This window comes from Tiliqua scincoides, chromosome 3, assembly GCF_035046505.1.
Source record: "Tiliqua scincoides isolate rTilSci1 chromosome 3, rTilSci1.hap2, whole genome shotgun sequence".
Lineage (NCBI taxonomy): Eukaryota > Metazoa > Chordata > Lepidosauria > Squamata > Scincidae > Tiliqua > Tiliqua scincoides.
Genome location: NC_089823.1, coordinates 62,983,304 through 63,127,482, shown reverse-complemented (window position 1 = coordinate 63,127,482; position 144,179 = coordinate 62,983,304). Strand labels below are relative to the sequence as shown.

Genomic DNA, 144,179 nt, shown 5'->3' with positions numbered 1-144,179 from the left:
TCAGCAGAGACGGCCTCTTCAAGATTCTCCCCAAGATTGGATGTCCACCCAGGCTCCTCAGCATCATCAGATCTTTCCACAAGGACATGAAGGGCACTGTTGTCTTCGATGGCTCCACATCAGACCCTTTTGACATCCGAAGCGGAGTGAAGCAGGGCTGTGTTCTTGCACCAACCTTGTTTGGGATCTTCTTCGCTGTCCTGCTGAAGCAGGCCTTTGGAACTGCAACAGAAGGCATCTATCTCCGGACCAGATCAGACGGAAAGCTCTTCAACCTCTCCAGACTGAGAGCAAAATCCAAAGTCCAGCTGAAATGTCTGCGTGACTTCCTCTTTGCCGACGATGCAGCTGTCACTACCCACTCTGCCAAAGATCTCCAGCAGCTCATGGATCGTTTTAGCAAGGCCTGCCAAGATTTTGGACTGACAATCAGCCTGAAGAAAACACAGGTCATGGTTCAGGATGTGGACTCACCTCCCTGCATTACAATCTCTGAGCATGAACTGGAGGTTGTCCATGACTTTGTGTACCTTGGCTCAACGATCTCCGACACTCTTTCTCTCGATACCGAGCTAAACAAGCGCATCGGTAAAGCAGCTACCACATTTTCCAGACTCACAAAGAGAGTCTGGTCCAACAAGAAGCTGACGGAACATACCAAGATCCAGGTCTACAGAGCTTGCGTCCTGAGTACACTTCTGTACTGCAGCGAGTCATGGACTCTTCGCTCACAACAGGAGAGGAAACTGAGCGCTTTCCACATGCGCTGCCTCCGACGCATCCTCGGCATCACCTGGCAGGACAAAGTTCCAAACAACACAGTCCTGGAACGTGCTGGAATCCCTAGCATGTATTCACTGCTGAAACAGAGACACCTGCGTTGGCTTGGTCATGTTGTGAGAATGGATGATGGCCGGATCCCAAAGGATCTCCTCTATGGAGAACTCGTGCAAGGAAAGCGCCCTACAGGTAGACCACAGCTGCGATACAAGGACATCTGCAAGAGGGATCTGAAGGCCTTAGGGATGGTCCTCAACAAGTGGGAAACCGTGGCCTCTGAGCGGCCCGCTTGGAGGCAGGCTGTGCAGCATGGCCTTTCCCAGTTTGAAGAGACACTTTGCCAACAGTCTGAGGCTAAGAGGCAAAGAAGGAAGGCCCATAGCCAGGGAGACAGACCAGGGACAGACTGCACTTGCTCCCGGTGTGGAAGGGATTGTCACTCCCGGACTGGCCTTTTCAGCCACACTAGACGCTGTGCCAGAACCACCTTTCAGAGCGCCATACCATAGTCTTTCGAGACTGAAGGTTGCCAATACAATACATATTATCCTGTTAAAAGTACAGGTCTGTAACATTTCCCCAAATGTAGTCGCAGATCATGGTAGCATCAAGTCTAATATATTAAAAATAAAATATTGAAATGAATGGGGACCCACCTGACATTGGCTCGCGACCCACCTAGTGGGTCCAGACCCACAATTTGAGAAACACTGGTATAATGCAATTAAATCTTCACTCTAGTGATTCTGCATATTAAATCTTCACCAGTTAGATATTGGTGAAATCTAATACCTCAAATACCACAATGGTTTAAGTCAGGGGTGGCCAATCCACAGCACACCACATGCCACTTTTTATGTAGAGAATCTTGAACATGTCATTCCACCTTAATTTTAACCATTACCATGATAGCTAAATAGAACCTCTGAGTTCAATGGCAATATATCTCAGGGTGCCATAAGCCAGAGTGTACAGAACAAGAAACAAGGGAGTGCAGTTTGGAGCTTTCCAAAGACACCTGGCTGACTGCTGATGAGACCAGAAAGGTGGCCTGCATGGAACTTTAGTACAGTCCAGCAGGTCTTGTTCAAAGGTCCATATAATGTGTGCTCATTGCCCTTCTGCCCAGCCCAGCCTGGCCCCCCTCTGTCGGCCACTTTCTCGTCCTCCAAGATGATCTTAGCTGGCATCTCTTCGTCGATGGTTTTCCTGAAGATGGTCTCTCCGCCTGGGCAGGCTACTTTGGCTTTGCTGATCTAATTAGTCATCTCTGCACTGTCCTTCACCAATACCGGCCCTCTCAGGTAAGCGAGTGGCCCACCAATTAGTGGAATGCAGCTCACTAGCATCAGCCCTATTGACTATCTCTTGGGGGGGGGGGGAATGCTGTGTAGTAAGTAGCAAAGAAATTAAGCAAACCATAAACTTCTGCTTTCTTTGTTATTTAAATATTTTTCAAAAATATATGGCAACTTTGTGTGTGCCACTTAGTGGTCTGTGTGCCACTAGTGGCATGTGTACTGCAGGTTGGCCAACCCTGGTTTAAGTGGTGGGTCAGTGGGTCAATGCTGTGTTCTTGCTATGTACATAAATGAGCACCATTCATGTGCACTTTGTGAGCTTTCAAGTATGCTGAGCCAATTGCTTATGAACTGCCAAATGCAGCTCTTTCATGCAACCATTCGTGTGGTGAAAAACCACTGTGGATACAATTATAGAAAAAAATATTCACATTGCTGTACAAGACAAAAGTTCTTATGGCCCATTAAGGCTGTAGTCCTTTGCACACTTACTTAGGAGTAGCTTCACTGAGCAAGCAAATAGTGGGATTTACTGTTGAGAAAACTTGAATAGGAATAGCACACATAGTAATTTATTAAGGGATCAGCTTTGATAAGGAGAAGCCTGCTTCATTATCAGACAAATGCTTTCCTTTCTCCTGCCCTAGCCTGCAACTACACCAGAATAGGGTATGCTGAATTATATGGTGTGGGGTGTGTGTGTGTGTGTGTGTGTGTGTATGTTTGGGGAGCCTTGGGAGAGGCAAGGGAAAATAGTTTCCCTTAACCCTCCGTAAGTCCCTTGACTGTCTATGGGACTCCTTGGACCTGCATGAACTATGTAACTGGTGCAAGTCCAAGGAGAGAAAGGGGGTATGTCAGGAGGTATGAAAGGGGATAGCATACAGGCATAGGTTGTGCACACCCTTCCATCCGGATACGCCTCCTCTCTTTGCTGGTATCCACCCTGTTCCACTCACCCTCCTGCCCCATTCTGTCCATGCTACTGGTTTACCTGCACTTCCACAGGTCCCACAATTAGTTCTATTCTCTGTGTCTTCATTAATATGCTGCTGGAGCTGTGATTGTTTTGTGGTTTTCTCATATGTTTTGAATAAATAAACACAACCACACAGAGAAGTAGATATGGATGGATTTAGGTGCAGAAGAAGAAAAATTAATAAGGTGAGACATAAAAGATAACAGAGGCAAAGAATACATCCTGTTTGCTGAGGTGTGAGGCATGGAGTAGGTGTCTCTCAGTGATTTCCCGGTAATAAAATCTTTGTCCAGCTCTCTCTCTCTCTCTCTCTCTCTCATAAAAGGTGATTTATTTAGTTAGCTGCCTCGCAAATGCAAACTGGGAATCCAGTGCTGAGTTTTGTGCTTTTTGGCTCCTCCGACGTTACCAGGAGTAAAGATTTTGCAACAGCAACTTAGCTAATGGGTCTCTTGGTGATGCATGAGCCTGAACGGAGTCCATCTAACTCTCCCTCACTCCTGTTTTGGTTCTGCCAAATGAAAAGGGAATGAAAAGTAATAAAGATCTATTTTGAGCATTAAAATAAGCAGACATGACTCAGAATGCTTGCAGTGAATAGAGTGGTGAAGTAAAAAGGTGCCATTTTTACACAGTCATTTTTCTGACCATAATGGCCTTTTAAACTCTGACTAAAATAGCATACTTGCTCATGCACTGTTCTTGGAAAACTGAATAAAGAGGAGGGAAAAAGAACTTTGCAGGATATGTGCATCTTGTTTTCAAAGTAGACACAAGTTACGAAAAAGACCTTTTTGAGACCATTTTGAAAAGAAATCCAATTTGAGTCATTTTGACATTTGGTCAGAATTAATCTTTCATTTACATCTGTTTTGGGCCATCCACGGTAGTAAGTATGCAATAGACTAGTTTGGAATTGTTTGCTACATTCCATGCCTGACATTGAAAAAGTCTGTATTCCTTTTTGAGACTATACAAAGGTCATGATGTGAAACTGAAAACATGCAAAGTGATTGGTCTAAACTCAGTGTAAACTGGAAACTGCAGTGACAAAAGCCATGTGTGCCTGCAGACTTTGAGGAAATGGCATCATCCCTGACTGCACTATCTGAAAGTTCCATAACTGCAGTGCTGTTTGAGGCAGGCAGGAACTGCTCATTGCTTTTATTATTAAAAGAGAGGCAGTGTAGTATAGTGATTAGAGTGTTGGATTTGGATCAAGCAGTCCTAGGTTTGGATTCTTATGCAGGCCATGAAGCTCACTGGGAAATCTTGGACCACTCCCTCTCTCTCTCAGGCTACCATATCTCACAGGGTAGTTGCAAGCATAACTGGGGATACCACTACCTCTGTTTACTACCCTGAGGGTGGAAGGGTGAGAAATACAGAGGGCAGGGGGAAATTTCTCAACCTGACTAAATGTCTCCCCATCCCCAAAGGGCTCACACACTAAAAAAAAAAAAAAAAGCAAACAGAAAAACAGAGGAGACACCAGTAACAGCTACTGAAAAAGACACCAAGCTGGGGTGAAGAGGGGACAGTTGCCCTCCCCCTGATGAATAGAAGAGGACACCACTTTGAAAGGCACCTCTTTGCCCAGTTAGCAGGCTATGGCTGCAATCCTAACCACACTTTCCTGAGAGTAAGGACTTACTTCTGAATAGACCTGGTCAGGATTGTGCCCTTTGTTATTGGCTTAGAGAGCATTGCTGGATCATATAAAATATGTCCAGGATAGAGTGACTCTTGCAATACCATCTGCGTCATCAGGTGTTTCAATGTCTCTTGAGAGATTAAAGAATACCTTGATATCACATCTTCAGGCACTCTTTGGAATATGAAAAAATATTTTCAGAGAGCATTAAACATGGCTCCTGTGAGAGTTGTAAGATTACTCACAAATATTTTCAGATTAGTCTCTGAGCAGAAGAATTCAAAACATGGCTCAGAGAATATTCTTCAACTAGAAATCCATTTATGTCAACAGGCAGTGAGTTGTTTGTGTTTTTGGTTGCTATTGCACACATGAAGCTGCCTTCTACAGAAATAGGCCATTGGCCCAATGAGCTTAGTACTGTCAACACTGCCTGGTAGTGGCTCTCTAGGAGTCACTTTTCTAGAAGTCTTTTCTCAATTTGATGGGCAACCCAGTCCTATCCTGTGCTGGAACAGGCAGCCTGTCTGACCTGCACTGTATCCAATGCAGGGTTGGGGCTGGCTCAACCTGGGACAAGGGGAGTCAATTCTCCTTACCCTGAGTAATGCAGGAGTGGTCCAAATGAGGCTACTTGGTACTGCACCACCTGTTTAGGTGGTGCAGATCTGAGCAGCCCAGCACTAGGCCGGGCTGCCATTGAGTGGGGTTAGGATCTGGCCTAAGTGCTGGATCCTGACTTCACCCCCCTCCCGGGTTCAGTCCACCCATGGGCCCGCCTGCCACCGCGGAACACACCTGGATCGCCCTCCCCAGACCCTTGTACCAGCCAAGACAGGCCAGTGCAAACATTTTTTTCCAGCCCTCAACACCACGCCCTCTGGCCAAAAGGTTTGGAGACCCTTGCCTTAGGCAATCATGTACTATAAAATAAGCCCTATTTTCATGTTTTGAAGTGATACAGTCCAGCAACACATAAGGAAAAACTTGCACTGGTGAACCTCTGGAACTTTTCAGTACCATCAGCGATGGTAACATTTTAATGGAGTAGAAGTTGGGGATATTGTTTTGCAATGGCTTCTGGAGAGCAAATTCCAGAAGATGTTGCCGGCAGACTCCTTGGCTGTCTTTGAGGTCCAGGAAGACTCAGTTCTTTCCCCATGCTCTTTAACATCTTCATGAAACATCTAGGAAAGATCATCAGAGGATATGGGGTTGGGTGTCATCCATATGCAGATGACATGTAGCTCTGTATCTCAGTTCCTTCTGATTGTATGTAGGGAAGCAGTGGATGTTCTGAATCACTGCAGTCAATAATTGCTGTATCAGAGCAAACAAGTTGACATTAAATGTGGATAATACAGAGGTGCTATTGGTGAGGAACTCTGGAGTCCAGGTGAGACAGATACCTTCATTGCTTTGGTCCTGGCCTTGGCTGAAAACCATTTTGTTCCAGTTCTTTTCTTGTTGATTTACCACTGTTAATTGTTGTTGCTGGTTTTTGCTGCTCTCCTGATTATATTTAGATTATGCCACTGTTGTAACATTGGGTTAATTATTTTTAATTTTAACTTTTTTTTCTTTTTGTTAGCTGCCTTGAGCATGACCCTGATGAGGGGAAAGTGTGAAATATACATTGTTTAATAAGTAAATAAAGAAAGATATGAATGTAAGTACATTCAGTAACTGAATCTAAATGAGTGGCCACATCTTAGTGCTCACATGGCCAAGTACTTTGCCCATGGCTAGAAAGGAACATGGATCTTCTGTGGCTATTTTCACAGTTCTGTTATTTTTATAAATACAAAGAGAACCACATGGATTTTCCAGTCCGGCAGAATATGGGGAGGTATTTCCAGAGCAAAATGTGATGGGACCTGTAAAAGGGAATCATGTTAGGAAGTGTAGAATGTACTGGACTTCAAAAAGTATTGAATCAATCTCCTACAAATCACTGCCAATTATTTAAAGTTTATTTCAATAAAAAATTCAGAGTCCACACACCCTAAGAGCACCGGGTTCATAAACAGTTATGAAACCAATATGAAAATAAAAAAGAGAAATGGTATAGCTTCATCAAAAGTACAGTCCTAGATTCTGAGAGGATAGTGGTACTCCTGCAGTGTCTTGGGTAATTACAGTAGAACATTATATGCTGTTCTTATAGCATTTTTTTTATAAGAGCAGATGTGAATTAGAGTGGTTTCTTAGGCTATCTATGCTTGTAATGCATACACAGCATGAATTAGTAATGGTTTTATGCAATGCAGCTGTGTTAAACTGAATATGATATTTTCTCTTTCTGTAAAAATAGGAACTTTCCCCCCTTAAAATTAGTGTTGTGCCTTTTTTTTGTTCAAAATGAAAATCAATCCAAGAAAATAGAGCCGCACCAGGTTGAATGGTTGGTTTCCATACTACTTCCATGTAAACGTTGTGCTTACAACTGGAGAAGCATATTTTTGAACAACAGTAGAGGGTTCTTCATCAAAATATAGTTGAGTGTTCTGATAAACAGCAGTAGGCTGAGCATTCACAGGAATCTTTCTTCTTAGCAAATAGTCATCAAACAGGTCAGGGTAGGAGGGGAGAGTGAGGGGAATCAACCCTTTGGGTCCCCAACAAATGATTGCTGCAGATGCTTTAAGAGCAGGTAGCACCAGCTATTGGTTTTGTGGCTATAAATAAAACCCCAGTGCAGCAAGGGTGTATAGTCCTCAGTGGCATAGCTAGCTGGGGGAGGAGGAGGTGGGCTCCCCCTGTTGCCACCTCGGGGGGGGGTAACACTACTAGTAACCAAAATCACGAAAATCGTAGTAGTTAGGAATAGTACCATCATGTTATATATCATTTGATGCGTAATTTACAGCAGAATGCAGTGAAACAAACGAATGAAATACCTCCACTTTATCTAAAGTTATGACCAAAAACTAGGAAAATAAAATTGTCTTGTGTATGAAAAAGTAGATTTCCTTAACTCAGAATGGACCAATGAGACTAATTGTTTGAAGAGCCGATGTGATGTTGTTGTTATGTGATGTTATGGTGGTGACACCACTAGTGACCAAAATTGTGGTTTTTAGTAACAATACCTTCATGTTATATATAATTTGATGTGTAATTTATTGCAAAATACAATGAAACAAACTGCATTGAAAAATCTGTGTTCTATCAGAAGTTATAGCCAAATACCCAGAAAATACAACTGACTTATGTAACAAAATGGATTTCCTTAACTCAGAACTTCCAATGAGTCTGAGTGTTCTGAGAGCTAATGAGTGGTTACTGTGACACAGCAAGGAAGCAGTAAAATGTTATTAAGAGTCAGCTCCCTTTTCCATGTATCACAGGTAATTCTCAAACTCCTATTCAGGTGTGTGAATGTCATCAAGTTGGCAACTGTATTTTTGTTGGGTACTGATTGGTTGGGTGACCTGTACTGTTCTATAGTAAAATAAATAAAGTTAATTGGGATAACAGCATGAATTACCAGACTAGGTGACACCAACCCTAGTGATGCCACTGGTGGGAAGATTGGGTATTGTTGATCACTGGCTTAGATGACTTTTAAAGTGGATTCTAAATATTCATGGTGGACTGTAGTCTACCAGTGGTTATTAACCATGATGGCTGTATTGAACCTCCAGATGCAGGGGCAGTATGTTACTGAGTACTATGTGTAGGGGAGCAGTAGCAGGGGAGGACACTGAAGTTTATCCATTGCCAATATTTCCATTGGGAAAATAGTCACTTCATTTATTTTCTGGGCATTATTATTATTCATTTCATGTCCTAACTATTACTATCTCTCAACCTCACCTACTTCACAGAGTTGTTGTGAAGACAAAAGAAGGGAAGGAACCATGCAAACTATCTTGAGCGCCTTGGAGGAAGGGTTGTATAAAAATGTGAAAAATATTAACTAACTAATTAATTAAATTGGTTAATAATGTTGTATGGGGTGTCAAATTTATGGGCCTCAAATGTCAAATGACCTAGCTACGCCAGCTATGTCCTGTTGCCTTCCAGTCCTTGTGCAACCAACTATTGCATGCAATCTGAAAGGATTTTGCAGCCAGAAGTGTGTTTTTGGGCACTCCTTACCCTTGCTGGGATGTGGCAATTATCTATGTAAAATTAGGCGACAAATATGTTAACATGGAGGTTCATATACACTCTTTTTCTCCAGTCCCCCACCAAGTAAACTCCACCAGGCTTAGTAACAGTTAATGGCGATCTCTGAACCCAGTTTAACCAGAGACGACACTAGGCTTCTGTATTAAAAAGAATTAAAACTTGGAGTTTGAAATGGATTAACAAATCCTGGTTAGACTTAACCATGGTTAAAGGCAGAGTTCCTTGTGCCAAAAAACATTGTAAAGTTTCTCAACCAGTGGTTCAGCAGCCACCAGTGGTACTTGAGGTGGTAGTCTGGTGGTACTTGTGAGTCCCCTGAACACCTGTCCCCTAGCAGTGAGACCAGGAATGCAACACAACAGACAGCAGTAGGAGGCTCCAAAGCACGCTTTTCCACTTTCAAAAAAGACCTGAGCCTCTTACTAGTGTTTGTTGTGTCACATCTGACCTCCCAAAACCCAGAAGTAACTGGAAATGATATCTTCACTTCTGGTGGTACTTCAAATAGGTGGACTGTGTGAAGTGGTATGGTGGAAGACAAATGTTGAGAAACACTGTTGTAAAACATTTTCATTGTGATGCATGTTTTCTAGGATTGGGGGTGGGGCAGGGGAGAGAGGAAGAGACAGACACTAACCACCACCACAACAGGCAAATAGGGGCTAGAGCAGTGGTACTCAAACTTTTCAGGCCACTGTCTCCCTTGACCACCGTGGCTGTTGGCCATGACTCCCCATCATGTTCCTGAGGGCTGGAAGTGACATCATTAAACAGGAAGTGGCCAGAAATATTAACTATATTAAATATATTATAATATTATATTTATTATAATAAATATTATATATATAAACTATATTAATATTAATTATATTAATCATATCATTAATTAAATGCAGATCTTAAGTATATATTATTAATAGACAGCAATATACATGCTTTATAAATGATCAACTGCTGATCACTGTTGGAGACAGGATGCTGGAGTAGGTAGATTTTGTCTGGTCCACGAGGACTCATTTTTTAAAACTTTTTAAGCATCCCAATAGAATTGTATTATCAAATGAACTTTGTGAACAATCAGTCTGACCAGCATTACACGCACACACCCCTGTGGACCCCAATCCAACTAGTCATTTCTCTCATTCTCCTTGGATAGAACCCTTTATTAATTTAATGAATTTAAATTTTTCCAGCAGCTGGTGGGGAAAACAAAAATAGACCATGAAAATATATCAGAGCTGATAAGGGTTTGGTTAGGAAGCTGATTTGTCTCCTATACTAGGAGATGCACAACTCAAGCCTATGCATGTCTACTCAGAAGTAAGTCCCATTAGAGTTAATGGGGCTTACTCCCAGGAAAGTGTGGATAGGATTGGGCTGGCAATCACTTCATTAATGGTTGATAAGTATTCCCTTCAAATAGCAAGATTCATCACTTTAAAAATACAGCCTTTCCTCTTCAGTCAAACAACAAGATTAATACATCACTTTAAAAACAGTACCCTTTTTCTGCTCCTGGCCAAGTAAAGTGTGTGCTTGTCTCTCGCCCCCCCCCCCCTTTGCCAACTGCATGGAAACAACTTTAAGACCCCTGGTGACTGGTAAAATAGGAAGCGTTTTATTTGGGGAGGGGGAGGAAAGTGGGAAGGTTTAAAGATCGAAAGGGGGAGTGGAAGAGGGAGGGGGTTGAAAAGAGAGATTTCACTTTGATGAGAAGCGAGCCCTCCAAAGTTTGAAGTTAACATTCCCAAAGCTGTTCTATTTATTATGCTATTTATTCTCTGTAAACTTTTAATATGCCAATAAAGGTACTGAAGTGTGAGAAGCGATCCTAGGCTGGGAACTAGGAACCAACCAGACAAGGATCATCGAGGGTTAAGGACTGCAAGCTGAGCATGCTCGGTACTTGCCAAATGGGGGTTGTAGTTGAAGAGTGAACACAGAAGGCGGCAGTGGAGGGAGGGAGTGGAGGGAGAAGAGGGCGGGGCGGCAGCAGCCACTCTCGCAGCTGAGCATCTCCCATTTCTTCTGCTTTTAAAAAAAGCACAGAGGACGGGCAGAAGACGGGCTCGTATTCTGCCCAGGGGTGTGACTGTATCGCTGCGAGAGGACATCCCGCGCTTCCCCTTTCAGTTCCTGGTGCCTCCCTAAAGAGCCGTGTCTCACAGTTTAAATAACACTGGGCTAGAGGAAAGAAAACTAATTGAAACAAGAAAAGCAAGTTATTACCTGTTGGTATGTGAAGCACATTCTTTAAAAAGTATTATAGAATGTTGTCACACAGTACTGTTTGATTTGCCAGAGCTGATGACCAGAAGGAGGGAGGGACAGCAGTAAAGGAAACCTTTTTTTACAAGGAACAAACATATTTTAGGGCAGTGTGTCTCAACCAGTGGTACAGTTACCACCGGTGGTACTTGAGGTGATGTCCGGTGGTATGTGTGGGACCCTTGGACACCTATCACCTGGCAGTGAGAGCAGCAATGCAACATAACAAATGGCAGTAGGCGGTTCTGCTTGGTAGGCAGAACTCCAAAACATGCTTTTCTACACTTGAAAAAGCCCACACTGAGCCTCTTATTGGTGTTTGTTGCGGTGCATCTAGCCTCCTAACTGAAAATAACTGGTGATGATGTCATCACCAGTTATTTCCAGTGGTACTTCCAATAGGTAGACCATTTGAAGTGGTATGGTGGAGGACAAACGTTGAGAAACACTGTTCTATAGGAGAATCTAGGGGAATCATAGGATGCTGTCTTGGTTATAAGACTGATCAATAGTAGTCAGGCTTGGTTGCAAATTAATTTAGCATGCAAATGCTCCAGCCTTGATGAAGTCTTAAGGAACAGAAAACAGAGAATTCCTCAAAACTGGCTAATAGGTCATCTCTACCATATCATACCCTGCAGGTTAAGTTAACTGATGGAAAATTGATCCCATAATTCAAAGTTAGTACTTAACTCATAGGAGCTTTTGACATGAATTGGACAGTTTCTTCTCTTTAAAAATGCACTTCTTTACCACTTTGAGTTTTACTGTTTTTTTTCCAAACTAAGAAGAAAGAAAAAAGAAAGATGTTGATATAAATTTTAATTCAACCTTAAGGAAACCTGTTATGTGCTAATGATACTTTTCTAGGTCACCAATTCCATTCTGAAGTCTCCTCTTGAAGTCTTCTTGTTGAAAAATGATAGCTTTGAGGTCATCAGAGGAATGTGCTGGGAATTGAAATGTTTTCCAGTTGCTTCTGAATTTTGCCATTTTTGCTGTCAAATTTGTGTCCATTTGTTCTGTTTCAAAGAGACTGGACTGCTTGTCCGGTGGCAAAAGGGGATTGTTGGCAGTTGATGGCATGCATTATATTGGAGGATGAGCAGGTGAATGATATCCTGATAATGATAGTATTAGGTCTTGTAATAGTGTTAATTTAGTGGAAGTGGAAACAAAGCATCTGGGTTTGCAAGGGCCTGGTTTCTGGGTTTGTGTCTTGTTAGCTGATCTTCTCTTGCTGGTAAATAGCTATCTAAATTAGAGGAATTTCTGCAAGCTGGAGCTGGCCTACCACCCATGGTTAGCTGCTGTTATATTCATTTTACAGATTGGAGATTGGGACAGAGATTACGTCTTTGGGCATTTGTCATGTTGGTAAATGAGAAGGGATGAAAATCTAGGGTCACAATCCTATGTTCACTTCCCTGAAAGAAAGCTCCATTCAACGCAGTAGGTTATTCTGACTAAATGTGTATAGCAGTGTAGTGCAAGGCCCCAGTCCTATACTGACAGTGCACTGAAAGATTTCATGATCCACCAGCTTAAAGCCTGGGCCGCTAACACTGCTGCCGTTCTGTCATTATGTTGACCAGAGAACCTCTGCCAGAGCAGCTAGGTTGGCAGCGGGGGTGGGAGGGGGAGGATCATGGCAGCAGTTGCACGTGCTGGATCCTATTCCTTTCTCAGCCCAGGTTTGCCTCCTGAATCTTCTCAGGCATGTAGGTCTGAGAAGGACCCATTGGAGACCAGGCATCCATACAAGGAGATAAATATAAATATTCTTTACTTACCTTCCTGGGCTCTCTGGTCGCTGTTGGTCCATAGCATGTGGTATGCAGCACACAAACTCTCGGCAGCTGAGAGCTGGCACAGAGCTATTTAGCTGGCACAGAACTGAGAAGACCTGTGTTGGACTCTGAGGCCCGAGAGGGGGGATAGGATTCTGTGGCAGCTGAGACTGCCATCCTCGCCCCCGGCCACCCAGTTTCACCCCCTCTTCGCCCTCCCCTTGCACCAGAATGTCTCACTGCTGTGGGTTCAGCTGCTTGTCCCACTGGTGTAGAGGCCCAGCAGTGACTGGGACTTGCCTCTCCGCATGTTCCTCTCCCTTCCTGATTGTTGCAGTGTGCCTTATGGTGCATTTGCAATGGCCGTTGCCAGGGCAGCATACAGGCCACCAAAGCTGTCCCAGCATAGAATCAGGCTGCCCGTGTTTGAAGGCTTGGGCTATTTTGCTCCATTACGACAGAATCCCACACTGGCAAAATGTAGCACTGTTATATTGGATGCATTTTTGTTTCCTTCCAGTGGCAGTTCTAGCCACTGTGGCACCAGCAAACACAGGGGTGCCGCCCTCTACCTAGAGGTGCCACCCCAAGGCCCACTGCCTCTTCCCTGGAGGTGTTCTGAAGGCTGGAGCTGTTCCCAGGTTTGTGGAGGCCACTCACACCCTCCACAGGTCTCAGAATGGCCTCCAGAGGTCCTAGAAGGGCACTTCCAGTTTTTCCCCAAAAACTGGAAGTACAAGTCTAGGACCTCTGGAGGTCTTTCAGAGACCCCCAAAAACCTCAGAGGCCATGTCTCTGGAGGCGACTGGAGCTGTGCTTCTCCACAGGCTCTTCTGAGGCCGTGGAGGCCATGCACAGCCAGCTAAAATCCATTTATGGATTTAAAGTGGCTAAAACCTTATTAAAATTTAGCAATGCTAACCTAAAAACCAGTTTAAAGGATGGAACTAGTATTCTAACTTTCAACATAAGAACAGCCCCACTGGATCAGGCCATAGGCCCATCTAGTCCAGCTTCCTGTATCTCACAGCGGCCCACCAAATGCCCCAGGGAGCACACCAGATAACAAGAGACCTCATCCTGGTGCCCTCCCTTGCACCTGACATTCTGACATAGCCCATTTCTAAAATCAGGAGGTTGTACGTGCACATCATGGCTTGTAACCCATAATGGATTTTTCCTCCAGAAACTTGTCCAATCCCCTTTTAAAGGCGTCCAGGCCAGATGCCATCACCACATCCTGTGGCAAGGAGTTCCACAGACCAACCACATGCTGAGTAAAGAAATATTTTCCTTTGTCTGTTCTAACTCTCCCAACACTCAATTTTAGCGGATGTCCCCTAGTTCTGATGTGAGAGTGTAAAGAGCATCTCTCTATCCACTCTGTCCATCCCCTGCATAAATTTGTATGTCTCAATCATGTCCCCCCTCAGGCGCCTCTTTTCTAGGTTGAAGAGGCCCGATTGCCGTAGCCTTTCCTCATAAGGAAGGTGCCCCAGCCCTAAGAATCATCTTAGTCGCTCTCTTTTGCACCTTTTCCATTTCCACTATGTCTTTTTTGAGATGCAGCGACCAGAACTGGACACAATACTCCAGGTGTGGCCTTACCATCGATTTGTACAACGGCATTATAATATGAGCCGTTTTGTTCTCAATACCCTTCCTAATGATCCCAAGCATAGAATTGGCCTTCTTTACTGCTGCCGCACATTGAGTCGACACTTTCATCGACCTGTCAACCACCACCCCAAGATCTCTCTCCTGATCTGTCACAGACAGCTCAGAACCCATCAGTCTATATGTGAAGTTTTGATTTTTTGCCCCAATATGCATAACCTTACACTTACTGACATTGAAGCGCATCTGCCATTTTGCTGCCCATTCTGCCAGTCTGGAGAGATCCTTCTGGAGCTCCTCACAATCACTTCTGGTCTTCACTACTCAGAAAAGTTTGGTGTCATCTGCAAACTTAGCCACTTCACTACTCAACCCTGTCTCCAGGTCATTTATGAAGAGGTTGAAAAGCACCGGTCCCAGGACAGATCCTTGGGACACATCGCTTTTCACTTCTCTCCATTGTGAAAATTGCCCATTGACACCCACTTTCTGCTTCCTGGTCTTCAACCAGTTCTCAATCCATGAGAGGACCTGTCCTCTAATTCCCTGACTGTGGCGTTTTTTTAGTAGCCTTTGGTGAGGGACTGTGTCGAACACCTTCTGAAAGTCCAGATATATAATGTCCACGGGTTCTCCCGCATCCACATGCCTGTTGACCTTTTCAAAGAATTCTATAAGGTTCGTGAGGCAAGACTTACCCTTACAGAAGCCATGCTGATTCTCCCTCAGCAAGGCCTGTTCATCTATGTGTTTTGAGATCCTATCTTTGATGAAGCACTCCACCATCTTACCCGGTATAGATGTTAGGCTGACCGGCCTATAGTTTCCCGGGACCCCCCTCTTTCCCTTTTTAAAGATAGGTGTGACATTTGCTACCCTCCAATCTTCTGGCACCGTGGCCGTTTTGAGGGACAAGTTGCATATCTTAGTCAAGAGATCTGCAACTTCATTCTTCAATTCCTTAATAACTCTTGGGTGGATGCCATCAGGGTCCGGTGACTTATTGATATTTAATTTATCAATGAGGTCTGAAACATCTTCTCTTTTAACCTCTATCTGACTTAATTCCTCGGTCAGGAGGGGCCGTTCGGGCAGCGGTATCTGCCCGAGGTCTTCTGCCGTGAAGACAGATGCAAAGAACTCATTGAATTTCTCTGCCATCTCTAAGTCTCCTTTTATCTCCCCCTTCCCTCCCTCACCATCCAGAGGGCCAACCGCTTCTCTGGCGGGTTTCCTGCTTCTAACATATTTGAAGAAGCTTTTATTATTCCCCTTAATGTTGCTGGCCGTGCATTCCTCATAGTCTTGCTTGGCCTCCCGTATCACTTTCTTACATTTCTTTTGCCACAGTTTATGTTCCTTTTTATTCACCTCATTAGGGCAAGACTTCCATTTACGGAAGGAAGCTTCCTTGCCCTTTACAGCCTCTCTAACTTGGCTGGTTAGCCATGCGGGCACCCTCCTGGATTTAGTGGAACCCTTCTTTCTTTGTGGTATACACCTCTGCTGGGCCTCTATTACTGTTGTTTTAAGCAGCCTCCATGCACTCTGGAGAGATTGGACTCTTTTTACCTTCCCTTTCAACCTCCTTCTAACCAGCCTCCTCATTTGAGGGAAGTCCGCCCGTCGGAAGTCAAGGGTTTTTGTGAGAGATTTGCCCGGTATTCTTCCCCCGACGTGCACATCGAAACGGATTGCAGTATGATCACTGTTCCCCAACGGCTCCGTAACACTGACATCTCTAACCAGGTCCTGTGTACTGCACAATATTAAATCCAGAGTCACCTGTCCTCTGGTGGGCTCCATGACTAGCTGCACCAAGGCACAGTCATTTAACACGTCAAGGAATCCGGTCTCCTTATCGTGACCAGAACACAAATTGACCCAGTCAATATGAGGATAATTGAAGTTTCCCATGATTACAATCCTGTCCCTCTTTGTCACCTCCCTGATCTGTTTCCTCATTTCAAGGTCCCCTTCTGATTTCTGGTCTGGAGGACGATAGAACGCCCCCAGTATTATATTGCTCCACAGGCCTGGTAATTTAACCCACAGAGATTCTACGGTGGAGTTGGACCCGCCTTCAATCTCTGCTTTGCTGGACTCTATCCCTTCCTTAACATAAACGGCCACCCCACCTCCAACACGCCCCTGCCTGTCCCTCCTGTAGAGTTTATAGCCCGGGATTGCAGTATCCCACTGATTCTCTGCATTCCACCAGGTTTCCATTATGCCCACTATGTCAGTGTTTTCCTTTGTCACCAGACATTCCAGTTCTCCCATCTTTGCTCGGAGACTTCGGGCATTCACATAAAAGCATTTGTACATGGAATGCCCCAGGGTGGGCTGCTTATTCGCTCCTTTGTCTCCACATCCTCTCACTGTGCCAAACCGGCTATCACATCCCATCACGCTACCATTCCCAATTTCTTCTCCTACTCTGCCTTTGTCTTGTTGTTCTCTAGCTTCCCCATCCTCATCCCATAGGGATGAGGAGTCCCGAACTGGATGCCCCTCGGCTTCTGTCGGCCTTCTCCTAGGGATCAGTTTAAAAGCCGCTCTGCCACCTTTTTAATATTATGCACCAGCAGTCTGGTTCCATTCTGGTTCAAGTGAAGCTTGTCCCTCTTGTACAGGCCCTGCTTGTCCCAAAATGTTCCCCTCAAAGATGAACTGGCCTGTCACACCAGCCACAAATGCCCCCCTGCCTCAAACCCAGAGGATGATAAAATCCATAAGATGTAACTCCATACTGATCAAAACTGCTAAGTTGTGACAATTAATATATAAAACCAATCAACAGCAAAATAAGAAAGGTATTTCTTTGGGGGGGGGGGCAAAAAATCTGTGCCAATCCAAAGACTGTGCCAGTCTTCCCAACCTCTAAAACCAGATGGCCATTCTAAATCAGTGTGCCAATCAAACAAATCCAGAGTGGGAGAATGGGTGCTGCGTAACAACTGCTCCAACAACTGCTGCTCCCCCATCAAATCCCCACCTTTTATTATATCCTGTTTTCCTGCCTTTCACTACCTGGCATTGAGATTTAGGGAATAATAATAATAAATAATAATAATAATAATACAGGTATTTCTATACCGCCTTTCTTGGTCCTCAGATTTCTCCTTAGACTTTATTCAAGGCGGTTTACATACAATGTTTTAAATCCCCGTAGGGTTTTTTACAATTTGAAAGAAGGTTTCTATCTTTCAAGAAACCACAACAATCACGTTTAGTTGCGAGTAAGCAAACATGCCTTGGCTGGAGGTCTGACCAGGCAAAGGGGAATGTGAAGCCATCCGAATGGTCCTGATCTGATGGAACTGGAGCTCAACAAATGCTCTGGAAGGCAGCCTCCCCCCCCCCCCACTAAAAAGGATCAAGGAGACTTCAGCTGATAAGGTGAACCTGCAAAGACTTGCAAGTTTTTTTGAGACTTGCAAAGCCAGGTGGATCCAGACAGTGATCTGGTTAAAACAGAAGTTCTTAAATTGAACTGGGCACTGGGTAGGGCTGAAAACCTTACTGATTTTGGAGGGAGGATTTTGTTATTGCAGGCAGGCTGCAGAGGAAATTCATTTGGTGGAACAGGGTTGGCTTCTGATTAATTAATTATTTGTTTCACTTTAATTATTTATAATTATTTATTTTAATTTGCCTGATGATGTCACTTCCACCATGACATCACTTCTGGTGGACAGATTGTCATTCTAAAAAGTGGGTCCCAGTGCTAAAAGTTTGAGAACTGCTGCAGTAAGGTGTTAGTAAGTTGACACCCTTGGGGGGTGACACCACTAGTGACCAAAATAACTAAAATCACAGTTTGGAAGAATAATACCATCATGTTATATATCAATCAATGTGTAATTTCATGCAGAATGTGTTCTGTCTTTGTTCTATGAAAAGGTACAGCCAAATAACCAGTGGGGGTGGAGTGATGGTACATCACCACGCCCACCACCTGGGGTGTTGCCCTGCCCACTGCACGGGGTGGTGGTGATGACGCGCTGGCATCCTGCACCGGGTGACGCGAGCCCTAGTGACGCCACTGTGTGGAAGTTATTTACACACACGCACCCTTAACAACCTTCCGCTTAATGATGGACCACATATAGGACTGTGGTCAAAGCACAACAAAGAGTCTCTTAATGAGGCAGTCAGGTCTCCCATAGTCTGCAGCAGAGTGTCTGTTTACGAAACAAAGAAGCTGTTAATGCAAAGAAGAGGCAATCTATCTCCAGTAGCCTGTGCAGCCAACTTGTGTCTGGTAGGGAGTGTCTGTTTACACAACAAAGACACTAGATTGGGCTGAATGTTTGCTTAATTACATCAGTGAACATGTCCCTGTTGTTAAGTGAAGCACACCTGTATTGGGTTCCTGGCATGTCAAATTTCAAGTATCACAGGGTATTCAAGTAGCATGAATGGAAAAGATTTCTGCCTGAGACCTTGAAGAGCTGCTCAGTCAAAGCAGACAGTATCGGGTTACTGGACCAATGAATTAGCTCAGAGCATCAGAGAATGTATCTCTGTCATTAAGTGATGCACACCTGTATTTTTTAAAAAACTGTGAGTGATTAGAAAGAGTGAGTATTGTATTCTTCAAAAGCACTGGAACTAGGAATCAACCAGTGCAACCGATTGGCAATAATAATAACAACAACATCCATGTTGGCATCCTTCAGTCTCGGAAGACTATGGTATTGCGCTCTGAATGGTGGTTCTGGAACAGTGTTCTCTCCAGTGTGCAAAGCCTGGGTAGAGTAGATATGGAGGATAGACTGTTACTCCTGCAGCAGATCCCCCCCTCTCCACATCGCTGAAACGGTCCAATGGAAAGGCAGAGGCCAATATGGTTGGTTCCAGCGGCGTCGCAGGAGTTGCCAGAACGTGACTGTGTTCAGCCATGAACTGCCTCAGGGGCTCCAGCTCCGGATTTTGCCTCGAGGTTGACTCCTGAAGGCTCTTCCATAACTGGATGTAGCCACAAGGCAGTGGAGGTTTGGGATCAGAGTTTTCCTTCTCTCAGATGAGCTGCCTTCCCAGGCTAATGAGTTCCATCTACCCGGTGGCTGTTTAGCTGCCTCTTACGACAAGTACAGCCAAACTGAGGGCCTTATCCCCAGCCCCCAGGGATAGCAGCAACAACAGCAACAACAACTGGAATTTATATCCTGCCTTTCTGGTTATTGGATTGCTCCTTTGACTTTATTCAAGGCAGTTCACACAAGCAGGGTTTCTCTAAACTCCCTAGGGGTTTTTTACAATAACAAATCGTTCCATATTTCAAGAACAATCAACATTGCAGGTGGATCTATTTCTCAGTCTGATGAACAGTCTGACTGCAGTTGCCTCACATGCTGACAAACAGCTTCTTTCCCTCTCACAGAAGATGCATCTTTGTCTCTCAACCAGAAGAGCTCAGCTCAGCTTGTCAGATTTCTCGAGGTCTCACTGCTCATGGAAGCTTCCCATGATCTTGAAGTGGCGACCTTCAGATGTTATCTTCGGGCTTAACAGCAGCTCTAGCCTCTAGACCAGGGGTGTCCAAAGTTTTTGACAGGAGGGCCACATCAACTCTCTGACATTGTGTCGGGGGCCGGGGGAAAAAAATGATTAATTTACATTTAAAATTTGAATAAATTTACATAAGTTCACATAAATGAATATATTAAAGATGATCTTATATGAATGAATGAAGGTCTTGCAATAGCTCAAGGCCTATAAAAGGCCTTGCACAAAGCAAGGCTGGCCTTTCCTTTGCTCCCGCTGCTGCATCACAGATGTGAAACAGCAAGTAGCGGAGGGAGCCCTCATCCCACAGCTCAGGTGAAAGGTCGAACAGTCATCCTCACACTGAGAGCAGTTCTGTTGGGTCAGTATGGGCTCCAGCAAGTCTCTGGAGGGCCAGGGGCTCATTGGAGACTGGGGGCTCCCCACGGGCCTGATTGGGAGACCCCGAGGGCCGCAAGTGGCCCCCGGGCTGGGGTTTGGGCACCCCTGCTCTAGACCAGCCATTTTCAACCACTGTGCTGTGGCACACTGGTGTGCCGCAAGTGGTCCACAGGTGTGCCACAGGAATTTGAGGGAAGGTCATTTAGGGCCAATAGGGGATGTGGGGCCAATAGGGGATGTGAACTCCCACTGTCAGTATAGTGTGCTTGTCAATTGTCAAAAACTTGATGGTGTGCCTTGACAATTTTAATTATTGTTAATGTGCCATGAGGTGAAAAAGGTTGAAAATCCCTGCTCTAGACCAAACCTCCTGCCCAGTAGATGCAGGCTGAAAAGGAAATGCTTCTAGATTACAATTTTTAAAAATTGTTGTATGAAAATATGAAGCTGTTTTATATCCTGTTGAACACTGGGCCATCTAGACCTGTGCTTTCTGTTTCAATTTCCAATGTCTCTCCAAGGTCTCATGCAAAGATATTTCCCTATCTGCTACCTGGGATTCTTTCAGTTGGAGAATGGCTGTTGCCACAATGATCTGCATCCAGCCTTCCCAGAAGCATTTAGAGGGAATTGGATTAGGTATATCTTTGTTCTAGGAATTATGTGCTTAGAATTCTTTTAGCCCTCATTCATGCTTTAAAGATGTAGCTGATTTTAACAGAACAGCCCTGGAGTTTTCTGTTTTGTCTGTTGGGTGCAGTGTAAGGGTAGAGGGATTGTTTCCTCATTTTGTATCCACACATAGTATATTTAAGGCCCATTTTTTAAAAACACTGTAGCGCTCATCAACTTTCCAGATAGAGTCCTGAAATGCGACAAACAATATTTGTTACTGGTAAATGGGGAGAATCAGAAGAACACATTTGTGGACCAAGGCAATGTGAATAACGTCCAGATTCTTTAAGATATATTTGCATCAGTGGCGTCGCTTGGGTTTGTATCACACTGTGCGGTAGGCCAGCGTGTCACTCAGTGCAGCACACACACCCCTAGTGACACTGCTAGTTTGCATAGAAACAATGGACACCACTGCAGCCTTCAGGAAGGAATATCGTTTTGGAGGTAAAATTAGTGGTGTGGTTGGGTATTTGTGGCAGAATTCTCCTGATAATTCTCCAATCAGAAATCAGATTGTGTTCCTTGAGGACTGCATCTTCTTTTTCTGAAAAATGTAGTACATAATTTCACAGAAAGGAAAAAAAATTTTTGTTCATAATTTGTACCATTATATTCTTAAAAAAAAAGAAAAAAAAGCCAACCTTATAGAATAAAATTCCCTACAAATTGTTTTATGAAGCATTTTAAAGGGGCTTGGCAGAAGTTATGGACGATTCTACTTGCTCCTGAGTTAACAGATAAGTGGTTGAATTCAATATGGTGCCGTTTATAAACTGTTGAGCAATGCTTTGGGGATTTATGATAGCAGGAAAGCATCAGACTGAATTACAACCTCCTGTTTACTCAAAATCTATTTATTAAATAAAGTGTTAAAGATGTGGTTTAAAACACAGAACAATTAATGTAATGTTTCTAAAATAACAAGAGAAGAGGGAAGGGAGGGAGTTGATGTAAATGCCTCTGTTTCTGTTTCATGCCAAGCATTAAAATGGGGGTTACTGCATCTTTAAACTGATTTTCAAGTGCCTTTGTTTTTCAGTGCACTACAGGAAAGGTTCATACAGTACACTGAGAAAGATGTTTTTGCCCTGCCCCTTTCTGTCCCAAGACTACCAATTAAATTATCCCATAAATCCTCCATTATAGGTAGTAAAACCTAATTTTAGATTTCCTGCCCTCTGCAGTGTCTTGCCTGATTGCTACCAGTTGGCTAGAAGTGCAACCTGTTAAGTGGACAATTGTAGAGAATTGCCTGTTTCCTTCATTGCCACATGTGGAGACTTTTTAATACTGAGGAGTTACTCATAGGTTGTACTGGTAAAATTTACCTGTGAGCTTCTAAAATGTTTAGTAGGTCCTCAGCTTAAGCAGCTAGTTCTTGTTTCAATGGAAACATATTTGCTGGAGACAGTTATTAAAATGTGGGTGGAATGTATCTCAGTAGTCGGAGTTGTGGCACTGTATTTAAGAACATCAGAATAAGAACCTTCCTGCTGAATTTAAGGTCCAGTAAATCTGGCATTCTGTTTTCTACTGTGGCCAAGCAGATGCTTCTGGAAACCCCACAAACAGGGAATGAAGAAAATAGTCCTCCCCAGCTGTTTCCTCTTCAACAACTGGTATTCGAAGGTATACTGCCTCTGAACGGGGAGGTTCCATGTAGCTATCATGATTAGCAGCCATTGATGGACTTATCCTCCATGAATTTTTTCTAATCCTTTTCTAAAAGCATTTAAGTTAGTGGCTATCACCACATCCTGTGCAATGAATTCCATAAAAATATTATGTGCTTTGTGAGTAAATTGTTTCCCCTGATTGTGCTGAATCTTCTGCCAGTCTTTCAGTGGGTGGCCCTGAGTTCTAAGTACTATAAGAGAGGGAAATTTTTTTTTTCTTCCTTTACTTTCTCTACACGAGCCATAATTTTAGATTTCTCTGCCATGTTGTTCCCTTAGCCTCCTTTAAAAAAAAAAGGCACACAAAAGAGCCCTAAACAACTTAACATTTCTTTTTAGGGACAGTGATGCTGCACTCCCCTGATACTTTTAATTGCCCCTTTCAGCACCTTTTCAAACCTGATAGTATCTTTTTTTGAGATGATGCTGTCAGAACTGCATACAGCTTTCTAAGTATAGCCCAATGTAAATAAGCATTTTAATCTTATTTGTCTGCCAGCAAGGCTCCTAAAGCAGCTTGCATTATACCTATACAAGTTTGGGTGGTTCCCCCCTCCCCTGTTCCTTCCTCTCTTCTTCCTCTTACTGCTCACAGAGCAGGTGGTGGTTCTTCTGACTTCTATGAGAGGAGAAGGGGCTCAGACCCAACTGGAAGACCAGCAGCAAATGGGGATGATAATGGTGGCATTGCCTCAGTGGCTGCTTTTTCATCTTTATACGTATAGAGAGAGAGGTTTGAAGAAACACTTGCAACTACCTGATTGCTTTGAATAGTGGGCTGTGAATTCAGGTTGTGCCTTGTTATCCACTGGGGTTCTATTCCGGAACCCTCAGTGGATAAAAAAACCCAGTGGATACCAAATAGTGGAAAAATACCTTTTAAAGAACCCGCTTCCAGGTTTCTTGCTCCTCTACTGTTGCCCCAGAATGTATTGGTATAGATACTATATTGCATTCAGCCACTAGATAGGGTGAATAATGGGAGTAAAATTATAATTATTTAACAACGAGAAGGTAGGAAATTGGATTTTTGGTGCTTTTTCCCCTTGTTACATTTAAAGGTGGTCCTCCATATCATTGATGAGTCAAATCAGTGGATACCAAATCAGTGGATAATCGGCATGACCTGCAGAGGTGTTTGTTACTTACTCAAAAGTGAGCGCATTGTGTTCAGTAAGGCTGTAATCCTATCTTACTCAGCAGAAACAAATACCTTTAGGTATGAATGGTTGCAGATGAAGTAAACATTTTATTTTCTAAATTATATGGGCACCATCCAAGCTGTGGTCTGTGCATGCTGAACGTGTAGGAACATGCCTTGTGCTGAATCAGACAATTAGTTTTCCTAGGGTAGATTTACCTACTTTGATTGGCAGCAGCTTCCCAGGAGAGGTCCTTCCCATGTCTCTTTATATGACTCTTTAAATAATGCAGTGCAAAATCCCAAAACTACCCTTTGAACTAGAGAAAATGTAAAGAGTAAAACTAGAGAAAATGTAAAGAGTAAAATTAGAGAAAATGTAAAGAGTAATAATGTCAGGGCAGCATTTGAATGGAAAATGTTACAGAAAAAAATGTTCACTTTAGGTGAATGCTTAGAACATGATCCATTTGGATTATAGGCTTCCAGTTTGTTTTTGTGTATGCATATTCAGAACTGTTCATCAGGATGTGGAAAAAAGTAGCTTTTTTATATAGAGACTGTAGTTACTTATTCTCTCTCTCTCTCTCGAATCACTTGGGGTAAATAGTTGTCTATTCACAAAATATTTTTTTAATCACTTTATACTTGTGTGAAATATTCGTTGCTACCACCTCTGGTCGTAGTGATTGTTACAGTCTGTTGAAGTGACCCAAGAACTGCTGACAGCTTGGATCAATATTTTGAGAGCTGTGAATTCTTAAATATGGAATCTTGGCTGCCAATTCTCATGTTGGCTTTGTTCTAGGCAGCTGCTTCAAGGGATACAAACAGAAAAAGTGTATTACTGTGAGCTTTGGTGGATACATTCTTAAAAAGACAGTGAAATGAAATGGCCTTCAATAAACACAGTCAACATTATTATCATTTCCCATGTGACTTTTGAAGGGTATGCGTGTGATACTCTTGATAAAAACAATGATACAGTTCTTGTTGTATCCAACTTGTCTAATGACTATAATAGAAGTACCTGTTTTAGCAGAATAAATTGTACTTACTTCAAGTGTAAATGTAAATCTTTGGTGTAAATAGGTATGAGCAAAGGTCAAACACAGTTGGTCTCAAAGGAGGACATGCTAAGACAGGGTGCAGCTGCTGACCCACTTCTTAATCATGATTAAGAGCTCATTGGTGGCCTATGGGATCATACATTTCCTCTGCTCTTTCTGGTACAAATTCCCTGTCAGCTTCAGACCCTGGTTTTAAATCCTGGTGAAGACCTTGGTTCATGTTAACTTTTGAGAAGCTAATGTCAGTGTTACTCTTAGCCATGATTAAGGCTAAAGAGGAGAGGGGATAATTCACACCAGGGATAGGAAGGATTACATGATCCAGTCTGCTCCTGATCTCTTAACTATGTTTAAGAAATTGGGAATGTTAAACTTGCACCAACCTGGTTTTAAGTGGTAAATTTTAAGAATTTTGGGTAAGATGTTTCTGATCTTTTGGGTAAGAGCCCAAGCAGATGAAGATGGTGGGAAGGTATCTGGTTATGAATGAATCATTTTAATGATGTATCTGTAGAAATGAGAGGATTCATGGGTCACCTAGAGAGGGAGGGAGGTATTTAACTGCTGTGACTTTTCAATAGGGGAAAGGGGAAAAGGAAGTTAAGATTGAATTTGGTCCATGTCAAAGACTTTCTTGGCTAAAAGAAGGGGAAAGAACAAAAAATAGAGCACTTACCTCTGTAGATGAGTACAGTGCGACCTCGTTATCCAGGGTGTTTCGTTCTGAAAACCGAAACCCACGGATACTGGAAATGCCAATTAAATGCCTGCAAATAAGGGGGGAAAGTGAGAAAATTGCTTTCTTACGTTGTGTGGTCACACTGTGAGATTTCCAAGCTTCTGGGGGCTAAAAATAGCACTAATGACCCACTTCTAGTTCCTGGCTCCAATCATGGTCACCCTAGAATGTATAACTCTATACAGCATTCAGCCACAAGATGGGGCTGAATGCTCAAGAGCTGGCATAGATCCAAGGAGACCCACTGGGGTCAGCAGTGTTCTACACATTGTAAGGCAACTGAGGTTCCCTTACCCCAGGGAGTCCTCTGGTGGCTACTCTGGCTCTGCTAGATACGGCGGTTGCCATTTTGATGCCATTGTATCACGAGGTGCCAGAGCAGCATAGGATTGGGCTGCCAATCACAACTAAGCATCACTGAAATCAGTGGAGCTTGTAGTGACCAACTTAAATGACATTTACAGTGCAATCCTGTACATCAGTGGTTCTCAAACTTTGAGGGAGCTTTACTCCCTCAGTAAGTTCTTGCAGGGGAGGGGCTAGGGCAGCGACGTGATCCCCAGGATCACGTCACTAAGGGGGGGCGAGGAAGGGTGGTTGTGACTTACTTGTGCTTATGATTGTGAAGACAGGGCTGCAGGAGGTGTGGGGAGCCCTGCACAGCCCTCCGCAGTGCTCTGCAAGGCTTGGAACTTTCCCTGAAAGCAGGTGCAGAGCACCTCCTGCAAAGTGGAAGTGCTTTGCACCCACTTTCAGGGAAAGTTCCAAGCCCTGGGGAGTGCTGCACAGGGCTCCCTGCACCTCCTGCAGCCTGCTACAGCCCTGCCTTCGCAAGCATAAGTAAGTCACAAGCACCCCTCCTAGCCCCCCCATACGGACGCGATCCTGGGGATTGCTTCCCTTCCTCTCCCCTTCCCCCACTCCTTAAAGGGATGGGGGAACCTTTACATGAACTGGTGGGTCACGACCCACCTGTTTGCGAACCACTGCTATTCATGCTTATTCAGAAGTAAGTCCCATTATATTCAGTGGGGTTTACTCTTGGATAAGTGTGTATAGGATTGAGTCTTAGGATTCCTAACTTTCTAGGATACAGCCCATTACTGCAGAATAAAAGTGTCATGTTGTTTATCACATAACATCTGGATCCTTAAATCAAACTGAAAACTGAGATTCTAATAACAAAAACCCCTGGGGGCTGGGGGATAAGAATAGGCCCTCAGTTTGGCTGTACTTGTCGTAAGAGGTAGACTAAACAGCCACCGGGTAGATGGGACTCGTTAGCCTGGGAAGGCAGCTTATCTGAGAGAGGGAAAACTCTGATCTCAAACCTCCACTGCCTTGTGGCTACATCCAGTTATGGAAGAGCATTCAGGAGTCATCCTCGAGGCAGAATTCGGAGCCAGAGTCCCTGAGGCAGTTCATGGCTGAACACAGTCACGTTCTGGCAACTCCTGCGACGCCGCTGGAACCAACCATATTGGCCTCTGCCTTTCCATTGGACCATTTCAGCAACATGGAGAGGGATTTGCTGCATGGGTAACAGTGTATCCTCCATATCTACTCTACCCAGGCTTTGCGCACTGGAGAGGACACTCTGTTCCAGAACCACCATTCAGAGCGCAATACCATAGTCTTCTGAGACTGAAGGATGCCAACAGTTTTAATAACAAAATTTTAAGTACATCAAGTCAGAAGCGAGTTCCACTGAGTTCAGTAAAGATTATTCTCTAACAGCCCAATTCTATCTTTTCCCCATCTGCTGGTGCAGCTGCACCAAAAACAGGCAGGCTGTATCAAGTGGGGCCTGGATTGGAAGACTTCAGCAGAGAAAGGGGATTCTTGTAAATCCCCTTGCGTAAGCTTGTCACTCTACAATGGGTCTCGTCAGACCTGCTCTACTGATTTCGCTAGAAGGGGGTGGGGAGACTGCAGGAAAAGGGAATAAGATCCAGTGCGCACCATTGCCACAGCCTCCCTGCCCCCCCCCCCCGGTTCAGCCTCTCTGCTCTCATTCTGCCCTCCCTCCCCCCTCTCCTGCTGGCTTACCTGTTCTGTGGGGGAAAAGCTGAATAAGCAGGCAGAAATAACTTTTCTGGTGCACTGTCAGAAAACTATACAGCACTTTTCCAATGTGCATTCTGCTGCTGGTTGGTCCCATAGGATTGGGCTGTATTAAGCATGCTTAAGGTTGCAGCCTAATACATTTAGAAGCTCAGATTAAAATAAATAAACCTCCATGAATAAAATGTCTGAGGGCACAATCCTAACCAGGTTTACTCAAAAGTAAGCCCTATTTTGTTCAATGGGGCTTACTCTCAGGAAAGTGTGGTTAGGATTGCAGCCTAAATCTAATGCCATCTTGAGACCTGGCACTCTAACTACAGTGTATCAGCACTGTAGAATCAGCACAAGGAAGCCAGGAGGAATTTGGAAAAAACACTGGAAGAGGTTGAATAATTTTTGGATGAAACATTTGTCAGTTTTGGCTGAACACATATGGGGGTGTGTGTCTGCTGTGATAGAAATAACTTTTAATACAAATTAGGATATCAGTCTGAAATTGTAGTGGAATACAGTTGTGAATGTTGGGTGACCATTGCATGGCCTAAGCTAAGAGCAAATTTTAATTTGAAATAAGGCAAGTCCAAGTCTGTAACACTGTAATGTATATTAATCCAAATGGTAACACTTCTTACTTAAACTTACTTAATGGTTACTAACTATACTGGCAAAAGATCATTTTCTAGACTGAAAAGGATAAAGAATTATCAACGGTGATCCAAGTTTGGTTGTCTAAGCATTATCTGCATAGAATATGATAAACAACAACTTACAGATTTTAATGATATGATTGATAAGTCTGCATCCAAAAAAGCTTGAAAGAAACTGTTCTGACTTTGTATGTAATATAATGTTAAAACATACCTATGATTCCCCGATGAATGTAATATGTGAATATCTTCATTAATTCCATATTTTTGTAAACTTACTGAATGTAAACAATAAACAATCTTTTTATTAATGCTAAAATTTCAATAGTCTTCTACTTTCATTGAGTAGATAAAGAAGAGAAAAAAGGTTTTGTTTCTTATGCTCAAATGCAAGTTTGGGCCTCCCAAAGTCTCCTAACCCATGGCCTCCTGTTGCTTTAATTCAGGACTGGGAGGATAGGATCCAGTGCGAACTGTTGCTGCCAAATCCACTCCTTCCCACATCCTCCCAATCACATTGGGACAGAGAACGCTATAACGAATCAGCACTAAATGAAGCAGCATTATGGGAGATATTAGTGTATTGTTATGAGCATAATTATGCTTAAAACTTTAGGTTGCAATCCTATGCCCATTTACCTAAGAATAAATTCCATTACACTCAGTGGAATTTACATATAAATAGACAAGAGTAGGCTTGCACTTAGTTTTGCACATCAAAAAGGGGATATTCCATAGTGCAGTTATGAAATTAGTGCGGTTTTCAGATGGTGGCAAGCAGAAGTGGGGAGAGACCTAAACGGTACATTCAGTCAGTCATTTGGGTGTGGCTATTTGTACCATACTGTTTGTTTCTGCAATACATCTTAACATTTTCATTAATAAGCCTACTTTTAAAAAAGCGATGGAAAAGTCAATTTTTGTAATAAAAATGAACAGTTATTGAGAATAGCTTTGCTTTTAAAATATCTGATGTTTGTACAGCTGTTGTTTTTTTATCCTGTTTTAAAGTTCATACATTTTAAATAGAGGTGCCAACATGAAAAAAAAAAACCCTAAAACAAATAGAAATAAGGAGTTTATGCCAAAGAATAACATGGATTAAAAACATGAAGTATTATAAGTAGAAAGAATTCCAAGAGGGCAGCACATCTAATGCAGTTCAGTTCAAATATTATGCAAATTGTTCACAAAGATAGGGGTGTGTGTGTGTGTGTGTATGAGAGAGAGAGAGAGAGAGATGCTATTTCAGTGGTTTTTGGTACAGTCATAAGCACACTAAGGAGTAAGAACCCAATTCTGTTCTTCCCCCCACCGCTGGTGCAGCCACACCAAAAAGGAGCACATTGTATCCAGTGATGGGGTGCACCAGGATGCTTTGGAGGGGAAATCCCCTTACCCCTCTGTATGCCTCCTGCCTGCAATGGGTTTTGAACCTGTGCCAACTCTGTACCTGTTGCAAGTTCAAGGGGAAGAAAGTGGTGAGGAGGCTTCCAAAACAGAGAGTAGGATCTGGTGTGTGCCATCACTGCTGGATCCACCCCCCTCCTGCAGCATCCCAGACGCCTGTTGCTCCTCTTTTCTACCCTGTTTCGCCTCCTTCCTGCCCCCTCTGCAGCTTTACCTGATCCAGCAGCTGTGGACAGGCTTGACTAAGGATGGGGAATACAGTAACCATTTGGATGCCACATATTTTTGGCAGCAATTTTGTGACAGTGGATTTGTCTTCCACTGTCCAAAGAGCTATGGCCGGCAGCCCAATCCTGCATAGGATTGGGCTGTAAGTCTTATTGGTGTTTAGTTGGTAAACATGCTCAGGACTGCACTGTTGAAGAATATTGACTCTTAATTTTTAATTAATGAGAAACAATTAGAGTTAGACATACTACAGTATTCCATACCCCCAGTTTGACATGCTTGTTCAAGATGGTAATTTTTTTATGCCCAAACAAAAAAGTACTTTCCAATCAGATATAGAGGATTGAATGTATCCCAAAGTAAATCATGGAAACATCAACTTTGGTGGATTGCCCTAAGCATGACATCAGCTGCAAATAAAATATTCAAGCCTTTGTGAAGTGTTTCATTTGTCGGTATAGGAAAAAAACAACAGAAAAAATGGAGTAATTGGCATACAAAATGAACCCGACACTACTGGAGTACTCACTGCAATTAATATGACATTTTAAGTGTGGCCGTGACACATGAAAGCAGTTGATGGACCTTATCAATAAACCATTTTTGCCCAATGTTGCAAATACGCAACAGGGATCAAATGTGTGCACCTGTGGGCCAACCAGTAATGGGTTAAAGGTGAGAAATGCAAACAATATGAAATTGCAAAGCATTGAAGTAAACTTTATCAGTGTTCCCACTCTTTGGACAAGGATAATTCTAGGGGGGTATTTAGAATTGGTTTCTTAGGGCTGGGTGAGTTGCCATCGAAAGAGAATGATCACTGTTGTTTCTAAGAATCTTGACTGCAATCATAGTCTGAAACGTTTCATTAAATAATAGGTAAAGAATAGCATTGCTCTATGTAGTCTTTTGTCCAGATGCAGCAAAGCCTACAAACTTTTGTGCTGGAGAGAGGAGGATAGACTGTAATCATCAGTGTGACAGCACATGCAAAATATTCCATTTGGATTCCTTCTTAGTGCAACAGTGGGGATGCATACTACTTGGGGCAAGCGATAGCCTTTTTTTGGTATCAAATTTTTTTGGTATCGAATGATTTGTTCATTGTGGATGCTGACTAGTGTCAAGCTGTTCAGTGCCATGAGAATAAAAAATGGTCTAGAAGGCAAGTATTTTGAGGAAAGACTAGGGCTGCAATCCTATCCACACTTTCTTGAGAGTAAGCTCCATGACTCTAATAGGACTTACTTCTGAGTAGACAGGCATAGGATTGGGCTATAAGGAAAATTGATGTTTAGTTTAAAGATATGCACTGGCCCTAAGGCTGTGATTCTATAACATGTATCAGAAGTTCATGGAAACAAATAAGTCAGAAATTTCATAATGGGCCACTTCTAAAACAATTGCACAACTGAACTGAAATAGAAATGCAGCATACATCAGGTAAAACTTAGATTTGATCTAGCAGCTATATACGTATATATTTTCCCCTGGGCTTTGTGGTTTCCCACTAGGAATGCACAACATTCTTTACCCTTCCCTTGGCATCACATTCATGAGTATATGTATCCTGTAACAGGATAAGCATCAGGGACTAATCATTATCAAACACTTTAGCACAGTATTAAGAGCGACAGTTAAAACCCAGAAATACAGAAAATGGTCATTGCTTTTAAATGTGTCAGATGTGACTCAAAGATCTCCTTTGCTTTCTCCTTCCTTTAATTTCATTTTAACCACATTTGTAAGTGGCCAGGTTTGAAGAGATGCATTTGGGGAATTCCGAGTTTCTTAATACAAAATCTGGGAGTTCCAGGAATAGCTTCAATGCATTCCGTGTGGCTGCAAGATCCAAGTTACATAGCTTTGAATATGAATGTGGCCTTTCAGGAGAAAAAAAAATAAAGAGTTCAATAATAACCTTTTACAGGTTGCTGCCGAAAGTTTCTACTGTAGAAGAACTGACTTTAGTATCATTTCCTCTCATAAGACGTGAGGGTCAGAATTTAAATAAGGCAACAGATTTATCTAACTTGCAGTATGGAAATGTGGCTTCTCCGCACATCCACATTCTAAACAGGGATTTAAAGAGCATCTGCTGCACAGATGTAGTCGCTCAGTGAACCTCTAGAAATAAGTCAGGGTTGGAAAAAGTTCTTGCATAACTGTATTCATTCACACACACAAGTGGGAAGGCGGGAAAGTATTGATGAATAATTCTCAATCACTACCAGGCAGGCACTGAACATTTCTGAAGGAAAAACCCAGACAGCACTTTTCCTGGATATTGTAATATGCTTAATTCTTCCTCTTTCAGATATTTCAATATCTGTGCTACTATTTAAGTTCTGAGAAGTTGAGTGTAATTAAAAAATTTTTGATCCAGTGCCTAACACAGATATTGACTAAAGATGTCTATGCTCAGACTTTTTGTAAAATTATGCACAGAATGATAAATTCCTGCAGTTTTGCATAAAGAAGAGCACTAACAGTGCAATCTTGTGTATGTCTACAAGTAAGTTCCATTGACTTTAATAGAATTACTCCCATTTAAGTATGTATAGCAGGGGTGCTCACACTTTTTTGGCTCGAGAGCTACTTTGAAACCCAGCAAGGCCCGGACTCCCCCCTTCCGCTACGGAGTCCCAGGAAGCGCCTCAGTCCAGTGCAGCCCAGCTCCCCCTCCCGCCGCCGCCCACTTTAGCTCGTGCTCTTCCGGCATGCAGCGCCACGAAACTGATGAAACTGACTAGAGTCTAGTCAGTTTCGTCAGTTTTGTTGCTGCATGCCTGAAGAGCAGCTAAAGTGTCAGTTTCAGTGTCAGTTTAGTGTCAGCTAAATATGTCAGTTTCGTCTAGTCACTAGACGAAACTGACATATTAACAGTTTGGACAGACAGGGCTCCGCGATCTACTCATTTTGCCTCGCGATCTACCGGTAGATCGCGATCCACCTATTGAGCACCCCTGATGTATAGGATTTCAGCCTAAAAAGAGTGTATTACTCCACTCACAGGCAAACTGGGTGGCATTAACCTTGTATGTAAGGGTGTATGTCAAGTTATACTGTGGAAATTTATCTCCACAAATAGAGTCTGTGAAATTTCTTCAAAATATATATTTTTTCACACACAGAACTCACTGTATTCTACTCTGCTGGGAATATCAAGAGACAGATTGCTGGAATCTCTAGCAGGGGTGATTTATTTTTTTGTTGGGGGAAGGAATTCTTTGTCCATCCTCAGAGCCCTTGAACCTTAGCATGAGAGTTACTGAAACTCCCTGTTAACACCCCCTCCACCTTCTTGTAAATACCCAGGATCTTTCCCTGGCTCTCCCTCAATAGCTACAGTATTTTGGTACACATGTCCTTTCGTTCCACACCAGATGAGATGAGATCTGCCTGGAAGGAGGATGTAGGTAACCGGTTTTCCAGTGGTGTGCTGCAGTACATTGGTGTGCCACAAATGGTCCACAGGTGCACCACAGGTGTTTGGGAGAGCGTAATTTATTAGTAGGGCTATTGGGCATATGAGTACGAACAATGGCAGCATGGTGTGTCTTGTCAAAAAACTGATGGTGTGCCCTGAAAATTTTAGCACCTTGTCAGTGTGTCATGAGATGAAAAAGGTTGAAAATAAAGTAGCTTATGTAGGTGAGTGCTGTGTTGTCTCCCCGGAGGAAAAAGATGTGGAGGGAGAGAGGAGAAGAGAGATTCTGTGAACAGCTTAGCAGCAAAGTCGTGGACGGTTGTGATAACAATTTGAGAAGAGCTTACTTCCTCCCAATATTGATGGAAATTTAAAAGATCTGTCTTTTCCTTACCCCAGCTGGCACAGTCTTAAAACAAAGACTTCTCTTTTACAAGGACACATGAATAAGTATCATCTCTCCATGGAATGGAGTGGGCTGCTATGTTTTCTCATGATGAGCCCTTCAGAATTGCTGTCCTTTCCCCAACAGAAAATGGCTTGCAGTGACATCTCCCATCTCTAATACCCTCTCCATAGATTTTCTTGTAGTTGGCTTGTCCTCAGAGTTCTCTGGTTCCCGTAACAACCACTGTTACCTATCAGGCAGTCTCTGTCCTACAGAGCTGGGCCTGTTCATTAGAGTCTGAAACCCACTGTTGAGGTCATAGAACTATTGATGTGCTGGGCGAGTCTGAGTTCTTCAAAATATATTGCCCTTGGCAATATGCCTGGTAGGCATATTCTGCCGAAACACATATTTCTAGTACCCATCTATTTCTCATTTTTGTTGTGTGTATCAAGAGGTGCAGTAAGTGTAGGCAGAGCACCAGATAAATACTTTCTTTTTATACCTGTTGCCCATTGTGTTTAAAACACACAGTACTGTATGTCATTTGAAGAACCCACGTTTAGGTTTGCATAACATGTCAACCTAGTCCTTTTACAACTACAAATTATGTGTTTTATAAAGGTAACATCTGCTAAATTAAGGAAACCAATAATAATCTGGCCTAGTGATTTTCTAACTTACTCTCAGGTGAATATATAACACATATGAACTCCTGGAGATTTTTCACAGCAAAGTCTGAGTCAGAGTTGCTCACTGGTTTCAGTGGAGCTTTAGCAAACAGTGAAGAAATGCTCTTATATAAACTTCATTCATTTTGATTGATCTTGTTGTAGCCTTTACATCCTTCTTCAGATGGATGAAGAAAGAGCACTGGGATGTGAGGGAGGTGTTGAACCCCTTCCCCTATACTGCCTTTCAGATCTAAATCACTCTTCCTCTTAGGGTGCAATCCTAATGTCAGTGCTTTCCAGCACTGACATAAGGTCAATGCAGCTTTGAGGTAAGGGAATAAACAGTCCCTTACTTTGAGGAGGCCTCCATGAGTGACACCCAACTGCAGGATGCAGCACACATCCCATTGGCACCACTATGCCAGTGCTGGAAAGTACTGACATAAGGGGCTAGGATTGTGCCCCAAGGCTGCTATTAGACCTCCTGGGGAAAAAAGGCAGGTATAATACAAGAATCTTTTTGCAGTGGGTCTTCTAGTAGATTTAAGCAGAGGGACTTTCAATCTGGAAAATGGCATGAGCAGAAAGGGTTAAATACCCTCACCCCCATAACTGCTGCTTCTGTCTGGTTTGGGCAAAAGAGACTACCTATGTTAACATCATAGCAGCTACCAGGATCTTACCACTAGAACAGTGGTTCTCAAACATTTTAGCACCGAGACCCACTTTTTAGAACGACAATCTGTCCAGGACCTACCAGAAGTGATATCATGGCCAGAAGTGACATCATCAAGCTGGCTGTGAAGTCATTGTGATGCTAGAGCCGGCTGCTTTCCTGAGAATGCAGCAATGTTGCGTTATTTCTCAATCCTTTTCCAATAGCAAAGTGAATCAGTCAGAAAAAAGCCTATGTACAACCTTGACACAAGCAAAATCACCACACAGCCCTCTCCCTTTCCAACACCCCATCTTCCCATATTTTCAATGGCAGCTGTGCTAGATGTTCACGACCCACCTGAACTTGACTCACAACCCACCTTGTGGGTCCTGACCCACAGTTTGAGAAACACTGCACTAGAACAGTCATACAAATATGAACAATTCAAGCTCAATAGAGGCCATATCTTCTAGACTGCCGAGTGCTTAGTATCATAAGATAGGATTTCAAAAAGCCATGTGGCTTTTGTGAGGGAAAGACAGTTTTCCAGGGACACACGCAGTTACTTACATTTTACCATTATGGCATTTCTAGAACTCATCTGTAAGGACCTGAGTTAAAAATTCTGAAAATATTTGGAAAAATCAAGTATTTGACCTAGTAATAATACGTTATTCATCTTAGGCAATGTTTATACATTCCATGATGACAAAAGTGGGCAACTATCCACTATCTTCTTATGTTTTTCTTTGCCATATCAACTCCCCCCATGACTGTAAAAGTTTTCCATAAGAGCAAGAAAGTGAAATAAACATCAAAAGTGTGTCTAGTTCCAGTTTCAGACTATTTTCTGGCACCATCAGTCATATTTAGCATTCTGTAGTTCATATCACTCTAATATTTATTTATCATATGGCACTCTCATCACATTTCAATAAAAAAACTTATAGATTAAAATACAATATATAAAATGCAAAATCTAGAATATTAATAAAAATCTTACAAATTTGTGTCTGAGTTACAAATGTAATTTTTAACTTCATTTGTCACAGCCAGAAAATCAGCAAAATCTCCATTATAAGCTCCATTTTGGCAATCTGTCACTATAGAATAGTTTGCTTTTCAACCCCAAAGTCACATTTTTTTGACAGCTGCTTTGGTATATTTAAATTATACTTTGAAATCAGTCACCAGTCATCAGGTCAGGGTGAGACCATGCCCTGATGTTTACAGTATAATCGCAGCCATTTTGCGTTAGTTCCACTTTTTGATGATTTTCGGTATCTGTCAGTTCTCCAGTCCCTAACCTGTTGAAAAAGCAGGGGAGACCTGTGTCATCCTCATACTGCCAGCTCACCTTTCCTTAATTAACCCAGATATATTTTTTACATAAATCTAGTATCTTTTGAGGTTATAAATTAAGAAATATTGTTTCCATAATTCTTTTAAAAATGCTCTGATGACTTTACTTGTACTGCAATGCAACTTTGAAGGGTTTTTGTTTGTTTGTTTGCATTTTGTCTCTTACGATGTTGGCACTCAGCATTGACTGTTTCCTTTTATATCTGCTATGAAGGAAAACAAATACTGAGCTTGATATGAAGTACTGAAGGGCCTAACTAGGAATCAGTGGGATGTAAAGCTGCCACAAACTTGTGTCTTCCCCTGTGTGCCTCTCTGGTGAAAGAAACACATGATGTGACCCCTTTTTTGTTTTTTTGACCTTGCCTTGCCAGAGGTCAGTTTACTCTGGATGCATAATAATGTCATATAAGGTACCAGTGAGATACATGGAGAAGATGTAGAATGACAGGACCCCTGGCTTACGGCCCAATTCTATCTTCATTTACACTGCTGGAACATGTATTCCAGCAGCATAACGTGATTTCTGGGTGTCACAAATCAATCAATCCATGTGAATATTCTGAAGTCTGTGTGGAGCAAGTGGGTTATATGTTTCTTCTGTTTACACACACACACACACACACACACTTCCTTGTACAGTACTTATATGATTTTATTTTCTTGTGTCTACAGTTACCTTGGGGTCTGACCATCTGGTGCATACACTGGCTGTTAAAGGACATGATTCAAACTGTCCCCGATCCAGCAGCTCATATCAAGGTAAATTTCATGTTTACTGATAGGCAATGTTTTTGTTATACACTAAAACCACTAGAAGCAACAAGGGGCATGTTGGGCCATGAACATGGGTATAGGATTTTGGTGTGTGCTACTGCCATGATCTACCCCCCAACCCCTGCCTAGTCCCATCTCTGTCCCAAATCTGCCTAAAATCTTCCCCAAATCACCCATGAACCACCCGCACATCCACCTTACCTGCACTGGTATGGCGTCCAAGAGCTGCTGGTGCATGCAAGGGTCCTCCAGGCATTTGTGCCAGTGACCCAGCAGCATGTAACAGTGGTGCAGTTTACAATGCCATAAGAGGTTTTACAGCTGCAGTTTGGGAGATTTGTCATTATAAGCCCTCCATAAGATTGCGCTGTAAGAGAGAGATAATATAACTGACACATTGTTTTGTCTTTCTGAATTCAGTTTTACCATATAGAAAACATTAAGATTTTTAAAAGATCTCTCAGATATGTGGATAGTATATTGGTCACTAAACCACACAGAAATATGTTTTTATTTATGTCTGACATTTGGAATAAAAGTCCCTGTAGAATGAACACAATTCTTCCATTGCAGGATTAATTCCTTTTCATTCCTGGGTATATACTTCTGGAGCCACTCACAAAATTTGACTGAGATGTTAATGATACTTAAAAATATTCAAGATCAGTGAGCAAACAAGCCATTCCTCACTCTATAAATAGAATCAGGTCAAACCTGGCTTGCCTAAGGCCAAATGCAGTTGGTCCTCGTTATCTGCAGGAGCTCCATTTTTTATCTCCAGATCCACAGATAATCCACAGATAATGAAATCTTACAAGACCTCTGGATGCAACTGGAAGTGCTTTCCAGTCACATCCAAAGGTCTTCTGAGGTGTGGGGAGATAGTGCACGCATGGCCTTCCCATGCTTCAGAAGGCCTGCTGGAGCCTTCAGAAAGATACTTCAGATTTAGTGAAAAATCAGATGTGCCTTTCAGAAGTTTCTAGCAGGCCTTCTGAGGTGCAGAGAGGCTGCATGTGTCCTCCCCACACTTCAGAAGACCTCCCAGATGCAACCTCTGGTCACATCTGGGAGGTCCTCTGAAGTCCTCTGTCGCAGGCTTGAGATCCACAGTGAATCAAATCTGCAGATCACAAACCATCAGATACTGAGGACCAACCTGTAATGTTCATGACAGGGGTGAGATTTGAACTTAGAACTTAAATGTTCCCAACCTGAACCTCTTGGCAACTGTACTACAAGAATCCCATAAAAGCTCTTAAGAAATATTATTGAATCAATTTTCTGGAATAATATTTGTTACACTGCAAACGGGAAGAACATTCCCTTTGCCATTATTTCTTGAAATACTATGCATTAAATCAATATTTGTTTTGTATTGTTCTTATTCTTAAAAACTTAACCAGAACAATTAAATAGTTTAGAAAATGGAATTTTCATACACTATTTAGGGTGAGAAAGAAGACCACGAACATTTTCAGAAAGGTCAGAACTTTTGTTCTTTTGCAAGGGTAATACTAATTACCATTTACATTGGCTTTCATTTGACTTTTTTTGGTTTCACTGTTCATTAAAAACCAAGGGACGTAACTATAGTAACACACTGTACAAACAGTACCTCAGTGCAATGAAGTTCATTTGTGAAAAGATGGCACAAATGGAGAGTTGTACCAAGACTTGTTTTCAGTGATTTGATATGCAAAAGACCTTTTTATTACTTTCTTGGATAGAAGCAATAATCAACAAATAGGTCTTTTCCCTCTGAACTTTGTCAGAGTTTTCTAGGAGAGAGGATCATTTTTTTTGCTCATGGCCCCTTTCTGAGCTTCATTTGATCATACACCTGGCAGTTAACTTTGGATGACCTCCTCCAAAATGTACTGTGAAACTCTACTATTCCATTTTTCCCTTATTGCCCATAGATGTATGGTGTGGTCCCCTGGGGGACCATATGGCCCATGTTTAAATCACAGACCTACTTGGTTGACATTTCTGTTAATTAATTAACCAATACAGTTATCCTATGCACACTTTTCCCTGAAATCAATAAGGCTTACAGCCCATTCCTATTCAGGATTGGGCTGGCATGCAGCGGGGTTTATAATAGCGGGACACAGTTTTGTTGTGGGTTTTCACAGTGTGCTGCTGGCAGCCATTTTAGAAGCATTGCGCCAAATGGCAGCAGTGTGGGAGGCCCACTGTCATACCCAGGAAGCCAAGCCTGATGGCAGAGGGGGCAGGGGAGTGGCAGAACAGAGAGGAGAGGGGACAGGGCAGGGAGGAGGGTGGATTGAGGCCAGGAAAGGGGTGGTATCAGTGGCAGCAGTGCCACAGATATCCTGTCCCTCTTCACAACCTCAATCCCCCTTCCTGGGTCCACTCAGACTTGCACCAGCTACATCTCTGGCACAAATCTATGTAGACCCAGTGGGGCAGGGAAGTTTTACCCAAAGGAGACCCCCAGATCTGCCCCCTTCCATAGTATGCAGCTTGAACTTCAGTGCCATGACTGCATTGGGGAGATTTAGGTGGGATTGGGCTGTTAGTACCTGTTAAGTGGATTTGATTCAACAGGTAAAATGGATTCTTCACTTTGATAGCCATGTAACACACCTGAGATTTGTAAGTGCTAGTAAGAAAGCAAAAATGAGTTGTACAGACCACTGCAGTCTTTTGAGGTCAGAGGAGCCCCCATTTGGTTTGTGAGTAGCAAAACAAAGGAAGATGGAGAAAATTCTCGCTGCCAGCTTGTGATGTTCAACTTTGATGAAGGAATCTTCAAAAGGATTTTAGTGTTTTGAGTGACCGAGAGACAATGCAGACATTACTAGCCCCTATAACTATGTGCTAATGTGCATGGTCTGCTGAATTAAGGACCCATGGAAGAACTGCTAAGTAGCTACTGCCTTGATAAAAAATAACAATATGCAGTTTTTTAATCATGCAAAAGTTACTGCAATCATCTGTGATCTCCTGCTTCAAACATTAAGTAAATGCACACAGAAAATCTTTTCTAAAAATTAACATCTGCAACAGCTTCGAGATTTATCTAGGAAGCTACAATTGCAGCTGCAAATACAATTGCAGTCAGTTTGACAAAGAGAATCTGAGAAGACACTTTTTATGGTACAAACAAGTCATTACCAATATTGAATTCAAAGATTTGAACTGCAGTAGACCCACATCATATGCATATTTAACTTGTGGAAATTCAACTACTTTGCTTGGCAAAAACTAGAGAGAAACAACAGTTCAGTTCTGGTAGTTCTGCCCTCCATTCCACTCAGTGAGTCCCAGAGTAAGCTCGAGACCAGACATGTAGATGTGCCGTTCCCTGTCAGTCTTAGTTCCTCAGTGCCTGCAGTGTGATTCTTGTTTTTAAAGTGACTGTGCATATTTTTCAGATTCAGGAGTAATTTTGAGTAAACATTATTTTTCCCATATGCACTCACTTTAGAACCAATTCCCAATGTAACATATGAGACTACTGTATAAGCATTTCTTCATATACAGATGCTCACAACAAAAATAGCAGAATCATAAATATCATAACATGTCTGTTCACTTGAATTTAAGTAGAAGGCTCTAACCGACTCTGCTCTAAATAGTCTCAATGTAGAAATTCGTTAGGTAGTAAGTGCAATCCTATGCATGGATTGAGACAGGGTTCAATCCTATGCAATCCTATGGAGACAGGGTTGAGCAGTGAAGTGGCTAAGTTTGCAGATGACACCAAACTTTTCCGAGTGGTGAAGACCAGAAGTGATTGTGAGGAGCTCCAGAAGGATCTCTCCAGACTGGCAGAATGGGCAGCAAAATGGCAGATGCGCTTCAATGTCAGTAAGTGTAAAGTCATGCACATTGGGGCAAAAAATCAAAACTTTAGATATAGGCTGATGGGTTCTGAGCTGTCTGTGACAGATCAGGAGAGAGATCTTGGGGTGGTGGTGGACAGGTCGATGAAAGTGTCGACCCAATGTGCGGCGGCAGTGAAGAAGGCCAATTCTATGCTTGGGATCATTAGGAAGGGTATTGAGAACAAAACGGTTAGTATTATAATGCCGTTGTACAAATCTATGGTAAGGCCACACCTGGAGTATTGTGTCCAGTTCTGGTCGCCGCATCTCAAAAAAGACATAGTGGAAATGGAAAAGGTGCAAAAGAGAGCGACTAAGATGATTACGGGGCTGGGGCACCTTCCTTATGAGGAAAGGCTACGGCGTTTGGGCCTCTTCAGCCTAGAAAAGAGACGCTTGAGGGGGGACATGATTGAGACATACAAAATTATGCAGGGGATGGACAGAGTGGATAGGGAGATGCTCTTTACACTCTCACATAATACCAGAACCAGGGGACATCCACTAAAATTGAGTGTTGGGCGGGTTAGGACAGACAAGAGAAAATATTTCTTTACTCAGCGCGTGGTCGGTCTGTGGAACTCCTTGCCACAGGATGTGGTGCTGGCGTCTAGCCTAGACGCCTTTAAAAGGGGATTGGACGAGTTTCTGGAGGAAAAATCCATTATGGGGTACAAGCCATGATGTGTATGCGCAACCTCCTGATTTTAGGAATGGGTTAAGTCAGAATGCCAGATGTAGGGGAGAGCACCAGGATGAGGTCTCTTGTTATCTGGTGTGCTCCCTGGGGCATTTGGTGGGCCGCTATGAGATACAGGAAGCTGGACTAGATGGGCCTATGGCCTGATCCAGTGGGGCTGTTCTTATGTTCTTATGTTCTTATGCATGTCTACTCAGCAGTGTCCCATTTAGGTTAATGCAATGAGTCCCAAATGTTTTTGACTGGCAGCTCCCTTGACCTACAGGGCCATTGGCTGCAGATTTCCATTAGGGCTACAGTCCTATACATTTTATAGGGTGGTTTTTTTTTTTAATTTTTGCAAGAATTCTGCGGTTCTTCTGGCTTGCTTCCATGGCAGGTAGCCATGGCTCATAGTTTGTGAACCACAAGGTTAAAGGGACCTACTCCCAAGGAATTATTTATCCTAGGTAAGTGTTTATAGGGTATTTTATATGTGTGCAGTCTCATCATTTATCACTGAGAATGCAGGTATCTTTTGAGGTGTTTCAGAGAAGTGTCTTAAACTGTAAATGGTTCTATGTATGCACAGTGCTTTTTTGTAAAAAAAAAAAAAAGGTGCAGGAACTCACAACTTGTTAATCTTTTATTTATTTATTTATTTATTTTTAAACCATTTTTTATTGGAGAAATAAAATATTTTTTATGTGCTTCCCCCCTAAAGATGAACTTACTTCTGAGTAGACATGCATAGGATTGGGCTGTCAATCTGCACATCCCCTTCCCCCTAGCTACTTTTTCTACCCATGGGGAAAAATACTGTACAGGTGCACTTGTAGCATGTAGTATGTAGTGTGGCACTACTTCGAGGAGAGGAAGCAGTGAATGGATTCCGAAAAATGTCTTACATGAGTTCCATGTAGTAAAATTACTCTAAGCAACTGTGGAGTAAGAACAAAAAAGGAATTCGTACACGAGAGGTGTCCTTAGGTGCACATAGAAACAGCTACGTTTGCAAACAAGCGATTAAATTTGGTTTAATTCAGATATCAGAATACTCTGTGTCTTTGGGAAGGCGCTTGGCATGCAATTGTATGTTCTCTGCTGCCCTGAGCAGCTGCTGTGCATTGCTGGAGAGGAGTTGCAAACGCTGGGTGGCGGAGGGCATGCTTGTGGGGGAAGGACGAGGAGGATCTCTGGCAAGGCTGGACAGCACGTTGTACACACGTAGAATCCCTTTTCACCTGCCCTTAGCATGTGAAAACGGGTGCAGATATATATCTCTGCCAGGATTAAGAGCCCAATCCTAGGTATGTCTACTCTGAAGTAAGTCTTGTTCTAATAAATGGAGCTTACTCACAGGAAAGTGCCTAGGATTGCAGCCTAAGAGCCCAATCCTATGCATGTCTACTCAGAAGTCCACTTTAGTGAATGGGGCTTACTGTGGATAGGATGGCAGCCTCAGGGCCCAATCCTGTGCCTGTCTACACAGAAGTCAGTCCCATTAGAGTCAATGGGGCTTCCTCCCAGGAAAGTGTGAAGAGGACTGCAGCCTCAGAGCCAAAGCCTATGGCTGTCTCCTCAGAAGTCAGTCCCATTAGAGGCAGTGGGGCTTCCTCCCAGGAAAGTGTGGAGAGGACTGCAGCCTCAGAGCCCCTCCTGTGCCTGTCTCCTCAGAAGTCAGTCCCACTAGAGGCAGTGGGGCTTCCTCCCAGGAAAGTGTGGAGAGGGGAGTGTGCCTCTGAGGGGAGGGGCCCCTACAAAAAGGTGCCGGAACTCCATCCCCCCCCCCCGCGTTCCATTAGAAAAAAAGCCCTGTGTATGCATCATTGATTGATTTAAAAATCTCATTTCTGTGTATGGTGATTAAGCTTCATTGTTGTCTATTTTAGCTCCAAGGATAAAAGTAATTGTAGACCAACTTTGTGTGGCTTTTTGCTTTTCTTCTTAAGTGGATGCTGGTATGCTTTTATTTTGACTTTTTTGTCTTTTCTGAGGAGTAACAGAATATTTACAATGTGTAAATATTTTATCCAAAGCTGCTCCAATGACATTATAACTTTAGTACTGAATAACCCCTCTCTTGTCATAAGCTAGCTGAAATTTGTTAGATTTTGAATGAAACTGACTTTGTTAATCCTAAATACCCGTAAACAAAGAAATATAGGATGGAGTCAAGTTTGGTGATATATAGGGAGAAAAGATTTATGTTGGCATCCTTCAGTCTCGGAAGACTATGGTATCACGCTCTGGATAGTGGTTCTGGAACAGTGTCCTCTCCAGTGTGCGAAGCCTGAGTAAAGTAGATATAGAGGATAGGCTGTTACCCATGCAGCAAATCCCCCCTCTCCACGTCGCTGAAATGGTCCAATGGAAAGGCAGAGGTCAATACGGTTGGTTCCAGCGGCGTCACAGGAGTTGCCAGAACGTGACTGTGTTCAGCCATGAACTGCCTCAGGGACTCCAGCTCCAGATTTTGCCTCGAGGTTGACTCCCGAAGGCTCTTCCATAACTGGATGTAGCCACAAGGCAGTGGAGGTTTGGGATTAGAGTTTTCCTTCTCTTAGATGAGCTGCCTTCCCAGGCTAACGAGTTCCATCTACCCGGTGGCTGTTTAGTCGCCTCTTACGACAAGTACAGCCAAACTGAGGGCCTATTCTTATCCCCAGCCCCCAGGGGAAAAGATATGTGCACATTAAAGCCATTTCTGCCCAGCGTTGCAACAGGGATCAAATGGGTATACCTGTGGCTGGGCAGAAATGGGTTCAACAAGTAAGAGAGCATTTTTCCCTCTATGAATAAAAATTTATGGAATTTTAAGTGAATTTTTAAAAAAAATCTTCTCTCTCACAATTTAAAACACCACAACTCTTTGGTTTAAAAAGGGGAGGAAGAAGAAGCCAGAAAGGACAGTTCCTTTGTTTTATAACTATCAGGATTTCTGAGCAATTCTAAAAAACATTGCCAACAGCCATATGGGGAACAGTGCTAATGATGTGTTCAAAGGACAACATGTTACTTTAATCTTCTCTGTGAATTTGATACGAGTCTGTTTATAGATTTTAATGATTTCTATTAAATATCCAGGAGTAGTGAGCATCTCATCATCCCTTTCCTTTACCTCCATCCCTTTTTGGTACAGAAATGGGAGTGTTCTGCTAGCTCACACTTTTACTTCAGCCGACATGCCAGTTGGAAAAGCTCAGTCATATGGTACCTTGTCATAGGTATTACAAATGCTTCTTATCTTTGTGACTGTCGCAACTCATTAACAGTTCAGATCCATTGTGTTGTTTATGATAAAATTGCTAAAATTTGCACTTTTCTGCACACTTAGAGTCTTTTTGTTGATATTCTGAATTTGTCCCTATTTAGTCCCATCAACTTGTTATGGCTGAAATTGAATTTTTGGCAAAAACTCCCCTTTTCAGCTTTACAGATCAGAAGAACCAGCTATTTTTTGTTTGTTTACACCAGGGGTGCTCACACTTTTTTTGGCTCGAGAGCTACTTTGAAACCCAGCAAGCCCGGAGATCTACCAGGGGGGAAGGAAGCATCTGACAGACACCCCCTTTAATGTATGGAGCCCCTGCTGGAGTCTAGTCAGTTTCATCAGTTTTGTTGCTGCATGCCTGAAGAGCAGCTAAAGTGTCAGTGTCAGTGTCAGTTTAGTGTCAGCTAAATATGTCAGTTTCGTGTAGTCACTAGACGAAACTGACATATTAACAGTTTGGAGCAGTGGTGTCCAAAGTTTTTGGCAGGAGGGCCACATCAGCTGTCTGACACTGTGTCGGGGGCCGGAAAAAAAAAAAGAATTAATTTACATTTATAATTTGAATAAATTTACATAAGTTTACATAAATGAATATATTAAAGATGAACTTATATGAATGAATGAAGGTCTTGCAATAGCTCAAGGCCTATAAAAGGCCTTGTACAAAGCAAGGCTGGCCTTTGCTGCCACTGCTGTGTCACAGGTGTGAAAGAGCAAGCAGTGAAGGGAGCTCTCATCACACAGCTCACACAAGAGGTCAAACAGTCGCCCTCATGCTGAGAGAAGTTGTGTTGGGCCAGTGCAGGCTTCAACAAATTTCCGGAGGGCCAGAGGTTCATTGGAGACTGGGGGCTCCCTGAGGGCCGCATTGAGAGGCCTCGAGGGCCGCAAATGGCCCCCGGGCCGGGGTTTGGGCACCCCTGGTTTGGAGAGACAGGGCTCCGCGATCTACTCATTTTGCCTCGCGATCTACCGGTAGATCGCGATCCACCTATTGAGCACCCCTGGTTTACACTTTCCCATCCAGTGAGACAGTGTGCTTGCCTAACATTGCAGTTAATGATTTCATAGAACATCAGACGACATTACTGACATAGACATAAGAAAAACCATACATTGGTGCTTCTGTGTGAATTCAACACCAGATGAACAAAAGCAGACATCACAAGCAATTATGTTTTTAAATACTTTGATTAAAGCTTGCATCAAATTAAAGGCCAGTATTAACAATTGTTTATCATTTGGACCCTTATTGAAATAGTAAAGAATACCTAGACATAAATGTCAAAGTGATTGTGTGAACATTTAAAAGTGTTCTATATCTCATATCTTAAAAACCACAAGCAGTGCTCAGTTCATGGAATGGGACATTTCCATCTCTCCTCTCTGCTCCAGCACCCAACAAAGTAAATCCTGGGGGTCAGTGGACTCATAGGAATAGCTTGAGATTTGGCATGAGGGGTTGCAGGTGAAAGAGATAAGTCAATGAAAATCAAAGTCTTCACCCTGCGTGAATGGAAGTACTTGCACTGGATATCTTTGGATCCAAGCCAAAAAAAAAATTGTTTTCTTATTAGAACAAAACTTTTACTTTCTCTGCAGGAGACTCTGCGTGATCCAGTACACATTTAGTTAGAAATAAGTCACACTGTGGAGCTTTCTCCTAAGACCAGCTGCAGTCCTGTCCATACTTACCTGGGAGTAAGGCCCATTGACTATAATGGGACTTCCTTCTGAATATACAGTGCATGCATAGGATTGGCTCTCAGTGTGTACAGGATTGGGCTGCATACCAACTCTGAAAAGGAAGAGAAGTTTAGCCCTAGGGTGACCAGATACAATGGAGGACAGAGTGCCTATACCTTTAACCATTGTATAAAGGAGGGAATTTTGGCAAGTGCAGCTTTTTAAACCCTTCTATGTTGAGCTGCACCTGCCAAAATTCCCTCTTCTATGCAGTGGTTAAAGGTATAGGCACTCTGTCCTCATTTGTAACTGGTAACCCTAAATATAGTGCTGTTTCAAGAGACAGTTTCAGTCACCCAGTGAAATATAATATGATGCATATCTAGAGGGAGACTAGATATGACTAGATATGTCTAGGCGCAATCCTAACCCCTTATGTCAGTGCTTTCCAGCACTGGCATAGCGGTGCCAGTGGAACATGTGCTGCATCCTGCAGTTGGGTGTCACTCATGGAGGCCTCCTCAAAGTAAGGGAATGTTTGTTCCCTTCCCTCAGAGCTGCATTGCCCTTATGTCAGTGCTGGAAAGCACTGACAGAAGGGGTTAGGATTGTGCCCTCAGAGAATCAGAGGAGCTAAACTCAGCCTTGCTCAGGAAAGGGCTGGTTGACTTGACATGTTCCTAAAGAATGACTCATAAGACTCCATAGGACTCCAGTTATTCCTGGGGGCCATTTCTAAAAATGGAGGTGCTTGTTTCCAGTAAGATAGGATTACAGCCTAAGTCTTACGGAACACAGTGGGCATACTTCTGAGTAAGGTAAATAACACTGTTTTAAAACACTTCTCTGCATAGGCAAAGAATTATAGAGCCAAACACAGGCTATTGGTGTTAACCCATATTGGTCACATCTTTTTGCTGGCACAGGAAGACTTACAAAACTAGCCAATACAATCAATGTGGAGTGGAGTCAGAATCCCAATTTATATTGTCCCTTTAAGAGCTTGGAGGAGAATTGGGTCTGCAGGCACAGCAAGGGCAGAATCCAAGGAGATAATTTTAATGTCCAGGTCCTTAAAAAGTGGAGGACTTAAATGCAGGGAAACATATAATGGGGGGGGACTTATAACAGGGACCCCTGTAACTTTGATTCTTTTGGGTTTTTACTTACTCCAGTATTGATTTCCATTTTAACTCTAGTCCTTGTTGATATGAAAAGGTTGAAAAAAGTGGTGAAGGGGACAAATTGCTGACATTGTGCAATGTGTGTTCTCTTGTGGAGAGAACCAGGTGTGTTTTAAGTAGAGCCTCTTACCAATGCCTTAAGCAGACGTTTTGCGTAAATGCTGCAATCTATAATAGACGGGACACATTCATAGCAGAAAGTAAGAAACATATGTATAGTCTAACAAAAAAAAGAAAGAAACTAAAGGGACAAAGACTAGCAGAAATGCAGACAGAGACAATGTGTCTGTCCTTTGGACCAGTGAAGGAGTAGACTTATTCTATTCCACATGTGCATCAATTTGTGTAGATTGTGTTAGCCAGATGTTGGGGTGGATCCTATATGAGGAACTGTGAAGTTGGATTCCTTCTACTAATCTTCATTTCTGCATTGGAATTTGATTTTCTCTTACTAGTCCTTTGAAAACAGTGAAATAATTATGATAATTATTTATAATAACTTTAACTTTAATAAATTTTAATAACTTTAAAAAATAATAACTTTAATAAATTTTCTTATTAATTCTCCACAGTGCATAATAATTTCCTTATTATCAGTGACAAACTGCAACTGTGCTTCTTCCTAGGAAAATAGAAGCAGTTATTTGTTCTTTAGCTTAAATTATTTTCATGAAATGCCTTACAATTCAACAATTCGCAGTTCTTAAACATAAATTTAAAAATCGGATCTAATAAACAGATAAATAATATGTTAAACTGATACACTGTTATCCATAAATAGAAAGGGACAGACTTTTAAATCTGTTTTGGATTTCCCATAGTAGCAATAGTGATTTTTTAAAATGCTCATTTTGATATTGTGGCTGTTAAGGACAGAGTATGTTTGAAGTGATGATCAAAGTAAGCCAACATCTCTGTGATTGTTGCTATCTAATAAAAACTAAGCTTTTATTACATCTTAAGCTTTGTCAATTTAACTGATGAAATCTTAAGTTTCTGTGTGAGACAATGGAAAAGAAAAATGCATATTTAAAGTAGTTCTAATATAACTGTTGTTCTAAAGCAATAGTCCTATATTAGAAAATGCATCCTGTGATATACATACATATGAGGCAGGCAAAACCAATTTGTGTTTTTTCCCCCTAACTGTCCAATTTCTCTGATTTCTGAACTACACTCAAAAATTAGATAAGATGTTTATCCTTGCAAATAAGACTATTATGAAGAAGAGGCTTACAGTCAGTTCTAGCATATACAGGGGTTAGTTTCCTGGAAATCCCAGCAGATACTGCATCTACGGTTAGGGAACAATTCTTCCTATGAGATCAATGGGGTGGGGGGAATTATCTTACTTGCCAGCAGTGGAAACTCTCAGAATCCAGTGGAGACCATCAGCAAAGCAGCAGAACACTTTACAATGCCATGGGAAGCTTCTGAATGCCAGCTCTTAAGTCCAAGGTAAACAAAGGGACTGGAAGGCTGCCAAAAGGGAGAATAAGATTCAATGTGTGCTATCACTGCTGGATCCACCCCTTCCCACAGCCTCCCAGCCCCCCTGTTACTCCTTGCTCCCCATTCTGTTTTTCCCCCTCCTCTCCCCTCAACAGCCTTATCTGCTCTGGAGGCCACAGACATGTCCAGCAATGGATGGGGAGCGCTGCTGACTCTTGTAGCAAAATGGCCACCAATGGAACACTCCACATGCTGTAGGTGGCTGTTTTGTGACAGTGGAAATGTCTTCCACTGTCACAAAGAGCTAAGGCCAGCAGCCCAATCTTACATAGGATTGGGTTGAAAGTTTGTGAATTCTTTGTAAGTTGATAGGTTAGATAAGTGAGTTTAATAATACGGTTGTTTGTTTTTGAATTAAATCTGCAACTCATAGTTGCATTAAAGCAAGATTGTTTTGTCTTAATTCATTTCATTTTATATCCCGCGGTATCCTAAGGGCTCCAAAAGGGCATAACAATTATATTGAATGACCATTATCTTAAGGAGGGAGCTTATGTATGTTCCATGTGTGTGCTTGTATTTTTCTGTTCAAAAGATGTCCCTAATGAGCTGCCAAACTGTGCTGGAATTTCCTGGGAGTTCAGAAGACAGTTTAGGAATTTGGTTTGCACATTTTAAAGGACGAACATTGCTGTTCACCCTTTCATAAGATCCACATCAAATCCTAAAACTGCTTCTTGAACATGGGGAAATTTAAAAAAATAGTTTAGGGATCTGTGAAGGCAGCTTTTGAACAGGAAAGTTGGAAACACTGCTTCTGTGCATGGAATGTGCACATGTTCCCATCTGCATCACAACCACTGATATGGAGTGTATTGCAACCTTGCTGTTGAAGGATTCATTCTTCGTTTAGGCATTTTCAAAGTGATTTTTACAGTTCAATGTCACTTTGCCAGCAATTAGTAACATATCCAAATTCTGTCCATTGATATTTATTATGAGATAACACTCTGAAATTTTTACAAAGTCAATTACAGCACACTATAATGCTCTCTGGAACATTCTTTTACTTTCAAACTTATCACGAAGATGCTAGCTGTAAGCAAAGGGGCCAAAGGCATCCAGGGTCTCCCGGGCAATGGGGACTGCAGGTTCCATGGTTCCAAAGCTTATGTGCCCGAATCCCACCTCCTTACAAAGTTGTTCACCCTGCAAGCTACCAAGCATGCCCCACCTCCTCCTGCCTGTCTACGCCTCTAGGCTCTGAGTGCAGGCAGAAGGAGAGGAATCACCAGGTTATCAGGTATAATTTACCCTAACCTTCCAATGGTTCTTTGGGGTAGCCCAATACCCTCTGGTCAACCAATAAGCATGCACTCCAGCAATTTGCTTAAAAAGTTTGTTAAGCCTTTTCCATGTTACTAAGTTAGTAGAAATCCCGCCACCCCGCATGCTGGGTCTCTAATGGGAGGGTTCTACTACAGGTGTGCTTATTCTCCAATCCCCTTTGTTATACGATTAAGTCATTAAGCAAACATTCAAAGCAATCTAGTGTCTTTGTTATGTAAACAGATGCTCCCTACCAGGCACTAGCTGGCTGAACAGGCTACTGGAGACAGATTGCTGCTTCTTTGCCTTAAAAGCCTCTTTATTGTGTAAACAGACACTCTGCTGCAGGCTACTGGAGATCTGAATGCCTCATTAAAAGCCTCTTTGTTGTGCTTTGACCACCATCATAAATCCGGTCTGTCATCAAGTAGAAGGATGTTAAGCAAAGCACACCTGCACTAGAGTTCAAACTAGTTACTACATGACTAAATTTTCTGAGTCCCAGGATGCAGGATCTGTGTTCAAATGGACAGTGTCCCGCAGTACTCCGGCCACGAACCACCAGTCCTATAGGCTCGCCTCTCCCACTTGTATAGTGAATGTGCTTTTTGATCCAGTCCAATCAAATTGCCCTAAATTCTGTCATAATCAGCCCCTTTGTTACCAAGCCTCTAATTCTCAGGTATCTAGTATAGCTCTAAATTAACAGCACCTGGCAGCTGTAGCCCCACACCTGGGGCAAAGCTCCATGATGGCACCCATCCGCGGGCTATCACTGCCCCCTGTGCAGAAATCCACCCCCCCTACTCACTAGAGGCTCCCGGAGCCTCGTGTGACCTCCTCCCATGCTGGGGAAACCTCTGTGAGGTTCCCCGGCGCTATAAACTGTGCTTCTGGCAAACCGGAAGCACAGTTTCCACCCCCATTGGGATCCTCAGAGAGGCTTCCGCAGGGTCCTGGTGGCTGGCGCCTGGGGCATTTGCCCCAGGAAAGTCTATGGCAGGCACACAACTGGCACCTGGTCTCTGTCCTTGCAGCCCCCATCCTCATCATATAATGAGTTACATGACAGTTAGTCCCCTTTGGGTCCCAGAGCAACTGTTCATGGAATTCTGGATCTTTGGTTGTAATTTCCAAGTTTCGCTGGAGGGTTTCAGAAACCTATTTTATAACTTAATTTTGCTTTTAAAGGAATTACTATAAAAATAGTTTTAATTTGCATTTCTTGTCTATAGGATTAATAATAAGAAATATTTTCTTTTTACAGTCTATTTACAATTCCATTGTTTTGTTGCTGTTGTTGTTTTTGAGTTTTGGGCTTACATGGTAATCTGAGCTTTTGCACATCAGGGAACTGATGAAGGAAACAGAGAAGAAAAATTGATTCCTTAATGGGAAATTTACAGTTATTGCTCCCAATTTATGGTAATGTTGGTAACCAGGATATTTACATTTACATGTGCTTTGTTGATAACCAGGATTTAAGTTTTGATGAAAGAATCTGAACTTTTTTAGTTCAGGAATAATTTAGATTATCGTTTTTGTTTTTTTACCCCCAAGGAATCCCTTCATATTTTATCAAAGAACGTTTACAGGAATTCTGTCCTTCATTAGTGAAATATAGCCAATGCCTGGTTGACATATGGTATATTCAATTGGAGTCTGCAGCTGGTGATCCTGAGAGTCTGATTCTAAGGATGCTTCCAGAAAGACAGTTTTCAAAACTGCAAACACTAATTTCCTATCTGCATAGTTTCTCCTATGTGCCTAGTCATTGTGTAATAATCAGCCCAATCCAATGTAACTCCCTGTATGATGTTGCAGTTTTGCCAGTCTGGTGCCCTCTACATCCTTCAGGGGAGTTTTAGCCTGCGAAGGCCTCCTCAGGGTAAGGGAACATTTGAACATTTGTTCCCTTACCCTGCGGTAAGCCCATGCTGGCCAATGGTTCTGCTCACACCTATGCTAGCTCTATAACTAGTGCAAGTCTGTGTTGGCCAAGGCAGGGAAGGGGGTTAGGTTTCGGTGTGTGCTACTGCCACTGAAACCACCCCTTCTTGGCCCTGATCTGCCCTCCTCTGCCCTATCACCACCCCATTCCACTCACTGCCTGCCTCTCTCTCATCCCCTGCAGAAACTTACTGATGTTGGTAGGCATCAGTTGTCCACACAGAAAGTTGCACAGCCAGAAAGTGCCTTATGCCACTGGAATGCTCATAAGGCCTGGCTAGGATTGGGTTGTATGACAGAGCCAGAAGATCTTATGTAGACCTGCTTGACCATTGTATATTATAGGGACTGAATGACAGCTAATCAAAATTAGGGTTTCAAACTACATGTCACTTTTCTCAGTTATTTGGTAGGTTTTATTGGTGTAACATCATTTAAAAGGCTAATATTGATGGAAGTGATATTTCAAAAAATCGAGCTGCCATGGTGCTGTGTCTGTTTCTGTGATGTCCTGGGAATGCATATTATAATAACACAATGTGTGACATAGCTTCAGTCCATTGAGCATTCCCCTACTGGTAGCCCAGTTATGTTTGGTGGGGGGTGGGGTGCATAATACAACAACTTCACATCATGCATTTTGTAATGCCACACATTACTACATCCTATCAGCACATGTTGAGAAATAAATATGGAGTGGCAGCAGTTTCATGGGGCTTGCATAATGAACTTCTGTCCTGAGATACTTCTGAGGGCTCAATCCTATCCCCTGCCAGCCCATAGAATGAAGCACCACTGATGGTGTGCTGGATACTAAGGGTGGGGTGAATAGAAGGCCCAGGAAAGGTAACTTAAACTTTTTCTTACTTGCCTCACTGTTCGCCACCTGGCCTCAAATGGGTTCCTTGGACCTACACCAGCTATTTTGCTGGCATATGTCCATGGAGACTTGGGGTGAGGGTAGTTGGGGGCATGGAAAGGAGTACAGGAACTTGGAGTGCATCGCTGCTGCCAAGATCCTCCCACCCCCTGCCTGGCCCAATCCCCAACCCAAGCCACACTCCACTGCCGAGTAGCCCCATTACAGTGGCTGAGGCATTACTCGGGATAAGGGGATATAAGTCCCCTTACTCTGAGTTGTACTCCTTCCCCCTCCTAACCTGTGCTGGATATGGCACAGGCCAGTTGGCCTGCCTATTTCAGCGCAGGTTAGGATTGGGGTGCCCATCAACTTAAATTCAAGAACTGTGGCTTAACTGTGTTGTGGATCAGTCTGTGTATGAGTGGGACTGTTGATTTTAGTGCTTTTGGCTTCAGAAATTCAGGAAAATTGTTCCGTAGGCAAAAGTGTCAGGTCAAAGAGCTGTCAAAGGACAGCATGTGGTTATAGTTTAAGATCATTAGTTTGGTTGATTGGCAAAACATTTTCAAAAAAGACCAGATTACTTTCATAGACTAGATAGCTGGACATTAGCTAACACATTTTTACCTGGGGGATGTGAACCCTCAGGACTCTTGACAGGCAAAGATAATTGTACATATGTGGTGGGGAGGAAAAAAAATCTCTTGAAATTGTTTCATAACTACAGCATATGAAGGGGTTCCTTTCTGGCATTCATGGGGTATGTAAATAGATTTCCAAGTAGCCACTTAACAAGTCATTGAACCACCTAATGTTATTGAAGCTAGTAACAGAAGACTTAATATTTAAATAATTGTCATGATTGAACTATTAGAAAACAAAAAATTGAATACTGTACTGCTGTGATAATAAGAAGGTTTACTGTTAATATATTATACTGAATTTTTTTAAAAATGATTTTTTAAAAATGAATTACACCTTCAATTTCATTAATCATATGTAAAAGTCAGCGTATTAAATGTGGGACATAGGACGATAATGTAAAATTCAGAAAATGTCTTTTCTAGATTACTCTTTTCTTTAGCAATCTGCTTTTTGGTTTTCCTTTTACTTAAGCCTGATAAAGAGTTCTATTAAAAAGTATCTGAGCTTTGTCACAGAAATACTGCATAATGTGCTTCCAGTTTAACCTCCTATCTAAAATTATTACAATGGAATCTTGGCAAGTGCTAAAATTACAGAACAGTGCAAATGTTATTGTCATTCTCTTCATTAATCTCACTATTTTGAAGTACAATGATCATCTGCAGCAATACTGGCAACATGTTAAACCAAATTTAATTATTATAAAGGGTCTCTGACATTTTGATGATCTTCCCAATCTGGGCTGATGTAAACATTATTAAGCTTGTTGTAATAATGATGTAATTGGTCCAGTAAACGGCTTAAGAAACCCTTGGAAATGTATCAATCTTAATGCTAGCATTGTTAAACAAGTTTCCCAAAAATATACATGCAGAAAAATATGGTTTGTGCATAATTTGATTCTTACATTTTGTCAATGGTACTTGAGTTAAGCCACCACTTTAGCTGCATTGACTGTAGTCTGTATCCTGTACTAGTCTAACCCAAAGAGGGAGGAGCAGTGGAACCTGAGAAACCCCTAGAGACATCCAGGCCTTTCAGTCACTCCTCCAGCACCACTAGCAATGTTTCTAGCACATACTAATTATGGGACAGCATGTTGACAGCACACACACATATGGGCAAGGCATAGAAGGAGCCATTCAGTGCACAGCAATGAGGAAATGCCTTGTGACATCAGCACATCACACCCACAATCCACTTGACAAAGTGCTTCCTAGTTCTGGAGCTACTGCGACACAAGCAGCAGGGAGGCAAATGCAGCAAAGAACCAGGAATCCTGATGCTCAGAGTTTAAATTTCCTTATGCCATTCCACCAGAACACATTGTCAAGAAATATCTTTATGATTTCAGCAGGTCAAGAGAGGAAAGATAACTCCCTTAAGAGACTCCAGACATATAGAATAAACATATAAGCCTCTCCAGGGAAGGTGTTCCCATCCCTGTGGGTGAACCCATCTGCTGGAGAGAACCTTTTTTGCCAGTGGAGGAATTAGGACAAGCCACAAGGAGACCCTTGGCTGCACAAGGGCATACAAAAGTCCTGGTAGCTCCCAGACAAGTCAGGTTCAACCCCAGCCAAAAGGATTTCTATAGCAAAGTCCAAACTCACCTTTTGCATGTGTGACCAGAAATGCCCATGACAGAAGCAAAATACGTAGAAGGAGCAGGCAGGTCTCACACCCACACTTGCCAGTCTACAGGGCACTGTAGGACCACTCAGCCACAACAGGTGACAGGAGAAGAGTTCTCAGCATCCTGTTTCAGCCAAGAGGCTGAATACATATACACTACCCATATACACTAGGGACACAATGTCTTTATATAGAATCCTAGCACAGTGGGAGTGTGCATCATTGTTGGCACCTGCTGTTCTTTATACTGTACCTAAGTGTAGCTGTATTTCTGCCCTCCCCAACTGACTTCCTTGTTCATCACAGTAGCCATGAACAGACTGCTTGTGACCCCTGCGAAGCCTGCTCCTTCCCTACTTTTCTTTTTCTTTACAATATAGGATCTTTTTCTTTAAAATATAGAATTGCAACCTTAGGAATTTTTGGATAGCTTGCAAAGACTGGGAGGTACCTTATTACAATTATCTCTTCAGTGTAGAAAGGTTCATGATAGCTTTAATGGTGATGAGAGCCGAGTTCATTGCAGAGTTAACATTTAGGGAGGAAGAAACTATTTGCTGAAGATGAATTTAGTGAGGTTGTTCCTTTGAGCAGGAGGCAGACATTTGGTTCTGTGTGCGTGTGTGTGTGTGTGGGGAGAGAGAGGGGGGAGATGGGTGGCTTTCTGTGACCATAATTTCATCAAGTATGTACAGGTCCAGCCTATTTATATACAGATTTTTTATACACGAATTTGAGTCAACATGAATGGCCCCTGCAAATGAGAAGGAATGTGCTGATACCTGGAGAAGGGGAAAAATGCATCCCTTTAAAATCAGTTTAAAAAACTTAGTCCTTTAACAATAGCCTCCTTAATGAGAGCGAGAGAGCGAGCGAGAGAGAGAGAGGGCAGCTGGCTGACAATCCATCAAACCTTCTCTCTCCAGGCAACCCCTCCCTTCCCCCTGAGCACAGGTGATCACTTTGCATTGGTGGGGCTGAGTGAAGCACTTTCTAAGCCCTTGGAGGAGGACTGATTGATGGGTTGTCTTCTTAAGGACTCTTATCTTACATCACAAAGGTCAGCAAGACTGTTTTTAAATCACTGGAGCAAATAAACTTTGTTTTTTAAAATTGATTTGATATAGTGCGTTTTTTGCTATCCACATGAGTGCTTGGAACGGAACCCAAGCCAATAATGAGTCTCAACCTGTATCTCAAAAGGGTTATAAAATTGTTTTTGCCTTGCGCAAGCAAGCTACATAGGTAGCTGCTACTAAATGATGTGTTTTAACAGAAACCTATGAGGGGAACTCCAATTGTGTACAGAGATTTTGCATTATAGATATCAAGGTTTATGTCACCGTTCTATGAGAAGTTAGCAGAAGTACGGTAATACAAACATTTATATATTGATTTTCAAGAAAAAGTAATTCACAAAGCGAGTTACATAGCAAAATAAATCAGTAAGTGCACAATCCTAACCAGCACTTAGGCCAGCATAGGTGCCCCGGAAGGGTTGCAAACGTGCCATAAAGCATGTCTGCGGCTCCATGGGAGGAAGCTGCATCGGTGCAGCTAGATGCGCTGACGCACGGAGGCCAGCAGAAGCCTCCGCGGCAGCTTCCGCACCGCCGCTTGTGTCAGCGCACCTGTGCTGACACAAACGGCGAAGGTAGGCGTGGGGTGTGTGGAGGAGGTGGGAGGGAGGCGTTTCTGGGCGGGGGGAGGGCAGGCAATGGACGGCCCCGGGGCTGGGACCTGGCGGTTATGCTGGATCCCAACCCCCGTCCCTGGGGAGAACGGAGCAGCTTCAAGCTGCTCTACTCTCCTCGGACTTGCACCACCTCCAGAGGTGGCGCAGGTCCGAGGAGACCCATTGGGACGAGCAACCCTTACCCTGGGGTAAGGGGTAGAGCTTCCCCTTGCCTCTGACTGAGCCGCTGCTGCCAAGGAATCTGCGCTGGATGCAGCGCAAGCCTCCTGGCTTATCTTTTCCAGCGCAGGTTTGGATTGCGCCCTGAATGGTTCCCTGTTCTAAAGAGCTCACAGTCTAAAACAGGGGTGTCAGACATAAGACCCGGGGGCCGGATGTGACCCACAGAAGCTTTTTATCCAACCCTCAGGCTCTCAGCTGCTGATCAGTGCTGAAGTATTACTGCTATGAGGGCAGCCCACATGAAAATTGGGCTTTCCCATCTCTATCTTGAAATATGATCAAGATTTGTGTATTTTTTTCTTCTGTCATTTGCAGCTAATGAGTTCCTAAGTGAGAAAAAGTGCTTATTTTTGGTTATGACCTATTTAATGACAACACTTCCTGCCTAATGACATCACTTCCGGCCCTCAGCAGGCATCATGAATGCTGTTCGGTCCTTGGTATGAGACACCCCTGGTCTAAAAATTACTTGCTGCTTCTGGGGTTACTGTGCTTAAGTCTTGTTCTGGCTGCAGTGTGTTATCATGAGCCTAATATCTCTTCTGCTAGACTTCTGAAACAAATGATAAAGTTTTCCTTTCATATGATGATCTCTTTGCAAACAAGAATCAATGTCTGTCCTTTTTAATCAAAATCTGTAAATGTTTTTGTAAGTTGAGCAGGTATAAATGGAAATTACAAATTAATAACTATTCAGCAAAATTCTTGACAATACTCAAGTGGTTTTGGATTCGATTTATTAGGAAAGAAGTCTGTAACTCAATTATACACTTCCAGATTTAAAAAAACCTCTGAAGTTCATGTTTAATATCATTGGCTTTTTCATTCATTCTTTCTAACATTCAGATTGAAATTAGCCCTTGTTGATTTGTCCAGAATATTTCTTCAGTGAAAGTTTCACCTGTAGTTGTGAGATACTAAAACTCAGATTTCTGAACATTGCCAACTTTTCCTTTCAAACTTTTAAGAGATCTTTTCTTTTAAATCAGAAACTCAAGTTTGTGAAGATGCCAGACCTTTTTTTTTTTCTCAGAAACCCTTAAGGCAGTGGGTCCCAAACTGGTAGGTTGCAAACTGGTGGATTATGAGAAGCACTGACCCTTTCCATTTAAGGGGTGGGGAAGGGGGGAAAGGCAGCGATGTGATCCCCAGGATTGTGCCGCTGCCAGGGACGGTGGGGTTTTTAAAAACTTACTGTGGGTTCTGCAGGCACTCCAGAGTGTTCAGGGATTCTACATTGCCCTCTACAAGGCCCCCTGTGCCTCCAAATGGCTAGTAGTAGTAGTTGGCAACCTTCAGTCTTGAAAGACTATGGTATAACGCTCTGAAAGGTGGTTCTGGAACAGCGTCTAATGTGGCTGAAAAGGCCGATTCAGGAGTGACAATCCCTTCCACACTGGGAACAAGTGCAGCCTGTCCCTGGTCTGTCTCCCTGGCTATGGGCCTTCCTTCTTTGCCTCAGACTATTGGCCAAGTGTCTCTTCAAACTGGGAAAGGCCATGCTGCACAGCCTGCCTCCAAGCGGGCCGCTCAGAGGCCAGGGTTTCCCACTTGTTGAGGTCCATTCCTAAGGCCTTCAGATCCCCCTTGCAAATGTCCTTATATTGCAGCTGTGGTCTACCTGTAGGGCGCTTTCCCTGCACAAGTTCTCCATAGAGGAGATCCTTTGGGATCCAGCCATCATCTATTCTCACAACATGACCGAGCCAACACAGGCGTCTCTGTTTCAGCAGTGCATACATGCTAGGGATTCCAGCTCGTTCCAGGACTGTGTTGTTTGGAACTTTGTCCTGCCAGGTGATGCCGAGGATGAGTCGGAGGCAGTGCATGTGCAAATGGCTAAAAATACTGAAAAAATAGCCACTTCTAGTCTTGTGACAAGAATCAAAAGTGGCTATTTTTCAGTATTTTCAGTTGTTTGGAGGTGCAGGGAGCCTTGCAAAGAGCTCTGCAGGCTCGCTGAACCCCCCAGAGGGCCTGAAGAACCTAAAGTAAGTTTTAAAAAGGGCCTGCAGGACCCATAGTAAGTTTTTTTTTAAAACCCTTTGTCCCTGGCAGTGGCATGATCCCGGGGATCGCATTGCTGCCTTCTCCGAACCGCTGCAAAGACTTAGTGCTTCCAAACTTCTGAGGAGACGTTTGGGAACCACTGCCTTAAGGAGATCAGATCAGCAGGATAAGATGTTTCATTTAAAACCTCCCACATGATGTAATATAGAATGCAGCCCTAGATAAAGTATGCTACACTGGGCCTGCTCAATTGCTTAGAGATTCAGGGTGTTGGTTTTTACCTTTAGAGCTCTATTGGCTTGAGACTGGGGTACCCGAAGGACTGCCTTCTCCTGTGTGTGTCCCCTCATATGTTAAAATTGTCAGCCGAGACCCTGCTTTGGGTGTTCAGGTTGTCAGAAACTCAGCAGGCATTCTCAAGAAGCAGGACTTTCTCAATAGCAGTACCAACTCATTGGAATGCCCTCCACGTACAGACCAGACAGGCACCAGTATTAAATGTCTTTAAGTATCTGACTGTTTAGAAGGCCTTTGACGCTGTGCTGGAATTAACTTTTGTTACTCTAACCTGATTTTCGTCTTGGTCATTTAGCTGCTGCTTTGCATTCTTCTTCTTCTTCATCTTTTTGTAGTACTAGTAGTAATTTGGTATCCTTTGTTGCAAACCACCCTTGGTCCTGTGGAAGAAGGATGCATAGATAAATAAATACCTTAGAGACAATTGAGATCTTTGAATAGAAAAACTGGACCATGTTTGTAAGGGGAAAACTAATATAAATTTAAATGTGCACTATTTGAGATAGAAAAAATAAAAGTGGTGAGCAGTGTGAGGCGGGAGTCTCCAGCAGAATGGGAAAAGGTATAAATGCAGATATTTATAGGGTGATGAAGTTGGATTGACTAAGCATATGAAAGTTCTTCCCAGCTTTCCTCTCAGTGCTCCCCACTCTCCCAGCTTCTGGCATTCTAATTTATTTGTAATCTGTATTTTTTTTTTCTTCAACCCTTAACCCATTTTCACTGTTCTGCAGATGTCTGGTGTGTTTCGGCTATTGTCCACAAATACTAACTGCAAGTATAACTGCTTGATATTCTTTCTGGAGACAATGCAGCTTTCAAAGCTGGCAACATACCTTGTGTCATGAGGCACATCCTTTTGCTTTGCATAAGTGCTTCTTTTAATGAGGTAGCGCAATGCAGCTCATTGAAATCAAAAACACATGATAGGCCCTAGGCAAAAGAAAGGCAATAACTGCACAGATTTTTGAAGAGGGCTAGTCATACCACAGGCTACCCTTATAACTGAAAAACAACAAGAAGTCTAATATAGTTGTCTGCCCAAATATATTAATTTAAATTGAATGGATTTCATGATATTACAGCTACGAGGCACAATGTCCTCCTGGCAAGTACCTGCAAAACCCCTTTTTGGAAGGCTTTCTTCAAATAACTTTTTTGTGTACTACTTCTTGATGGCATGTGTATTTAGAATCTCTCTCCCCCAAGAAATAGCTTTTGATAATTTAAGTGACCTTTCTTGAGGTGATGCCTGTACATCACCTCAAGGGCTCATCTCATCAAAAGACAAGGGCTACAATCCTGTACACACTTATCTGGGAATAAGTCTCATTGAAGTAAGTGGACATACTTTTGAGCAGACATGCACAGGATTACATGGTAAGTTTTCATATTGTCAGCCAAATCTTGTGGGTGCCTTATGCCTGTGAAAAACATGTTCTGCTGGTATAATGCATTTTGCGACACTATACAGCTTGACTGTCACATGGCTGAAGTACATAGCTCAAACCTGGTGCACATGATTTGGGTGCCATCACAAGCAGCGAGTGGCCCCGTCCATGTGATGACAGACTGAGGACTCCTGTTAGTGCAGATATGGCTGGGGGGGGGGGGGTCAGAAGGGAAGCATAGAGAGATGTAATGGCATGGATGGTGAGTGGTATGGAACAGAGAGAAGATGGGGCAAGGAGGAGGGCAGACCAGGCCCAGGAAGGTGACAGATTCAGCAGCAGCACCCACCAAATCCTAACACCTTCCCAGGCCTGATCCATCTTCATGGGTCAACATGAACATGCCAGCACAGAAGTGCCAAGTGACCCAATTAGGGAAACAAATGTTTCCTTTCCCTAAGGAGGCCCCAGCGTGCTATAATTCCCCTGTGGGATACAGTGGATGCCACATTGGCTCCTCTGCATTGCTGTGTGGGATGTTGCGGTGGATTGGGTTGTATTGTCTCTTTGTATTAAAAATCTTTTCAAGTGAACTATCCATGTTTTTACAAATGTCGCCATGAACAAAGGATTCTCTTTAGTCATGCATTTCCTGAGTCGCACAAGCTTCATTGTATTTTTCTCTCTCTTACTACCTCACTACTATTCCCTTCTTGCATTCTTGCATTCTTTTTACTGGATCCCAGATTTTTCCATCACCCTCACACTATTTTGTCCATTCAATGGAGGTTGTGAACCTTGTAAGGCTCTGAGGTAGGCGGGGAGGGGGCAAGATGGAGGTGCTCCCGGGCGGGGGGAGGGCAGGTAGTGGGAGAACCTGGGGGCGGGCAGGGAGCGGGAGACAGGGCTTGAATCTGGCAGTTATGCTGGATCCCAACCCCCGTTCCCAGGGAGATTGGAGCAGCTTGAAGCAGCTTCACTCTCCTCAAACTTGCGCCACCTCAAGAGGTGGTGCAAGTCCGAGGAGACCTATGGGGCAAGGGTGCCTTGCCCAGAGCTAAGGGAAAAATTTCCCCTTGGCTCTGGCTGAGCCACTTTTGGCCCTTGCCCTGCGCTGGATACAGCACAAGCCTCCTGTCTTGCCTGTTCCAGCGCAGGATAGGATTGCGTCCTAAATGAGTACTCCTGTTCCCGAAATGATTGGGTAACACTGAAATTTGCCTACTGAATGGAATCCAAGAGATGCACATTTCCTTGCCACTTGTAATTTCTTGGAGAGTCTAGCCATGTTCTTTTCAAAAAGATTCAGAGGAGAGCGGGACATTACCAGCCTGTTAGCATAATGTCTGTCCCAGATTAATTGGTGTGAACCATTATTACAGCTGCAATTATTAAAATACATAGGAAAACAAACCTTACTAAGGAAGAATTGGGCTGACTCCTTAAAAAAAAAAGTCTTGCCTTCCCAATTTTCTGGTGTGAGAGTGTCAGCAAACATGGTTTCTCTGGTGGCTGCTATATATATAGTCCTCTGAAAAGTTTTTGGCAGAGTCTTTCACCAGAGATTCCTAAGTAACCTTGGCAGTCATGAGATAAAATGACAAGGTTCCTTACAGATCAGTGATTTGTTAAATAATGTTAAATAATAAATAGTAATTGGTTAAATAAGAAATAATAATAATTTTGTGATCATGAAACCAGAAGTGGTTTCCAATAGTTATTTTTATCTCTTTGGAGCCTTGGGGAGCCCTGCAGAGGTGTCCACGATGCTCCCGGTACCAACCAGAGGCCAGTGCTGTCGGGGTAAGTGTAAAAACCCCCTTCCATCCCTGGTAGCAGCATGATCCTGGGAATCACATTGCTGCCTTCTCCCCTCCTCCCTACTTGAAGGAGCAGTTGCTTCCCAGGCTGATGGATTGTGACCTGCCAGTTTGGGAACCACTGCTCAAATAGAATCCCTCCAAACTTTGGTTAATGGGCATCAAAATGCCACATGAGATTCACTGAATATATAGAATGATGCGCATGGGGCAAAAGAATTCTGCCTTTTGGATAAACTGTCAGCATCTCAGCTAGTAGTGACACATCAGGAAAGAGATCTTGGCTTAATGAAAATGCCAACAAATTTCCCTGAAAGGAATGACTAAAGTGTTTAAGGTTTTTTAGTTTATTTAAAAAAATACAGCCAAGGAGGACATGATAAAAGACCTATAAAATTATTCATGATGTGGAGAAAATGGATAGTGAGACATTTTTCTCCTCATAACAGTAAAACACAGGGTCATCAATAAATTGAAGGACCCTGTTTTTGTTTTGTTTCATGATGAACAAAAATAGGTTTTTCATACAGTACATAATTTTTGGAATTCCTTGCTACCAGACATGCGATCACCTCTAACTTAGATGGTTTTAAAAGGGAATTCTATAAATCCATGGAGGAAGGGTCCATTAGTAGCCATCATAATGGCTAAGTATTACATTCCTGTTTAGACATGGTAGTATTTGCTCTGAATACCAGTGGCTGGGGGGGGGCAAGCATGGGGGAATTCTGTTGCTTTCATGCACAACTTTGTGGGCTTCCTGGAGTCATCTGGTTGGCCACTGTGGGGAACAGAAGGCAGGGCAAAGTGGATCTTTAATCTGAACGAGCAATACTCTTTGTAGTTGAAAATGTCAAATTAGTTACCCTAATTTGTTAATAGAATGCAACTGATGCTCTGCTCTCTGCACTTAGTCTCAACTCCACCATGTTGACTTGTCCCATTTCCAGCTAATTTTTTTGCCCCTCCTTTTGTAATGTCATTTGTTTGTCCTTCCTCACAGGGAATTGATCCTTGGAGGCGTCCTTGAGAGGTGAACTTTGGGATATTTTAAAAAATGATAGCCTATTAGTGTGTACTTGCTTTGGAGAGCCAGAAACCTATATCAGTATAAGGCAGAAGCATCTGTTCCTATGAGACTTCCTAGAGCTCCCCTAAGCAAAATCCTAGTTTTGCCCTGATATTTACTCTGTCATCCCAGATTTCTGTCCTAAGGCTGAAATGACATTCCACAGACATTCTTTGTGCTTAGCTTTTTATTTTGATTTCATTCTTCTCTTCTGAGGTCAGTCATGCTCTATATGGTATCAGTGCTGAAAATTTTCTAAACAAACACATTCACTCCCATTCACTGTGAATCCACCTGGCATGCAAGATGAACCAGGAGCTGTTTGTGCTAGATGTTGAGAAGTTACGTTGTGCTTCTCCATCATCATCCTGCATTACAGCCAGTTCTAATAAATGTTTTTGTAGCACATTTGCTTACTTTTAATTGTGTTCAGTTAAAGCAAGTGTCTTCCAGCCTACATATTTACTGAACGTTATCTACATCTTTATTTTCTGTTGAGTTTCCATGTCCTCCAAGCTTGCATTACTGATCTCTAGACCTGTTATGGTAGAGACTTGGGAAAGTATGCTTTTCTCTAAGTTATGTGAATCTGCTATTCTAAGTAGTGTTGGAGGATATTCAAGTTTGTGTTGGATCTGGGTGTTTTCCAACACAATGTTCTTGTTTATAAGGCCTGCTTGGCTTTTATAAAGCAGCAGCTTCTTTTTTCTATTATTGAGGCCTCAAGCTGTAACTCTCAGTGGGCCACATCCCAAGTAATTTCAAGGGCTTCCAGCAGCCACTGATTTGAGTGAGATCAGTGGAAAGTGTATGTCTTCAGCACAGAGTCTCCCACGGGATTTAGTTCACAGTACTCTAGTGCTGCAGCAGCATCACAGCACTTGCTGTATCTCTTGAAACTTCAGGAACCACAAAACCCAACCTCTTGGCAATTGATTAAAACCGTTTAGCAAATTTTAATGCAATTATGTGGGCTTAAGTCAAATACTACATTCCATGTTTTTCCCTCCTGGTGAGCCTTGGGAGAGCAGACAAACTTTACTCTGGCTACTTGGATTACATTTCTAATACTGGGGGAAATATGTTTGCTTAAATAAAAGACTGGCATTAATGTAGTCTGCAAAAACTATCCAATCCTGAGCTGCTTCCCTGCTCATAGTAGAAGGTGTAAAAGTTCCAGCAGCAGTAGCAGGTTACTTCTCCTTTCCTCTTTCTGCTGCTGGAACTCAAACCCCTCTGTGTCCCTGGTATGGCATCCACCATTGGTGCTATTGTGCTGGTGCTACCCCTAGTACCTGTCCATCAAAGAGAGTGGTATTGTGCTACTGCAATGTGATTTTTCAAAGTATTGAGGCTTCAAGGGCCTCTACCTCATTTACATAGCGTGGTAGTTTAGTGGCAGTAGTGCAACAGTGTTTATGCCACTGCATCTAAGGAGTCTGATAGACCTGAATGCAAGAGTAATGGATTCCTTTTATATTTATGAATTGCATCTGAAAAGAGCTGAAGATATTAACAGGGTTCCTGCCTGCTAATTGTTGTGTTGCTAGTGGAAGGTAAACACACTTTATCATTACTTCAGTTACTTCGCACACAGGGGCCAGCTGATGGGTAGCATTCTGGCTTGTTGCTGTCCCATCAGATGACCCTACGTGATTTCTGTTGGGGCGACTTTCTGCCGACAGAGTTGAGAATTGAGACCAGCCTTTCATGTGTGTGGGGAGCGGTGGCGGGGTGGTTTTAGAGCATGCTTGGTGGGCTTAGGAGGAGGCTCCCAGCCTCATAAGTACCTGTTCAATTAACGACCCTGTTGGTTAACAGCAGTCTTTGGGGAACATATACCCATCATTAACCTACCATTACCTGTATATAAGATGAACTCTACTGATTACTGGGCCAAAATATCATAAACCATGGCACTATACTACATGTTGGTCTGGCATACTGTATAGTGGATGTTTCCTGCACTTTATGCACTGCAGAGATTGGTTGGAGAGGGAGTGTGAGAAGTGGCAATATCGGACAAATCCTTTGTGCCTACATGTTACAGAAGCCTATGAAAATGAGATTGCAATTCAGCAGGACATACATGCCAAGCATGTGTAGCTGCTTTCTCTGTGTTGTACAGACTTCTCTGCATGTCATCATAGCTATTTGTATACTTAGGATTAGGGTTAATCTGTTTATGAGGGGAACTGAGGAATTCATAAGAAGTCACTAGGGGTATCTAGGAAATCAGATCCTGATTATGAAAGATGAGCAGGTAGGAACCTGTTTTGGGGAGAAGTGGAAGAAGCTTTTGTTAGAAAATGGTATTTGTGGGTTCCCCCCCCCCTAATTTTAGTCTTTGGTCCAGCCCAAGAGCACCAGAAAGCTTTCCACACTGGGTCTGAGAGACTATAGAACAGCTTGCATGCATGATTCTTCACCTTCTAAGCTGTCAGTGGGAACCAGCTGCAACAGCCCTTTACTGGATTTCAGCCATTCTGCGCAATAATTAGGGCCCTGCCTGGATGTAGTATTTGAAGATGCTGTTTTACATTACTGCAAAATAATTTGGTTTTTAAAGCTAACTTAGCATGCCAATCAGGTTTGAGTGGAATGGATATGTATGTTGCTTGAGTTATTATATACTGTACTCTCTTGTGTGAGTGTGTATAGTGTGAACCATATCTACTGATGCTAATTTTACTTTGTGTAATATATGTTTACTCCTTGGGGACTCAGAGTTGTGAAGGAGCCTTCAAAGAGCACAAATTTAGAGCCAATTCTCTTGAATATTTTTCATGCATCACAACTTGGATTGAAATAATCAGGCTTGCTGTTGTACTCATGGCGAAAGTTTGAATACTTTTTGTTATGAGTACAGATTGTTGGCGAGCCAGTGTTGAGTGGAGTGCTGAAAATAACAAAATGAATTGGTCCTTGTAAAATGAGCCTCTGGCCAAAATGGTCTCCTTTTATTGGAGTCACATAAGCAAATTGTGCTATGACTTCATTTTCCATCAAGATTACTAGGTGCAAATACTATGAAATTTAAGGCCAATTTAGGGTCTCCTGTTCAAAGAAGCCAAGAATGAAGCTGTTTCTTGTCACTTTTTTCAACATCAGAACAGGTATTTTGACAGAAAAGATGCCCCCAACCCCCGATTTGTGCTTGAAAGGAGCACTGCTAGGCATGTTTGTAGGGGGAAAAAAGGATCTTTATGTGTATTGAATAAGAGCCACAGCATGTGTGAGGGGGAAAAATGTCTTGGTGGCCAAATGGTGACAGCTTTGAGTTATTTAAGAATGATCTGGATTAGTCCCAGCCTTTCTGGTTCACTAGGATCTATAATATTTCACATCTGTTTCATGTTTGCAGTCACTAAGAAGCACAAACTGTATACCATCCCAGTATTAGACTTTGTCCGCTCCTATGATGAATTTAGCTTGTGTCTAAATAAACGTAGTTACTCCTGCATTCCAGATTTACAGATAAAGGTTGCAATGCTATGCACTCTTTTTTTGGGTGCAAGCTCCATCACACTGAGTATTTATTCCTGTGTAAACACAATTAAGATTAGGCTGTAAAGTCCAATAAATGTAAATATAAAAAAGCAGCAAACAGTCATTAAAACTAGCTAAACGTTTACCCTGTGATTGGGGAAAAATATAAATTTTATTTCTCAAATGTTTACCCCACCTTCCTGCAAAGCTTGAGCCAGTGTAGTAGTACTAAATCCAGCCCAATATACTTTAGTACTTTAAATAATTCCTGTCTTAAGGATTTCTTAAAACTATTTTTAATAACATGTGGCACTGTCTACTTCAAAATGAGGAGAGTTTGTCAATGACTTCTTCAGATTTGCTCATGTTGTAAAAATGCTAGTATGTTTGGAATATATTATGTATTTATTCATATCACAGAGGAATGATGTTCTGAAAGACAAATCTGCACACCCTTCCCCTTCGTCAAAGCATCATATGAAAGCTAGTTCAATATCTAATGATGGAGTTACTATTACTATAACCATAGGAATAGTGCCATCAACTAAATACTGGATAGAAGGGTATAAGAACATAAGAACAGCCACACTGGATCAGGCCATAGGCCCATCTAGTCCAGCTTCCTGTATCTCACAGCGGCCCACCAAATGCCCCAGGGCAGCATGGACTGCAGAAAGGGAGAGAAGTGTGCTTGGAGCCAGGGAGGAAAGGGAAGAAGGGTGCTGACCTCAGAAACTCAGGATGTCTAAGAGCATAGTCAGGCCTTGTGTGGAGTGAGAATTCACTGTTGATGGAACAGCCTATGTAGACTTACAGGGTGATTATAAAGTGACATTCAGCTTATTAGGTTAGAGTGAAGGCAAGGAATAAAGTCAAGTGCTACTGTGAGATAAGGAAAGAAGTTTATCATCTGTCTGCACAAGTAATCTGATCCCTTCAACTAAATCTTTCACTTTAGAAGGACACTGAGCACCATCTAGTGACTAAAATGCATATTTACATTTTGTAAATGTTATAGCCTAGCTTTATTAGGACAATTTTCAGTTTACTCCACCTGCCATCTACCTCCCTCCCTCCATTATATGGTATATTGGCTGAAAACCAAGTATATTTACTTATAAGTAAACACACTTGGAATTATTTACTTTAAAGCAGACAGATTTAAACTGTGTACCAGTATTTTTTTCAGATTTTGAAAATTAAAACTCAATTAGGATAATAGCTAGGTAGAGAAAAAACATTTTTGTGGTATCATAGCTAATATTCAAGTCTGTTAACCAAAGTTAAAAAAAAAACCGTTACTTTTCTATGGAAAATTGGGACCCAGAAAAATGACATTTGTTAATTTATTTTTAATTCTGGAAGGCAGAGAAGGTGTACCTGACATAATTCTCAAAAACACCTCTATAACATTTTACTTAATTTATGAATATAGAGAAAATATTGATACTTTTTACCCAGTATCAACCCAGTTAAATAGATCAGATAGTTTTAAAAAGATTTTTTTCTCTCCCCCCCCCAAACAGTGATTTAACTGCTTTTAATCAATATAACTTCATTATGCTGAGGTAGAACTTATATTACTACTACTGTAGTCAATGACAAGGCTTGTTGCCCTTGGTTGAATCCTGTTTCACAACTCCACACACATACTCCCCTTTGTTATTCCCTTTTTTTTGCGACATACTCCCCTTTGTTATTCCCCTAAACTAGAGGTTCTCAAACTGGGGTGTTATGATTACCCAGCCAAAGAAGGTCTGTCGCTGCCCCCTTAAGGGGTGGAGGCAATGGCAGCTGCAGCAATGGAACCTGCATGATTGCACTGCTGCCACGAAAAGAGCCATTTTAAAAACATATCTGGTGATTGCTCTGCCACCCCAGAGGGTGCAGGAAGCCCGCAGCCACCGCTGCGAGTCTCTCTGTGCCTCAGAACTGCACCCAAAAGCCATCATGACCCACTTCTGGTTTCATGATGGATTGCACACTGCTGCCACCAATCCTGCCCCACCCCCAGACCTGATCTGCCTCCCTTTCTGCCTTCCCACAACCCTCTCACACCTCCTGCGCTGGCCTGCCCTGGCCAGTACAAACTGATCCCATCTGGGCAGCATAAGGGCTGAATCCTTCACGAACTGGCATGTGGGACTCCGCGCCAGCACAGCCACCTCCTGAGTGTGTACAAACATGCCTTACAGCATGTTTGTGACACTTGGGAGCCAGCGCAGGCTCATAACACCCTCTGGATTGCACACTCAGTTGAGGTATACAATGTAAAATATGTAATCAAATGCACTGTCTAGTAGCTGACACTCTTTTACCCTCAGGTCCAAGATAATAGATGCTGACAACTGCGATAGCCAGTGGAGAAAATCTTTCTAAAACTTTCTTGGAAAGGATGGTGTTCTGTAATGTTAGAAATTCATTTATGTGAGCTTTGTTTATATAGGGACTGAATTAAATTTTATGTGCTTCTGATCCAGTCAAGAAGAAGAAGTCTTGTAGAAGTGTTTGGAGAAAACTTGATAAGAATATAATTATCCCTCAAGCTGAGGCGCACATTTAGTTTGAAAGATGTGTGTAAAAACCTCAGTGGAACGTCTTATCTATGTACTACTTCTATTTTGTAATGTTTTTAGAGTAGTAGAAGTAATTTAGTGAATGAGCACTCACTTGTAACCTGGCCAAGTATTATAAATGTGGTTTTATTAGTGTAAAATTAAATACCTCCCAATAAAATTGTCCAAAGCACTCAAGTTCCACTTTCGAAACAGACTTTAAAGAAAAATAAGGATCTTAGGAATTAAATGGTCCATAGGTGTCTCCATATCCCTTGGAAATCACTTGAATCTAACCATGCCTTTTACCTTGAGCAATCTGAGCCTTTGCTCAAAGTTAATTATCAATGGAATTTTGAAGGCGTAAATAATATAAGTGTACATTTCATTTTAAAATATTAGCACATTTACTATTTAAAACTTAAGGCATAACTTTTAATCTATTTCAGATTAAAAGCAATTGCATATTTAATTGTGGGGAAAAATAAAAAGGTCATATGGAGAGCTACATGAAGGCAAAGAACTCTGTTTAATGACTGAATCAAAAATTAAATTATAGTAGGTTAAAGTCATTTGTTTGCACTAAGATGGAATTAAGTTGGGATACAACCAATTAATTCTGCCAGGAATTGACATATAGGTTGGGATTGTAGCTAGAGTAACTCATCCCTCTTCAGTGATAACTTTTGGAGATACCAAGTGGGAATCTTTCTCTCTAGGGAAAGGGATCTTTTTCTCTAGGGGAAGGGATCAAAACACAGGTGCCCAGTCAACATCAATGGCTGCAATCAATGAAAATAAATCTAATAATCAACTGCTTGAGCATGGCATCTACAGCAGAGTCACTACTGGTATTTGTAGTGTATAGTCAATACTGGTGGTATTCGTGTTGAGACAGTTCTGAGCAATTTAACCATGAAGGGCCCAATCCTATCCAACTTTCCAGCACTAATGTAGCCATGCCAATGGGGCATGCTCTGCATCCTGCAGTGGAGGTGGGGAGGTAGTCACAGAGGCCTCCTCACAGTAAGGGAAGACTTGTTACCTTTCCTTTGGGGCTGCATTGCAGCTGCAGTTGCATGGGAAAGTTGGATAGGATTGGACCCAAAGTGTCTTGTGAAATTGTTGTAGTTGTCTGCAATCCAGTCCTCAGTTCCACATAGTTCTCCTATTGATTTCAGTGGGCCTTAACCATGCACAACTGTTTTGCTGGTTTGCATTATCGATGAATAAAAAATGTCAGTCTTTGGTGTCTAATACATATTGTTTGTGTAGAACAAGATCTAGTCAAGAACTTTGGATCAATTCTAGAAGTCAATATATAACATGAAACCTAATCCTGGGATACTTTATACAGCATCCATTTCTTTTTGAATGTATACTTCAGGCTTCATGTTAAAGAATATGTTTTATTTTTATTATTGCACTTGCATAAAAGGGAGTTATGCATTTGCTTTTAATGTACATTACAGAGTGAAAGGTCAATTGCCTTATGATACAGATATACCATAAGAGTGAAAAACAGCAGAGCCAGGTGGGCTGAGCAAGGCAGTGAAGAATCTGCCTAATAGAGAAAGTTTTAGTATGTTTCCAGGAGTCAGTTGAGTGTGATATACATTTTAAAAAGAGATTACATAATCTGTGTGGATGGTCCAGAAATAGCAAACAAATACACACGTGTCCCCCCTCTGTGTGCCGAGGGAGGGTTCAAAATGAAGACCTCAATGAACTAGTGTGTGTTTCTCAAGAATTTAGTAATTGTTTCTCATCTTTTGGCTTAATCTTGCTGTTCTGAAATTCTGATATTAAAATCAGAATATTAAAATCAGATTTCAGTGTACATAATGTAGATGGTCTAAAAAAGAAATGCATGGAGGTCAAAGACTATGGGTGCAATCCTAACCCCTTACATCAGTGCTTTCCAGCACTGACATAAGGGCAGTGCAGCTCCGAGGAGACCGCCTGGGAATACCGGGTGCTGTAGGCTTATACCATAGTCTTTAGAGGCTGAAGGTTGCCAGCCATTTCCTTACTTTGAGGAGGCCTCTGTGAGTGACACGCAACTGCAGGATGCAGCACATGTCCCATTGGCACTGCTATGCCAGTGCTGAAAAGCACTGACATAAGGGGTTAGGATTGCACCCTATGTAGCAGAGTCCCTTTCATATGTTTGGGACTCAGTGAATGTGCATGGGGGTAAGGAACAGGTCTCAGTGGACATCCCTCAGCCTGATCTCTGCACATTCATTTTGAAGTTCTGCACAGACCCTGCATGTTTGCAACATTATGTGCATAGGGCACCCCCATTCCAAGTTATATGGAGATAGCTGTATATATGCATAAGTGTATACATAGGGTCTTTGTGAAGGCTTTCGAACAGAATATGCCTAGGTCATGGTGAGGAGTGTCTCTGGGATCCCACTCCAGGCACTGGGAATCCCACTCCCAGCACACTCCTTTGTGCATTCACTGTACATCTGTAAGGGGACCAGGAGGGAAAGTCTAATTTAGTGGCAGTACATATGCTTTATATGCAAAAAGTCTGGGTTCTTTTCCCTGGCATTTCCAAATAAGGCTGGGAAAGATCCCTGCCTCACAGTCCAATTCATCGGTGCTGTAGTAACACTGTGACCACAGCACCAGTGCTGGGTGTTGCAAATGTGCCATGGCACATTTGTGTCAACCAGGCTGTAAACTGTGCCGGGGGAACCCTGCACTGCCCTGTTGACACCACAGTTGGAGCCCCCAGAGCTCAAGTAAACACTGAGCAGCACGGGGGCATGGGGAGGATGGCAGAGGAGGCGTTTCTTGGCAAGGGAGGGTGGAGGAGGGCAAAGGAAGGGCGAAATGGGAGGTGGGACCAGCCCAGGAGGGTCGTGGGACCACTGGAGGCCTTCTCCATTGAATCCTAACCTCTCTTCCAGGCTCGAAACCCTGACACATGGCTTCTTGAGCTTGCACCAGAGATTTAGCTGGCGCAGCTCCAAGAAACCTGTTTGCCATCCTGCCATCCTCCCCATACCTCCACGCTGCTCACACTGCTCAGTGCTCTGGGGGCTCCAACTGCAGTGTCAACAGGGCACTGCAGGCCCCCCTCTGGCACAGTTTACTCCCTGGTGGGGTTTTACTTGGTGTACGGGAAGGAATGTCCCTTTATTCCAAGGATACCTTCAGCCTGCTCAAATCCAGCACAGGATGCAGCAGTAGCTGTTTGGCGCCTGTGCCGGATATGATTGGGCTGTCGGTCTCTAGAGACTTTCTACACAACAGTCAGCGAGATGGACTGTCAGTCTGATTTAGTATAAGGCAGTTGCATATGTTCAAGGTCTTTCCACTTTGCCTCCTGAAAAATTCAGTTGCATACACTTTGATGAAAGGGATCCTTGTTCACAGATGTCATAGTTCTGAAAGTATACTGAATATTAGTAGTAGTAATATTTATATACTGCTTGTCAACAAGAGTGGTTCAAAAAGTGGTTTACATAGTAAATCAGTCAGTGGTCCCCTATCCCCAAAGGGCTCACAATTGAGACGTCAGCAACAGTCACTGGAAAAGACACCATCCTGGGGTGAAGATGGACAGTTGCTCTCCTCTTGCTAAAAATAAGAGGATGCCACTTTAAAAGGTGCCTCTTTGCCCAGTTAGCAAGGGTCTTATTAATTACGAGAGCTTTAAAGGAATTGGTCTAATGTTTTTGTCTGCCCGCCTAAAACAATGAATTAGGTGCAGAAGAATTTCTGTTTAAGTATAGAGATCCTTTTACTCAAAAACTTAAATAACTGTGAAGACATGTCAGGTAACTAAACTATAAATTGGACTGGGCATTCCAAGTTATATCTCTTGAGTTCAAAAAGTATCTGTTGATTCTGGTGAATGTCTCGGCTCAAATGCATTTTGAATTTTTTTTTTAATGAATTAGGGCCTGGTCCTATCCAGTTTTCCAGTGCTGGAGCAGCCGTGCCAATGGGGTATGTGCTGCATCCTGTGGTCGAGAGGCAGGCATAGAGGCCTCCTCAAGATAAGGAAATGTTTGTTCCCTTACCTCGAGGTTGCATTGCAGCTGCACAGGTGCTGGGAAGTTGGATAGGTTTGGGCCCTTAGTTTGCCTTGCTCATTGTTCAGAGATTAAAAGCATGGAAAATCAACAAACTCCAAGAAATACCATTGCTCCTGATGTTTCTGTTTTCATAATAAAAATGGTTAGTATAATGCACTTTGATTGTTCAACAGTTCTCTTGATTTTGATCACAAATCTGTGATATTGTAAATTTCTCTTCCTGGATTTATCTAAATTGAAGCCCAATCCTATGGGGTTTCTGAATCGCCAGAACATGTGTTCTGGCGGTGCAGTGTGCTCTATGGCTATTGCAAAATGTTGTGAGCCATCGAGCACAGCCTGGTAGCCACCACTGAACAGGACAGAACAAGGAGAGGAGTGGGGACTGAAAATAGAGTGGGGACTAAAGCTGGGATGTATTGAGGGCAGAAAGGGGCAGTTTGTTTGTTTGTTTGCTTGCTTGCTTGCTTGTTTGTTTGTTTGTTTGTTTGTTTGTATTCCGCCTTTCTCTCCAAAGGGCACCCAAGGCGGCTAACAATCAAGTTAAAATACAAGGAAACAAGGAAACAGATAAACATTAAAAATACAAAACACTTAAAAACAATTAAAACAAGATAAAATACATAGCAGCAGATTAAAAGCATACAGTAAAAGACATAATTTATAAATTTATAAAAACAGCCCTTATAGTGCCCCGGAGGCTTTCCTGAATAAAAAGGTCTTCAGGCCGCGCCGGAACGTTAATAATGAGGAAGCTGCTCTCAATTCAAAGGAGAGGGAATTCCATAGTGCAGGTGCCACCACCGAAAAGGCCCTGTTTCTGGCCACCATTCCCTTCACCACTCTCAATGACGGCACAACCAACAGGGCCCCTTCTGATGACCTTAGAGAAAGGACCGGATTATACGGAAGAAGGCAGTCTCTCAAATACGCTGGTCCCAAGCCATTTAGGGCTTTAAAGGTCATAACCAGCACCTTTGAATTCAGCCTGGAAACGAATGGGCAGCCAGTGCAGCTGCTTGGAGTAGCGGCGTGACAGAGTCAAACCGCCAACCCCCAGCAACTACCTGAGCTGCCGCATTCTGCACTAGTTGTAGCTTCCGGACCATCTTCAGGAGCAGCCCCACATAAAGCGCGTTACAATAATCTAATCTTGATGTCACTATGGCATGGACCACCGTGGCCAGATCTGCCTGAGACAGGTATGTCCTCTGCTGGCACACCAGCCGAAGCTGGGCAAAAGCACCCCTGGCCACAGTCGACACCTGGACATCCAGGAGGAGCTGCGAGTCCAGGAGAACCCCCAAGTTATTGGTGGCAGCAGCTGTGCTGATATCCTATTTCCCTTCCCAACCTCGATCCACCTACTCAGGTCTGCTCAGACTTGCACCAGCAAAATAGCTGGTGCAGGTTATAAGAACATAAGAACAGCCCCACTGGATCAGGCCATAGGCCCATCTAGTCCAGCTTCCTGTATCTCACAGCAGCCCACCAAATGCCCCAGGGAGCACACCAGATAACAAGAGACCTCATCCTGGTGCCCTCCCCTGCATCTGGCATTCTGACATAACCCATTTCTAAAATCAGGAGGTTGCGCACACACATCATGGCTTGTACCCCATAATGGATTTTTCCTCCAGAAACTTGTCCAATCCCCTTTTAAAGGCGTCTAGGCTAGACGCCAGCACCACATCCTGTGGCAAGGAGTTCCACAGACCGACCACACGCTGAGTAAAGAAATATTTTCTTTTGTCTGTCCTAACCCGCCCAACCCTCAATTTTAGTGGATGTCCCCTGGTTCTGGTATTATGTGAGAGTGTAAAGAGCATCTCCCTATCCACTCTGTCCATTCCCTGCATAATTTTGTATGTCTCAATCATGTCCCCCCTCAAGCGTCTCTTTTCTAGGCTGAAGAGACCCAAACGCCGTAGCCTTTCCTCATCAGGAAGGTGCCCCAGCCCCATAATCATCTTAGTCGCTCTCTTTTGCACCTTTTCCATTTCCACTATGTCTATTTTGAGATGCGGCGACCAGAACTGGACACAATACTCCAGGTGTGGCCTTACCATAGATTTGTACAACGGCATTATAATACTACCCGTTTTGTTCTCAATACCCTTCCTAATGATGCCAAGCATAGAATTGGCCTTCTTCACTGCCGCCGCACATTGGGTCGACACTTTCATCGACCTGTCAACCACCACCCCAAGATCTCTCTCCTGATCTGTCACAGACAGCTCAGAACCCATCAGCCTATATCTAAAGTTTTGATTTTTTGCCCCAATGTGCATGACTTTACACTTACTGACATTGAAGTGCATCTGCCATTTTGCTGCCCATTCTGCCAGTCTGGAGAGATCCTTCTGGAGCTCCTCACAATCACTTCTGGTCTTTACCACTCGGAAAAGTTTGGTGTCGTCTGCAAACTTAGCCACTTCACTGCTCAACCCTGTCTCCAGGTCATTTATGAAGAGGTTGAAAAGCACCGGTCCCAGGACAGATCCTTGGGGCACACCACTTTTCACCTCTCTCCATTGTGAAAATTGCCCATTGACACCCACTCTCTGCTTCCTGGCCTCCAACCAGTTCTCAATCCATGAGAGGACCTGTCCTCTAATTCCCTGACTGTGGAGTTTTTTCAGTAGCCTTTGGTGAGGGACCGTGTCAAATGCCTTCTGAAAGTCCAGATATATAATGCCCACGGGTTCTCCCAAATCCACATGCCTATTGACCTTTTCAAAGAATTCTATAAGGTTCGTGAGGCAAGACTTACCCTTACAGAAGCCATGCTGACTCTCCCTCAGCAAGGCCTGCTCGTCTATGTGTTTTGAGATCCTATCTTTGATGAGGCATTCCACCATCTTACCCGGTATGGATGTTAGGCTGACCGGCCTATAGTTTCCCGGGTCCCCCCTCTTTCCCTTTTTAAAAATAGGCGTGACATTTGCTATCCTCCAATCTTCTGGCACCGTGGCCGTTTTGAGGGACAAGTTGCATACCTTAGTCAAGAGATCTGCAACTTCATTCTTCAATTCTTTAATAACTCTTGGGTGGATGCCATCAGGGCCCGGTGACTTATTGATCTTTAATTTATCAATGAGGTCTGAAACATCTTCTCTTTTAACCTCTCTAACCAGGTCCTGCGTACTGCACAATATTAAATCCAGAGTCATCTGTCCTCTGGTGGGCTCCGTGACTAGGTGATCTAAGCCACAGTCATTTAGCATGTCAAGAAATCCGGTTTCCTTATCGTGACCAGAACACAAATTGACCCAGTCAATATGAGGATAATTGAAGTCCCCCATGATTACAACCCTGTCCCTCCTTGTCACCTCCCTGATCTGTTTCCTGATTTCAAGGTCCCCATCCGATTTCTGGTCTGGAGGACGATAGCACGCCCCCAGTATTACATCGCTGCACAAGCCTGGTAATTTAACCCACAGAGATTCTACGGTGGAGTCGGACCCACCTTCAATGTCTACTTTGCTGGATTCTATCCCTTCCTTAACATAAACGGCCACCCCACCTCCAACACGCCCCTGCCTGTCCCTCTTATAAAGTTTATAGCCCGGGATTGCGGTATCCCACTGATTCTCCGCATTCCACCAGGTTTCCGTTATGCCCACTATGTCAATATTTTCCCTTGTCACCAGACATTCTAGTTCTCCCACCTTTGCTCGTAGACTTCGGGCATTCGCATAAAAGCATTTATACACGGAATGCCCCAGGATGCGCTGCTTATTTGCTCCTTTGTCCCCGCATCCTCTCATTGTGCCAAACCGTCTATCACATCCCATCACCCTATCTTTCCCAATTTCTTCTCCTACTCTGCCTTTGTCTTGTTGTTCTCTAACTTCCCCATCCTCATCCCATAGGGATGAGGAGTCCCGAACCGGATGCCCCTCGGCTCCTGTTGGCCTTCCCCCAGGGATTAGTTTAAAAGCTGCTCTGCCACCTTTTTAATGTTATGCGCCAGCAGTCTGGTTCCATTCTGGTTCAAATCGAGCCCGTCCCTCTTGTACAGGCCCCACTTGTCCCAAAAAGTTCCCCAGTGCCTAACGAATCTAAACCCCTCCTCCCTACACCACCGTCTCATCCACGCATTGAGACCCCTGATCTCCGCCTGCCTAGCTGGCCCTGTGCGTGGAACAGGTAGCACTTCAGAGAATGCTACCTTTGAGGTCCTGGCTTTCAGCTTCCTGCCTAAAAGCCTAAATTTGGCCTCCAGGACCTCCCAGGTACACTTGCCCACGTCGTTGGTGCCGACATGCACCACAGCCGCTACCTCTCCCCCAGCACTGTCTACTAGCCTGTCTAGACGAGAAGTGATGTCCGCCACCTTCGCACCAGGCAGGCAAGTCACCATGCGGTCCTCACATCCGTCGCAAACCCCCCTCTCTATGTTTCTAATAATTGAATCCCCCACTACAAGAAGCCCCTGACCCCCCTCCCACCGAGGAGTTTCCCGAGTGCGCTTGGATACGGGCCCATCCCCTGGAGAAGGGGTCCCCCCTAGGGGATTGTTTCCCTCCTCTCCAGGATGACGTCCTCCAGTCCCGAGACTTCTCACCCGGGCAGCCGAGGAGCTGCACGCCTGAGGTTGGGACGAAGCCTGATCGTCCCCGGAAGTCTCCCCATGGTCCTCCTCTGCCTGCCTGCGCTTCTCCAGGTTGGCCACCAAGGCTTCAAGGAGCGGACGCGTTCCCTGAGACCCTGGAGCTCCTTGCACCGAGGACACACCCATGACTTATGCCCCAGAGGCATATAATCATACATGTGGCACTCGATGCAGAACACTGGATAGCCCCCTCCCTGCTGCTGGCTGCCTGACTGCATAGCTTTTTTGTTGTTGTTGTTTTATTTAGGGGTACTTTTATAAACCCTACACTGGTTAGCAGCCCTCTTCTCAAGGGAAGAGGAAGGGCAGTGTATGGGGCCCTGGCCTCCTCGGCCTGCTGCTGAACTCGCCCAGATGCTAAACTCTCGTGCCTTACCTGGCACTTAGTTCCCGAGGCACTGGGTTCCCAGAGGCCACACGCGTCTGCACAGAGCCTCACGCGATGGCAGGCCTAGCTTTATACTCCTGGCTGGCTCCTCCTCCCTCCTTCCTTCCTGATTGAAAGGGGGCTGGCCTTCCCAGGTGAGTTTACAAAAGCTCAGGAAGACAACAAGGCTGCTGATGGGCGTGACCTACTCTGCAGGCTCCTGAATGGGCTGCTTGGATTAGCCTAATGGGGCTCTTAATGGGTTGGGAATTGCCCCTTACTAGGTTCTTTCCCTCCTAGTTCTGTTTTCTTAGGCTGGACTGTTTTTGTAACCTCAAGCTAGTTTTTATTTGGGTTTGTTCTTATAGGCTTATAGGTTCTTGTAGCAGATTCTACAGGTTCTTATAGGCTTGCCCTAGTTCTGACTCCTATGGAGGAGTAAGGCAATTTATATGCACAAATGCATCATTTTTTTACTTACCATTGCACTCTATGTTATCTTAAAACATGGCCTTTTTTCCACTTGCAGAACATTTGCCATGCAAACCAAATATTATTAGATATTTAACTGTCATAATAATCTTGCTATCACAAAGCAGCATTTTGAACTCAGCCAAAAAGCTACCAAGATGGAAAATTATTTTAGTTTCAGAATAATGGGAAACAAAAGAAAGCAAACAAAATTTATCCCCTTACCTCAGGGCAGCATTGTGGCCTCATTGACAGTGGACGTTGTGCAAGATTGGCTGCTTAATTGTTTGCGTTCTTTTGTTTTACTCTGTTTAGGACCCAGTCCTATCCAACTTTCCAGTAAAACTTTTTGCTATCTACAATACACAGTTTTTGCATCAGTTAATGTCTCAATGGGAATCATTATTTTCCTAACAAAATAATTCAGTTACCGCCACTGAAATTGTGGGACTTTCTTTGTGAGAGCTGCTTCCATTGTGATACAGATGCACACGTAATGTGCTGACACGGTGCCCAGTATTCAAACATTCAGGCTCACTGAGTCAGAACAGCGTATGAAAATGAGGTGACAGAGGAGGATCCAATATTGTACTATATCTTCTACCTCTGGATGGGCAGTGTGATGACACGTGGCATACAGGGCACAGCAGCACTTTTAATTCAGCCAACCGTATCAGAATAAAATTGGGTTGTCAAACTACACTGTTACACCATTCATAAATTCTGTATGCAAGTACCGTTTTCCCAGTGTAAAACTGTCTGCCCTTCAGTTGCATACCCCCCCTCCCTTTTGGATGTCCTACACTGAACCTTGCTTTATTGCTAATACGCATATTAAAATAGATTTGGAAGGATATATACAACATATACTAGATATTAAGTCAATGGAAAGATTCACTGTTCTAGGCACACTGCCTTCAACTGATGTCAGTGAGTTTGCCCCAAACCTAATTTTGGCCCTAAATCTGTAATTCTCTGGGGAACCCCATATCAAATTTGGCCCAGGCCATGCGACATCTGCATCCTGCTGCAGTGTGGCATGCCATATTTACTGCACATCATATCACACCTGCCGACACTGTCATAGCCAATTGACATTTTAAAAAAATCTTGTAGCTGCGTATCGTCAAGAAAAACAACATTGTTTTAGGACCTCTTATCTCTTAGTTCCCAAATATCCTGTTTCTTCAAACTGCAGTAGCCAGGACCAATAGAAACCTCTTCCTGCCACTGGCTGACTTCATTTCCCAGAGTTAGCACAATCTCATCCGCTCTAAATAACTTCATCAAAACTTCTTTCTGGTCAGCGTGAAGCAATAATTATTATTGACAATTATTAGTGATCAATAAGCTAGATCACATTATGGCGAGCACTATTAAGGTAAGAAAGGGAATACCTTTTTATTAGACTTTTTTTTGGAGAAATAATATTCTTTGATTTCCTTTCTAAACAGCAGCAAGGTAGAATTGGGCAACACCCCCACAGCCACAATAGAGGACAAGAAGATTTCCTTTGTACTGCCTAGTAAATTTCCTTTTTCCTACTCCCTGTCCACAAGGCTTAAAAACTTGAAACTCAGAAAAAAAAATTGGTTTTTTTTTCAAATTCTCTGTTCAGTGCTGTGGATTATTCTTGAGGGAAGACCTTCTGAATTTTCTTGTTGGCATCATTTTAAACAAATTTGGTTATGTCTGTGAATTAGACTGCGGACTGCTGCAAGGGGAAAGAAGTAATTATTGAAAATTTAAAAAAATTGGAGTATTTGAAACTTTCCCTTATTTATAGAGGTACAGACGTACGTAAACATAAATGAAGAGACACCAGCTCTCATTTATTGTCATGCAGATATTGTTGGTTTGATTTTACAGGTATTTTATCTAGCTTTCAAGAACTTTACTATCTGCTTCTTACTAATGAGGGTAGTAACTCTGATTCTGTTTTGGGATATTTTTCTTTGAATATGTGTGTAATAAAAAATCTCACTAGTTTGTAATTGCACTTCCTCAGTACTATTCTTTGCTGCTTTAAAAAATAACTGTAAAGTGAGAGTTTTGCTAGCCTTGGCATATTTTGTTTATAAATAAATGGTTTGTGCTTGTGTAGTATATATTTTAGTACTTTATAGTTACAGATATGGCAGTAATCATGATTAATTGCTGAAGAAAAAAGCCCTATGAAATTTCAGGGCTAATTAATATGAAATAGTTTTTTTTTAATTAATGAAGGACACCCCCCATCACAGTGCTAAGTTAGAGTTTCACTATTTTATTCATAACATTAACTGCTTTTATACTTTTCTCGAACTAGAAGATTACATAGAAGAATAGAAACAAAACTAGAACATGAAGGCTGCATTCCTATGCACACTTACCTGGGAGTTCCATTGAACTCAATGGATTTACTTCTGAGTAGACATACGCGGGATTGCGCTGTAAATCATTTAAGTAGAATTTGATTTTACTATAATTATTGCTTCATTTTGCAAAGTAGTTTGATACTGTTCATTTTAAGCTTTTTTTATTTCCAGGTGCTGAAGAAAGTTGTCTGAAGGCAATTTTAATTGTACAGTTTGAAGAATCTTCTTTATAGTCATGAATGATTTTATGATTCTCTCTACAGAAAAAATCCAAATTTGCTTTGCATTTCTGGGAGAAAATTAAGTTATTGTGCCCTATCACAAAAGCTAAATAATTCAACTCTCTTAACTTTGCTTCCAATGAAAAGGGGTTCAACATCTTGCAGATTAAGCTTGATATGAAAATCTTAAACTATATGAGATGATACTTAGTTTGATCAAGGCATCTCATGCAAAATGAAAGGCAGGAATTAGCTATAGGTTATAACATTGATTGATAGCACAATCCTATGCAAGTCTAGTAAGAAAGTTCAATTAAATTCAGTGGGCCTTACTCCCATGGTATTGTGCAGAGGATTGCAGCCTCAGTAATTAAAATGAGTCCAGTGAAATTCTCAGAATCTGTTCAGTTGCTCTATGTCCTTTTTAAAAATAACTGTAATGTGGGATTATGCTTAAACTTAATGGTCTACCTGTATGCGATCGGCTGTCTTTTGGCCTTTTATTTACTCTTCTAGACACCTAGTATTGCCATATAGGAGAATGTTAGTGATTATAGCAATGTGATGATACATTGGTGTTATAGTAGCCTGTACTTCAGGGAGCATAAAGCTGCATTCAGGGTTTTCTGCTAGAAAATTATAAGAATTTGACACATGTCCGCTACAAAGGTGGTCATTTTTCAGACCAACATTTTTATTTACAGTACAACACTGAATGTAAATAATATGTAGATATAAAATGTTATTTTGTGGGGAACTTTTAAAACACATTAAAATAAGAGTATAATTTTCAATCAGTAACAGCTTTTGGAGAGGGGGGAGAAAATTGAGTTATTGTGCCCTATCACAAAAGCTAAATAATTCAACTCTCTTGACTTTGTTGTCAATGAAAAGGTGTTCAACAACTTGCAGATTAAGCTTGATATGAAATCTTAAAATATAGGAGATGATACATAGTGGTTCCATGTGGCATAGTAATCAAATATAAATTTGAATAATTGCTTCATACACAACTGTACTTATTTAAATCTATGTTTGGAAATCAACTTGGTTGCATTAAAAAATCAAATGTGGTTCAATCTGCTTAAGCTTAAGACACTTTTGTTTTACTGATGTGTAGACCGTACTAAAAGAGGGGCAGTCAATACCCTCTGGTTTCAGAGTGAATCAGTACTTCAAGTAGGCCATGTGCATTAAACATTTTTGAAAAGACAGTGTTATGGTACATAGTAGTTTTTCAGACATGACTAATAACCTTAGCCAATTTCTATTAAAGTACAATTGAACCTGGTCTAGTGTTCCAAAACAAGTGTGGCTACCATGATTAATATTGGGGTGCAATACCTAGTGATGACATTTTCCTGTTAAACAAAATCCAAGTTTAACACAGTATTGCTTGGGGGTTCTATTCTTCTTTTTTTTTTTAATCTTTTGCCAGCAGCTAGTGTTCTTGGGTTCTTGGATTAGAATAATAAAAGATGAATTTTTAAGTCAGTATTGCCACTGATTTATATACACATGCCAGCATGTTTATATCATGTTCTAAATGTATCAGGCCGGACTTTGCTGCATATGGATGTTTCATCACTGAAGCATATAGTCCTGGAATAGTTTCATCAAGTTCCACAGAACTTCAGGGGGGCAATTACCAAATAAATGGTTTGCAAACTGCAGCCCTAAGAAGGTAGTAAGTAGGTACAGCCATCAGGATGGGGAGGTATGTATTTCATATATCTGAGAAATACTACCAGTAGCTTTTGAAAGGATGCAAAGTGTCTTAAAAAGAATAAAATAGTTGTAGTTTTGCAAAAAATTAAAAAAAAAAAAGTTCTATCAGGACTTCACCGCAGAATGTATCTCTAATGCATTTGCTCTATCCTGTTAATTATCTTTATCTCCATCTAGTAAATATTCATTGTCAAGTCTATGACATTTCTGCAGTCTAGAAGTAAAAATACTTCTGCAAATTAATAAAGTTCTTCAGTGTCAACTGAAAATGTTAATGGACCTTTTGTGACTAACACAGATTGCAAGCAGAAGGTATTTAAACCAACAATTGTAGAGTTCTATAAATCTGTGTAAAATTAACATAGAATTATATTTTTCCTTTCCAAGGGGCATAAAAATTCAGTCTTGGTACCTGATTAGAATGGTAATAATTACCTTTAGTATTTTTTTCTGTCATTTGGAAAGAATGAATGTAAAATGTTCTGTGGCTGTGACTGAAAATTTTATTCTCCAGCAGGCTTGGCCTCCCTTATGTTCTGGTGCAATTACAATTTTATAATAAATGGTAATTTAGTAAATACAACAGTATAGTACAAGCGGCTTACTGAATACACTTGAAGATAGTTGGCTCAGCCTAATTCATCTAATCGACCTTGGAACATATGCACAGTCAGCTCTTAATTGCTAGTTTCCTTTTTTGTGGTTGGTTGGGATGCTCTGCTATCTGAGAAAAAATGTCTACATATTTAGAATGGGAATATTTGAGGTTTCAATGGTAGCTGTAGTTATAATATAGATTTCTGTGTAATTGCTATGCTGATGACATCAGTTTGTGTGATTCAATTTAAGCAATTTTTTTTAAAGTTACAATTTTTTCATTTTTTTTAGAAAATGTATGTTTACTGCTGGTATACGAAAACAATCATTTCTCAGATTGTAACAAATTCATTTAAGGAAAATGATATTGCACTTTTTGCGTTGAAAAAGATTCCATGTAGAGTTGCACGTTACAATAATAAAACTTAAGCAGCATGCAGCTCTTCTTTGTTTCTCTTCCCTTAATTTTAGCCACTTTAACAGATTTTCATGAAAATCAAGGTAAAGGCAGTTTGTTTAATCCATCAGACTATTTCTGCATCTATTTAAACAGCAGTCCTAATAAAGTTCATTAGCCCAACTGAGAAATAGTTGTGCTTAAGACATGTTGAAATATATGATATTAGGACACACTGTTACAGAGGCACATCTTTCTGACTTTCTCTGGTTTTTCACTCTTGGTAAAATCTGTTGTAGAGCCAAGGACAGTTTTTTTCTCCCTGTAAGTGAAAAGAATAAGAATTCTATATAGTTAGGAATTATGCATTTAGTTTGATAATTTGCGTATACAGTACATGTTATGGTTCTGGGCTCATTTTGAAATAAAGATCAGGACCATAACCATTTCTATCTTAGCAGCCAGAAACATTAGTGTTCAATATTGCACGATATAGGTAGCAAGAAAAAATGATAGTAAATCATTATAGTAAATACTTTATAGTAAATACTGATTCTAGTCTTAGGTTATTTATGATTATGTCAATGAGTAATTTGATGCAGTTATTTGATTTGAAGATAACTAAAGCTCTCCAAGTAGATAGCAGAGGATAAGAAATGTTCAGTGCTTGCTTTGTTTTAAAATAGAAATAATGTTATCTTTACACAGACTCACAGAGTGTTTTTCCAAGAGGTCCATGAGATTTCAACAGGGTTTGATGAGCAGTTCACAGGATCACATTTTCCAAACATATAAAGGAGATTAGTCTAAATAATGAGAACGCTCTAAAATGTTGAGGAAAAGAACAACTTTTAACTCATTTCTGCCCAACCCACAGGTGTACACATTTGATCCCTGTTGATATGTGCAACCTTGGGCAGAAATGGCTTAAAGTTCACTAATACATCATCCAACAAGTTCTGCCTTTTAAAATACATAAATGTGATTCACAGTGTATAGTTCTCTTTACCTTTGTAAAAGTGATACTACCTCACTTACAATAAAACTGGTTAAGTAGAAAAGAGAACTGAAGAGGAGGAATAATCTCACATCTATCCCTTATTCAAAACCCACTAAATAAGCATTTGAGACATCTTATGCTCTGTATCTGATGAATCTTTGTATTCCTGTTTGGGAAGTGCCAGATGAAGAAATTCTATGGTCTTGCAACTAAAATGGCTGACACACAACAGTTTATACCTGAAAGTATTCATTCTGTGCATACCAGAAAGTATTCTTGTTAGTATTCTGTGCTCTCCCAGCACAGAACAGCACAAAGATCTCAGTAAAGAAAAAAGAGACAATGTAGCAACAGTCACTGTTGCAGAGTGCCTAGTAGCTTTGTCACTACTTGTCAATGATGTTTGTCCCAGTGACATCCCCAGAGTGCCAGACAGGCTGAGCACCAATCAAATGTGGTATTAACAGGAAAACCAAAATGGAATCCCTGAACTCATTTTGTACCTCTTCCTGCATACAAGGGAAGACAGGGACGGGAGCTAATTGGGTAAAGAATTATGAAGGCTATAGCAGCAGGTTTACAGAAAGCAAACCTGTGCTCTCTGCCTTTCATCTGAAAGGGCACTGCAATGGGAAATAGAAAGGGGAGTTCAAGAGCCAGCCTAGACAGGTGGAAATATGACTGCCCCAAGACAAATCCTATATCTCATGTATTTGATTGGCAGCGGTAATTTAAGGTGGAAAAGTTTGAGATCAATACAACCTGCACCTCACTTTCTACCTTTTCCTTTGACATTTTGCATATATAGTATATTGCAATGCACAGGCATGAAAACATGATAGGAGAAAAACACATGATGGAGCATTTGTAATTTCTTAGGAGCTTGACATTCCTTTTCCTTATCCCAGTCCCATGCATAAGACAATCCCTGCAATATAGCTTGGTACCGATGTGGCCTTTTGTGGAGCTGTAGCTAATGGAAAAGCACAAGGTGAGCAAACAAAAGGTCATCACTTCTTCTGCTGGCCATGGGCACCCATGAAAAAGGATAGGGGACACAAACACACATGCACACACAAGGAGAGAGAGAGAGAGAGAGAGAGAGAGAGAGAGAGAGATCTGAACCAATACAGTGCAGTCCAAGTGGATATTGTGAGGGCCAATGGACCCACTTACAGCCCAATCCTATCCACACTTTCCTGGGAGTAAGCCCCACTGACTTTAATGAGACTTACTTCTGAGTAGACATGCATAGGATTGGGCTGTCAAATGGCTATCTATCTCAACTGGATCCCAGGATGCCAATCTCTCATCAATTTATCCTGCCACATCCCCCCAAGTTCCATTGATTGATTGCTATATTTGTTGGTTATTTTCCCACCAGACATTGTTATCTACCAACTTTTCCTTTTCTGTTCTGCACTTCATAAACCTACGTGCTTGGTTTAATACACAAATAATAACAAAAATAAATATTTTATATTTTATTTTTTATTTTTATTTTATAAAATCAAAATACATAACATCTCTTTCTGTACTTATCACTTTTGTTAAAAAAAAACAAAACCCAAATCTGAAAAAACACCCCTGTTTTCTAACACCTCTGCATATTGGTCACAGAAGGCTGGTTGGGCTGGGGAGGGGGGGTGGATGGGCAATGACTGTGGCTGCATCTGCTCACATTGTACTGCCTGTATCACTTATCTAATACACTTTTAAAGCAACTATAATTATATGTAAGTATAATTTATGAAAATGGAATAAAAAAGCATAACATTGCTTTCTGCACTTTTTCTCCTTGGGGAAAAAACAAAAGCTGTGAAAAAAAAATAATGTTTAAGAACACCTCTACCAATGAGCAATCAGAAGGACACTCAGCTGTTGATTCCCCACTCTGGGTGGTACTCAAGTAGATAGAGTATGGTCAAGTTATGTATTTTCATCCCTGATATGGTGGCGAACCAACTGACCCTCCTTCCAGTGTGCTTCATCCTGAAGGTGACTGAGGTAACACATGGGGTCTATCAGCTTCCCTGTTATAAGCTATCCCTCCTATAAGCAGAAATGAAGCTAAACAGTCCAAAAGTAACATGGAAGACTGCCATCCTCATTTTTTCCCATTTGGGCTTTTAGATCTTTGAAAGCTGCATGACAGACTGCAGAGTAACAGGTTCAGGTTTCCCACTCACCGAGTTATTTTGGGGAGTATGGCTATAATTGTTCTGTTACTGTATGTCGAACAGCTTTCAAAATTAGAGGAACCATGCTGAAACAAAAAGAAAATAATGTTGGAAGTAGGTGTTGACTAGCAAAGGTAGCTATGCTCCCCATATCCTTATTAAGCGACTATCTGAATTAGGTCAACACCTTTGTGCTGCTTTTGTGCAACTAGTATACTTACCTAGTGTCTTCTTTGCAGAGTATATTTATACTACCTGTTAAGAAAGGCTCATTTACAGCCTGATTCTATGGGTGTCTTCTGCTGTTGAGCATCACTTTGTCAGTGCTGTAGCTGCAGCAACAATGTACACAGCTGGGTGAAAGGCTGGTGACTGCATGTGTGCGCCATTGGACTACCTAGCCACCTCTGGAGGAGGTGAGTTGGCTCACGGGGTAGGCTGTGGGCAGAGATGGTGAGGATCAAGATGGGGGGGGAAGATTGGGGCAGAGATCAGGGCTGTCGGGGAGAGCAGGGGGATTGTTATTGGTGGCAATGGTACCGCCGATATCTTATGCCCTTAGTGGGCCTTGCAACACCCCTTTGGGTTCTCTCAGACTTGTACCAAAGAGCTGGTGCAGATCCAAGTAGACACCATTGGGCACCATGGCACTGTGGAATAGGTAAATAAGAATTTTGTTCACTTCCTTTCTATCACACCATAGTCTGCAGCAGGCCTGCAGGATGCAATGGTGGCTGCATCAGTACTGCTGTGCTCTGCTAGCTGGCCGAAGATAGGATTGGGTCATAAACCAGTAATGGTTTCCCATAACTGGAGATGGGGAGTGAAGTATATTTTGGTCATGGATATTTGAGAGCTTTGCACCATCTTTTCCTTAGAGTGAGGGGAGAGATGAGGGTTCCTGTTTTGAGTCACAGTTTCCTGGTTAGCTCCCTTCCCTTGGGTATTTGCATAGATGTGGTGTTCTTGCAGCCCATTTGCACAGTGGAGTTGGTTCCTGATTGGAGTTTGGAGTCCAGATTCAAGGAACCTGTAAAGGGTTTAGAACACAAGCATTGCTCATCTGGCTTTTCTATATTTGTCTCCTTGATTGTTTCTGCTCTTAAACCAAATATCTCCGTCACCATAGTCCTCTAGTTCTCTAGATGTAGGAGCAGAGATGTTGCTCCATGCTGCATTTCTTGATATGTGATCAATGTTCCCTTGCCAGGCTGATACACTCCTGGTGTTGTGGCGTGACCAGTTCTCCTAGAGTCTGCACTTCACCATCATGATGCTACCACTGGCCCATGATAGCCTAGAGTTATGCTAGCATAGGTGATTTGGTTGCAATCCTATCCTCATTTCTCTGATATAATCTGAGAATAGAATTGCAACATTCAACAAATGAGTTCAGGAGCCAGGAGAACACGCCTTTCTTTAGTCATCAGTGGAGAACAGGTGGAGAACAAGCCTTTCTTTAACTTGCTTGTTCTCTCTTTTTGGTTAGGTGTGATCTGGTTCTTTTTGGTTCAGTGTGTTTCCCAAAGTCTGATCTCCGGTAAGGGGTGGATGAAAAGTGAGAGAGGGCAGCTGGATGGACAGCCTTGAACTGAATTACCTATTCATCACTCCTAGCTATATAATTCCAGTAAACAATAGTATGACAAGATGAATGTTCTTTAACCATGTTAGTAGTACTGTGGATGTTGCTGCAGTTTTGAGTCCTAGGAAATGAAAATACTAAAGTAAAGAATGTAATACTTTATTATTACTTGAGCCCTATTAGCAAAAATTTCATTCTAATGATTGTCAGATATATAGCATGGTCCCCTTAAGACTCTTTTATATCCTTAGTGCTCTTTCTAACACACAAAGCAATAAGGATAACATAAAACCTTTGAACAGAGTTGATACGCAGTGTATAGCCTTCACTTCCAGCATAGCAAGTTGGCAGAAACATCAGTCACTTTATCTGGGGAGCACTAAACTGATGAAATTACCAAAAATTTTTTTGAGCCATTAGACTCCAAAGTTTAGAGGATGCATCAATCCTGTTTTCAGTTCCCCCCCCCCTTTTTTATAACTTCACTTATTGCTGAAAATTTCACTGAAAAGATCCTTGCATAACGAAATTTGCAAAATAGTTGTCCATACTGGGAATAGACAATAGTCAAATAGGGTAATAATGCTCCTTATTACAGATCCTAGATGCAATCCAGCCAAGGCTAAAATGGTGTTTTGTTTTTATGTCCTGGTGATTCCCATGGAAAAGTTCAGTGCATGCTTAAGGGTCCGATCCTGCCTTTGTGCACTGGCTCAGATCTGGCGCACATTGTCGCAAATGTGCTGTAAGGCATGCCTGCAACACATTCTGTCCAGTCAACGTGGGTGCTAGCTCAGCACAAACCTGCGCTGAGCCAAGGAGAAGGACGGGCAACAGCTGCCTGGCACCCTGTGGGAGCGCCAGGCAGTGGAGAGGTAAGTAGTGGCACAGGAGGAGGGTTCCGGGTTGAGAGAGGCATGGGGGACGGAGCAGGGCACGAGGCGGCGGGACCGGCGGAGCTCAGCTCTGCCGGATCCAGAGCCCTGTGTTGAGTCTCTCAGCCCAAAATGGAACTCCATTACTCTGTGCTGGCTAAATACTTGGCACAGAGTTGAGTAGCCCTATTGTAGAACTACTTTCCTTACTCAGGGAAGGGGACAAATGTCTCCTTCCCCCCGAGGAGACTCCAGTGGCTGCCCAGCACACTCAGGATACCACGGCAGCCATTTTGGCACCGCCACAGCTGGGCAGCTCACAGTTGGGCTGTAAGTCTCTCCTAATGAAATCAGCAGGGCATAAAAATACTTATTTTTGGCCAGAAAATTCCCTCAACCTGTGTCTTCAACAAGCGGTTGTGCTATAGAAGAGGTAGTGCATTTACTGTGAGCAACCTATCCCAACCATGGCCGCTCCCTATTCTCCATTTATTTTAGTGGGCCTTTCTCACAGAACTCACTGAAGTGTGTCACATTTTCAGAGCAGCACGCTTAGAAGACTGCATCCCCACACCTTCTCTGCTACAGAGCCTTCTCTAAAATATAGAAATGCTGTTAAAATAAACAGCTATTCACCTGATGAAACAGTGTTAAAAGAAGCATAACCAATGAGCCCCATTTTATGAAAAGTGTACCTTGAGTGAATTTTAAAATGTAAACGTATGCGAAAAATGGAATTTGAAAATTATCCCCTTAGGGGAATGTAATCGTTTTAAAGGGTCAAATTTGTTTCTGAAAAATGGCATAGATAGGGTAGGATGCAAGCCAAAACTTCCTACTTCTGTAATGTAGACCAGCTGTGAATCTGGGTCTAGTTAAGTAAATACTACACTTCTGTAGCTTAACAGTAATTCTATCACAACGGGATGAAAATCTAGTCCAGTGTCTGTATTTGTAAGAACAAAAATGCAGGAAAAGGAATTTACAGCTCAGTGCTAATTGTACCACCAAATAAATGCTCAGGATGCAACATAGGTACTGCTACACCTAGTGCAGTGTCATCAGTTGACATTGTATTTTAAAGACATCTCAGGAACAGTTGTGAAGTGTCATAAGCAGACACACTAGCACAAATTGTCGTTGTTCTTCTGTTGAAGCCAATACTTTAGAACAGTGGTTCTCAAACTTTGAGGGAGTTTTACTTCCTCAGTAAGTCTTTGTGGGGGAAGGGGGCAAGGGCAGCAGTGTGATCCCCAGGATCATGTCACTCAAGGGGGCAAGGGGTGCTTGCACTTATATTTACATAGTGCTGCTGGAGGCTGCCGTAAGTGTGGGGAGCCCTGTGCAACCCTCCACAGGGCTTCCAGAGGCTTGGAATGTTCACATGGAGACATCGCAAAGCACTTCTGGTTTCCAGGAGGTGCTTTGCGATGTCTCCGTTTGAACATTCCAAGTCTTCGGGAGCCCTGTGGAGGTCTCCCCGCACCTCCTGCAGCCTCCAGCAGACCTAACTACATACATATAAGTGCAAACGCTCCCCCCTTAGGGACGTGATTCCGGGGATCACTTCCCTACCTCTCCTCTTCCCCCTCTCCTCTTCTTAAAGGGGCAGGGGAAGCTTCACATGAACTGGTGGGTCATAACCCATCAGTTTGAGAACCACTGATTTAGAGTACCCAGAGTAATTTTAACATAGCCTACATTTCTGTGAATCTGAAAAAGACAGGAAACTCAGAGAAGGAGAATGGTTGGCTGTGAATTCTCTGTTGTTTCAAGCTTCACAGCTTTGTTATTCCTAGAAACTGAAGTGCAGCTTGTATGCGTGTAGGCTCTTTTTCTGGGTTGGGGTTAATCCACAGAGGTCAGGATGCGGCCAGTAAAATCAGTCCCAGCCCCTGCTGTGCTCATTACTATCAAGGGTTAATCCAAGAATGGGACTCTAGGGAAGAAAGTGGCAAGCTATGCCTGCTTCCTCTGTGTGTGGGGGGGAACACCTATGATCCCCTCCAGTTTTCTCTCCCCATCTCTGGTGGACCCGCAGAATTTTCAATAGGCAACACCTGACAACGATTTACGGCTCCATTTCATGTGGTGAGAGTCACAGATAACCAGTACACAAGGAAATGACAATTATGATCAAGATACTGGAGTGGCACAGAAAGGTAACGAGTATTTTTGGATCTAAATCAAATACCTAAGTTGAGGGAGGGATGATGAAAGGGTAAAAGAGAGGACAAAATGGACATTTGAATCTCATTCCTCCTTTCCTAAACAATGCAGTCACTGGAATGCTAAATGAAAACATCTCTTCCTGGCCTTTTATTATTAGACAGAAAGCTAAACAATCCTATGGGAAAGAGTATTAGTAAGTAAGACCCTGTTCAATACAAGAATGTATTGTGGGATCTTGAGAACTGAAACACATTTTTAAACTAATGTGTTTATTACTTTGATAAAAAGTAAATATGCTGCCACAGCATTTATGGCAATGATAATGAGCCTGTAGATAGATACTTCCTGCCTCCATTTCCTATTCTGATAGCTCACCAGATCAGGGACTACCAATACAGGAAGTGCTTTCAATCAGAACTTCCTGCCCACTAATATCTAATTCATTAAAAAGAACAAACCTCTTCCTGTGAGATATAAAGGTCTCTGCTTGCCACTTTTTAGATTTCGTGCACAAGAATCTGTAGATTGATGGGAATTAATTTCTTAAAAAATGGACTGATATGTTTTATGTTGTATTTTTATTATTATGCTTAGTATTATTATTAAGAATATTTATGTACTGCTTTAACTGTTTAACTGCTTATAAACAATTATTGATAGTTCCATTAACAGTGCAATTAGAAAACTTGAATATTATGTTATTGTCCCAGGAGTTTGGAATGTGGATTTTCAAGTGAGGAGGAGAAACCCTTGTTTTACAAAAAGAAAGCTTCTCACAAACAACGCAATCCTAACTTGTACTTCAACCAGCACAGAAATTCCCACACTGGCTCCTAGTGTCACAAACATGTCGTAAGACAACTTTGTGACTACTTGGGAACTGGCTGGGCCAGCATGGAGGACCAAGCTGGCTCAGCAGTGCCAGATCCAGATACCTGTGCACCCACCAGCACAGGTATGTGTGGGGGCTGGGAGAGAGTGGTGGGAGGGTGTAATGGAGATGGGAAGGGGGTGTTTTGGGGCAGGGAAGGGTGAAACAGGAGGTGGATCGGCCTGAGAGTGGGGCGGGATTGGCGGTAGTAGTGCACGCCATATCCTAACTCTGTCCCTGTCTGGGGTTGCCCTACATAGGCTTCCTGGATTTGCACCAACAATATAGCTGGAGCAGATCCAGGAAGCCCCAAAGGGGTGTCTGGGCTTTACTCAGGGTAAGTAGAAATATATCCCCTTACCTGAGATGATGTCCAGCTGCCTTCTAAGCAGCTTTGGATGCAGCGCAGACCATATGGCTTGGCTGTGCTAGCGCAGTTTAGGATTGGGTTGCCTATTTGGTTATATCTGCTACATTTCTGATGTCTGTCATAGAACAAAAAATTCAGCTAGATTATATCTAAAATTTTATTCTTGGGGGGGGGGGTGCAAAGCCACTGTCAAGATACCACATCAGAAAGTAATTTGTTATTAATATTCCTACTACTTGTGTATTCTCTTTGACATTCATAACTAATTGGAGGTGATCATGATGCCATGTTGTTGTTAAGAGTTGTTCCAGAACAAAGACTAAGCTTGGATGAGAGACAAATGGATCTGAATCTGGGTGACACTGAACCAATCGCTCACTCTCAACTCTCAGTAAATAAAAATAAAGGAAAATAACTGGGTCTAGGAAAAATCACATTGAAATTGCATGTTCCAGGAATAGCATTAAAGCTGCAATCCTATATACACTTTCCTAGGAGTAAGTCCCATTAAGTTCAGTGGGGCTTACTTCTGAATAGGCATTCATAGTCTTGCACTGTTATAAGTCAGCTTGGACTAGCTTGGCTTCTGCTGGTTTGTGACTTTATGGTTAAACTTTCCATCACTAAATTTGCCAGTATTTATGTTGATAGTACTCTGTTACACATGATAGTAGTCATGGTATTTAAATGTGACTGTGTAGTCTGAACAGAAGCAGAGTTTGCCTTTAATGTTGTTTATAACAGTTGGACAGAACTTGTCAGGTGAAGGTTAATTGCACTCCAGTTAAAGCAGTTCTCTGCACAGATGGGTTATCAGGGCTGAACACTCATTACAAGATTAATCTCATTTCCGACAAGACTTCCCTTTCCTTCAACTGATTTTGCTCAGGCATTGGACCTGTCATCAGCCGTTAAAAGAAGGGTGGATTTACCTCTGGGCTATTTAATGCTTGTGTGCCGTGAAACAATGCAAAATGTGTGTCATATCGGCAAAGAACATCTTTAGGAGACAGCACATTTTCATAGCATTATGAAGGTCGAGATTCATAAACAACTGTAACAATTGCATGCCTTTGAATTAGCCCTGTTAATGAACCGAGACCTAAGCAGATTCATCTTGAGACCTCCTGAGAACAGTCAGCACTGTTCAAAATGGATTGCAGATTCAGTTTCAAGGCAAAAATTCTCATCTCTTTCAGCGATAAATTCATAAAATGAACTACACTTTAAAAAAATGAGAATATTTTCTCATTTCTATTCTGTTAACATTTGTTTGGAGATAGCAGCAGTTTCTTTCATATGGCATGCAGATGGAAGGGTGCAGCACACCACCTGATCCTATGCATACATCATTGAAAGAATTGTGATTTGTTCAGGAACGGCACTGGGGAAACACGTTCAAGAATAAAGAACCGAAGGCAAGGGGGCAGGCACATCTGCATGTGGAACTTTTTTCACTCTATGCCAGTGGTTCCCAGCATTTAGGAACCCACAGACCACTGGGGCAAAAATTGGAATTGCCATGGACTATTCTGACTGTGGGGTGTCTGGTCTCCACCCTCTCTGGTGGTCTGTCCCCCAAGCGCCCCCCCCGGACTATCTGAGAGGATGAAGAATGGACTGCCCACAGCCACAGCTGACACTTCTGTGGTTGTTGCTGTTGGCAGTCCGTTGTCCACTCTCATTTGTAGTCTGTGCGAGCTTGCTTGCTCAGTGGGCATCGGAAATGATCAAAGGTGATTTTTTTTTTCCTGAGACCTTCACGGTCCACAGGTTGGGAACTAGTGCTCTATGCAGATTTTTGTTTTCTACGCAGACTGAATACACAGGTCAGAAACGATAGTGACTGCACAAGATAATAATTATAATAATTCAAAAATATAATAGTGTTAATGGCTGAAACAAACACTGCACAGGGTCAGGATGCAGTCCATTCACTATGCATACATATATCCTTTGTTTTGTTCAGATGAATGGAAGTTCAGTGAAACAGTGCAAGTCAGCCTTCACTGCAGAAACTTATAGAAGATATGAAAGAGAATTTTGCCCCGTTGATGTCTTTTCTTTGGTGTCAACTTTATGAGTTTTCATCAATTTTTAGAAATAAACACAATTCCCAAACTCTAAGCATCCTTACTCTAAAATCTATTCTTCCTATAATTGTCACTTCTTACTTCTATCATTGATCTGTGTAGAGAAAAGGAAAAGGCTGCCCAGATGGAAAACAAAGCTCCAAAAGCTTCACTCTAGAGTTAACTAGGAGCCCCATCCTGTCAGGCTCTAGCATTGGCACTGGGTGTTGCAAACGTGCCACAAGGCACATTTGTGCCACCCTGTGGGCAAGCAGTGCCGGCAGGGAGGCACAAGCCATCCCACTAGCACTGCAGTAGAGGGAACAAACAAAATGTTCCCTTAGGCCTCTGGGACTTCCTCCTCTCCCCTGAATGCAGTGTGCACTCCATTGGTGTGGCTACATTGGCGGGGGAGGGGGTTAGTTAGAAATGAGCTGTGATTGAGCGGAATGTGTTTAGGATTAAGATGCTAGTCTCACTTTTATATATGGATGTCCAGTCTTGAACAGAAGTGTTTATGATAATAACAACAACTTCAGGAGCTGTTCTAGAGAAGTCAAAAGATCCTGCTATGATCATAACAATTAAAATAGTGATATTAGCCTACGGGAACAGTGGTAAGGTAACAGTTGCCATGATGTATTTTCATTGAACTAACAGCCCGATCCTAAACTTCCCTGGCATCCAGGGCTTCAGCAGAACCGAAATGGCTACTGCTGAATCCAGTGGGACCAGGGAAGCAGCTGCAGGTCTCCTCAGGGTAAGGGAAAAATGTTCCTTTACCCCATGTCAACAGGGTGGCCTCAATGGGTGTACTTGAATCTACGCCCACTTTTGAGTGGACACAGAACTGAGGAGACCCATAGTGGGTCTCCTGGCTCAGGAGGGGGGATAGGTTATGGTGGCAACCTCTGCTGCTGTCTTCACCCTCCCAGCCCAATCCTCCTGTCCTCTGCCCTCCCTCCTCCCAGTTTTGCCCCCTCCACACCTTCCCCTGCCCTCCCCTGGCCTGAAAACCTGTAGCACCAGCCAGTGGCAACATTCACCACTGCCCATGCTTCCGTGTTGACCTCCCAGTGTTGAGACACAGCACTGCTTGGTGTTGTGTCAGTGCTGGTAGCACACTGCTACAGACAGTGTCAAAGTGCCTTATGGCACTTTTGCGACAGCCAGAGCGGGTGGTAGCAGCAGCATACTGCCGGCGCTGCTGCCAATAGGATTGGGCCCTAAGTTAATGCATTTGTATCTATGAAAATTAATTTGTATGTATCCATGAAGGTAATTCATGAGTCACCTACCCATCTGAGAAATAACATGGGAAGTTAGGCAAGGCTACTCTGTTCCAGCACTTGAGATCATAGGAGGCTCTTCTTTAAACAAAAAACCTTCTATGGAACGCTAGATTTATTTTGGGACGTTTGTGATATAAAGCCAAGATAACACTTGGCAAAGACCTTGGCTGTTTTGTTCCTTCCATGAAACTTCAGTAAATTCCAAAACAGAAAACAAATATTAAAACCAATCAACAGGTTAGCTATTTTGTTTTCACAGGACTTCCTGTCCTAGCCCCTAGTCAGCAGCTCTTTGCTCCTATAAGAACAAAGCCGTTCAATGGACTTACAAAAATCTGGATCTCAGAAGGACAAAGGCACTGCAGGAGAGAAAATAAAATAAGAGGATTCCTCCAAGCCTTGTCCATGGCCACTCAGCTGTTCGTTTACGGTTGTGGATGGACAAGGGAAACAAAGGAGCGAAGCTACAGCAATCCACAGAAAACAGATGGCAGAAAAGTCAAGAATGTCCAGGCTTAGTTCAGGGTGTGCAATCAGACTGTCACAGTGATTCATTCCCAAAATGGTGTCAAAGGCACAAGTCTGCCTGGAAACATTGCCCTCTGATCTGGAAGCTCTTCCTGTTAATGCCAGATGTGGAAGGGCTGTCTGTGATTGTTCAGAAGTGAATAAAAGGCACTTCATATAAGTTCAGAATCCCTCTCTCTTCCAAGATTGCTTCATGTGTCCAGAAGAAATGAAATGGAGACCTGACATTCAAAAGAATTGTGTCCTGTCTCAAATTAAGCATTCAACCATTAAAGCTACTACTGGGCTCATAACATTGTATTCCTTCCCTGGAAATGGGAATCTTTTCTCTGGATTGGTTCTGAAGCCATACCCCACTCACCCCAGCCCCTTCCTCTACCACACACACAGCACGCAAGCCCTCCGGAGTTTGGACTGATGTAGTGCCCTGAGTACAACCGCTTTAATTATTTCCCTTTGAGGAAGTGAATACCATACAGTGGTGTATGGGGGGGCAAGGGTGACAAATGCCCCAGGTACCAGGCTTGGGAGGGTGATGGCACACCGCCATCCACTTCCCAGGACACCCCTGTGTCACTCAGTCGGTCGCCGATAGTATCAGTGTGCCAATCTGAGGGCCTCCCCCCTGGCGTTCTCAGGGCCAGGGAAGCCTTGTGTGGCCTCCCTGGCCCTTCGAAGGCCTTCTGAAGGCTGAAAATCGTCACTTCCACTGATTTGTGTGCGTGTGTGGTAATAATTGTGCATTGACAATAATATTCGTGCATTGACAAGAAAACAGTTGAACAACTGCAAGAAGATGCACCACTAAGAACACTGAACATTATACAGCGATATCTCACTAGTTTGGGTTTTAAACCAAGTTTTAAACTTGGGTTTTAAACTTGCGAGCATCCAAAAATCCAGTGGGCTGTGACACCTCTGATCATGATGATGACGACATGGTGCAGCCACATTTGAGTACCATGTATAGTAACTCAAAATGGTTAGCATAGACTTGGAAAAGGTGCATGAAATGGCAACTGAAATAATCAAGGAACTGCAGCACCTTCACTGTGCAGAAATCTAAAACATTTGGGGCTTTTTTAGCTTGGAAAAATGTGGGTAAATGATAGAAGTTCATAAATTTTAAAACATTATGAATGATGCATAGAGAGAGAATAAAGATTATTTTCCTTCACTCTTGTTAGAGACTGCATTCCTGTAACCTGGGAATAAGTCCCATTGAAATCAGTGAAACTTACTTCTAAGTAGACATGCATAGGATCGTGCTACAATAGATCCAATCAAACAGATTGGCATTAGGTTCAGCACAAAGTGCTTTTCACACGTCACAGTTAACTCATGGAACTGATTACCACAAGGTGTGTTGATTGCTACTGGCTTAGACGACTTTAAAAGAGATTAGATTAGTGGAGGAGTAGTGGTTGGGGGACAAACAGGCAAAAGCCATTTCTATCATGCTCTGCTTGAGGGCTTCCCAGAAGCATCTGTCTGTTCACTATTGGAAACTAGATGCTGAACTATCTGGACTCTTGCTCTGATCCATCAAGGCACTTTTTATGTCCTTAAATAGGAATTCAGACCAAAACATCACCAAAAGGCACTGGAGGCTACATACTATTTTCAATGAACATCTGAAAGGAAGTATAGCTGGTTCATATCCAACTTATTGTGCAAAAACTATGTTCCGTGTCGCAAGGAATGATGCTTCAAATGTTTTTCTTGGCTTAACTTGTAATCTAATGTCACAGGTTAAACTATATTTTCAAGGTCCTTTCTTAGTGGAACTTATTAAATTGACTGATAAAATCATTTTCTCATCTCATCAGTAATTAAGGAGGTGGGAGAAAACTATTTTGATAGGTAGATTTTTTTTAAATTTTCAACATAATCTACTTGGAATCCTAGTCAATTCCATTTGTTGTTTATTCGTTGGTTCTTATTTATTAAATATACAATACTACTTTATTCATCTTTTTTTGAACACAGAGAAATTTTCAGCACAGAAACCGTTTCACTACAATGCCTCGTTTCTTAGGCACGTGATAATTTATTTTCTATAAATATTTCCATTTTTTTAAACTTTTCCCATTGTGTCACAATAGAGTGAAAAGGAGTGAGTTCAAAAGGCCTATTTGACCTGGTCCAGAATCTTCTCTTCCTCTTGATATGTGCTTTTACCAGCCTTTTCTGTGTCCATATTTATTACATTTACACCCTATCTGTTTCCCCCATCATAGAACTCAAGATGGTAAGGCAGACGCTCAGGGATGTCAGGTTCATTTCATACAGAGTGGTGAAGTTAGCATTCTTGATGCCTGCAGAGGGATGGAAATGACATCATTTAGCAGATGGTATCCTGAAATAAGCACGTTGTTGTAACAGAGAAACTCATTAGCTGGAAATGACAGGTGAAAAGAATGTACAAATTTTGTTCATATTTTCAAGAAATAATGGAACCCAATTATCAACTGGGAGGCCCCAGTTATAACAGGGGGCAGATAAATTGCTTTTGGGGGGCCACATTTGGCCTGTGGGCCTTGTGTTTGACACCCCTGATCTAGACACTAGCTCTGCTTGGCTTCAGCAAGATGGTTGTAGCACATGCTTTCAAACTGCACCCTGGGAAGTAGCTTACCCTGCATACCAATCAGTTCCTGTCCAATCACAATATAATTGCATTTAACTGCAGTGGTTCACCAAATTTTAAGTATGAGTGAAATTCAGACTTATTGTCTGTCATCTCTGTATGTCATTGGTTAGGATGCTATTTTAGTTGTGAGACCCGGATTCCATACTCATAGCAGAAACTCAACACTTACATTTTTATGCTTACATTGTATGTTTTAAAAGGTTTTTACTTATAGGAGAGTTATAAATAAGTGTTTACCATGTGCAAGGTAAAATGGCAACATATATGTCAAATTAGATGCAAATATGTTTTTCAGTTTTGATTTGCACTGTTATGATAATCAGTATTTGAGTGCTATCAAGATAAAGAAAGGGGTGCCTAAATGCTATGGTAATGAATGATACCCAGTCATTTAAATTTATCTATTTTATTTATTATGAAGATTTAATAGGCAACTTTTTAACCCAACTTAAATGACCCAGACACCGTTTTCCACATATACTTTTACAGATTTATGAAGGTGCCTTAAGTTAAAGAGCAGTTTGTAGGCTTAACAAAACAACATATCAATTGTGTATTTTAATTGTTCACGCAGTTAACTGTATTCATGGCAGTAAGCACACTACGTGTATCCCCCAGGAAGACATACTGGTTTCTGATAATAAGGTGTTCCCTGAAGTGCTCTTCAGTTGGGCTTCTGGGTAATTTTGAAACCTCAAATCCTTTGAAATCATTGGCAACGTGCCTGCTGCATATTTACAGTTACACAACTCTTCCCATTTTACTTTTAAAGTTCCTCCTTCCTTTTTTCTTCAAGTCCTTTGGCAGAACCAAAACAGCAGGTTCTTTCTTCTTGGTATGATGCATTGTTCTGTGGAAGTGGGTTGCTTGAGTTCACACTTTGTTTTCCTGCTGTTTTTCTGGGAACTTGGCTACAGTGCAAAAGATATGGGAATAGTTTGTAGGAAACAGGTTTGTTTGTGGAAGCAATAAAAGCACAACTGTTTGTGTGCCTCCCAAATGTATGTTTAATGTATAGTACTGTTTAATACTGTAGCCTGCGGAAAAATAATCAGACCCCTTACCTCAGTGTTTTTTGTCTTTCTTATTTGTTTTCTGTGACATTTTTTTTCTTTTACTCTCATATTTTTAAGAATAGAAAGTAAATTGACTTGATTATTTCTTCTTAGATGTATTTTTAAAAAATTTAGAAAACTGCTTTTTAAGGGGATTGTAATTATTAGCTTGCTCCATTACTACAGTGCTGTGAGCTGTAGGGAAAATGAGGAACCTTAATATTTTACTACTCTAATAAATGTACAGCAGTGTTGTAGCCAGAATCCATCAATAATAGATGCCAATCTAAAGTCTAGTCTACATGTTCAGAAAAAAAATATGTAGTACATTTCTCTTGAGAGTATATGACTTCACAATGTAGACGGAGGATCGTGCATTTGCATGCTTCCCCTCCATGTTAACAAAAAACACATATACCAAGTTGACATAGTATATCCAAGTTGTCAAAAACATATCCACATGTCATAGTATGCAAGCATGTCAGGGAGGAGGCTAGGTTAGAAGTCTTCTGCCTGTGATATTAGCTTTCCACAGACAGGGAACTTTTGAACCATGGGCAGCCCAATCCTGACCACTGCAACACTGCAGGGTGCAGTGGTGCCCAAAAGGATACTGCTGCATCCAGTGGCCCCATGGAGGCCACCAGAGGTCTCCTCAGGGGAAAAGGATGTTTATCTCCTTTCCCTGAGTAAGGGTGCAGACCCTGCAATGGAGCTACTTGAGTCTGTCACAGGTATTTTGCCAGCACAGACTGCAAAAGTTCCATGTCTGGTTTTTCAGCCCAACATGGGGGATAGATCCAGAAGAAGAGGTGGCACAGTCCAGGAAGAATGCAAATCATGCTTTTTTTGAATATGTGAATTAGCCATAAAACAATCCAACATGTTACGACGGGGCAATAAGGTAGTAAACTTCAACATGGAACTGTAAACATCTGATGTGGACTGACTATATTAAATATTACAAAATATAAAAAACAGACAGTCCATCCTTATTGAGGCACAGGATCAATGCACTGAGAGATCACAATTGGACTCATCATTGCCCTGTTTTCCCCTTCAGCATGCATGTATATAATAAGTATGGAACTGGGAGATGGTGCATACCTACCAGATCCTGATCTAGCCCCCTCTCACCTGGGCACAAGGAGCTCAAATAATTTGCCACAGACTGAGAGATATGGATGCGGTAGGTGTGCACAGTCCTGGTAATGACCTGATGTGTTGTATGTGGGGTTTTTTTGTTTTTGTTTTTAAATCTGATCCATATAGCAAGAATGGCTTTTCAGCCATGTTGCCTCACATCATATCCTGTTGGACTGTGATTCACTTGTCATCTGTTTAGCCATTTATTCTGTGAAAGAACATTGGTAAACAGATGTTTATGCTTTGTCTAAAAGTAAGACAGAGGACTGACAGTTCATTTGAACAGGAAATATTGGAAAATCATGGAGAGAGAATGTAATCCTATTCATAGTACCTTGTTTGTTCAAGAAATATGCAGCTCCGCTGGATCCAGAGCCCCGCGTCGAGCCTCTCAGCCCGACACGGAATTCTGTTAGTCTGCACCCGCTCAATAGCATCATACCAGTATACCAGATTTGCAATCTTATGAACTCCCAAAAGCAAAGTAGAAAGCAAAGCAATACCAACAGAATTGAATTCTCTACCAAAGCCCCAGAGAACCAGAGTTGCCCCTGATCATTGGCATTTGGTAACTAACCTCCACTGGAACCCTAGGATAGGCTCCTGACCCTTGATACCTAGGCATATAGTGATATCATATCTTGATTTTATATTTTCTAACTTGATTTTGACATATGCCCAAGCTATCATGTTTGTTAATGGAAAATCAACTTTCAAATACTCCTTTACATTCTCCCAAGTTGTGCCTCTTGATGGTGTTTTTGCTGAGTCAATCAATTATGTGCAAGTGAGAATTCTAAGTAGATGAGTTATATTTTTCCAAATTGGCAACACAATTCTTACATGAGGAAGTGAAGACAACATCTGTCTTTCTTGATTTTCATTCCAGAGGTTTTCATTTGCTCCATCATCACTACAACACGTGGCACATTCTCTGATTTGATGAATTGTTTTGCAGAGGTAGAACACATGCCAGATGGTTGCTGCAACTCTTAGCACAGGTGCTTCCATTTAAGGTGCATCATCTACATATGCTACCATGTTCACAAGCAATGTTTAAAACATTTCTTCATTTCCCACATCTGTAATTCAAATGGAAAATCTCTTTTGTTTAAAATACACATTTGATTTTAAAACACCCATCTTTATATATTGTGCACGCAACGTTCACCAGTGGCCAGGAATGGGCAAATCTAGTGCAGCTTTACTGAAGTTGAGTCACGAGTCTCTGTTCCTCATGACTTGACTTGAAAACGAGTCATAACGGGCACTTTCCAAGTTGCCAGGTTGCCTTTTTGCGACTCAGAAAGACTTGAGTAACAAGTTGCCCCCTTTAAAAAGCCTGCCACGGCTCCATGGAGGAAAAGGGGGCTGCTGCCATATATGTGTCAGAGTTCTTCTTAAATACTCCCCTGATGTCCCCATCCCATCTGTAAACAAATCGGGAGGGTGTGGGACGGACTGTGCGAGACAGGAACAGAAGAGGGTCACATGCAGCAGCTGCACGGCTTACCAGGCCGACCCAGTCCTTTGCAGCTCTACTTAGAAGTACTCCCACTGCAGCTGGTCATTCAGTGGAGCTTCAACCCCCCTCCAAGTTACAACAGAGCTCACAGCAACCATGTGGTTGGAAAGCATGATTGTAACAAACCTCCTCCCCCCCCCCCGGCTTCCCTGCCTCCTTTCCCCTGAGCTCCTCCAGCCAATTCTAAGGCAAGAACCCTTTTGGCTCCTCCTCCTGCCCTCCCTCATCCAAAGAAACAAACCAGACTGCCCATCCTACATCCAATGGCCATTGGTTCCTTCCTATCAGAGACAGGCAAGAGAGCCCACCTCTGCCTCCCTCCCTCCTACTTGGATGCAAAAGCAAGTATTAACTTTTCCCTGCCTCCTGGCTGGAACTTCCCTGCTGCTTGCCCAGTCTGAATGATGGCCCGACAAAGTCTTTTGCGCCACAAAAACAGTAAGCAAGCACACCCAGACACAGAAAGACTCAAGTCTGCATGCGTGGGAACGAGTGGTGAGTTAAGGGGCCCTGAACTTGAGTATTTTGCCGAGTCTTCCACGCAAGACTTGAGTGTACACAAGTCTGTGGAAAAAGCTGATTTTCGTGACTCAGACTCGAGTCACCTGACTCGAGTTCCCACCCCTGCCAGTGACCTATTTCAGATTCAAAGGTCTTCTTCATGCCACTTGTAGAAATGCCTAGTTTTTCGGGCCTAATCCTACTGCACTGCAGCACCAGTCCTGTGCATGCACCCAAGAAGATGGTCATTGTGAAAGTGCCATAAAGCACTTCACAGCAGCCAGAAAGAGGGAGGTGTGAGCATGAAATCCAGCACAGATTCCTGCGGCCTCCATGACAGTCAGAATGGGAGCCATTGGTCATGAGTCTGTCACCAAGCTGTGAGGAGGCGTTCAAGGGCAGGGGGAAGGTTGGGAGGGGGCGGCATTCCAGGGCAGGGGGGAGGGGGCAATACTGGGTGGGGGTGGATGGAGCAGAACCGGGGGGGGGGAGCTGTGTTTTTTTATTTGGGACACTTTTGCCATTGGGACATTTTTGTAGGTTTTTCCTGTTACAGATGGGGGATTGAATATTAAGGCTGTGATCGTAAACACACCTGGGGATGAGCTCTTTTGAATGGGGGTGGGTTACTTCTAGTAGACATGCATAGGATTGCACTGTAAGATTTCTAAATCATGGAAGGTGAGTAGGATGTGGCGGATGCAGAAAATGTCGTTGATGTGGAAATGTGTTGTATGTTGGGTGCTACCCTGTAATGACTGAAATTCCAACAAAACTGAGAACCAATTCTCTTTCAAAGTCGAGCTAACTGAGGGAGAGCAAAATGGGATGTTTTGGTTCAATCATATGAGTTGTGTGCAAGCATCACAGTGGCAAATGTGTGAAACATAGCTGCAGGCAGATAATGCACAGACATTTATGCTTATCGCACAGAAAATGCTGACCTTTGCTTGCTGTATAGATGAGAATATGATCAGGCTGCCCATCCTCTTAAATTCAGGATAATGATTGCATTGTTGTTCCTGATTTCTATCTTTACAGGTACTAATAGAAATAAATAATATAAAAAAGTGAATCTGGGGGAAAAAGAAATTCTTCACAAAAGCCAGTGAAATAGAATGTTTCATGATGCTCAAAGAAATGTAAGAAACCTATAGGCTCATCAAGATGTTTGAAAGATGTGATTGACAGACTATAGGCAGCTGCAGCACCCGTTCTGCAGTCAATGATGAAAGCTAGCCATTTGCTTGCATTTTGCTTCCATTCATAAAAACAGTAGCATCCCTCAAACAGCAGTTAAAAAAGTTTCAATCTCTTCCTCTCTTCTTCTACTGTCCAGGAAAGGACATAACTTTAATCTTCTAGGCAAAAAGGAAGGCATATTTCCTATGATTCAGCAAAATAATACCTTCGTTGTGCTTTAGGAAATAGAGTCACCCATATATTCAAGGCCACACTCTAAAGTGGTATTGCACACATGTGATAGAGAATCCTGAGCTAGTACAGAAGCTGATGTTGCCATAGCAGAAGAGGCAAGCCTCTATCCATTTTTTAAAGTTTGGTCTTCCTAGTGTGCATATTACAGCTCCTTTTGAATCAAAGCCTAAACAAAGTATACATTCTGCACAATTTGATGATCTCTTTCCCATTGTCACTTCTTTTCTCTGATTTTCAGGAAGCATTATCAGTTGTAAGTGAAGATCAGTCTTTGTTTGAGTGTGCCTACGGAGCTCCCCACCTTACTAAGACAGAGATGACAGCCTCCTCTTCCAGTGAATATGGGCAAACCTCCAAGATGAGTCCACGTGTCCCCCAACAGGATTGGTTATCACAACCTCCAACCAGAGTCACCATCAAGATGGAATGTAATCCAAATCATGTTAATGGCTCAAGGTAAAGAAATCACATTTTGAAGGCTGGAAATGAAACTCTCTTTAGCCTGTTCATACTTCTGCTGGGTCTCTGTTGAATGGTGGACTAGGAGCAGGTCTCAGGCTTGCATATTCCTTCCCCCAATCCACTTACCAAGGGAAAAGCATGCACACCCAAACTAAAGGATCCAAACTAAAGGTATATTTAAATATGAGAACTCTCCTGACTTTGGAAAACTAAACCCTTAGTAATAGGACTAACAATTTCTTCCCTGGAGAGCATTCCAAGAAGCAGGCTCAGGGAGTATTATTCTCAGCAGACCCTTTGCGTCTTTTTTGCATTCATGTACAGCAAATCTTCACTTAAAGTCATTGATAGGTTTTTGGAAACTGCAGCTTTAAGCAAAATGATTTGTAATGAAACCAGTTTTACCGTAGACTAAATGTTATGGGGGGGGGGGGGCTTACCTGTGGATCCCATATCCATGGTTTCAGTTAACCATGAATGCAGATAGACCCACCCACATGCACCCCACACCCTCTGTCAGGGTCTTCTGAGCCCTGCAGAGGCCACCTGAATAACTTTTACAAGTGAATAGTCTGTGGGACTCAGAAAGACCCTTTATCTGTAGGGCTCAGAAGACCCTTGCCTCCGGAGGGGTGGGGCCGTCCCTCATATCTGTAGATTCAGGTATCCACAGGGGGTTCCAAAACAGAACCCCTGCGGATACAGGGGCACGCCTGTACGTACACAAGAGTCAAGTTCTTACAGCATAATTCTGGTTACACGACCTCACCAAACTTTCAAATGCAAACCCAAAAAAACTTTTAATATTAAACATTGAAATAAATGTGAGCTTTCCGGGCTGAAGAAAACTCACGCACACATTGGGAGAATGTGCAAACACCATACAGGCAGTGGCCCTGCCCAGGACTCAAATGTTTTTTTTCTCATCAACTTTATAACAAAACCACTTAAAATGAAACAACTTTAAGTGAGGACTTAAAGGATAAAGGATGCACCAGGGTACAGATCTCTTGTTGTCTTGTGTGCTCCCTGGAGTAGATGGCCTAGATCCTGTGGCCTGATCCTGCAGGACTGTTCTTATGTTTCTTACTTGCTGTATTTCAAATAAACATAAAATCGCAACTGTCTAGCTAAACGGCAAGTCAGTACTGATTCATAGTGGAGTGAGCAGAAAACAAACAATGAAAGGTTTACGGGTAGCATATCCAAAACATTGGAGTTAGTTTAGATTTCTCTTAATTGCTTCACATGTTGTTTTTGTACTCTGAGGCCCTGTGTTGCAAGCTTTCCAAGCAACTTGATTTTGAAAATGCTTTACTGTGAAGAGGGTTTGCGTTAGCATAGCACTTGCAAAATCAGGCTGTGAAAAAGTATATATTCTACTCTCTTTTGGAGTGAAAGGAGTTGTAGACAAAATGCCACTTAACATGATGCTTTCCTTTTCTCGTATGCTTTCCTTTTCTAAAGAAGCATACATTTACAATGTAATTGAAAAGTATGTATTTTCAGTCAATGTTACCATTATCTGAATGCTTCATGATAAATAACCGTGATGCTGTGAATTGGCACTCACACTTGAAAGAGGATAACATTGTGTTGATTTCAAAGTCTGTATCTGGCTCTTTGAATGAATTAGAATAGTGGTTCAAAAGCCTAAAGCTGAACTAAGTGTTGGAATCTTCTGAGGCAGTTGCCATGATGTTATACACATAAGGCAGCACTGCCCGAACTCTCCAGGAGTTTGAGAATTGCAGTATGTTGCTGCGGGGGAGGGGCAGTGACACAATTGCTACGATTGCGCCACTACTAGAGTCAAAAGGATTGCTTTTTTTTTTACTTACCTGAGGCAGTTCTAGCCTCCCGAATGGTCTGAGGAGCCTGCAAACCCCTCTGTAGGGCTCCCAAAATTCCATACTGCTGAAAATAGTAAAAAAAAAGCCGCTTTTGGTTTTGTGATAAAAAACCGGAAGTTGCCTTTTTTACTTTTCAGCAGTTTGCTGGCTCCCTGGACCCCCAGGAGGCTGGCACAGCCTTAGGTAAGTTTCAAAAAACACTTTGCCCCTTGCAGTGGTGTGATTGTAGCAATTGCTTGCTGCCTTTACCATCGACCCTCCCCTTAAGGGGGCAGATGCAGTGCTTCCCTGGCTGGGGTATCGTGATGCCCCTGTTTGGGAACTGCTGGCATAAAGGGCATGTTCTAGACTGGGGTGTCCAAAGTTTTTGGCAGGAGGGCCACATCATCTCTCTGACACTGGTTGGGGGGCCGGGGAAAAAAAGAATTAATTTACATTTAAAATTTGAATACATTTACATAAGTATACATAGATGAATATATTAAAGATAAACTTAAATGAATGAATGAAGGTCTTGCAAGACCTATAAAAGGCCTTGTACAAAGCAAGGCTGTCTTCCTTTCCTTTGCTGTTGCTACTGCATCATAGATGTGAAACAGCAAGCAGTGGAGGAAGCCCTCATCCCACAGCTCACGCAAGAGGTCAAACAGTCACCCTCACACTGAGAGCAGTTCTGTCGGGCCAGTGCGGGCTCCAACAAATCTCTGGAGGGCCAGAGGCTCATTGGAGACTGGGGTCTCCCTGAGGGCCACATTGAGAGGCCTTGAGGGCCGCATGTGGCCCCAGGGCCGGGGTTTGGGCACCCCTGTTCTAGACTACCAAAGTTCTCCAGAAGCAGAGAGGAATCCATTACTTTGAGTGCCCCTCAGATTGCAGGAAACTGAAGAAATGTACTACTATACATATTCATATATGAAACATGGAGGAAAGATTGCCACGTTAATTAGAAAAAATCTTATGCTCTTGCTTAACTTTGATGATGATGGTGATGATGAATAGTAATATACTACTTTTCAACATTATCGTTATCCTAATAGTTTTAGCCTAGGGCAGATATTGCCAGTATGTGAAATCTGCAGAAACTCCACAGAAAGTACAAGTTCTCATTTTCATCTAAGTCTTCATTATTGGTTTTGCCAGCATGCTCTCGTTTGGCAACGTCCAACAGCATATGGTACTTACCAACTAAAGAAGGCATAGGAAAGCTGTGGCTTCCAATGCATTCGTGTTTTTTTTTTTATTGAACCGCAAGCATAATGTGCTTACAAGTGCTTGAAATGAAATACAGTTTGGGAAATGTAATCCATTGCCTTTATAATGGAGTTTCTATAAAATAATAGAAAGAAAAACAGAGGAAAATAGATTTAGAAAGTTGTAGGCCAACTGGGAAGCTATTGTGGTTTTGGTCTTGGTACCAGTATATCAGATTTCAGAGTTCTCCCAGCACCAATCTAATTGTAAATTAAGTATACAGTGAACATCATTTCATAACTGGCAGTTAGAACTCCCACCCCCTTCGCCCTTTCTTCACTCTAACCTCACACAAAAGAAATTTTGAAGTGTCTGCTTTAATGGAGAAAGGATCATGTGTAGTAAAACTTAAACCAGCTGTTTCCCTGCATTGCAAAAACAAAGAGCAGATCTGGTAATATTTATAGCTTGCTTGGTCTCTAGTGAGCCAGACACTGACTGCCTTAATTTGCTGCAATGGCCTTGAGGCTCAAAGCAGCTGGATAGTACAAGGGAATCAACAGCATGGGGGATGAGAGGGTCATTTTCACAAAATGTTGTTGTATTATTGAAAATACATAGCCTTGAAGGGTCCAAGGGTCTAATCCTATCCAACTTTCCAGCACTAGGGCAGCTGCAATGCAGCCCCGAGGTAAGGTAATAAATGTTCCCATACCTTGGGAGGCCTCCAAGACTGCCTTCCCAATACAGGAAGCAGTGTATACACCATACGCACAGCAGCACCAGTACTGGAAAATTGGATAGGATTGGGCCCCAAGTCACTGATACAAATTTTAACTAAAGATTTTTAATTTACAAGGAAGAATGAATTTCAAGGTGGTAGGCTGATCATTTATGCATTCTGGGGTCCTAAATTAGCACTCATGCTTCACTCTAAATATATGGAGGGGGCATCTATCAATAATTGCTAGTCTGGGAAGTGTGAGAAAGGGCTAATTGCCTATATGTCCTGCTTCTGGGCTTCCCAGAGGCATCTGGTTGGCCACTGTGAGAAGCAGAATACTGAAATAGATGGACACTTGCTCTGATCCAGCAGGGCTCTTTTTATGTTCTTAAAAGGGAATTCAGACCAAAACATCACTGTCAGACCCAAGAGGCTAAATATTATTTTCAATGAACATCTGAAAGGAAGCAAAGCTGGCTCATCTCCATCTTATTGTGTCAAACCCAGGCAACAAAATGGTACATTCTGGTTACAATGGAAACAGAGGGCCTGCTTTTGCCTTCTTTGGCAGACTGAGTGTGACATTTTAAGCAGAAGAGGCAACAGAGTTTAGATTATAGCAAATTGTATAGACACTAAGGGCACAATCCGAACCCACTTTCCAACACCAACATAAGGGCAATGCAGCTCTGAGGTAAGGGAAAAATCATTGCTTTACTTTGAGGAGGCCTCCGTGAGTGCCATCCAACTGCAGGATGCAGCACATGCCCCAATGGCACTTCTATGCCAGTGCTGGAAAGTTGCTTAGAATTTGGGCCTAACTAAATTTGATCCATATAAAGGTTTCACATGCTGATTTGATCCTGGTTAAGAAAACTGCTCTGTTTGTCATGGAATATGATCAATCTTATATTTTTGTAAGCTTAGAAGGCTCCGTATTATATGTGCAAGACTGTTAATCAGAAAAAGATAGTTCTTGTATATTTTTTCGGTGTGGCAAAGTATGTTTACAAAATAAACAGGGCAGGAGGTCTGGTCTAGAGGGTAGAGCCTCCGTCTGCCTGAAGATAACATCCACAAGGTCGCCAGTTCGAGGCCACCGGCACCGTGCGACCTTGAAGCAGCTGACAAGCTGAAGCCGAACGATTCCATCTGCTCTGAGCGTGGGAGGATGGAGGCCAGAATGTGAAGCCAGATCGGAATGAAACACCTTGAATGTAGTGGTTCTTGAAAGAAAGAACCTTCTTTCAAATTGTAAAAATCCCTATTTAATAAGGGATTTAAATAAAGCCTGCATATGTAAACCGCCTTTAATAAAGTCTTGAATAAAGACCAAGAAAGGCGGTATATAAATACCTTAAAAAAAAGGGGGGGGGATACTAGTATGACATGCTGGAACCATGACGTGAAGGAAAACATCTCAGGTTCAAGCATGAAGTTCTGAATGAATCACAGCTAGGCTGCATTTTTTGTGGGGCACTTTCTTACAGACTGCTTTTCTATTACTGTCCTCTGACTATTCTGAAATAAAGCACAATGGTCTTAAATAAGCCCTCACTGTGGGTTGCCCCTTCACTGATATTCTGTAGGTTTGTGTGTGCTTATCCTTTAGGTTTTCTTTTTCAAATGGTGATGATGAGTGCCTGCTATAACCACTCAGCCTAGAGAATGTGTCAAATTTCCAAAGAGTGTAAAGACCCTATGAAATCAGAGCCAATACACAACTTTACTTCTTAAACCCTGGTGCAAATAACACCTGGTGTCAAGTGTTGAAATACGCATACACACACCATGCCTAGAATAATGAATGTCATATGTGTGTTTAAATGGCTAGGCTTCCCTGTAGTACAGTGGTTCTCACACATTTAGCACCGAGACCCACTTTTTAGAATGAGAATCTGTCAGGACCCACCAGAAGTGATGTCAAAACTGGAGGTGACATCATCAAGCAGGAAAATTTTTGACAATCCTAGGCTGCAATCCTACCCACACGTACCCAGGAGTAAGTCGCATTGACTACCATTGTTAAAAGAATATACGTAGTAGCTTGTTAAAAGTACAGGTCTGTAACATTCCATAGGTCCCTAGTGCAGTCACATACCATGGTAGCATCAAGTTTAATATATTAAAAATAAAATATTGAAATGAATGGGGACCCACCTGAAATTGGCTCACAACCCACCTAGTGGGTCCCAACTAGTTTGAGAAACACTGTTGTAGTAAACATGAAAATGGGAACTCAAGCTTTCTCCAATATCTGCTGTCATGTTTTTTACCTTGCATTTGGATGGTTCCTGGTTCAGTACCCCTGCCTGAAATCCTTTGGAGCCACTGCAAGTCAGTGGAGACAGTACTGAGCTAGATGTGCCCAAGGGAGCTTCCTGTGTTCCTGTGTGAAAGAAAGATGGCCATTTAATTGAATAAAGTAAATCAGCTCTAGTGAAGGCAGTACTCGCATGCTTAAAGTTAATTAGGCTTAAGTGTTTTGGCTGCAGTCCAAAGGTGTAGTCTGTGGTAGGTGTGCAGAGCCAAGGCTTCTGCATGTAAAATGAGGTATCTCTGTTTGGTTTCCTCAGCAACTCCTTGCATTGCAGTGGAAATATTTCAGAGTTGCAGAGGTGACTTGGATAGTGATACAGAGTAGCAAAACCCCACTGAATGTGTAGAGTTTACCTTGTCATCCTTTTGACCGAGGCCTCTGGGGCCTTTGCTTATTTCTTAGTCCTTTTTCTCCGTTGATTATAAAGCAACATTCTAGAACACATACTTCTGGATTCCTGTGAAAAATGTGAAATTGGCCTTCCGCCCTCTTGCTCTGTTTGTATTCAGTTTAGAGACCCACCCTAGCAGCTCCAAGAAGTCTGCCAAACACTGATTGCTACCACTTGATTTTGACTACTTGAATACAGCAAAAAAGTTCATTGTACTTTTAATGCACAATTGCTCATGGCAGTGTCACAGATTAAAACTGATGATATACTTACTGCTGCAACAAGAGGTTTATATTCTTTACATTCCAAAAGATCCAAAGAATGTTACTAGCAGTCCTTTTCTTTTGAATTATTCAGAATAAATTTCATTTATGAAAACACAGTAAGCAGACCACATTGTCTTCATTTAGGTCCCACCAACATTACCAAAAGGTAGCACACTTATTTAAATTTTACCATATTTCAGGGGTGCTTTTGAGAAATAAAAATATATCTAAATGTAAAAAAGGACCATTGTTTTTCTTTTTCTTTTCTTTTTTTTAACTTCTAGTTTGTCATGATTTTTCTGACTATAACCACAATTGCAGTTGTATAGGCAACAATATTGATGCCCATGGCAGGATAAATGTTATGAGAAGCAGTTGGTAGGGAGATCTTTGCTGACTGAAGGCTGCATTTCTAAGCACACTTCTCAGAGATGCTTGGAGATGGCACCAAGTAGACTGTACAAGGCAAGACACTAAAGCAGTGGTTCCAAAACTGGTGGGTCATGATCCATCAGCCAGGGAAAGCTCTGTCTCTGCCCCCTTAAGGGGTGGGGAGGAGTAAAGGCAGAGATGGGAATCACCAGGATTGCACCACTCACAGTGACGAAAGGGTTTAAAAAAAACTTACCATTTGCAGCGCTGGCCACCTAGGAGGTGCAAGGAGCCCACAGATGCCTCTGAAGGGCTCCTCAAGCTTCAGGGTGTCTAAAAATCACAACTACGATCCACTTCGGTTTGTGATTGCAAACCAGAAGTGGGTCACGATTGCGATTTTTAGACATTCTGAGGCTTGGGGAGCCCTATGGAGACAACCGTGGGCTCCCCGCACCCCTGGAAGGCTGGTGCTGCAGACAGAAAGATTTTTAAAAACGCTTTCGTCCCCAACAGTGGTGCAATTCTGACATTTGCTTCGCTGCCTTTACTCCTCCAATGCAAAAACTTCAGGCATTCCCAACTTCTGAGGAGAAGTTTGGGAACCATTGCTCTAAAGTTTGTTAATTCATGAATATGACACTTTTGAACCCAGCTTTAGTAAAACTTAATCAGTACTATAAGCCACACATTTATTTTTATATCTAATAGTAACTAGGTGGTAGTCTCCAGAAATAATAATGACCATAATTCGATGTATCCATCCACAGTTAAAAGTGGCTCACAGATACATTTTTACAATACAAAAGTTAATTTGTATGTTTACCAAAATGTTTGTTGTGCTATTAATCTCTAAGCTGAAAGAACCAGACATCATGGAAAGTATGAATGGTGGAGTGAGTGAAACTGATGACCTCGATGCTTCACAACTGTTTAGACCTGTATAAAAAAAAATAAACTTACTTAGGGCGCAATCCTAACCCTTTATGTCAGTGCTTTCCAGCACTGACATAAGGACAGTGCAGCTCTGAGGTAAGGGAACAAACATCCCCTTATTTGAGGAGGCCTCCATGAGTGACACCCAACTGTAGGATGCAGCACACGTCCCATAGGCCAGTGCTGGATAGCATTGACATAAGGCGTTAGGATTGCGCCCTTAACCATTGTGTGTAGTTATTCTAACATATTTAATTAGTGCATTCTCTTGTTGCATACAGTTCACCCATTTGATCCATGGGGGATCTGTTCCAGGCCGCCCTCCCCCCCGTGAATCTGCAGCCACTTCTGGTTTGACAAGCAAATTACAAGTGATTTTCTGAGGCCTCTGGTTTTCTGAAACCTCAGAAAGCTTGGTTTGACAAGCAAACTGGAAATGGCTTTCCCCTGGTATCCACAACATCCATGGTGAGTCAAATCTGTGGATGCCAGATCCACACTGTATATCCTATGTTACACCTATGCCTGGGAAGCAATAGCCATCGATTAATTAATCATTGCACATAAGAACATAAGAACCCACTGGATCAAGCCATAGGCCCATCTAGTCCAGCTTCCTGTATCTCACAGCGGCCCACCAAATGCCCCAGGGAGCACACCAGATAACAAGAGACCTCATCCTGGTGCCCTCCCTTGCATCTGGCATTCTGACATAACCCATTTCTAAAATTAGGAGGTTGCGCATACACATCATGGCTTGTACCCCATAATGGATTTTTCCTCCAGAAACTTGTCCAATCCCCTTTTAAAGGCGTCCAGGCTAGATGCCAGCACCACATCCTGCGGCAAGGAGTTCCACAGACCAGCCACACGCTGAGTAAAGAAATATTTTCTTTTGTCTGTCCTAACCCGCCCAACACTCAATTTTAGTGGATGTCCCCTGGTTCTGGTATTATGTGAGAGTGTAAAGAGCATCTCCCTATCCACTCTGTCCATCCCCGGCATAATTTTGTATGTCTCAATCATGTCCCCCCTCAGGTGTCTCTTTTCTAGGCTGAAGAGGCCCAAACGCCGTAGCCTTTCCTCATAAGGAAGGTGCCCCAGCCCCGAAATCATCTTAGTCGCTCTCTTTTGCACCTTTTCCATTTCCACTATGTCTTTTTTGAGATGCGGCGACCAGAACTGGACACAATACTCCAGGTGTGGCCTTACCATAGATTTGTACAACGGCATTATAATACTAGCCATTTTGTTCTCAATACCCTTCCTAATGATCCCAAGCATAGAATTGGCCTTCTTCACTGCCACCGCACGTTGGGTCGACACTTTCATCGACCTGTCCACCAGCACCCCAAGATCTCTCTCCTGATCTGTCACAGACAGCTCAGAACCCATCAGCCTATATCTAAAGTTTTGATTTTTTGCCCCAATGTGCATGACTTTACACTTACTGACATTGAAGCGCATCTGCCATTTTGCTGCCCATTCTGCCAGTCTGGAGAGATCCTTCTGGAGCTCCTCACAATCACTTCTGGTCTTCACCACTCGGAAAAGTTTGGTGTCGTCTGCAAACTTAGCCACTTCACTGCTCAACCCTGTCTCCAGGTCATTTATGAAGAGGTTGAAAAGCACCGGTCCCAGGACAGATCCTTGGGGCACACCAAGTTGTTCACACCAAGTTGTGAAAATTGATGTTTTCACATGCCATTGTGGCTGTGTTTTTGAACCATTCTCATGCTATTTGTGTATGTTTGAATATTGTGAGATAGGAGGTTAGAAGAGTGCCATCTTTAAATCAGTTATCAGTTTGATGTGTGTGGATCTTCTCTGCATTATGCTGATGAGATCAAACTCCATAATCCAAGAATATTACTGCAGTCTTTGAATACATGCTTGAATATATTTATGGGCTGGATGATAGTAAAGAAACAAAAACCAAATTCAGACAAAAAATAGGCCTAATCCACACTAAAGTACTAAACTTGTGCCTGCGTTGTCGAACCCTTCAAGTTGCAGTTGTGGGCTCACATGACTAAAGGCTCCTCTATATGCATTAATAAATCTGTGCACATAAGAAACTGTATTTCAAGGCAAAGGCTGGGCTAGAATCCTTTTCCCTAACATCTGGTTTTCTATGTGGAAGATTTACAAAGGAATATCCCTTATACTAAAGCTAGACCATTGGTCCATCTAGTTCGGTATTGTCTTCACTGACTTGCAGTGACTCTCCAGGGGTTTAGACTGGTATTTCTCATCTCCTGTCTTAGATTCCTGCCTGGAGTTGGCAGGGTGTGTATCAAGGACCTTGTGCATGCAAAGAACATGCCACTGAACCGCAGCCCTTGCTTTCATGGGCAAACCCCCTGCAGTGAACACAACCCAGTCAGAGGTCTGCCACTCCAGTGAGAATTGAGTCACATTTGTTGTTGATTTGCAGCACATACGAATTGAGGGAGTTGCGTATTAGATAAGGTGAAAATGCAAGTACTGTGTTACATAGGATTGCACACTTCCTGAATGAACAAGACTGCTCCAGAACGCGAGGATGGCTCAGAACCTTGTTTTACTAGCATGCCAGTTACACCTCTTCTTGCCCCTTCCATTTATAAATTACTAAGTACTTGTATTGATTCTGATAAGGCACTGTAAATGGGATCATCCTTGAAAATGCCTCAGAAGGTAGCACATATAGGTGGTACAGAATGCGGTTCCCCACTTGTTGGCATGATGATGAATATTTATATTTCACTTTTCAACAACAACAGGTTCTCAAAGCAGTGAAATTAAGAAGGTGGTTCCCTTTCCCAAAGGAGTTCCCAGTCTGAAAGCACATACAAGGAACTAGTGATAGGCAATGAGAAAGATGCAGATAAACTTCTCTTAATTTAGGAGGCCCCATCTGAGACCTTGCTCTTGTGAATTATTCGCTCCCTAAGTAGTCAAGAGTGCGGCTTTCTTTAAGATGCTGATGTTGCAACTGGAGCTCCCTCTGTGGTGAGGCCCACCTGCTCACTTTACACATCTAGAATGATTGTTAGCAAATTTTCCGCCAAAGCTTTGGGGAGACCAGAGCAAGTTAACTTACATCTGATGTTTTAGTTAACTTGGCTCCTAAAACTTGAGTGGTAGATGGTTGCACTCCCACCCAGAAATAAGAGTTGAGACCAATATAATTAATTAAGCTTGGGCCACAATTTATCTACATTTAAGTTCTCTTAACAGAGATCTACAGCTTTATGACAAATATGATCACGACCACTACTGTTCATGGGCAGGCAGTTTGGGCTGAGAGATCAGGAACGCTCAGTTCATTGCTCCCACATCCACAAAGCCACATGCTTGACTGTGTTGAGGGAAGCAACTGGCTGAGTCACTCTTATCCTCAAGCCCCAGACCTCCAAGTGTGTGAAGCATGCAGATCCCCAAAGTAGTTTCATTCCAAGTCATCCCTGGGCCCCAAATCCCTGAGCCACTATACCACGAAATCCATTGTTTACCGTAACAGTGCCTCCAGGTGCTCACTAATAATATTCTAAATTATCATCCCTGTACCTGTTTGTACCTGCTACAGGAAGGGGACAAGCTTCTGCTTATAAATAGATTTATCTGCAAATGTTTTTTTGTCTGTATTTTTAGTGTTGGTTTATGCTGAATTGTTTTATTCTAATTTTGTGGTTTGCTGATTTGTGCATGAATATAGAAAGACAATACACATATTTTTAAACATTTGAAAGAAGCAGCTGTTTGTGTCCATCAGGCCTGAAACACTCATCTGCAAAACCAAATCCAAGGTCCAAAATAAACAAATCATTGTCTTTAGTGTGCCTTACTATGCAGAATTGTTTTCTCTGATAGCTCAGATTTCCTTGGACTTGGGGGCTGTGAGCTATAATGTACATTTATTAGAATGAATGACCTTACCCAAAACAGAATTGTATGCGAGATACAGAAATTTTGAGATGGCCATGGTACAATACAAAATAAACAAAATTCTCTTGCAGCATCTCATTTGGTCTTTGTGAACTGTGCTTATTGAAAAGTATTGTAAGTTGCTCTCTATTACTCAGAAGATCTGAAATTGTTTCCCTAGGAATTCCCCTGACAACTGCAGTGTGGCAAAGGGAGGAAAGATGCCCAGCAACACAGAAAATGTTGGAATGAATTACGGAAGCTATATGGAAGAAAAGCACATCCCACCACCAAACATGACCACCAACGAACGGAGAGTCATTGTTCCAGCAGGTGAGTCTTTCGGGTTGTTTTTTTAATTTTAAAAACGATCCTTTTAAGTAAGATCTGACCATCACTAAAGTACAGTACTTTTTAAGGCCCATATGGATGTCAGCTTGCACCTTGTTCACATGCTTAACTTTCCTCTATTAAGCAGGATTTTAAAGTGCTAAATTTGGATTGGATCGTACTATTTTTCAGATAAGTCATTTCACAGGTTCGTCTGCCAGTTACCAAGAACACAGTAACCAGGTGACATGTACAAATGTATGAACTAGCCCACAGACAAGCATTTAAAGTCATGGTGAGATTTTGTGAGAACAGGCAGGCATTGGAGCACTGTGGCAAAGGGGAAAAGGCAGGAGCTGCCAATCAAAACAAAACGAAGGATCTTCCTCCCATGGAGCTCTCTAGGGTGCCACGTTGCATCCTGATATATGCTATCTGTATCCCAGCCTGCTGTACAACAATTTTTATTTTAACTGTTGGGCAAGATATACAAAAGATACCAGCCTTCTTGGTATTACGTTAGGTCTTAAGTGTAAGACGTTAAATATAAATGGCCTAGAGCCCAATCCTGAGCTCTGTGCTCCGGCTTTCTGCAGGAGCGCACTGTCGCAAACATGCCATAAGGCACGTTTGCAAGGCTTACTGCTGGGCTACCACCCATGCTAGGCTAGGCTACTTCCCATGCATGGCCTCCGCCGCTCGGCAGTCTCACAGACTGCCGAACCACGGAGAGGAAAGTGGGGGCGGGGGGAGAGATGAGGAGGTGTGACAAGGAGTGGGGAGGCTGGCGGGAGGCAGGGAGGAGGTGTGACATGGAGGCGGGGTGAGGGCGGGCGGGAGGTGTGACGGGGGTGGGAGTGAAGAGACAGGAAGGCGGGTCTGGTGGGGCTCCTCTCCACCGGACCCAAAGCGTTCATACGGGGCTCACCGCCTGACAGGAACACTTCCCTCAGGTTAGTGGTGAAATGAGTAGCTCCATTGCAGGGCTGCTTCCCTTACCTGGAAGAAGGGGGCGAAAGTCCCCTTCTCCCGAGGTGCTGCCCGCGGCTGCCTGAGGTGTGCAGAATGCAGTGGCAGCTGTTCTCTGCGCTGCTGCAGCCACGCACCCCAGGCAGCTCAGGATTGGGCTGCTAGTTGCCTGTGAATAAAACAATATGTACATTTATTGAATGAATCCATATTTAATCCAGTTTAACTTCCATAATCTTAAACTGTGGTTCATGGATTACCCGTGATCTCAGTGTACTTCAGGTGGTTCTCAAGATGACATTGAAAATCTTATAAGGAAATTCAAAACCTTTTTTCAGAGCAAAGAGTGACGGATGCCAAATGTAACTCAACTAAGCTAGATTTCTGCAGGTTTTGTGCATCAAAGATATTTGTCTGCCATGATACTACTATTCAGGGCTTATATATCAGCTAGCAGCAGAAACTGAGTTATCATTCATTGGCCTTCAGACAGGCTCTCTTGTGCTGACCATAGCAATAATGGCCTACAAAGAAGCAGTATATACCAAAGTTTTCTACAATGCAAAACGTTTTAAGAGTCGCTGTTCTAAATGTGGAGGGGATGTTTTAGAATCATTTTAATAAACAAATAGGCATGCTTAAAAAATTATAGCTGCAGTTCTATACATAGTTACCAGGGAGTAAATTCTATTGAACACAGTAGGACTTACTTTTGAATACACTTACATAGGATTATGCTATTACTTGGGAGTAAGCCCCATTGGGTAAATGGGATTGACATTTGATTAAACATGTCAGATGCAAGCAACGGCACCAGGATGCAGGACTCTTGTTTTGTGTGCTCCCTGAGGCATTTGGTGGGCCACTGTGAGATACAGAAAGCTGGACTAGATGGGCCTATGGCCTGATCTAGCTGGGCTCTTCTTATATTATGTTCTTATGCATGGGATAGCACTGTGAATAACTGCTTAGCAGACCCTGAGTACAATCCTAGCCCATCATCAGTGCAATCCTATACATGTTTATTCATAAGCAAGGTCCACCATGTTCAATGGAGCATTCAAGATAAGTGTGTATAGGATTGCAGCCTGATGGTCCACTCCTGTTCTAAAGTTACGATGATAGAACTCATGTTCCACTGTTGTAAATGGTGCGGTGGTACTGTAAGGGGCATGCCACTGCTGAGCATGAGGGAGTCACCAGTGGAAACAGCTGAAAGCAGGTGATAATCTAGGGTAGTGCACTGACTACAGCAGCAATTTTCAACCAGTATGCTGTGGCACATTGGTGTGATACAAGTGGTCCACAGGTGTGCCACTGAAGTCTGGGGATGGGTCATTTATTAGTAGGGCCATTGGGAGACTCTCCCACCAGCAGCATGGTGCACTTTGTCAATTGCCAAAAAACTGACGATATGCCTTGACAATTTGTGCTGAAAACTAAACCCCATGTAAACATTGCTGTTTTGGGTGTGGCCAAGGGTCCAGTGTAAGACAAGCTGCCTCTTGCCAAATAGCTTTTTGCACTGAATGATGCACAATGTTATCCTTTCCAATCTCTTGGCAAAGGGGAGAAAAAGGGATGCAGATCTTGCTGTGGCTTGCCTCCATCAAAGTGGCAGTTGCAGTTGTCCCTGGAGAGCCACTGCCAGTCAGCATAGATAGGTTGATCAGTCCTTGCATGGCAGCCTCATATATGATCCTTAATTTACTGTAAGGTTCCCTGACTGCCTGTGGCTATCTAGGTGAGGTGAAGTTTTAACAGAAAGGAAGCATTTGCTTTTAATTACAGGACCACAAAAATTGATTTATATAAAACAATGCTGCTTCAGTAGTATTGCTTAATGTTCCTTCAGTTATGTAGCGGTAAGCGTCTGCAAGAACACTAGCTGTGGCTAAAATTGCAAGCTGTAATCCTGTCAGTTATTTGTCAAGCTACACACTTGTTGCATAATCTTCCACGTGTATTCAGATAATACTTTGCTTTTCTAAGCTGCAGCAGCCTGATTCACTGGATGATAAAATGTTTGAAAGCGGGCCATGGAACAACATAATCAACTTCTAAAGCAATTTGGTAGGAAAACTGGCTATTGATCTCTTTTCCACTCTTTGAACTGTGAGCGATCATGACTTGCTTTCTTCCACCAACATCTCTATTGAGAATTATATTTGGAAATGGCTGCAAACATTTTTTCAGGGAGCAAGAGGCCTGTAGGCATAAACAGCTGTTTGCTGAGCTGCGCAAGAGCTCTGCTGTCTGGCTGCCAGATGTCTTCACTTATATTCAGCCATTACAGCAGGATGATGTGGCAGAGCAGAAAAAAAGAAAGAAAGAAAGAAAGCATAAAAAGATTAATTCATAGATAAGCCAACGCACCAAATAGGACATTCATCGTGAAATGGCTCACCTCAAATAAATGTTTAGACACATAAAAGCAAAGCACCCTCACCCATCAGAGGGCCCACCTGACCAAGCCAACCACTGAACTCTCAGGGTCAAAGTACAGGATTATATGATATGCAAAATATGGCCTTGTATTTGGGGATGTGTGTTTTGTAAATTGTGTGTGTGTGTGGGGGGGTAACTGCATCAGGATAGGGGGTATTTTGCCACTGTCATGGTTTTGATCCTGATTGTGCAACCACCACCCTCAACACTCTTTTGGTTGTTGTTGGGGGGGGGGCATTCCTTTGGTTTCAATAGAACTCCACCCCCGCCCAATAAAAATACTATATAGAGGCAGCCATAATCAGGATTAGAATTGCAGCAGTGGCCAAGCGCTAAGACCCACTACTCCCCACCATGGTAGGGCACTATTTACAAACAGCAACAACCACCACCAAAACGTAAGGCTACATTAGACATTTCTCCTAATGTATAGTTTGGCCCTCAGTACAGATGGCACTTGGAGCCCCCAGTGAGCAATCAGGGGAGTAGACATGGAGCACTGTGGGGGTGACCAACACCTGGTAGGACCTTGTCATAGTAAATGCTTGAAGATACACAACAAGGAAAGCAAGTGCTTAGGCATGTTGTTGAATATCTATCAGAGGCTGATCTCATGTCTCTGCTTCAGTCACTGGCTGCAGTTCATACTCAGTTGAACTCAATATCTGAGTTCCCATTTATTTTAGTGGGGATGGATGGCACCCATGCCATGATCCCCTCAGTTCTGTTTTCTCTTAATGGAAGAAAAAGCATTTTCAGAGTTCGTTTACTGAAGGACAATAGTTAGTATTACTAAGTGCCACAATAGCACATTTGCTCTGATAAAAACTCAGCCATGTCATAACATAACATTAACACCGTGACTTTCTGCTTTTTGAAACAGATCCCACGTTATGGAGCACAGACCACGTACGCCAATGGTTGGAATGGGCCATCAAAGAGTACGGTCTCCCAGATGTGGACATCTTATTGTTTCAGAATATTGATGGGAAAGAATTGTGCAAGATGACCAAAGATGACTTCCAGAGGCTCACACCAAGCTATAATGCAGACATTCTGCTTTCACACCTGCACTACCTCAGAGAAAGTAAGAACAATCTTAAAAAAAAAATTGCATCCCTCTCACTTTCTACTGTAACCCTTGATTACAAATTTCTACTTCAAATGTTATGGTTGCACCTTTCTGTTAGTCAGCTTTGAATCAGGAAAATATAAACTTTTTAAAATAGTATAAATTGCTCTCTCCGTGAAGTCTAAAGATCCATATGAATGAATCCATATGAATTTGTAGCTATGTTTTTTCTGGTCACGTGATGTTTTCCCTCTTTCCATTACTGAAATGATAATTCTAAATAAGATAGATGACTATTAGTTTGTAAAGCGATTCCAGGCATGATTCAAAGTCAAACGCAAGGATTCCCCCCATGAGTGACTAGAGCCTGTATGTGTTTTTATTTTTTTAAATATAAGTAGCAGCTGGGGGGAGGGGCTGCAGTTTGGATCAGGACAAAGGGAGGACAGGGTCTTTCATACTTTGTACTCATTGTGATCCTGATCCAGACTTGGAGCCCCATGTGGTTGCTATTTATGTTTAAAGAAGCAAACATGCAGGCCTCAGACACACAACAGTTGTATTGGTTAGTTTGACTCTCGGTTTGTGCATTTTGTTCTGCCTAACGGAGTACTTTGTAAGGCCCCCATGGAAATAGGAGTTATATACTTTCAGGGTGAATAATAAAAGAGTCCCCTACACGCAAATAAACTGAAACCTGTAGGCCGTGTTTGGAGATAGGAGAAAAAAGGAGTAAATTGGTTACTTGAGGTGTACAGAACAATGTCGAAGGTCCGACGAATAAAACCTAAAATAAATTCTGTTTTAAAAATCAGGCAGTGCAACACCAACACGACATGGTCTTTTTCATAGGCTTATTTGTCACCGGGATATTTCCTGCTAATATTCTGAGCTAAATTAATTCCCTGCAGTATCGAGCAGTTTCTTAAACCCAACCCCACAAATAACAGAATGAGTGGGTGCTAGACTCACCTCTAAACAATCCTGTCAGGATAAAAGAAAATGGTTATGAAGATAATTCTGAATATCTTTTTTTTCTTTAAATTTTGGTGTTGCTTTTTGTTTTGTAGCTCCTCTTCCACATTTGACTTCAGATGATGTTGATAAGGCCTTACAAAACTCTCCACGGTTAATGCATGCTAGAAATACAGGTAATGCTGACACTGCTCCCCTTCCTCTAGGCCATATTTTCCAAGTGCAGGATTTGTGTTAAGCAGATGCATACTAATTGTAAATGGAAAAGGCGGCGAGGCTCAAAGGTGCAATGCTCTTACTAGCACTGGTGAGAATTAAGCACAAACAGAAGCATTTGCATGTGCACCATACACAGATAAGCCCATTTAGAGGCACATTAAATCTACCTAGCAGTGCTCCCTTGGGGCATATATTTGCCTCTATGGAACAGAATGTTTGTGCACCCAAATGCTTCCAGTGCACATGTGTACATGTCCATGGAAAGCACCTTCACCATTGTCTCTCATCCCTTCTCCCTATGAATGAAATGAAACCAAGGCAGGGAGCAGACATAAGTACACCTTGTGCTGTACCATTTCAGACTTGAACACCAGGTTCTACCCCAGGGATGTCAACTCATTTCATGCAGAGGGCCAAAGTTAGCATTTATGGCACCTGCTGAGGGCCAGAAGTAACATCACTAAGCTAAAAGTGACATCATTAAGCAGATGATGGCCAGAAGTAAGCACTTCGTTCTCACAGAGAAACTCATTAGCTGCAAATGACAAAAGAGAAATTGTGCAAATCATGTTTTCAAGATATAAGAGAGCCGAATTATAATGGGAGCCTGATAAATTGCTTCTAGGGGCTTCATGCGACCCACAGCCCTTAAGTTTGACACTCCTGTTCTAGCATACTCTCTGAGATAGTCTAAACCTCTGTGTATGTGAATTAAAAAAAAAAATCTCATAAGCAACTCATCATCTCTTACTGATAGAGGTTTATTGAGGAGTGGAATGGGTCCCCTGAAGAGCCATGGGAAACTTCTCCTGCCATTTTGCAAGCTCAGCCTGTATCCGAGCAGAACATAATTTAAATATAGGGGTATACCCAAATGTATCTAACTGATCAGTGCTGGTCTGGTCCCCTTTATCAACTGCAGTAGTTTCTTGAGCCACAAGTATTATTTCAGAGTTTATATTTGGCATGCGTTGTAGAACTGTCCAGCTCTGCATCCTTTCTAGGTGAGCGTTGCCACATCAGATGGAGATTATAGAGTATCCTTCCTCTTCCCTTGCTCCCCATGGCACATACTATGCTACTGCCCTTGCTAAATGCCCTTACATGGTGATAGGGGCAGGGAAAAAGCAATAGAGAATTGTATCACAACTGAACACTACTTCCTTCAAAGCCTAGTTGAAAGAAGACGCTTCTGTGGTTACATTCACATGCAAACCAGAAGCACTGAGAGAAGAAATAATAAGTGTCTCATTCTTACTCTGCCCATTCTCTAAGGTCTTTTGAGAAGGATGGGAAATTGGTATGTTGAAGGTGTGCATTCTGTCTAAGCATCTCACTCACCTCAGGGGATATACATGCAGTGCCTTCCTTGTACAAGACTCAGAAGCATGGAGGGAAGAGACATGAGTCTGTCACTTTTTTAATCTTCCCACTTCCAAGACTTACACAAAGGCATCCTATGTCAGTTCATATGAAACCCCTATGGGGTTTCAGTTCAGGTACAAATCCACTACCTAGTCACTTCTGCCCCATTTCTGAGCTGACTGACCATGCAGCAGCTGCTAGGATCAGATCATAAATGGGGAAAAAATGAACTTTTTATTGGTTTTCCAGTGGGTTACCCACTGCAGTCATGACTAAGCACCATTAAATCAATGATACAAGTTAGTCGTGACTCATTTAGCAGTCTAATTCAAAGTAACTCCGCAGTAACTCCGGAGTTACTCCAAAGTAACTTCGCAGATAGGCACTTCTAGGTGAGAAGTGGGAAGATGCACCAATGGGGCACATGCTGCATGAGTCTCCTTGGATCTATGCTAGCTGTTTTGCTGCTGCTAGTCCAAGAAGAGTTAAGGGAGAGGAAAGGGGAGAGGGAACAAGGATAGGATATTGGTATATCTCAGTACCACCACGAACCACCCCTCCTTCCCCTGTACTGCCTCCTCCTTCCCACCTAGAAAACTCCCCAGTTCCTCCCAAAATGTTCCAAAACAGCCAGCATCACCACCATGTGGCCATTTATAACAGCAGAATCTCTGTTCCACTGTCATAACTCTCAGTTAGGATTGGGCTGTTAGTCATGTTAATTTACAAATTCTGACTTTCTTAGGATATAACCCAGGATCTAGAAATAAACTTAGACACATTTGGGATAATTATAGGTAAGGAAACTAAAAAGGAACTCTTACTTTACGGTTGAAACTATACATCACATGTCAAGCTATGAAGACACTATACCTTTAATGTAATGAAATAAAAGTTTTGGGATATCTCATGATCATGCCTGAGGGTTTTATGTCATACAGTGACCAGAAATAACAGCTCTGTGAGAAACAGATCTTGACTCTGAGCACGTTTTTAAAGCTCAAATCGCTTTTCAGTCTGAAAGCTCAGTGATGTGTTTTGTACAAATGTGCTTGTATAATGTAAAATAACGTGAAATCAGTTCTCATATGTTGCTGTGCACAAATGCCTTCTCAGAAACAGATGTGCAATCTTTTTTTCCCTTTGTTTTCCTGCACCTTAAAGACTCAGCTGCACATACCTGCGATTTTTAAAACATGGCAAACAAACACTAACTTGAATATGAAGAACTCTCTGGATCATGTCTTCAGTCCCGTGTTTCAAAAAGATGAACCTTATAGTCTTTCTCTTTGTTAGCTTTCAGTGTGATAATCCTACATTTCTCCATGTGAAAAAAACTTTGAGGATTTATGTTGCTTCAAACTCCACCCCAAGTTCATGTGATCAAAAGCTTATCGGGTTCAATTTTTTTAAAAAAGCAACAGTAGATCTTCATATTCAGTAGATTAGAAGATCTTCAAAGTGCAAATCCTACAGCAATCAAATCTATTAGGTAAGAAGTAGATTAGAAGGTCTGGGGTCATAGATGGCCCACCACATGTCATCACTGTCCCGCAGAAAAACCAGTTCATGGTGAGTCACCACATAGCAGCAACTAGGACCATACAGGGTGAAGGAAATAATTGGATTACGCGATATGCCTGGCAGATCAAACATTGCCTACTTCGTCTTTATTAGGCAAGTTTATTTCACAAAGACAGGAAAAATAGATAATACATAAAAGCTACTGTGAAATGTGTTGAGGTGGTAGTATACCTTCTCCTAATTGAAAAATATGGACGTAATTTTCTTTTCCCTTGTTAGAAGAAAATTAAATATATTATCGGTTGAATTGAGCTAAACGCCTGATAGGGAGGTCAGATTCTCTCTGAAACTATATATAACTATAATGCACTTATTCATAAGATTTGTTTGAAGAAACATAATCAATGAAAATTGTCCTTATTTCTATTGTTTTCTTCTTATCTCCAGGAGGTGCAGCTTTTATCTTCCCAAGTACTTCTGTTTATCCTGAAGCAACACAAAGAATTGCCACAAGGCCAGGTATGCAGGAGGCAATTTTTTAATGAGCTGTAACCTAGTTTACTGATCTTCTTACCGTTCTGCTCTAGCACAGAATATTAGTACTAATTACAGGTGGGGTCTCTTTATCTGCGGATTTGCTCCGTCACAAATGCCGAATCCTAGGCATGCTCACTCTGCAGACCTCCCAGGTACAACTGGAACCTCATTCTGGTCACGTCTGGGAGGCTTTCTGAGCCTTGGAGAGGATGCGCACAATCTCGTGCAGCCTCTCTGAGGCTCAGAATGGCCCCGGAGCGATTTTCGGAACTCACCTAAAAATCACTCTGGAGGCTATCCTGAGCCTTGGAGAGCTACACAAGATGGTGCGCGTCCTCTTCAAGGCTCAGAACGGCGACGGAGCAAAGCTCCAGTTGCGTTCAGAACAAAGGTGTCTCTGAAAATTGCGGATTTCGTTATCCGCAATTTTCAGTATTGGGGTGGTGGTGGTCCGGGAATGGAATGTCAATCTGTCAAATGTTTCTGGCAAATTTTTGTCAGGTTCTGTTATCCCAGACAGATTATGAAAATATATGCTGTAATGAAAAGTCATAGAAATATTTGAGTTGTCAGGAAACAAACACAAATTGGTTTTATATACTGCCAAAGAATGGGGGGGCAACTTGGCAGAGGAAGTCTAGAGGGGAGGTATAAGGACCAAACTACACTTTACATTAAATGCATCATGTGGCCTTGTGGGGATTTTGTTTCTTTTATCAACGGTGCATGGGAGGAGGGCTGTGACTCAAGGTGAAACCATGGCAGGGGTTAGTCATGACCGTTGAATCTACTTCAGTAGCTTCACTACTCTGTTCCCACCATGGCTTTGATCCCAATCAGGTCCCCCTTTTTCATGCTGTTTTTATAGGGGGAGGGGAGTTACCCTTTCTTTTCCGTATAATTTTTCCCCAGTAAAATAGCATTGAGGGAGAGGTGATTGGGATCAGCAGGATTATTGAGTAGCCAGCTATAAAGAAGTGAAAAAGAGGGAGGAGATATTGGTGAAAAGCTTCTTCCTTCCTTTTTATTTCTTTTCACATTAGGAAAAAACTGTTCCAGACCTTCTAATTTTATGTAATTACAAAAGAAATTATGTAGCAATGAAGCATAAACGTAGGTATTCTTAGTTGAAAAGCACCAGTTCAGCACCAGTGAGAGGATATTCCCTGACCATCAGATGCTATCCAAACTCTTTTTTGCATGTTGCTCTGAATCCTTTGGAGTTTGAGAGATTTTTTTGCATGTTGCTCTGAATCCTTGGGAGTTTGAATCCTTGGGGTCTGAGAGATTCTTCATAATCGTGCAGCAGCATGACTCATTACTACTCAGAAAGCTTTTTTACTAGCGTGTTTGTGAAGTATTGCAGCCAAAATAACTTGTTAACATATTGACTAACATTGATTTTTCTGATCAAAAAGCAGAGCAAAGCAAAACCAAGGCAAAAATCTAGCTCTTCTGTTTTGGTGTAAGTCAATGGTTTTCAACTTTTTAGAGGCCCTGGAAGTTGCCGTCTGATTTATAAATGCCAAGGCATGTGGCTGTAATGGTGATTGGGCAGCAGTGCTCCCTCACCCCAAGTTGCAAGTTGTTTAATCCTTGGGGTCATGACCCACTGGTGGGTCCCAGACCCACAGTTTCAGAACCGCTGTTCTAAGTTAAACCAATCCTTGGGCATGTATTTTAGAGGTGTTGTATAGGTTTTGTTTCAAGTTATGATGCAGAAACTAGAGGGGAAACTTTCATTTGGGTACACCAGTGAACCAGGAATGACAAGCTTTTCATGTTAAGAGTGATTTTTCAGTATAGATCCGTTTGTCTGTGAATTTGCTCTCCCATTGCTGAAACTGGAACATATGGTACATTGTATTCAATCCCACATCATATGCCTCATGTGTAGCATATGTACCCTGTGACTGACATGTATACCTTGCCTAATAACTTTGCATTTTTTGCTATTAGGTGTGTAACACATTTTATGGTGAAGATTTGCCAGCTTTTCTTGTAGAGTTTAGTTCCTCCGGACATGATGAAATGGTTTCAGATGAAGTTTGCCCCAGATTAAATCAGCTAGCATATTCTTGATGGGAACCAGATTCTGAGGGGGGGAAAAAGATTTTGGTACAATTTCTAGCAGGGCTAAGCAATAGAACTTTCTTTTAAAAGAAGAAGCAAAAAAATCCATGTGAGGAAGTCTTGAGCCAAAAAAAGATTTTCACAGTGTAATCACACTTAATACCACTTCAGGTCTATAAGAAAAGCTTGTAGAATAACCAGTGTTTTTAACTACCGACTCTTGCACACAGATCTACACAAGTTTGCAGTGCAGGAAAGGGGGAGAAGTGTTACAATGGTGTATTTGATGGCAATTGCATAGTTATGTCTGTGGCTGCAAGTATGAGATGTATGCTAATGTAGAATTTGGAAACTCTTGAGAATGAGAACAAGAAAGCCTCAGTTTAAGTGAATGGAAAGCCAGTCAACAAACGTGGTTGTAGCTCCAAGAAGAGATTATTTTACAAAGTGGCTGGCTGTTGGACTGCCTATTGCAGGAATGACATAGAATTTAAATTGCAGCTGTTATGATGAGTGCAATTGTATTGCCATCCAGTACACATCTTATATCACAAATTGAGTGCACATGGGGCAACTTTCTACCGTAATTTCTGTCATGGTACATTCTGTCATGGATTCTTGAGGTGATTTTTTTTTCTCTACACAGATATACCTTATGAACCAGCTAGGAGGTCAGCTTGGACAAGCCACAATCATCCTGCTCCCCAGTCAAAAGGTATAGAAGCTACTTTCTTTCATGCCAAGTAAAAATCCAATGGAAAAATCATAGATACTTCTGAAGAACATCCGGGGATAGCCACCATGTCATTCTGTTGCTGCAAAACCAATAGGGACTTGTAGCACCTTAATTAAAGACAAACACATTTATTTCAGTCTAAGCTGTCATGGACTACAGTTGCATCGGATTCATGAAATGTTGTCCTCATACTTAATATCCAACAGAGGACGGAGTGGATTATAGTTAATGAAAGCTTATGTTAAAATAAATTTGTTACTCTTCAGAGTACTGCAAAACTCTTCATTGTTTTTGCCTCAGAAGAATGTGATTCTGCCAACTTGATGTCAGCCGCAAAGCAACACAGTTAAGATTACTTAAAGGGGTATCAAATCAATGATTTGAGAATGAAACCCACAACATTTGTTGGAACTTCTCTGTGGAGTCCAGAGTGTACCATTTCATTGTGATCGACATTGTAGCCATCCAATTGTAGGTGCTTGTTCTTCCAAAAGCAAACGATTAATTTTGTGTTATTTCTTTGAGATACTGTTCAATTAACAAGTATTTAAACATTCCGTAGTCCATAGTTAGCACAACATTAATGTAAAGTACATTTCTCCTGAAGTGATAACTATTCTTCGTCTTACAGATCATTTTAATGGGTTGTCTCAAGCTGCAACCAATGCATTCTTTTTTGTTTTTCTAGCTGCCCAAGCATCATCTTCAACAGTGCCTAAAACAGAAGACCAGCGTCCTCAGCTAGGTGTGTCTGCATTTACTATCATTATTTCAGGACTATTGAGGATAACTAGAATGTAATTGGTGGATTAATGTGTCAATAATTTGAGCAGAGCAAAGCATTAGGAAAGTGTATAGTTGCTAACTTCAACAGAATAAAGAAGGCTGCATGGAAGTCAGTGGAGTATAAGATGCCTCTTTCCCCTCTTTATAGCTGCCTGTGGGGTATGGCTGCAAAGGTTACTGTACATTACAGTCTGTTGTGTAGTTTCAGAGGCATTGAACTTGTCCTGTAATGAAAAAAGTGGCAATCATCTTATTAACTCGTGTATTTATTTACAACAACTTTTTTTTGTTGCTGTACCTTTGTATCAGTGAAGAAGACTTTTTTATTCTTGAGAGAAGACATAATCTAGACCAGCCATTTTCAACCTTTTTCAGCTCATGGCACACTGACAAGGCACTAAAGTTGTCAAGGCACACTACTACTTTTTAATTACATTATTATGTTAGAATTAATTTAATTAATATAACTAAGGGCACAAGCCTAACCAGGTCTGCTCAGAAGTAAGTTCTATTTTGTTCAATGGGGCTTACTCTCAGGAAAGCGTGGTTAGGTTTTGGGAAGGTTTTGAAGCAAAACCTGGGAAGTTTTTGAAGCAGGTCTGTTCAAACTGTTATCAACTGATGTGCTCTGATATGCCAGGAAGTGGCAAAGAGAGATGAGACTGAGCACACTGGAGAAATAGAAATATGCTGTGAGGGACAGTGAGATGATGTGGCTGAAACAAGTGCAGGATTCACTGGGGTGGGGGGAGAGGGAGAGAGAGAGAAAGGGAATGGGAAGTACCTTCTGAACTTTGGAAGGTGGTGATGAGGGAGGGGAGGGACGGAAAGAGAGGGGTGAACTGCAATTATGATGGGGGGGTGTGCAGGAGGGGAGGAGGTGGGGTGGGGGGAAGAAAAGCATCACTTGCCTGCTCATTTACATAAGAACATAAGAACAGCCCCACTGGATCAGGCCATAGGCCCATCTAGTCCAGCTTCCTGTATCTCACAGTGGCCCACCAAATGCTCCAAGGAGCACACCAGATAACAAGAGACCTGCATCCTGGTGCACTCCCTTGCATCTGGCATTCTGACATAACCCATTTCTAAAATCAGGAGGTTGCACATACACATCATGGCTTGTACCCCGTAATGGATTTTTCCTCCAGAAACTTTTCCAATCCCCTTTTAAAGGTGTCCAGGCCAGTCGCCATCACCACATCCTGTGGCAAAGAGTTTCACAGACCAACCACACGCTGAGTAAAGACATATTTTCTTTTGTCTGTTCTAACTCTCCCAACACTCAATTTTAGTGGATGTCCCCTGGTTCTGGTGTTATGTGAGAGTGTAAAGAGCATCTCCCTATCCACTCTGTCCATCCCCTGCATAATTTTGTATGTCTCAATCATGTCCCCCCTCAGGCATCTCTTTTCTAGGCTGCAGAGGCCCAAATGCCATAGCCTTTCCTCATAAGGAAGGTGCCCCAGCCCCGTAATCATCTTAGTCCTCTCTTTTGCACCTTTTCCATTTCCATTTCCATTTATTCAAGAAAGAATGCAACCAGGTCTCTGTACGTCTACTCAGAAGTAAGCCTCATTATAGTCAATGGGGCTTACTCCTAGGTAAGTGTGGATAGGATTGTGGCCCAGCGCCCTTCCTGCCAAAGCCTTGCCAGGGGAGGCAACAAAGGCAGGGTCACTTTGGGGCATTGCAGACAAGGAAAAGGGTCTCTCCAGGACCCTTGCCAGCCAGCTGCTTCTGGCTCCTACCTGCTTCCACCTTCAGGCTCGCTCTCACTCTCACTCCTTCCTTCCTCTCGCTGCTCGCCCTCACTCCCTCCACGTTTCTCTAGCTGGCTGGCTGGCTGCCCAATCAGTGCCCGGGGCAGGCACCAGCAACAGCAGGAGCGCTCAAGCCCCTGCACGGCTGCCCCTTTCTCTCCTGCTGCTCCTGAGGCTCCAAGTCGTTGCTTCTCCCCCACGCGCAGCTGCTGCTGCTGCCGCCACCTGACTCCTTGGACCCGCAGCACACCTGAGGCAGCCTCACGGCACACCAGTGTGCTGTGTCACAGCAGTTGAAAAACGCTGATCTAGACTAAGGGCCAGACTACAAATTGTGTTAAACATATAGCTTGGAGCTGCATGTTTGATGATCGAATAGCAGTTGGTGGCAGCATTACAACTGAGAACATGGTGTAGAGCGAAGAACTCCTCCCAAGTGCTATTTCCCCTGACAGGGAAGCTCCTTTTTAGCACCAAGGGGAACTTCCCTCCTGTGGAAAAAACAGGTGGGGGCAGAGGTCTGATCCAGATTGTGACAGGCGTTAAGGTTAACGTACCCTGTCCCACATCACAGTTCTGATCCTACAGTTTGTCTCCTATTTAAAAAAAAAAAGAAAGACCAAATTGTATTTTTAATGTCATAAACGTAGTTTGTTCCCACATGGGCCGCTTCCTGATCCTCCTACCTCTGTCTGAATCGCCCCCCTTTATTTTTTAAATATCCTTATAGCATTAATTCTGACTTAAGGTTATATCATCACTACATTAAAACAGCTTTACTATCATTGTTACCTAGACTTACACGTGTGTATGCGATTTAGCTGCAAGCCTTCCTTCATCTAGCCAATGTTAGTCACGGTTAGGATTATATTATAATTGTCATTTTCAAGCCAAGTCTTGGTGTTGTAGTTATTTCTTTTAATTGATATAACTTGCCTTTTCTAGCATAGAATGCCAAAACTGATGTGAAGGAGCTTGACCATATACATTTCCATCTCACTTATATTTTAAAGACATTCTTAACAACCTTATAACATTTTGATTCATGTCTATTGTCTGTCTTTTTTATTCTTTAGATCCCTATCAAATTCTTGGACCAACTAGTAGTCGTCTTGCAAATCCAGGTATGCAAGGATTCCTACCTGCAGAATTCACGTAGTAAGCAGTAGTGTAGCTGGGGGGGAGCAAAACAGTAAATACTGCGGCAGCCACAATACGCCATGTAAGCAGCCCCTCCCACATGCCGTCAGAGCCATTGCAGGCAGCAACGGCAATGCACACAAGCTCCTGCACGCTGCTATTTCTGCCTGGAATGGCTTTGATGGTGAGTTGGAGGAGCTGCTTACACAACACATTGCGGTGGCCACTTACACAGTGCATTGCATTTTTAGCTACGCTACTGATAGTAAGGCAAATGTTGTACACTTTTGTCCAGTTCAGATTATTTGTTTCTAACAAAAGGTCATTACTGTGGTCATATTCAGTGAAGCAGAAAAATAATACCATACTTTTCCCTAAATATTGGAAGTGGATGATAATGTTTTGCCAAAATTCTTTTTCTGTTCTAGGTTTGGTTCCTATTTCAGAATGAAGTAAAGAATTTCAAAATAATATTTTGGGACAATTTCATGTAAAGACCATACTCTATCAGATTCCAGAGATGGGCAGCCCAGTACTAAAGGCGGCAACGCCACTAGGTGCAGCAGCACCAAAGCAGCTGCTGGAGGTCTTCTCGGGGGACTTTTGTCCCTTTCCCCCGGAGAAAGCCCCAAGCCCCGCAATGGGGCTCCTCAAGTGTGTACCAGCTATTTTGCCAGCGCAGACTTGAGAGACTGTCGGGCTATCCAGCTCGGCATGGAGTTCAGAATCCAGCAAAGTAGAGCTCCTCTGTTCCCACCCGCCCTGCCCCACCTTCCCCCTGCTCCGGAACGCCTTCCCCCACCCCTGAGGCCCTCATCACTACCCAGAGCTCTTACCTAGCTCCAGGCAGCATCCAGCTGATGCTGGGCCAGCGCTGACTCCACACAGGGTGTACCAGCGTGCCTTACGGCATATTTGCAACACCCAGCACCTGTGGTACGCTTGTACCACCAGCACTGAAGAACTCAGGATTGAGCTCTCATTGCCTTGAACTTACTCTTGAATTTTAATCTCTGAAACATTGCTCATATTCCTACTTGAAATGAAGTGGAATTTGGCTTTCCCAAACAGAAAAACAGTGTGTTAGAGTACAACCTTTAGAACATGGATTAGCAGTCTAATTTGATTTGTAGGCAGTCTTTGTTTCCTAGTAAGGATCCAGCATTTCTGAAAATATAAACCTAAATTGTTTTAGTTATTACTTTACTCATTTTTCTTGATATTTTTTCTACCCATAGGGAGTGGGCAGATACAGTTGTGGCAGTTCCTGCTGGAGCTCCTTTCAGATAGCTCCAATTCCAATTGTATCACCTGGGAGGGTACCAATGGAGAGTTCAAGATGACCGACCCTGATGAAGTTGCCCGGCGCTGGGGGGAAAGAAAGAGCAAACCCAATATGAACTATGACAAGCTCAGTCGTGCTCTCCGCTACTACTACGACAAAAATATTATGACTAAAGTCCATGGTAAGCGTTATGCCTACAAGTTTGACTTCCATGGAATTGCTCAAGCCCTCCAGCCACATCCTCCAGAATCATCCATGTATAAATATCCATCAGACCTGCCCTACATGAGTTCCTACCACGCACACCCCCAGAAAATGAACTTTGTTGCTCCCCATGCTCCTGCTTTGCCGGTCACTTCCTCCAACTTTTTTGCCGGACCCACTCCATACTGGAATTCACCAACTGGAAGTATCTACCCTAACACTAGGCTTCCAGCCACCCATATGCCTTCTCACCTTGGCACTTACTACTAAAGGAAGAAAAATATTTTAAAAAGACATTTCTCCATGGAATACAATGAATTGTAATGAATTTTTTTTGGAGAACATGAACAAAAAGTGCCTAAAGACAAGGTTGACTGGGAACAAAAGATGTCTTATAAAAATGCTTTTTAAAAAGGATTACCAGAGAGTATTACGTTGAAAGATACTACTATGTAAAGTATGTTGACATCAAATCTGCAGTTCAAACAATGAAATAATTGTTCTTGGAAAAGGTTTGTAATGATAAACTACAGAATGAGGGAGGGATGTCAGAAAAGGTCTATAAGCTTATGTGTCATGTTTGATATCATGTTAATGCAAACTGGGATTCTGCTACAGCAATATAAGGATAATTCTATTATGATATAAGATACAGTACATGAAAATGCATAAAGTACTACCTGTATTTTTCTGAACAAAAATACAGAACACGCATACTATTTGTCTGGAGCAGAACCTGATATTGAATGCAACCATTTTATGTGGGATAGAATTTAATGCATTCCATTATTAAAAGGGAGGGATCCGCTATTTCAAACTGTGAAGACAATGCAAACTTTAGGATTCCTTGATAGTGTTAAAGAGCTCTGAGCCAAACATTGGGACTGAGAATGTGCTGAAGGGCAAGTGCATGATTGTAGACTAAGGGCACGTGACACATCAGGAAGTTCTCCTGTGCAAGCCCTGTTGAAAAGAACGGGAGCTGGGCAAGAGCACTGTGTAACCCTGTGTCCGATACATGAAGTGAAAAGGTAATAGAGGAGGACAGAAGAGATAAGAGTGAAGGAGATGGCATTTCCCCTAGAGATGGGGGGAACTGAAAACTGGACAGTATTTGAACTATGAAGAATTCCTTGTTTGGACTTGAGATATATTGTGTTGAGTCTTATGCCATTTACAGTATTATCCAAGAAAAGACTTGATTTTTTTTTAAAGTCCCAAAACGGGAAGCATTAGTATCAGAGAATGCATCTCTTTATAAAATGTAGAACTGGAATTGTCTGATATTTAAAATTAACATTTAGAACCTCATTCTTCTTAAGGGCGTTTGTTTTTTACTGGTCGGAGGTCAGAGACAACCCTCAGTTGCCAAAGCCTAAAATCATATAGATATTTTTGTTAGGCAGTGCCAGGTTTTTCTTTTCCGAGTCGCGAACGCTGTGCGTTTGTCAGAATGAAATATACAAGTCAATGTTATTTTTTTTCTTTTTATATAATAATTATATATAACTTATGCATTTATACACTACGAGTTGATCTCGGCCAACCAAAGACACAGAAAGGGACAATCAGAAATATTGTGGCCTTGAATTTTAACTCTGTATGCTTCATGTTTACATTATGAACTTAACTAGTACTTAGAAAGCAGAATGTATGTAATAAAATAAGCTTGGCCTAGCATGGCAATTCAGACTGACACTGTAGTCTGCATTTTCATCTCTTTCTGATCCTGATGCCAACTATGTTTTCTTCCGAAGGTTTAATTTCTTTTCTCTTTCTAAGTGTCTTCAGAGGTTTTGTTTGCTTATGAATATCGGCAGTCTTGCAAAAACTAGACACCTGGCACATACTAGAGAGTAAGGCAAAAGGTTATGTTGATTGTTGATCAATTTCCCACACATTTCTACTATAACTGTGACTCACAGGCTAGTTGAAAGTGACTGCCAGATCTGGAATTTGGACTGACAGATGCTGTGAAAGGGCATAATTGAATTAGCATGTCATTACTAACATCAAGCTGCTAGTCTGTTTTTATTGTTGAATTTAGACCTGGAATGCCTCTAGGCCTAGAAGATTTGTTGATGTACAGATCTAAATGGGTGTTATGAGCATTCTAAAGAGGAGCTCATTCTAGAGAGGTCCCCAACTAGGGATGCCATTTGTGTGGTTCCATGACAGAGTCAAGCTGTTATATCAGCGAGAGCAGCAAAAGGCCAAAGAGCCAGGGGGTGGCAGCATGATCCCCTCCTCCTGCCACCCATTTTTTTTACAGGCCTCTACAAGTCCTTTGCGGGCCAGGGAGGCCACCTGTTGCCTCCCTGGCTGCCAGAAGGCCTTAGGGCTGCAGAGTAGTGTGCTGCTTCTCCAGCCCTCAGATGCACCTGTGGGAGTGGCACTTTCTGGTCCTAGCCCCAGGCAGCACAGGATCGCAATTGATCCTGCGGGGGAGTTTTGGCTCAGGAGGCAACCAGTAGGTAAGGGAACATTTATTCCCTTGCTCCAGAATAAACCCCTGAGTCTGGTGGGTCAACTTGGACCAGTGCCAGCTCTATAGCTTGTGCAAGTCCATGTTGACCCAGGAAGACAGATTAGGCCCGGGAAGGGGTACACCATTTGGTGTGCGCTGCTGAACCCGCCCCGCTTCCAGGCCTGATCCACCTCCTCCCTGCCCCTATCACTGCCCCATTCCACTCCCTGCGTGGCCTTACCAGCCCTGGTGGGTCTTCGGCCATCCACTGGTGCGCAGGAGCCTACTCTTGCCTCCTTGCCAGTGGTCCAGCAGCATGCCCCAGTGCAGCCTGCTTTGCAGCTGCCATAAAACAGCCTCCATCGGCATATGTTACACTGGCACCCAGTTGACATAGGATTGGGATAAGAATATGTGATATATCAATGGCTGTTTCTTGCAGGAGCAAAGAAATAATTGATTCAATGATGACATATGCATTTAGTTTTAGTAGACATTACTGGGGGCAGGAAGGCAAGAATATTTCTCAAACGGATGTACATTCTCCATAAATCTATTCCCATTTAAAGAACTGCAGCTAAAGTAATTTTTACCACTATCCAACAGCAGACTTCCCCAGCCCTATGCCCGGGGCAAAGGTCTGCCATGGCACCTCCCGCGGGCTGTTGCCACCCCCCGTGTGAACCCCCCCCTCCACTTACCTGAGCCTCATGGAGCTGTATGGGCTGTACAACCCTCATGGGCTGTATTGGGGAAGCCTCTCTGAGGTTCCCCAATGCTATAAACAGTGCTTCCAGGAAACTGGAAACACAGTTTCCGACCCCATTGGGAGCCTCAGAGAGGCTTCTGCAGGGTCCTAGAGGCTCGCGCCTGGGGCATTTGCCTCATCGAATCTAATGGTAGGTCTGCAACTGCCACTATCACCCATTGCTTATTCTCCCTGCTCCCTTTCCTCACTGCTTTTTCTTCCCAGTTTCTCACCAATAGCACACAGCCACTCTGTTCCTCTCCCCTATTATTTTTCTTAAATGTACAGTACATATCTAAACCTTCCATCAGCATAAAGAACCTGAATGAAAAAACAGTATGAAGATTTTCAAACCAAAACATGCAGAAAAGTACCCAAAATGTATTGTGAATCATCGTTTTTTAATGAGTTTTGAACTTTGGTGTCGACAATAATGAGCAAATATTCCCTTCTATAAATGTATGCTGTCATGCTACTGTAGCTATCCTCATTTTCTAATTCAACAAGCAACAGTTTTTATCACAAACTTTTCCTAAACTTGAATTCTCACAATATGTGGAACTTCTATCTGACCTTTTTGAATGATGCATAGTTAGGAAACCAACATGGATATGATTCTTCTGATATTGTTTTCTTATTGCACCTAACATTTATTGGAACCATTTCACATTTCATTGTGAAATTTTCAAATACGCATTTTATGTCCTCCGTTCCATATTTCATCTGTGGAATTAATGGAATTTACTCCTAAGCAAGTGTGTGAAGTATTGTGTCCTCTAGTGGTTATTCATTCATATCATATATATGAGCTAAAGGCAAGACCAATTTAGGTGTTTCATACTGCAAAGCACTATGGACAATCTCTAAACTGAAACATCATTCTATCTCATTTGTCAACTCTCATCTTGGCTAAGAAGCTTTGCTGACCTAAAAGACCAAATATTCAAATTTTAGGTTTCATCTTAAAAGACGCACAATACACAGCTTGCAAGAAAATGGAACTGCCTTTTGCTTGTATCTAGTATGATCAGGTTAATCCTTTTGACAGTTGATCTTAGTTCAAAAAAGTTTGCTAAAGTAACTAAGGTAAAAACTGCTCAAAACAAAAGCACAATCAGAACATCATTACCACTCAGATCAGGAGGAAGGGAGGGAGTGCATAAGACCAGATGTTTTTTTTGCCAGGTGGGGTTGGCATATCAGCTAATGGATTGTGTGATGGAACACAAGCTCAAATTCGATATATGGGCAGCCCAAACCTATTGTGGGCTTTCAGCAGAGGAACTCGTCATCTGCTGCTGTCATGCTTTGTGGGACTGCCAGCCCAAATGACCAGAGGTCCCATGTGCATGACAGGTGGTGTGCAAAAGCTCTTCTACAGCAGTTAAGATAGTAGCAGGGGCAGTTCATGGGTGGTTCACGAAGGATCTGGATAGGAAGCTGGGTGTGCAGATGGCAAGTGGAGGAGGATCTCCACAGTAGCAGTCCATGCCCAGATCCTATTCCTCCTTTTCCCGGCCCAGCATACCCTCTGAGTCTCCTTGGTCTTAACACCAACTAAATAGCTGGTGTCAGTTCGAGGAGACCATTGGCAGCTAGGCAGCAACTACTGATGAGTTCACTGTTTCAGAATTCTTAGTGAAGCAACGTTCTTCTTTTGAGAATTCAAAAGTGCTTTAAAATATACTGGTTAACATAAAGTGACTTAAGACAGCATCACAGTTCCTGAACTTTGAAGTTGTACAGAAGGGATGCTGCTTGTTATAGCACAGTGCTGCAGGGATAAGAAAGACTATATCAGTCAAAAATTATTTGTGCTGCATAGAAGTACAAGTTGTGCATCGTTATCCACTGGGGTTCCGTTCTGGAACCATCAGTGGATAAAAATAAAATCACTGGATACCAAATCAGGGGAAAAAAGCTTTAAAGACCCACTTCCAGGTTTCTTGCTCCTCCATTGTCACCCCATAATGTATTGGTACAGACACTACATGGCATTCAGTCACTAGATTATTCCATTAGATTCCATTATTCATCCATTATTCAAATTATTTCATTAGATTCCATTATTCACCCCATCTCGTGACTGAGAGCCCAATCCTGAGCTCAGCACTCCGGCTTTCTGCCAGAGTGCACTGTCACAAACGTGCCATAAGGCATGCCTGCCAGGCTTACCGCCGGGCCGGTGTCTGTGCTAGCTCAGCGCTGGCCGGAGCTGGGCTAGCACCAGGCAGGCACCCATCCTCTGCTGCTCGGTGGTCTCACAAACCGCTGAGCCGCGGCATGGTAAGTGGGGGTGGGGAGGGGGCAGGGAGGAGGCGTTCCGGGGAGGGGGGAAGCAGGCGGAGGGTGGAGAGAGGGCGAGAGGAGGTGTGATGGGGAGGCGGGGAAAGGGCGGGTGGGAGGTGTGCCGGGAGGAGACCAGATCCTCCAGATCCTCCACCAGATCCTGACTGTTCGTGTAGGGCTCAGCTTGGTGCCCTACACGCAAGAATTTACCTTACCACCGACCTTTTGGTTGGCAGTAAACGGAGTAGCCCATTGTGGGTCTGCTTCCCTTATCCAGGAGAAGGAGACAAAAGTCCTCTTCTCCAGAGGTGCTACCTGCAGTAGCCCAAGGCGCACAGGATCTGGTGGCAGCCGTTTTCGGTGCTGCCGAAGCTGGGCACTCCGGGCAGCTCAGGATTGGGCTGCCCATGCGGTATAGCGTCTATACCGATACATTCTGGGGTGACAATGGAGGAGCAATAAACCCGGAAGTAGGTCTTTGAAGCTATCTTTAACCCCAAGAAGCTTGCATCCAGTGCAGTTTTACAGTGCAAAGGTAGGAAATTTTATTTTGGTGTTTTGCCTTGTTACAAGGCATTTAACGGTGGGCCCCAGTATCACTGGTGAGTCAAATCAGTGGATGCCAAATCAGTGGATAATGAAGTTCCACCCATATATAGGACAAGCCCTGCACTATTATAGATGTGGTTACCTTAGATAAAACAATACACAATTCCACCCTATCTGACAGGGCAAGGATCAGTGTTGTAAACCAAATTCAATTATCATAGGTGCATAGTTGTTCCACCATCTCTTAAGGTCATCCTTTGTACCTTTTCTGATCCTGTAGTTCCTCTATTGCAAAGCCTAATGGCTTTGTAATGTATCTGCTTTATTAAAATGAATGGATAGTGACTTTGCCTGGACATTCCTCTTTTGTCACCATGTTGTTTACTCTTCACTTTTTCAGCTCATTGTTCCTTAACTCAATTCCAAACACTTAATAGAACACTCATTAGAACTGTGCTAAACTTTCACCATTTGCCAATATCATTTTTTTAAAAACCTTATTTCCAGTGCTCTTGATTTTTCTTAAACTACAATTTAAATAGCTAATCTTATACAACCTGCAATCTGAATATCAAAAATGTATTTAGTCATTTCAAGTGTCTCTGAACTAATTGGCAGCTATTTCTTGAGAATACATTTGGAAGGAAGGAAGTTCCATTTAGTTTTTGAATTTTAAAACCTTGTAGAAATACTATGTAGATATGCTTTCCATCTTGGAAGAGGAGCAGTAAGAATTCTCTTACTTTTGCTACACTTGGGCTTGCTCGCAATGTCACTCTCAGCCTGAACCGTATTTAAAATAATGTATAGGTGGAGTCTTGGCATCCACAGGGGTTCCATTCTTGAAACCCCTGCGGATGTTGAAAATCGCTTTAAGTAAAATCAATAAAAACATTTAAAACTGTGTCCCTTTACACAGTAAAAACCCCTTTCTTACCATTGTAGCATGGCAGAGCGGCAATCAGGAAGTCTCTAGGGCTTAAAAGAGCTTCCTTTGTGTTTGTGCCAAAGAAACCCTGTGCCCCCCCTTCGCCCTTGAGCCAAAGAATGCAAAGCGGAAGTTCCACTTTGCATTCTTTCTGCTCCAGGGTGAAGGGGCAGGAAGAGGTCCTTGCCTTGGTGCAAACTCCAGTGGAGCTCTGAGGCACGCCAAGATAAGGACTTTCTCCCCCTTCGCCCTGGAGCCAAAAGAATGCAAAGTGGAACTTCCGCTATGCATTCTTTCGACTCTAGGGCAAGAGAGGAGGATGGCACAAACTCAAACTGAGCTCAAACAAGCCCTGGAGACTTCCTGATTGCTGCTCTGCCAAGCTACAGTGGTAAGAAAGGGTTTTTTGTCATGTAAATGGACGTGGGTTGAAAAATTTTTTTAATTTAAAGGGCCCTTCTCATCTGCAGTGGCTTCTCATCTGCAGTGGTGAGTCAAATCTTGGAGTGGTGAAACCGAAGATGAGAAGGGTGGACCTGTATTCATTAGGCTGCCCTCTCACCAATATATTAATGGCTAAATTTCCATTTCATGCCCCACTGTAGCCTTACAAGAACCTGCATCCCTCAGGCATGCTGTGTATTGCAGCCATGGCTAATGGATTTCTTCCAAATCTTGCAAAATGCCAAGAGGTGGATGATGCAGCCATCTGAATGCTGACCAGGAAAAGGGGCTGCCAGGAAAACTGAAGATAGGTAAGGAGGAACCTGAAGTTTGATGAGGGACTTTGAACAGGGCAGTCTA

General features: G+C 42.6%; 1 protein-coding gene across 3 annotated transcripts; it reads left to right on the top strand.

Annotated features, from left to right (window-relative positions):
• The first annotated feature begins 37,292 nt into the window (after nucleotides 1–37,292).
• On the top strand, nucleotides 37,293–141,862 carry ERG (ETS transcription factor ERG). Of its 3 annotated transcripts, none has more exons than XM_066620719.1 (10): nucleotides 37,293–37,351; nucleotides 106,783–107,000; nucleotides 119,150–119,301; nucleotides 123,599–123,802; nucleotides 124,858–124,938; nucleotides 128,318–128,389; nucleotides 131,127–131,195; nucleotides 131,905–131,961; nucleotides 134,842–134,889; nucleotides 136,144–141,862. In XM_066620719.1, exons 1-10 carry the CDS (start codon nucleotides 37,313–37,315, stop codon nucleotides 136,662–136,664), a joined length of 1,461 nt encoding a protein of 486 aa, XP_066476816.1. In that variant the 5' UTR covers nucleotides 37,293–37,312; the 3' UTR covers nucleotides 136,665–141,862. The 3 variants fall into 3 exon arrangements, with proteins under 3 accessions (XP_066476816.1, XP_066476818.1, XP_066476817.1); XM_066620720.1 differs by lacking the exon at nucleotides 37,293–37,351 and adding an exon at nucleotides 81,247–81,363; XM_066620721.1 differs by lacking the exon at nucleotides 124,858–124,938.
• The last annotated feature ends 2,317 nt before the right edge of the window (nucleotides 141,863–144,179 follow it).

What these genes read in the sequence shown, in the direction of transcription:
- ERG (XM_066620719.1), top strand. Translation starts at nt 37,313, where the DNA reads ATGATTCAAACTGTCCCCGATCCAGCAGCTCATATCAAG. An exon ending in AAGAATTGCCACAAGGCCAG is followed by an intron (nt 128,390 to 131,126) that starts GTATGCAGGAGG and finishes TTCTCTACACAG; the next exon opens with ATATACCTTATGAACCAGCT. An exon ending in AGACCAGCGTCCTCAGCTAG is followed by an intron (nt 131,962 to 134,841) that starts GTGTGTCTGCAT and finishes TTTATTCTTTAG; the next exon opens with ATCCCTATCAAATTCTTGGA.